The 143,665-nt window shown below is 32.8% G+C and overlaps 15 protein-coding genes and 1 long non-coding RNA gene across 24 annotated transcripts in view; 11 read left to right on the top strand and 5 right to left on the bottom strand.

Annotated features, from left to right (window-relative positions):
- The first annotated feature begins 26,205 nt into the window (after positions 1 to 26,205).
- Positions 26,206 to 31,853, top strand: LOC140880486 (squalene monooxygenase SE2-like). The gene is made up of 8 exons (XM_073284976.1): positions 26,206 to 26,800; positions 28,257 to 28,368; positions 28,479 to 28,653; positions 30,201 to 30,369; positions 30,473 to 30,691; positions 30,802 to 31,077; positions 31,176 to 31,454; positions 31,627 to 31,853. Exons 1-8 carry the CDS (start codon positions 26,552 to 26,554, stop codon positions 31,729 to 31,731), a joined length of 1,584 nt encoding a protein of 527 aa, XP_073141077.1. The 5' UTR covers positions 26,206 to 26,551; the 3' UTR covers positions 31,732 to 31,853.
- A 1,963-nt stretch (positions 31,854 to 33,816) lies between these two features.
- Positions 33,817 to 38,040, top strand: LOC140880787 (GTP-binding protein At3g49725, chloroplastic). 3 transcript variants are annotated; one of them, XM_073285551.1, is made up of 13 exons: positions 33,817 to 34,310; positions 34,806 to 34,870; positions 34,975 to 35,037; positions 35,202 to 35,291; positions 35,365 to 35,477; positions 35,584 to 35,652; positions 36,002 to 36,146; positions 36,238 to 36,293; positions 36,386 to 36,436; positions 36,540 to 36,594; positions 36,673 to 36,729; positions 36,820 to 36,939; positions 37,185 to 38,039. In XM_073285551.1, exons 1-13 carry the CDS (start codon positions 33,932 to 33,934, stop codon positions 37,677 to 37,679), a joined length of 1,758 nt encoding a protein of 585 aa, XP_073141652.1. In that variant the 5' UTR covers positions 33,817 to 33,931; the 3' UTR covers positions 37,680 to 38,039. The 3 variants fall into 3 exon arrangements, with proteins under 3 accessions (XP_073141652.1, XP_073141653.1, XP_073141654.1); XM_073285552.1 differs by lacking the exon at positions 35,202 to 35,291 and having other exon boundaries at positions 37,185 to 38,040; XM_073285553.1 differs by lacking the exons at positions 36,238 to 36,293; positions 36,386 to 36,436; positions 36,540 to 36,594 and having other exon boundaries at positions 37,185 to 38,040.
- A 30-nt stretch (positions 38,041 to 38,070) lies between these two features.
- On the bottom strand, positions 38,071 to 39,847 carry LOC140880788 (pentatricopeptide repeat-containing protein At3g49710-like). The gene is given in 2 exon segments (XM_073285555.1): positions 38,071 to 39,141; positions 39,144 to 39,847. Coding segments are annotated over 2 exon segments (1,716 nt in total). The 5' UTR covers positions 39,796 to 39,847; the 3' UTR covers positions 38,071 to 38,077.
- A 7,048-nt stretch (positions 39,848 to 46,895) lies between these two features.
- Positions 46,896 to 49,295, top strand: LOC140881550 (1-aminocyclopropane-1-carboxylate synthase 3-like). The gene is made up of 4 exons (XM_073286952.1): positions 46,896 to 47,194; positions 47,376 to 47,507; positions 47,606 to 47,766; positions 48,136 to 49,295. The coding sequence occupies exons 1-4, from the start codon at positions 47,051 to 47,053 to the stop codon at positions 49,121 to 49,123; spliced, it is 1,425 nt and encodes a 474-aa protein (XP_073143053.1). The 5' UTR covers positions 46,896 to 47,050; the 3' UTR covers positions 49,124 to 49,295.
- Positions 49,296 to 50,552: 1,257 nt separating this feature from the next.
- Positions 50,553 to 55,744, top strand: LOC140880494 (DEAD-box ATP-dependent RNA helicase 41). 4 transcript variants are annotated; one of them, XR_012149669.1, is made up of 5 exons: positions 50,553 to 50,723; positions 52,211 to 52,395; positions 52,998 to 54,531; positions 55,139 to 55,267; positions 55,476 to 55,744. XR_012149669.1 is itself a non-coding variant. In XM_073284994.1 (4 exons), exons 2-3 carry the CDS (start codon positions 52,344 to 52,346, stop codon positions 54,527 to 54,529), a joined length of 1,584 nt encoding a protein of 527 aa, XP_073141095.1. In that variant the 5' UTR covers positions 50,553 to 50,723; positions 52,211 to 52,343; the 3' UTR covers positions 54,530 to 54,531; positions 55,476 to 55,744. The 4 variants fall into 4 exon arrangements, 3 of the variants coding, with proteins under 3 accessions (XP_073141095.1, XP_073141092.1, XP_073141094.1); XM_073284994.1 differs by lacking the exon at positions 55,139 to 55,267; XM_073284991.1 differs by lacking the exons at positions 55,139 to 55,267; positions 55,476 to 55,744 and having other exon boundaries at positions 52,998 to 54,729.
- A 3,815-nt stretch (positions 55,745 to 59,559) lies between these two features.
- LOC140882788 (uncharacterized) lies at positions 59,560 to 62,784 on the top strand. Its single transcript, XM_073288990.1, has 10 exons — positions 59,560 to 60,004; positions 60,287 to 60,473; positions 60,585 to 60,718; positions 60,819 to 60,931; positions 61,083 to 61,206; positions 61,386 to 61,535; positions 61,633 to 61,788; positions 62,016 to 62,095; positions 62,180 to 62,229; positions 62,454 to 62,784. The coding sequence occupies exons 1-10, from the start codon at positions 59,606 to 59,608 to the stop codon at positions 62,591 to 62,593; spliced, it is 1,533 nt and encodes a 510-aa protein (XP_073145091.1). The 5' UTR covers positions 59,560 to 59,605; the 3' UTR covers positions 62,594 to 62,784.
- Positions 62,785 to 72,915: 10,131 nt separating this feature from the next.
- Positions 72,916 to 77,665, top strand: LOC140879806 (uncharacterized). 4 transcript variants are annotated; one of them, XM_073283718.1, is made up of 9 exons: positions 72,916 to 73,354; positions 73,658 to 73,867; positions 73,946 to 74,199; positions 74,272 to 74,542; positions 74,758 to 74,841; positions 75,155 to 76,656; positions 76,739 to 76,901; positions 77,135 to 77,267; positions 77,359 to 77,665. In XM_073283718.1, the coding sequence occupies exons 1-8, from the start codon at positions 73,133 to 73,135 to the stop codon at positions 77,210 to 77,212; spliced, it is 2,784 nt and encodes a 927-aa protein (XP_073139819.1). In that variant the 5' UTR covers positions 72,916 to 73,132; the 3' UTR covers positions 77,213 to 77,267; positions 77,359 to 77,665. The 4 variants fall into 4 exon arrangements, with proteins under 4 accessions (XP_073139819.1, XP_073139820.1, XP_073139821.1 ...); XM_073283719.1 differs by having other exon boundaries at positions 77,116 to 77,264; XM_073283720.1 differs by having other exon boundaries at positions 77,116 to 77,267.
- Positions 77,666 to 80,671: 3,006 nt separating this feature from the next.
- On the top strand, positions 80,672 to 83,543 carry LOC140881529 (uncharacterized). Its single transcript, XM_073286912.1, has 3 exons — positions 80,672 to 80,845; positions 81,572 to 81,749; positions 81,841 to 83,543. The coding sequence occupies exons 2-3, from the start codon at positions 81,645 to 81,647 to the stop codon at positions 83,269 to 83,271; spliced, it is 1,536 nt and encodes a 511-aa protein (XP_073143013.1). The 5' UTR covers positions 80,672 to 80,845; positions 81,572 to 81,644; the 3' UTR covers positions 83,272 to 83,543.
- Positions 83,544 to 90,245: 6,702 nt separating this feature from the next.
- On the top strand, positions 90,246 to 91,451 carry LOC140879726 (homeobox-leucine zipper protein HAT22-like). Its single transcript, XM_073283583.1, has 3 exons — positions 90,246 to 90,818; positions 90,898 to 90,977; positions 91,063 to 91,451. Exons 1-3 carry the CDS (start codon positions 90,429 to 90,431, stop codon positions 91,328 to 91,330), a joined length of 738 nt encoding a protein of 245 aa, XP_073139684.1. The 5' UTR covers positions 90,246 to 90,428; the 3' UTR covers positions 91,331 to 91,451.
- Positions 91,452 to 93,000: 1,549 nt separating this feature from the next.
- Positions 93,001 to 96,854, top strand: LOC140879725 (uncharacterized). The gene is made up of 2 exons (XM_073283582.1): positions 93,001 to 93,399; positions 94,688 to 96,854. The coding sequence occupies exon 2, from the start codon at positions 94,758 to 94,760 to the stop codon at positions 96,645 to 96,647; it is 1,890 nt and encodes a 629-aa protein (XP_073139683.1). The 5' UTR covers positions 93,001 to 93,399; positions 94,688 to 94,757; the 3' UTR covers positions 96,648 to 96,854.
- Positions 96,855 to 97,338: 484 nt separating this feature from the next.
- On the bottom strand, positions 97,339 to 100,123 carry LOC140883251 (NADH dehydrogenase [ubiquinone] iron-sulfur protein 5-B). The gene is made up of 3 exons (XM_073289643.1): positions 99,995 to 100,123; positions 98,555 to 98,747; positions 97,339 to 97,697 (listed from the first exon to the last, which is right to left on the bottom strand). The coding sequence occupies exons 2-3, from the start codon at positions 98,702 to 98,704 to the stop codon at positions 97,602 to 97,604; spliced, it is 246 nt and encodes an 81-aa protein (XP_073145744.1). The 5' UTR covers positions 98,705 to 98,747; positions 99,995 to 100,123; the 3' UTR covers positions 97,339 to 97,601.
- Positions 100,124 to 107,355: 7,232 nt separating this feature from the next.
- LOC140880703 (malate dehydrogenase, glyoxysomal-like) lies at positions 107,356 to 111,690 on the top strand. The gene is made up of 9 exons (XM_073285373.1): positions 107,356 to 107,662; positions 108,110 to 108,325; positions 108,872 to 109,186; positions 109,661 to 109,750; positions 109,824 to 109,907; positions 110,277 to 110,312; positions 110,426 to 110,515; positions 110,598 to 110,692; positions 111,228 to 111,690. The coding sequence occupies exons 1-9, from the start codon at positions 107,585 to 107,587 to the stop codon at positions 111,298 to 111,300; spliced, it is 1,077 nt and encodes a 358-aa protein (XP_073141474.1). The 5' UTR covers positions 107,356 to 107,584; the 3' UTR covers positions 111,301 to 111,690.
- A 4,914-nt stretch (positions 111,691 to 116,604) lies between these two features.
- LOC140880712 (uncharacterized) lies at positions 116,605 to 120,375 on the bottom strand. The gene is made up of 2 exons (XM_073285395.1): positions 117,719 to 120,375; positions 116,605 to 117,297 (listed from the first exon to the last, which is right to left on the bottom strand). Exons 1-2 carry the CDS (start codon positions 120,312 to 120,314, stop codon positions 116,870 to 116,872), a joined length of 3,024 nt encoding a protein of 1,007 aa, XP_073141496.1. The 5' UTR covers positions 120,315 to 120,375; the 3' UTR covers positions 116,605 to 116,869.
- A 13,593-nt stretch (positions 120,376 to 133,968) lies between these two features.
- On the top strand, positions 133,969 to 134,705 carry LOC140877562 (uncharacterized). Its single transcript, XR_012149286.1, has 3 exons — positions 133,969 to 134,106; positions 134,496 to 134,554; positions 134,632 to 134,705. It is a non-coding gene; the product is annotated as an uncharacterized lncRNA (long non-coding RNA).
- Positions 134,706 to 138,258: 3,553 nt separating this feature from the next.
- Positions 138,259 to 141,183, bottom strand: LOC140877152 (probable hexokinase-like 2 protein). Its single transcript, XM_073280679.1, has 9 exons — positions 140,897 to 141,183; positions 140,372 to 140,528; positions 140,094 to 140,273; positions 139,929 to 140,003; positions 139,359 to 139,514; positions 139,178 to 139,276; positions 138,957 to 139,087; positions 138,780 to 138,861; positions 138,259 to 138,585 (listed from the first exon to the last, which is right to left on the bottom strand). Exons 1-9 carry the CDS (start codon positions 141,181 to 141,183, stop codon positions 138,259 to 138,261), a joined length of 1,494 nt encoding a protein of 497 aa, XP_073136780.1.
- Positions 141,184 to 142,200: 1,017 nt separating this feature from the next.
- The window catches only part of LOC140883333 (COMPASS-like H3K4 histone methylase component WDR5A), a 2,215-nt gene continuing 750 nt past the window's right edge, over positions 142,201 to 143,665 (bottom strand). The window contains exon 2 of the mRNA XM_073289761.1: positions 142,201 to 142,658. Within this exon, the coding sequence (XP_073145862.1) occupies positions 142,365 to 142,658 (294 nt within the window). The 3' untranslated portion in view covers positions 142,201 to 142,364. The remainder of the gene's footprint in view (positions 142,659 to 143,665) is intronic.

The following is a 143,665-nucleotide window of genomic DNA, read 5'->3' as shown; positions in this document are numbered from 1 at the left end:
CAGAATGATGATTACCCATAATCTAACAAGTTTCATCTCATCCAAGCCAAACAGCCAACCCAGATACAAGGACTACACTTATTTTGATGCTTTGCGCTGCTTGCCACTCCATCTCCATTCCTTAACATTTCACCCACAAAATTCAGCTCTCAATGAAACATGAACTACTGATTTGCACCTCTTTAGTTAACATACAAACTTACAAATATAAATATACTTTATAGTTATCGAAAAAAAATAACAGGTAAATAGCTAGCCAAGAAAATGAATAAGAACACAGAGATCATCAGAAAGTTAAATGAACTGAAGTGAAATCAAATAAGAACTCAGCGGCCAGAAAATAGAAACGGACCACAACAAAATCTTTCTATCAATCGAAATTCAAAGGCCATATAACTATTCATTAACTTAAAATTACCAAAAATGATGAATCATAACACAGGTCAACTTGCTTAAATCACTAAAACTGCAATAGAAATAGTGACAATCACACTACCGGGATGATCAACAGAAAAAATGAATTCTCTGCAGAGAAAACTCACTGAACAAGTTGATTGCAATTTGGAAAAGATCCGTAGAAACAATTTTTAACTTAACAAAGAGCACTCATGCTAGGAAGTCCCAGATGAGCAGAATGAGCTTTAATTTTGCATAAGAAAACCTAAACTATCTGCAGTCAAGACCAAACCATCTCTAGTGTTTTCAACTCCAATTCTAACTCCTATCCAAACCAAGAACCCCCATCATTGTTTCAAGCCAAGTCATGCTCGATTCAACTTGGAAGAACATTTTAGATATGCATATTTCAATATCATACCATTCCACCATAAATGCCCATTAAAATTATGTACAATTTTGTAGCATAATACAACACTACACAAGAACACACCAACATTGAATTTGCAAAGCAAGAAAATCCATCAAATTCTTCAAAAGATAAAAATGACAACCTCAGAAAACATAGCAAAATGGGATATGTCTAGATTAACATGTCTTCTTTTGTATTATTCACAAGCTGGAACTATAAACTTTGGAGATGAAACGACTCACACCTCTAATTTAAATGAATAAGCGAGAAAGAGAAACTATGGGGTTTTATTAATATTAATTTTAGAAATTTTTTCTAAATTTTTTTTTTTTTTTGGCATGACCTATTTATAAAATAGGTAGATCCGACATTTCTCAGTGCAGCGGTTCAAACTAAACCGAAAGACTCCCAAAACAAACGAAATAGAATATGACAGTATAAACACCCGAAAGGATAAGTTCCCAACAAAGGAAGAAATGCATATAATAAGTTTACATGCCTAGTAACCAAACAGGGAAAATCACATCCTGCTAAAACAACCGGAAGTAAACAAGCGTGAATAATTCTTTATTACAAGCCACACAGTACTGAAAAAAAAACGGGAAGCGACGGTAATGGGTCGTGCTCCACCGGGTGCTGTCAGCCCTAGTAATCCTACCCCTCTGTCTCTGGGTAAACATCCTCACCTGCACCAAGCAGATGTAGTGAGCCTAAAGACTCAACAAGAATATGGGGTGCAGTAACGAGTAATAAATATACATGCACAGACAATTAAAAATATCAGATACTGAAAATACATTTTCTTTTCCTAACTGAAACTCTAGCAAAGGAGTGCGTGAAACATTGCATGCGTGAATGAAAATAACTGACTGAAGCAAAACTCGAATTGAAAACGCACAGCAAGACTGAATCATGTGAACTGAAGTGACTAAACTGGAAATTAATGAAATGAACTGATAAACTGACTGTAAACTTATAAGATGATAAACCGATAAGTTGTTAAACTAACAAACTGAACAACTGATAAACTGAACAACTAATAAACTGAAATTCTTAGATCATTGATTTGATTGTAACCCTATGTTTTGATCGATCAATGGCTGCAGTATACTATGTCGGCAAGACGCCGAGATTTCTCCCGACGCGACATTGCCCCTTAAAACTGATTTGGTAGGGGTTCCGAGATTTCTCCCGGCCGCACACTACCCATCGATTTGGTAGGGGTTTCGGAATGTCTCCCGGCCGCACACTACCCGTCGTTTGGCAAGTGAGTTGAGGCATCCCCCAACCGACATTGCCCGTCTTGGCACAATCAACTTTCCTTGTTCAAAATATTTTCTTTCGTGACTTGACTCGAAGGCTTAGACTGAATTCAAGAAAATGGTATTTACTCGATTCAAAAATAACTGAAGTAGAAAGGTTGACATGGATGGTGATTTAGGTGGCAAACCATAGCTAAGCATCTAGGTTTTTCTTTTAGGCGCTTAGGGCATATCCTGGGCGAATATCCTGCAAAACTTATAACTTAAACAAACCTAGGCCAAAACGATTTCTCCAATAGTCTAGAACTCGACCAAATCTTAACTGACCTAGTTCCCGCTTGCTATGACATTTCCCATCATCCTAAGCTATTTCCCGGACTCATGCTTAAAGCCAAAAGAAAGGCATATCGCCTGGTTTGCTCGGCCCTAACTGGACAGCCCCCAATTCATAGGCAGAATCTGTTCTTAAGCCCGGATCCCCTCCTCCAGAGTTTAACCCTTGAACACGCTCGAAACCCGAGTTCTTCCAACATCCAAGCTCAAACGATGTCCTCCCCCTCCTTAAGCCACTTCCCAACCCAAGGAAAACACTGCCCCAGCCCCACCAGAAACCCATTCCCTTTTTACATCTAATCAGCAGCCCCTCACCTTAACATTAGCTAACCAATTCTCACACCCTAGGTGCTACCATGTGAGCTACGTATGTCTCAACCATGGTAGCTCCTAAAACACCATCCAATCAACAGACACGATCCAACAACAAATCTCAAACATCACGCAAGAGACACAAAACAGGGGGGAGGAAAAGATAGAGCCTCGCAAGGCAACATCGGAATCAACATAAGAACATTAGAAAATACAGTTATAAGCAAGAAGGTAACACCAAATAACGCCCGAAATCGCTGCTCAAATAGACACGCACGAGCACACGTGCACACAGACCAACAAGGAAGACAACGAAAAATTCTGAAATGCTATCCTTAATCCGAAATAAGTGAAACGCAAGCAAGAAATCAAGCATTCAATCATAATAATCTACTTGGTGGCAAAGAAACTCCATATTCTTGCCTTAATCAAACAAAGACAGAAATAATCGAAGGAAAATGGGACTCGAGTGAGCGGTGCTTGAGCTGGAATGGGGCTCGCTAGCTCGCATGAGGAAAAGCTTCGCCGGGGGAAAGGTGGGACTGTTGCAGCGACGAACAACGGGAAGCAAGAAGGGAGGTGCCGATCGTGACTGAGAGGAACAAAAATTGGAAATGGAGTGGAGCTGCTATCGCGTCGGCTACTTGGCTTAGAGAAGGGGATTTCAAAATGGCCGATTGAATTTGGATTAAAGAAATCGTGTAATGGGCCGTGGGATTTGGGCTGGAAGTATCTTAATGGGCCAAGTCAAAAGATTGATTAAGTGAGTAAAGGAATAAGTACCCAAAATACAATACATATCATTTTATAAGTGTTAGATCCTAACTTCACAAATGCTCAAATTTGAAAATTTAAGAATTAATGCTTAAATTTTATATACCGGATAAAAAATGCAAGATAATTTAAAAAATTTAACTATGGCAGATAAATTCAGTATATTTAAAATTGTCAAGATTTTAAAATGAATTAGACATGAAATTTAAATTATGAAATTATCGGTGCTACAGGAGTGCCTTCTAGTCTAGAGCCTCAAATGGCCAATTAAGTTGCCAAAGGCATCAACAATGCTTTCTTGTGAGCATCTGTTTCGAATTCAAAACAAATTCTAAGAAAATACAAGAATGCGAAAATGAAACAAAAAGATTTCATCAAAAATGAAAAAACAAAGATTTCTTACCAGTGAGAATTCTTGAATCTTGCGTCTCTACCGAGTGAAATCCTCTCGGATTTTGGGGTAAATAGAGGAGAGGGGATTGTTGATATATCCCGATGAGATTAACAGATAATTAAATGCAAATTTCAATGGGACTCGAAGAACACCCAAAACACAAACATTTGAGCAGAAAAAAGAAATAAAGAGACCATACACTTTGTAGAGATGTCAGGATCGCAAACAACATGAAGAGAAAACGACGAAATTCAAACTTCCGGCTCCATTCTTCTCCTTGTAATTCGCGTCACGACAGCGTATTTCTGGGAGGGAAAGGAGCGAGATAGAAAAATTAGGGTTGCGGGAGGAGACTGAGAGGAGAATGACCCATTTAGTGTTTGACCTGTTTCTCTTGTTCTTTGACCCGGTAAATGGATCCGCGTGTTCTTCCCAAAAACATCAAAAAACATCTCTTAATTGTTCTTAAAAAACCATACTTAAACAACACTTTTTCAAAAAAAAAAATTCAAAAACAATATTCAAATATTTTACCCAAACACATACTTCAAATTTTTTTCACCTATAAAAAACTAAAAACGTTTTTAAAATACACGTCCAAACGGAACCGAAGTCGTTCCATCAACAACCAGTTTCAAGTTTTTTATTAGAGCATATATGCATAATACAAACTGGGGAAACTAACCTCTATGGTATTAGCTGACATAGCCATAAAGTGCAACTGTAACACCCGAAAATTTTAAAACATAAATCCGCATGTATAATTAGGATAAATTAATTTTTTAATTAAGGGTTAAATGTATTTATGTGATATTATGTGATTTATATGCATGATTTAATTTATTTTAGCATTTAACCCATAATTATGGAAATTCTAGATTTTTAAGGAATTTAATATTTTGATCGCGTAGACGGGACCGCGGACGGACGAGATACCAAAATTCTTAGCCAAAAATATTTTATGAGTTTTATGAGCCTTAAAATAATATTTTAAGGTATTTTGTCAAGAAAATTTTAGTATTTACTTATATATTTATTTAAGAATTGATTTTTGGCCAAAATAAGTCATTTTAATGACTTTTATTGATCTTTAAAAATCCTTTAATATTATATTTCGGGATTTATTATTATATATCAGATTAGTAGGTATTTTTAAAAGTTTAAAATCTTATATTTATGTTATATTATCTACCTCATTAATTTATATTAGTTATTATCCTAAATTAATCCTAATTATCAAAATTTAAAAAAACTAAAGCCTACCCTACCCTAAACTCAATCAGCCAACTCCATCCTTCTCTCCATTCTCTTCTTCATGTTTTCTTCAGATTTCACAATCGCCATAGCTGACCAAGCTTGATCTTCGTAGATTTTTGGTCCGTTCGTCGTCCCGGAGTCTCGTAAACGCATCAATCTCCATTCAAAAATTAAAAGGCATGTCTAAAATTTTTATTTGGCCACCATATAAGCTATTACTCTTGCATGATGTGTTTTATTTCAGATTTTTCATGGAAATTTTGAGTTTATGCTTGTATGCCTTGTATTGATGCATGTTCTTGCTTGATTGGTCATGACTCACGTTTTTGCCAAGCATGGTATGGTCCAGAGGCTGGGGCTCGGTCAAGGGGTGTCCTAGGGTGCCTTAGGGTCGAGTGGTTTGAGTGGTTTGAGCCAAGGTTGGTCTGAACCGAAACAATATCTTTTGGTTGCATAGAAGGTCGCAGTTTGAGCGGTTTTGGGATAATGGTTCGTGTGCACTGTATAGGATGGGTTTGAGGGTGATTACAATTGGGTTAGAATCCCAAGACATAGAGGAAGTTATCTCAGGTAGTTTTCTAGCCAGTGATGGTCGGAGTTGGGCGGCCAAACGGCCGGAAGTCCGGCGTCGCGCGCAGCGCGCGAGCAGAAATTAGGCAGATTTTGTTTTGGTTCGTTCTCCTTCGTTAGGACTCCGTTTGGGCTGGTTTTTAGCTTTCTGGAAACGTCTTGAAGTCTTCTAGGTGTAGGTGGCGGTGCTCCGGTCATTTTGTGGCCAGAGTAGGGCGGCCGATTCCTCTAAACAGAAGCTGGTCGCAGCCAAGAGTAAGGAACAAGAGGGAAACGGGTTTAGGGTTTTGTGCAGGTCCGGTTCGGGTCTTGGAGCCTGGATTGGGTCTGGTAATTTGTGGGTTGGTTCAGGTCGGTCCGGGTCCGGGTTAAATGGGCCGGGTACGAGTATTTTTAATTTTTAAGTGTTTAAGGTTTTAATTGATTTTTGGGCCAATTAATTAGAAATAAAATTATTTGGGCTTCCAAATAATTTTATTTTGGGCTTTAAATAATTTATTTAAGTTAGCCCAATGATTTTTATGGGCTTGGGAGCCCATGGGAATTTTTGGGTCAGTCAGAGGATTTTTGGGCCAGTCTAGTGTCTTATTGAGTTTATTTAAGTTAATGAGCTTAAATATTTTTATTTAGGCCCAGTTAAGTTTAGTTAAGTTATTTAGGCTAAAATATGATAATTGGGCTCTTACTTTAGTTTAATGGGCTTAGAGTGAGTGACCAGCAGTCTGGACCAACCCATGAAAAATAACTAAGTCCGGAATATATATTTAATTATTTTTATGCATGAAGTTTATATTTTAAGTATAAGTATATTTATTATGAAAAAAATCAATTAAATATATATTACGGACAAATTTTCAGTGCATGCATTCATGAAATTTTATATGATATGATTATGATTATGTATAAGTTGAGCAAAAATATTTTATTGATGAAAATTGAAGTAGTGTGACATAAGGGTGGTTATCCACCATATGATATATGATTTATGAGATAGTTTACTACCATAGGAGGTGATTTATCACCGCTACGTACGTTGGTTCATGAGACTGATCAGTCGACACAGATAAGCGTCACACTTACGGATAGGACCATAGACTGTTTCAAAAATACCCTGCTCAACTATGTTATGTATGATGAAGAAAGATGATGTTTATGCTTAAGATTTATGTTTCAGCATTTATGTTATGAAATAAAATGTTTCCATGCATGCTCATGTATCATGTATATGTATTAGTATGATTATGTGATGCATTATTTTAAACCTTGATATTCAAGTTTAGACATGTTGAGCCCCTAGGCTCACTACGCTTATATGATGCAGGTGAGTCAGATGATACTTATGTAGCTCCTACCGATGGTGAGGATGTATGAGCTCACGGAACAGTGGCCCCGTGACCGTTGCAGTTTTTAGATGATGTTTTAAGATACATTTATTTTTATGACGTTGAGTTTTTAAAACAAGTTGCATATTTCTATTTTATTATTTCCCCATATGAGAGTTTCAAACATGTATTATTTACTATTTTTGTTTCATGCATGAAACCCTTTTTAATTATTTATTTGTTTATTTTTATTTAAGTTATTACTAAGAAGTAGTATTTTAATTGCTACGTGTAGCAGCAATTGGTTTTAAATATGATACATATATGTATGGGCATATATGTATTGTTATTATAAAAAAAAAATTCCGCATTTAATTTTTAAGAAGGTCTAGATGTTTCAGCAACTCTCGGCATTCTCTAAACAAGATCCAAGCACGTGTTCCGATATTTTTATGTCATCCCACTTGACCTTGAGGTTCGCGACAATTAGCAAATACATAATGGACCAAGGAAGAGCCCATATCAAAAGTTTCTAGAAGGCTGCCATGAAATTCAAATATAGAAAGATTGGCTTTAGAAATCTTAAAGCTGCATTGACGGTGGCGAACATAGGAGTTATGTTGTATAATGAAATGAGTTAAGCTTGGAGCCTCGATTTCCCAATAATGATATCCCAACAATTTGCAGTCTACGAGTCGGAATTCTTCCAAGACTGGAAAAATGGGCAGGATCAGTAAGCTCAGGCACTCTTTTAATTTCAACTCCATCGAGATGCAAAATCTTAAGTCCGAAAAGCTGATTCTGATTCTAAACTGGGAGTGTAAAATTACAAGTCAATTGCAATTCTATCTTAGTCAATGATGGACAATTGAACAGCAAGCGAGTTAGGACCACACCTTCATAGTTAAAAGATATTTTCAAATCCTCAACATCCTTTAATAATGCCGAGGTTATCCATGTGGCCACAAGGTAGCAGTTGTAGTAATGTTTCAAAAGTAAAAGATGGAATTTCTTACTGGGCCTGGGCCGGGCCCATCATAACATGATAACCATGTTAATGAAATCCACCATCTCATATTTCCTAGTTCTGCCAGAAGAGGAGTGACCAATTCGGTGTCGTCAATTACGATGTTATTGATGTGAGTCCATTTATACTTCCAGAAGAGGAGTGACCAATTCGGTGTCATCAAATTAAAACCCCGTCGTCATCTCCGCCTCGATCCCCATAATTTTTTATCGGGAATTCCTCATCTTCATCCCCGCGGGGACCAAGTCTCTATCCCCGTTCTCGTCCTCATATCCGAGAATATATATATTATTAAATTTTATTATAATATATATATGATATTAGTAAATTTTATTATATAAGATTCAAAAAAAATATTATTCATACCCGAAAATATATATATTATTAATAAATTTTATTATAATATATATAATATTAATAAATTTTATTCATCATCGTCATCATTATTATCATTTTTGGGGTGGGTTTGGGGATGGGGATATCATCCTCATACCCACCCCAATAAGTTTCGGGGATTTTAAAAAAATTTCCGAACCCACCACATTTCGGGTTTTCCCCGTGGGGACCCAAACCCGCAGGAAAAATTGTCATCCTTAACCTAAACTTTGTTCCCCAGCCTTTCCTCTGTCTTTTTTTAGGCTGAAATTATTAGCATCAATATCCAAATCTATAATACTAGTAGCAGATTGCTGATTAGCAAAAGTATAAATGAAGCGCTTGTCAAAAATCTCAGCCTATCATATGTACTAGTAGCAGATTACTGATTAGCAAAAGTAAATAAAGCGATTGTCAAAAATCCCAGTCTAGCTTATATACTAGTAGCAAATTATCAAAAATCTCAGTCTATCATACTAGTAGCAAATTACTGATTAACAAAGTAATTGTCAAAAATCTCAGCGAATGGACGGGAATTTAGAAGAGTGTGGTGCTTACATTCAGAAAAGTACTTAAAGGCTTTCACCTGTAGTACTGTTAGATCTCGAGCTTAAGTTTCCTTTTCGTGCATGTTTGTCTCGAACCAGACAGCCATCCCCTAATCTGATTCAAGGCTTCACTCGAAAGATATATGCATGATTAATTCTCGCTCTCGGTCGCTTGTCGCTACTCGTAAATCAATGAAATAGTGAAAAAAAACCCTCTTAATTCCACCATCATAGAGTTCAATGAATAAATTCACAAATTCTTGTAATTAATTTACTTAATGAACAGAGAAATTCGACGTTCTTTACAGCAACTGATTGGAATGAATTTGTTGCGACATTTACGCTCGCAAGCACACGATTATCAAGTTTTAATATAGTAATGAATAGAGTATCGTTCCCACGAGGACTAATGTGAAACTATTCAGTGCTTGTAATTAAAATAGTTTAAACTTTATCTAGAAAATCAATGCTTGAAAGGTTTGTAGAAAAATAAAATAAGCAATGAATTTTTATAGCTTGCACACAATTTTCAGAAATTATCAATCAAAGAAAAAAATGGTCTAGAGGTTTAGATTTCACCTGCTTTCAACAACAATCCCTCCTAGTTAACTTATTTTCATGAATTCCTTTCAATTAATAGCCAAGAACACTTAGATTATTCTATTTCTCTCTCTCGAGTCCAAATAGAGTGTATCAACTACAGTTCAATTCTAATATCCCTATTAAGAATCTAATTGCAGTGATATGTGTAAAAAAAGTGTTCTTTTTAAGGCTCTATTAAATTTATATACTCTTCCGAGCTATATAAACAATTAACAGTGTTAATTATATTGGTCCTATTCAAAATCCCTTATCCCGAGTGCCGGATTCCAAATAAATATAACAAATAAATTATTGATCAAGTAATTGAAATGACAATCAATACTAGAAAAACAATTCATCTAAGAGAATTCAATTCAATAAACTTAGGAATATGTAAAAATGTCTACACCAGGTTTCATCCAACCCCTAGACTAAGAAATTTAGTTCATAATCGAATTTGAATAAACACAAAACATGTTTTCAATTTTCAACATCAAATCAAATAAATAGTTCAAAGAAAAGAAAAAATTCGTTGTCGGTCTTCTGTGTCCAGTCGATCGATCTTCGTATTTGTTGATTGATGTTCTTCTCTTCTCTAAAAAGTCACGTTCAAGCTCTCCAATTCTTCTAATGTATTGTGGTGGCTGGTCCTCAATTGTAGTTCAGAAAAGTCCCTTTTATATGGCCTAAGAGTCGTCCAAGAAAAAGCCCACAAAAATCCTCGAGTTTCCTTATAAAATCAGACTCTCGAACTCTGATCATCGCGACGCGCGGGCACACTATAGGAGATGCGCAGGCGCGCAGCACCATCGCATTCCAACTTTCAGAAATTCCCTTAGTAGCGCGGGCGCGCGTCATTCTCGCATAAATCTTCACTTCACGAGTTCTTCACATCTCGGGTGCGCTGGTTGGCAGGCGCGGGCGCGCTTCACTTACGAATTTGAGTCTTTTTCCCACTTTTACAACTCTTACTTTCCACTATTTTCTCCATTATTTTTTTGCTTATTTCCACTTAAACTCATCAAATGTCATTCTTTCCTACAATCATAAAAACAACAAAAAATTTTCGCAATATCTCTTAATAAATCACAAAATTCAAGCAAAACTATAAACAAATTAAGTGCATAAAATGCACTAATCATAATTCTGCTTAATTCAATCAAAGAAAAATTAGAAAAACGAAGAATAATAGAGCGAAAAAAAGAATGTCTTTGGATTCATAATCTAATGGCGTCGCTAAACGCAATAATCGAACTTTAAAAGAAATGATAAACACGTTGTTATTAAATTCGGGCTTACTCAAAACATGTGGGGTGAAGCGATACTCTCAAAAACTCACATTATAAATAAGATACCACACAAAAGGAAAAATAAAACTCCATATGAACAATGAAAATGTCGCAAACCTTCCTACATATACCTCAAAGTGTGGGGGTGTTTGGCTAAGGTAGAAATACTAAAGCCAAAACAAATAAAAATTGGGCATAAAACAGTTGATTGTATATTTAATGGATATGCATACAATAATAGTGCATATCGATTCTTAGTGCATAAGTTAACAATTCCTGAACTAAATGAAGGAACGATCATAGAGTCAAAGAATGCAGTATTCTTTGAAAGTGTTTTTCTTTATAAAGAAAGGAAAGAAGCCAGTTCGAACAAACGAACATATGAAAACACAAATGAAAGTGGATTCTTAAAAGAAAATACAAAAAATATGGATCTATAGATAAATACAAAGCTCGTTTAGAAGCTAAGGGGCTTAGACAAAAATAGGGATATGATTTCTTTGATACATACTCTCCTGTTACAAGAATTACATCTATTTGTGTTCTCATAGCCATTGCTTTGTTGCATAACCTTGAGATTCACCAAATGGATGTCAAAAACGCCTTCTTGAATGGAATCTGGAAGAGAAAATATATATGGATCAACCAGAGGGGTTTGTCGTACCCGGACAAGAGTGAAAGGTGTGTAAACTTGTCAAGTCACTGTACGGACTCAAACAAACACCTAAAAAGTGGCATGAAAAGTTTGACACTACAATATTGTCAAATGGTTTTAAAATCAATGAAGGATACTGTGGTACTCGAAGGATATTGTGATGCAAATTGGATATCTGACACGAAAGACTCCAAGTCCACTAGCGGATATGTATTTACAATCGGTGGAGGAGCGGTGTCATGAAGATCTTTTAAGAAAACATGTATAGCTCGGTCGACTATGGAATCCAAGTTCATTGCTTTGGATAAAGCTGGCAAAGAAGCTGAATGACTTCGAAACTTTTTAGAAGATATTCCTTGTTGGAATAAATCAGTGTATTCCATTACAATTCATTGTGACAGTCAGTCAGCAATGGGAAGAGAACAAAGTAGTATGTACAATGGCAAGTCTCGACACATTCGTCGGCGACATAATACTATAAGACAGTTGATCTCAAATGAGGTTATTTCTCTTGAATATGTTAAATCAAAGGAAAACCTGGCAGATCCGTTTACTAAAGGCATAAATAGAGATCAAATGTACAAGTTGCTAAGAAGAATGGGCTTAAAATCTGTAAGGACCCGATTTTACTATATTAATTAATTCGTGTGTTAAAAATATGTATTACTAAATATCGGTTTATAGACGATATTAAAATGCATATTTAATTTATAGAGCACACAAGAGTTGAAATAACTCAAACCGGATCAAGTTTTAACCCCGAATGAATAAAAGAAAACACACATTAAACTAATACATATCCATATACAGATATATGATATATATTATCTTTTACACCGTTTCTCTCTCCTCGTAAGTCATCTTCCACCGCCATCTGCGTCTTCTTCATTCTTTTCTTTTCCAAACTTTTCCCGTCGCTTTAAATGCTCGTATTTTCTTCGTTTTTGGCCTGATTTCAAAAGTAAATATAGTTTTGGAATCCTCGTGACGAGACCTATCTTTTGATACCGCTTGTGTAAGGTTTCCTCGCAACACTCGAAAACCCGCCGCCCTCTGTCCACGTTTTCCGGCCGGTTACCGCCGCAATCCTCATCAGTTTTTGTGGTGTTCGATTTACGGACGTTTTGAGGTTAATTTGTAGTCCTTAATCACAATTTCAGAGGTTGTTTAGGGTGAGCAGATTTTTAGTTCAAAGTCTGTGATTTTCGGTTGGATTTGGATTCAAGGAATTGATAATTGTTGTGTTTTGGATGTAGGAACAACAATTTCGTGGATTTGAGGTAACGAACAAAATTTCCAGACTTAATTGTGGAATTTTGGAAATTTCAGATTTATATAAGTTAGGATTTTCGAATTTTTAAGTTGTTTAAAGCATTATTTAGATGTTTAACTGTGTTAGAATTGCCTTATAGTAATTTAGGATTTATTCACTAATTCTGGACAATTTCAGATTATTTATATTTAGGTAATTCGACTTTTAGAGTCGTATATTCGATATTTGGTCATTAATAGGATGTTTTAATATTAAATATGAATTTTAGGATTTATGAGCAATTTTTCTGGAATTACAGATTCTGAAAATTTGGGATTGGAATATCCGAGAAATATTTGGGATAATTTCTATGGTAAATTAAGAATTGGTTGAGGTACGTATGAGCTGTTTATATTACGACGCCTATAATGGCATGTAATGATATTAAGTATTTTGTAATGAGTGATAACGTGTTTTATGTGCTTACGTGGATTATATGATTGCATTCACTCATTTACAAGTTTACATAGCACGTTGAGCCTTGACTCCTTTGATTGCTATTGATATTGATCTCTTGAGATATATTGAGTCATCATGGAGCGAGTGACATTGTTTTAGTGCACTCCTGAGATAGCATGAGGCACGGACAGGTAGCTCCTGTCGCCCTTCGATGCTACGTACGACACTCCTGATGACAGCATGAGGCTGGACGGGTCGCTCCTGTCACCCTCCGATGTTACGTGTATGGATTAGCAGTGATGATTCGAGGTCTGCTGCGTTCCTGGCACGGGTGGCCACTGAGTTTATTGTGATACGATTATTTGGACTCCTTTTGGTATCCCTTATTTCATTGATACCTGTCACGCATTACATTGCATTTCATTGTATTGTACTTGATTTTATTCATGTTAGTTATATTTGTCGTAATTTTTATAGTTCGTCGTACTGGGGTCCGACCCCTGTTTTCTTTTTATGCTGTGGTTGTTTGTGATTCCATAGCAGGTTATCCAGGGGGATTTGACGCATCTGGTGGAGCGTCATCTAGTGATATCCAGTGAGGTGAGCGTGGAGTCGAGTTCCCAGATATATGTATATATATCAGTTTAGCATATTTGCCGGGGTGATGCCCTGTGTATCTGTATAAATAGTTTTGGACCTTGTTTTGAATTGTTATTTGTGTGATCGAGCCTTGCCGGCTCTGCATGTGTTTAGTCCTGGCCAGTGCGGCTATAGGTTTGTAAATTGGAGTTGTGACTCTATTTTCGAGTATATATTGTTGGTTGTGTTGTACAGGTTTTTGGGATGTCCTATTTACGAATAGGTCATGCCGAAATTTCTGTAGGCCCAAACGCAAATTTTTAACTCGTTTTCGCTGTTTACATTAATTAATCCTGGTTGTTTGATCATTAAATATTAAATCAGGACACGGGCCCTTTCATTTGGTATCAGAGCGTATACTGGGATATGCTCGAACTAGAGTCTAGGACACTCGAGTTTAGACACTAACAAAATGGTTGCGTATGTGTGTGACTACTTGTTTTTACGTGACTTGCTTGTTGTGTTTATTATTTGAACTTATTTGATAGAACCAGTAGTTCTTGGCTTCAGAACTTAGTTTATGAATTCTTATTAGACCTCTGAGTTTCTATCATAGTTTTCTGTTTGTTAACATATTTTTGTCTGTATTTAAATCCTTGTGTCTTGTAGAATGGCACCAGGAGGAAGAGGTAGAAAAGGGAAGGAAGTTGTAGAAGAGTCTGCAGCGGAAAATGTTAGAAATCTTGATGATATTGTCAGGGGAAGACGTGGTCGACCAGCTGTCCATCCTCCAAAAGATGTGGACTTAGAGGTGGAACAACAACCACGGGTGAATCCTGACAAGGGAAAAGCTGTTCAGGCTGAGGCTGATCCAATAGCCCAATTGACTGAGAAAATGGGAGGAATACGATTAATAATTTCTCAATTTCAGGAGTTGCGTCCTCAAAAGTTCTTTGGCAATGAAGGAAGTGAGAAAGCTGCTAGTTGGTTGAAAAGTCTCAACAATATGTTTAATGGACTAGAATATCCTGATGATATTCGACTGAAGTTAGTTCCTTTTCAACTTAAAGACCGAGCGCAACTTTGGTGGGAAACGACAGCAGAAACATTTTCTGATTCTGGTGAAAAAATCACATGGGAAGTATTTTGTAAGCAGTTTGCACAAGAATATGCACCACCATCATACTATTCTGCTAAAGAAGATGAATTTAATCTGTTGGTGCAAGGCAATAAATCTGTTGCTGACTATGCTTCTCAGTTTTCTGCTCTTTTGCCTTATGTCCCACATGTTGCAAAGAATGATCGGTCAAAGCTTTCACATTTTTTGAAGGGGCTTACACGAACGATCCATACTTTGGTGACTACTGGAACTCCATCTACTTATATGAAAGCAGTAGAAAAGGCCAAGAAAATTGAAGCAAGTCTACTCAGGGGTGAACCACAATCAATCCCAGCATCTGTTCCTCAAGGAGCTGGAAGCAGTTCACAGACACCAATGGGTTTACCTTTATATCAGCCTATTCAATCTTCTCAGCAAGCGAAAAGGCCTTGGTTTAAAGCTAAGGGGAAACCATTTAAAAAGAAACAGCAGTCTAGTTCATCGAGTTCCAGTGGTAGTCGTGCAGAAAGTTCAGTTGGATCGTCTGGTAGGGTGTACTGTGACAGATGTGGTGGTAAGCATTTGAGTGCACATTGTACAGGATTTCCAGGAACTTGTTATACTTGTGGGCAGGTTGGACATTCATCTCGAGTATGTCCAAATGCTGGAAGACAGCAATTTCAACCACAACAGTTTGGCCAGTTTCCTGGACGACCATCATTCAGACCATATGCTCCTGTACCACAGTTTGCTCCTACACAGCCTTATGTTCCAGTACAGTCCACTCAGCAGCCTAAGTATCCATCTCCTCAGAGTCAGCAGCGTTTTCCAGGTCCACAGCAGGCTCAAGTCCATGCTATGACTCAGGATCAGGCACAAGATGCACCTGGGGGAGTTATTGCAGGTATTTGTTATATTTTTGAGTATCCTTCACGTCTCTTGATAGACACAGGAGCATCTCATTCATTTTTATCTGTTACATTTGCTGATGAGCATGAGATTGATTTTACCCCGTTATTGGATATTGTGTCTGTTGCTACTCCTGCTGGTGTTTTCTTGATGTCTAATGAGATAGTTTTGAATTGTGTGATTAGATTTGAGGATAAGATAATGATAACCAATCTAATCAAACTAGCTATGTCTGATTTTGACTGTATCTTGGGTATGGATACACTGATGAATTATAGAGCTACGGTTGATTGTTTCCATGGCATTGTGAGATTTAGACCGTATTATGGCAATAAGTGGAATTTTTATGGTAGTGATTCACAATCTCGCATTCCATTAGTATCGGCAATGGAAATGTTTAGATTATTGTCGATAGGAAATGAAGGATTTATGATTTATGCTCTAGATGCGACGAAGGAAGAGAAATTGAAAGTTTCAGATATTCCTGTCGTTAAGGATTTTCCTGATGTATTTCCTGATGAGATTCCAGGTTTTCCGCCTCAAAGGGAAATAGATCTTAGCATTGAATTAATGCCAGGGACAAGTCCTATTTTCCGAGCTCCATATCGATTAGCTCCAGCAGAATTGAAAGAACTCAAGACGCAATTGCAAGATTTGCTGGAAAAAGGTTATATTAGACCAAGTGTATCACCTTGGGGTGCTCCAGTCTTGTTTGTGAAGAAGAAAGACGGAACGATGAGAATGTGCATCGATTATCGGCAATTGAATCAGGCTACTGTGAAGAATAAGTATCCTTTGCCACGAATTGATGACTTTTTTGATCAGTTGCAGGGTACATCTGTATATTCTAAAATTGATCTTCGTTTCGGATATCATCAACTTCGAGTTCGAGAGGAAGATGTTTCCAAGACAGCATTTTGAACGCGTTACGGACATTATGAATTCTTAGTTGTGCCTTTCGGGTTGACTAATGCTCCAGCGGTTTTTATGGATTTAATGAATCGTGTGTTTCGGGAGTTTATAGATCGATTTGTTATCGTTTTCATTGATGACATTTTGATTTATTCTAAGTCAAGGAAGGAGCATAAAGAACATTTAACATTAGTTCTTCAGACACTCAGAACATCACAATTATATGCTAAGTTTTCGAAGTGTGAATTTTGGCTGGACAGAGTATTATTTCTAGGACATGTGATATCAGCACAAGGGGTATCTGTCGATCCTAGTAAAATTGAAGATGTTCTTAATTGGTCTCGACCAACCAATGTCTCTAAGATTCGTAGTTTTTTGGGTTTGGCTGGATATTATAGGCGTTTCATCAAGGGATTTTCCAAAATAGCTAGGCCTATGACTATATTGATGCAAAAAGATCGACGTTTTGTGTGGACTGAGGAATGTGAAGCTAGTTTTCAGATTTTGAAAGAGAAATTGACTACGGCTCCAGTACTAGCATTACCTTCAGGCTCAGGTGGATTTGTTGTCTGTACAGATGCTTCTTTGAATGGACTGGGTTGTGTTTTGATGCAAAATGGACGCGTAATTGCGTATGCATCTCGTCAATTGAAACCACATGAGACTCGTTATCCAGTTCATGATTTAGAATTGGCTGCCATTGTGCATGCATTGAAAATATGGCGTCATTATCTGTACGGTGAGCAGTTTGTGATTTATTCCGATCATAAGAGTCTGAAATATTTATTCACACAGTCTGATTTGAATATGAGACAACGTCGATGGTTGGAACTGCTTAAGGATTTTGACTGTGATATTCAATACCAGCCAGAAAACGTGAATCAAGTTGCAGATGCTTTGAGCAGAAAAGTTCATACTAAGATGTTGGCATCGTTAACTATTTCTAAAGTTCATGAGCATTTGAGAACTTCAGGATGGACTTATTGAGCTAAAGGTAATCATTTCATAGTTTCATCTATTCAAGTTGAACCACGAATAATTTCAAAAATCAAAGCAGCACAAAAGACTAATCCATATATTCATCAATTGAAAGAATTAACTCCAGCTGGTCAGTCAGGGAAATTTCTTGTTGCTTTTGATGGATGTTTGCGTTATAATGGTAGACTTGTGGTTCCGAATTTGATAGATTGAAAGACGATATACTACGAGAAGCTCATTGTAGTCGACATAGTGTACATCCTGGAATTAGAAAGATGTATCATATCTTGAAAGCCCATTACTGGTGGGAAGGTATGAAGAATGATATTTCTGATTTTGTGGCTAAGTGTTTGACGTGTCAATAAGTTAAGACTGAAAGAATGAGACCAGGTGGTATGTTACTTAGTCTTGAAGTACCACAGTGGAATTGGGAACACATTACTATGGATTTCGTGACACACCTACCTCGATCTAATCGTGGTTGTGATGCCATTTGGGTTATTGTGGATAGATTGTCTAAATCTGCCCATTTTATTCCATATGATCGTACTTGGACATATACGAAAATGGCAAAAATGTACATTGATCAGATAGTGCGATTGCATGGTGTGCCAGTTACTATAGTATCAGACCGTGATCTCAGATTTACTTTTAAGTTTTGGTCTAGTTTGCAATCAGCTTTGGGTTCTAAATTGGCCATGAGTACTGCCTATCATCCACAGACAGATGGTCAATCTGAAAGGACTATTCAGACACTTGAAGATTTATTACGAGCTGTTGTGATGGATTTTAGTGGTGGTTGGCAAGAATCTTTAGCTCTGGTGGAATTCTCTTACAATAATAGTTATCAAGTATCTATCGGGATGGCACCATTTGAAGCCTTGTATGGCAGAAAATATAGATCTCCGATCTGTTGGGAAGAAGTAGGAGAACGACAGTTGTCAGGACCAGAGTTTATTCAAGAGATGAAAGAAAAAGTTGACCTGATCAGGAAAAGAATGAAAGCAGCTCAGGATCGTCAAGCCAGCTATGCTAATAACAGACGTAGACCTTTAGAATTTCAGGTTGGCGATTTTGTTTTCTTGAAAGTATCACCATTTCGTGGTACTATGAGATTTGGGCGTAAAGGAAAATTAGCTCCTCGTTATATCGGTCCGTACGAGATTGTTGAGAAGATTGGTATTTTGGCGTATCGTTTGAACTTGCCGCAGAGTTTGTCTGCGATACATGATGTATTTCACGTATCTATGCTGCGGAAGTATGAACCAGATCCTTCTCATATCTTGAGGGCTGATGATGTAAAGTTGGATAGTTCCCTTAGCTATGTTGAGTATCCAGTGCAGATCCTTGATCGTAAAGAAAAGCAACTTAGGAACAAGACGATTCCTTTAGTTATAGTAGAATGGAGTAGACATGGGAGAGAAGAAGCCACATGGGAATTGGAGTCTAGAATGCGTCAAGAATGGCCTCACTTGTTTGAAAATATGATGACTTATTCCATGTACTCTAATTTTCCTATGTACTATCAGTGGTAGATGTTTAACCATTTTGTATATAAGTTTGATGTGTGTTAATTTCGAGGAAAAATCTTGTTTTTAGAGGGGAAGAAATGTAAGGACCCGATTTTACTATATTAATTAATTCGTGTGTTAAAAATATGTATTACTAAATATCGGTTTATAGACGATATTAAAATGCATATTTAATTTATAGAGCACACAAGAGTTGAAATAACTCAAACCGGGTCAAGTTTTAACCCCGAATGAATAAAAGAAAACACACATTAAACTAATACATATCCATATACAGATATATGATATATATTATCTTTTACACCGTTTCTCTCTCCTCGTAAGTCATCTTCCACCGCCATCTGCGTCTTCTTCATTCTTTTCTTTTCCAAACTTTTCCCGTCGCTTTAAATGCTCATATCTTCTTCGTTTTTGGCCGGATTTCAAAAGTAAATATAGTTTTGGAATCCTCGTGACGAGACCTATCTTTTGATACCGCTTGTGTAAGGTTTCCTCGCAACACTCGAAAACCCGCCGCCCTCTGTCCACGTTTTCCGGTCGGTTACCGCCGCAATCCTCATCAGTTTTTGTGGTGTTCGATTTACGGATGTTTTGAGGTTAATTTGTAGTCCTTAATCACAATTTCATAGGTTGTTTAGGGTGAGCAGATTTTTAGTTCAAAGTCTGTGATTTTCGGTTGGATTTGGATTCAAGGAATTGATAATTGTTGTGTTTTGGATGTAGGAACAACAATTTCGTGGATTTGAGGTAACGAACAAAATTTCCAGACTTAATTGTGAAATTTTGGAAATTTCAGATTTATATAAGTTAGGATTTTCGAATTTTTAAGTTGTTTAAAACATTATTTAGATGTTTAACTGTGTTAGAATTGCCTTATAGTAATTTAGGATTTATTCACTAATTCTGGACAATTTCAGATTATTTATATTTAGGTAATTCGACTTTTAGAGTCGTATATTCGATATTTGGTCATTAATAGGATGTTTTAATATTAAATATGAATTTTAGGATTTATGAGCAATTTTCTGGAATTACAGATTCTGAAAATTTGGGATTGGAATATCCGAGAAATATTTGGGATAATTTCTATGGTAAATTAAGAATTGGTTGAGGTACGTATGAGCTGTTTATATTACGACGCCTATAATGGCATGTAATGATATTAAGTATTTTGTAATGAGTGATAACATGTTTTATGTGCTTACGTGGATTATATGATTGCATTCACTCATTTACAAGTTTACATAGCACGTTGAGCCTTGACTCCTTTGATTGCTATTGATATTGATCTCTTGAGATATATTGAGTCATCATGGAGCGAGTGACATTGTTTTAGTGCACTCCTGAGATAGCATGAGGCACGGACAGGTAGCTCCTGTCGGCCTCCGATGCTACGTACGACACTCCTGATGACAGCATGAGGCTGGACGGGTCGCTCCTGTCACCCTACGATGCTACGTGTATGGATTAGCAGTGATGATTCGAGGTCTGCTGCGTTCCTGGCACGGGTGGCCACTGAGTTTATTGTGATACGATTATTTGGACTCCTTTTGGTATCCCTTATTTCATTGATACCTGTCACGCATTACATTGCATTTCATTGTATTGTACTTGATTTTATTCATGTCAGTTATATTTGTCGTAATTTTTATAGTTCGTCATACTGGGGTCCGACCCTTGTTTTCTTTTTATGCTGTGGTTGTTTGTGATTCCATAGCAGGTTATCCAGGGGGATTTGATGCATCTGGTGGAGCGTCATCTAGTGGTACCCAGTGAGGCGAGCGTGGAGTCGAGTTCCCAGATATATGTATATATATCAGTTTAGCATATTTGCCGGGGTGATGCCCTGTGTATCTGTATAAATAGTTTTGGACCTTGTTTTGAATTGTTATTTGTGTGATCGAGCCTTGCCGGCTCTGCATGTGTTTAGTCCTGGCCAGTGCGGCTATAGGTTTGTAAATTGGAGTTGTGACTCTATTTTCGAGTATATATTGCTGGTTGTGTTGTACAGGTTTTTGGGATGTCCTATTTACGAATATGTCATGCCGAAATTTCTGTAGGCCCAAACGCAAATTTTTAACTCGTTTTCGCTGTTTACATTAATTAATCCTGGTTGTTTGATCATTAAATATTAAATCAGGACACGGGCCCTTTCAAAATCCACAAAATTAAATATTTATAGCGGTAACCCAACATTGAGAATTGGAGATCCCAAAATCCTGGTTCAATGGGACAACTAAGTTATAAATATTAGTTTGAGTATTTGAAATTTTTGCTCGCTCATTCCTAGAACATCCAAGTAGATATATAAGACCTGCAACATGTGTTGAGGTTATGAATCTAAAATATTGGCCGCTTTGATTGAAACGCTTATGAATCTAAGATATATATGGTCCAGGGCTGAATGGACACAACATGAGAACTAAATATGTTCGAAATATTATTATGTAAATACTGTTGACTTGGTTTACATAAAAATTGACTAGTTCAAGACATCAAGTCATTATACAACAATTAAATTCGACAGTATTTAACTAAGGTAGGTTCAAAGTCACAAGCTACTTATCCTGATGTAATAATAATTCAAAAGAATTTTCAAGTGAGTCTGCATACATGCATAAGTTTCATTCATGTGGGGGATTGTTGGAAATTTTGAATGAAAAAAGTTGGTTTTGGAGTTGGAAAAGACTCGGGCAGAAGAGCTGCGCGCTCGAGCACGCATGGTGATGAACAAATAAGCAAATATCTTTATTTGGCCTATCATAAATTTTTTAGACTTTGATTTTTGTCTTCAATCATCGTTTCTATGATATTAACTAATCCTGATACTTTCAGAAGGAAAGTTTTGCTTAGTGACACTGTTGGGTTTATCTCTGATTTGCTTGTTCAGTCAGGTGATCAATAAGTAGTTGCGCGATTATAAACTTTATTTTATTGCGGTTGTTGTTCTTTAGAGTCATTTAAATGACATTTTGTAGCTAGCTAGTGGAAGCATTTCATGAAACGTTGGAAGAGGTTGTTGAAGCTGACCTCCTTGTGGTATGAACGTACGTGCCATCTTTTCTCTCTCGCTTTTAAATAAAAACTGGTATACTCTGCTTGCTGGGTGTATATTTATTTCGCATGTTATGGACTCAAGTGCTCAAAATCTTGATGAATACCGGAAAACTATTTTGGAAGTTCTTGGCCGGGTGGATTGGAATGCCTGGGAGAAGTTAATTTCACTTTGGAAATACGTACATCAATTCATATGCACTAGCTACTAGCTAGCACATCACATTTAAATTGATATCATAATACTCGTCTCTCTTTTACTATTAAAGAACCAAATATGTTATCAATTTAATTAGGAAATGTTACATCCAGAAAAACACCTGCTTACACAATCGAGATCATCTGCTATACAAAACAAAGATTCTGATTCACCTTGTGCAAACTTATCCTCAGGTTGATCTTCAAGAAACAGAATTAGACCAAGCCGAACATGAAGGTGAAGATATCACGAAATTCCTCAGGAGTATATAACTTCTTACGATGCATTGTTTGTTTTTATAGGTTTCTCATTTTAATTTTTTCCATAGTTGCAAGGAGCTTACGTACAAAAAATATTTTATTTTATCTGAAATATATATATGTATGTATGTTAAAGCATATATATAATTAATTTACCGTTTACTTGGATGAAATAACAAAGTAAATATAAAAATATTTATGATTATGTTAAACATTAATAATTTGTATTATTTGTTTGTTTGCTTGAAACATTAGAGATAAAAGAGAGGGTTGAAGAGAGAAAAATGACAGAGAATAAAATTGCAGAATTCGAACACCAAAATTTTTAATGAAATGGGTTTAAATTTAATATTGAATATCAAATATTGATCAGCATATCGTATTGAAAATTATGGTATAAGAAAATTTTATACCGATATTATATTGAAACTCTCGGTATACCAAAAATTGGTATACCGAAATTTTAAGTACATATAAATAGCATCATATCGAAATTTTACGGTATACCGAAATTTTGGTACGGTGTTGGTATATACCGTTTTATACCGAAAAAAATCTTTATATTTTTTAAAATTTATAAATTTATTTTTAATAAATATTATATATTGTTAAATTTTTTAATATTGTTTTCGATATTTTTGATATACCGGTATATACCGAAAATTTCAAATTCATAACGTTAATTATCATACCAAAAAATTCGGTATGTTTTTCCACGTCTAATAAGACCACTTAAATAGTCAACTCTTTGATATTGTATTAAAAACTAGCTTGTTAAAAAATTAAAACAATGAAAACGAATCAAAACTAAAATTTATAATTCAGTATATATATGCATTATTATATATTTATACAGAGCTTTGGAATATAATTAAAAAACATATCAAGAGTGACTGAATGAGTAAATATTATCACGTACAATTATGCATGTCATGTTTTCGTCTATTTTCATGAGACGTTTTATTTCAATCTCTTTTGGGAACAATTTTAAGAAAGCTGTATTCAAAAAAAAAAATCAAGAAAGCTAAAATGTCTATTTTCCTCCAATATTAGTTTATATATGAGATTCTCTCACATATTTATATATATTCATACGTAAAATGGGTAATCTAACAGATATTTATAATGAAATTAAAGACAATATTTTTTTTATATAAAAGCAAAACTTTTTGTGAGTAGGATAAAATAGGATATTCGTTTACAAAATTGACTCGTGAGATTGTCTCATTGAAATTTTGTGTTTGTCTTAACTTCGGCCCATGATCATTTTTTTCATTATAATGGAAAAACACAAAACAAAATTGTAGAAGACTAGAAGTTATTGACGATCATGGGGAATATACAAATTGTTTTATTATTTTAATCAAACAAACGTAAATTATTCATAAAAAAATATGTTTTTATTTGGACATGTACTTTAAAAAAGTTTTTAGTGTTTTATAAGTGTTAAAAACTTAAAGTATATATATGTACGTTTGAACAAAATTTTTGTAAAATGTTTTTGAAAAATATTTTTTAGAAAGTGTTTTTCAAGTATAATTTATAAAGAACATTTGAGATGTGTTTTTAGATTTTTTAGAATGACACTAAGATTTAAAAAAAAATGGAACTATGAAATGTAAAGATGAACAATATTAATTAGTTTGAAATGTTAAAATATTTTTATAAAATAGTTGTCCAAAAAATATTTATTCTTTAAACTACTTTTAAAATATTTTATAAAAAAAATTTAAAAACAATTTATAAAAAATTTTATAATATTTCATCTTCACAAAAGCAATACATAATAACTATCATTAGTAGCATCCGATCCATATAATTAGTCATAATTTGTATGATTTTTTAGTTTATAAATTTATATCGAAAAATGGGATTACCACCAATTTTTGTTTTTTTTTTAGAAGAAACCAATTTCTTATTCAAAATCAGACTACCTGGTATATATATATATATATATATGATAAAAACTCCTATGAGACGGTCTCAAGGGTTATTTTTATGAAACGGGTCTCTTGTATGGGTTATCCATTAAAAAATATTAAAATTTATGCCAAAAGTATTACTTATTATTATAAATATGGGTAGGGTTGACCCGTCTCACGGATGAGACCGTCTCACAGGAGTGTTACTCTATATATATATAGTTCTTTTATGGTGCCCAACAACTATGTCCAACTCCGTGTCCACCATGTATAATTCAACTCACCAATTGTGCTGGTCAACTCATCTATTGTACATGGTAAGTACGGAGTTGGGCATAGTTGTTGGACAACATAAAAAAAACTAATATATATATATATATATATATATATATATATGAGTGGTCCATGATAAAGATCAAATAATAATAGTAGATGTACGTGGCTTTTTAGGGGTTTCACATATTATAATATTAATTAATTAATAGTAATAGATGTACGTAGCTTATTAACGCTTCTAGCATAATGTTTTCTCTTTTTTTTTCTCTCGAAAGCTTCTAGTATAATGTTGCACTTGCGTGATAATGCATTTCATAAATAATTAAAAATTTCAAGTTTATAATTATAATTCTCATGACAAGTAAATAATAAATTCCAAAATGTATCATCCAATACAATTAGTCAACTACTAATGATGCATATACCCAATCATAATAATGTAAGTTCAAGTGCAATGTACAACATAACGTGTAACCCTCAGTGTACATGTAGCATTACCAATAATATAATATACATATATGGAAACTTATATAAATCTAATTTTAATCAATATTTAAGAGATAATCTGTATGATTGATTAGTTTATATAGATAAAAAAAAATAAAATAAAAATAAAAACAGGATCGGGCCGAAATATCCACCAATTTAATTAAAAATAAAAGACTACCGACTCTTGTTTTTTTGCTTGATCTTTTATTTTTCAAAATAATAAATATATAAGTGGTCCATGAAATATTTGGACCGTCCATTGAAATGAACTAATGATTCGCAATCTCGGGCCATACTTTATACGAACCAGGCCCAAGGGAATTGACACGCAAAGGTTAGGTGACCAGTTTAAATATATATATATATATATATATATATATATATATATATATAAATCGTTAAAGTTTTATAAAAATAATAATCTCATGAAATACATAGTTGATACTTGTGTAATGTAAGGTATATGTATCTTATTTCATGTTACAAGCATAAGGTTACACTGTGGTAATGTTGTACGTAAAATGGAGGAACAAATGTCTGATAATAAAATTAAAAGTTATAATTGATGATAACGATGCAAATAATCCAAACGTCACGCTACGTCGCATACTATGGATAATTATTATAACTTCTGCAATATAATTGTAATTGAACTCGTAACTTTTGCTCAAATATCAATCATATGATCAACTGTCAGTTCTTTTCATATAATAAAAATAATACAACTCAAATATTTTAAATCGAATAGTGCTCTGAACAACACATGATAGTGATTGTGACAAGGGTAATAGTAGTTTAATTATATAAAATTAGGAGAAAATATATATTTTTATGAGCATGGATGATGGATGCCACTCAAATAAAAGATACCCCAACAAAAAGTTTATTGAAATAGAATCCAAAAACTCGTCAGCAAGAGTGTACCATATTCGCAGCAAAATTCACTGCGTGTGTTGTTGCTTCAACTCAAACAAGAAACAACCAACCCCACGTCTCTCTCAATCTCCACATAAACGTTAATCACACCATTTTGGCTAGGCCCGCCGGAAGATTCTCGAAAAGCAAAGAAATCTCCTCCATTTAAGCCCATAGGTGCTGTGATTATCGAGAGGGTATTGTGGAGATGGATGAGTACATTGTGGGAACTCTCTCTGCTTTTATGCTGGGATTGGTTATCTTCTACGTTTTGCGAAGAAAGACCGTCGAATCTGCGCGGAAGAGGGACAGTGAAAGTGGAAAAATGGACAATGGGTACGAGATTCGGAGTGAGCAGATGAACGGGGAATGCCGGGCCGATGAAGGGTCCGACCCGGATGTTATTATTGTGGGCGCTGGAGTCGCCGGAGCTGCTCTGGCTTATACACTTGGGAAGGTCAATTCTTGTTCTTGTTTCTTTAATTTGTTGTCATTATCTGTTATATCTTATAAATCATTGTGGCAACCTTTCTTTTTGGAAAAAAAAATGGAATCTTGGTAATAGTTGCAGAAATGGGGACTTTTACAAATTTAAATTTATGATGGTTGAAAGGTAAAATGGACTCTGAGATCTGGAAGATCAATCTTCTCCTTATTTCTTTCAGATTTGTGCTTTCAGCAGATCTCACACTTACTTTTTCATGAAATTGTTGAAAGTGTAAATACTACCGTTGGCCAGTTCATGTTAAGTTGGGATCTCAATAAAAATAATGCATAAAATTTGCTTTAAAAAATAATAATAATAATAATAATGGATAGCTTTCTAGGTCCAACCTCCTCTCCAGTTTATGTTAAGACCAAAGGGGCTTTAGTTGGCTCAAGTTGTCTCACATTCTAGTGGAATCATTGTCTTAGGATGCTAAAATATGCTCAATTGAGCCGAGTCATGTGAATTGATGTGTCTGTTTAAGGGTTAGTTCGACCTTACCTTGGGTATTAGTCAAAAAGTTGATCCAATGGCTATGAGGGAGCAATATCATTTTTTCACGATGTATTTGGCAAGGCGAAAAAACATATGTGATCCCTTTACAACCATTTGATGCCAATAAGGGTAGAGTCGAACAAATCATGTTTCAGTATCTCAACTTGTCATGGTTGTTATTTGTTAATATCCTGAGATTGAGGTTAATTAAATATGCTTACTTCATCATCAGACAGGTAAGACTGATTTCTCTATTTTAATTCTCTAAACCTGATGACTTGTGTAAAATAATATTTGAGATTTGGCTGCTTATCAAGGATTATGCTTTATTTATGTTATATAATAGTACAGTTCATTGGTTGGCATAGTTGATTAAATAAATTTCAAAATGGGTAGTGGTGCCGTGTGGTGGAAATTACACAATATTCAAACTTACAACTTGTAGCACCATGTGGAGTTATAAAGCATGACTTGTTTCAGTTTCGAACGGAGGATAACAGAGACGAAAATTCATGTAGCAGACCCCGACTTGTTTGCAACTAAATCTTGAATTATGATAATATGAATTACGAGGGATTGTGTAGAATATTTCCTTGCTTGTATATTCATATATTTGAAGAGGAGCTACTGTGGCAAAAAGAATTTGAAATGCAAGTCTATTTTCTACTTTCCTTGTCCCAAGCATATGCTAGCACTATGGAAGATTGATGAGCTGGCTGAAAAATAGTTACTTAACAATGACGTTGAAATAGTTAACACCTTTGACTGATCTGAATCAGAAGTGGTTTGCATGATTCCATGTAGCTGTCTTATAGCCACTATTTTTTATAAAAATAATCAGTCTTTCCTCATCTACTTGTTTGAGTTCACGACTTCATGTTCAACTTTAGTTTACCTTAGTAAATGTTTTATTTACCGTTAAACATTTCAGGATGGACGGCATGTACGTGTCATTGAAAGAGATTTGTCAGAGCAGGACAGAATCGTCGGTGAGCTCCTACAGCCAGGAGGATACCTCAAATTGATCGAGTTGGGACTCGAAGGTGCACTCTAACTTTATCCAAATTATGCTCGTTTTTATGAATGCTTGTTTTTTTTCTCACGTTTCTTGGATGGATAAGTTATATTTTCTTTCTTTCTTTTGGCATCAAAGACTGCGTTGAGAATATCGAGGCCCAACGTGTGGTAGGATATGCTCTATTCAAGGATGGGAAAAACACCAAATTGGCATATCCCTTAGAAAACTTCCATTCAGATGTGGCTGGAAGAAGTTTTCATAATGGGCGCTTCGTCCAGAGGATGAGAGAGAAGGCGGCTACTCTTCCCAAGTGTGTACATTTTTTATGCCCTTCCAATATTTGCTCACATTTGCATATAGCAGTGTTCTAAAAGCGCCATCTAGGCAGTGAGCAGCTGCTCACTCATTGCCCCGATTTTTACAAAGACGATGTCTCTGGGTGTTGTTGCACAAATCGGCGGCTTGGGCGCTTCCTAGGTGGCTCGAGATCCACCCAGGCGGATTTATATATATATATATATAATCGGGTTCGAAAATAAAAAAATTTAACAATTTAATTTATGTTCAATTTAATGTCAAAATGATGAACAAGAAGAAAAAAAGTGGCTGTGCTACTTACCAGTGAAGTAACTATGACATAAAGGATGGATTGTTGATGGTGGAGATGAAAATGTAAGGTAAATGTTGAGATGTAAGAGAATTTCACAAAGAAGAATTTGTATTGGATGAAGAGAGGGGGCATGTCATGGATTTTGAGTTTGAATCCTCACGTAGAAATATAAGCTAAAAAAACCATTTAGGCAGCCGCGGGCCTACAGCTTTTTAGAACAATGGTGTATAGGTCTTAGTACTCATGTTTCGAGGCCTCTGTAAGTCATATCGAACAAACCATTATCTATGGTTCGGTGAAGATAATTGTTTACATAAAGGGAGCACTATTGATAGTTTGAGGGAAACAAAATCTCATCTATTTTATCCAGTTTCATATAGTAATGTTCTTACTTCCAGACCTCTTTGTTTTTGTTCCTTTGTGTCGAAATGAAATTATATTTGTTCAACAGCGGAAAAAAATGAGTTTGACAGTGAAAACCAAGTGTTTTGGAAGATTTATTAACTTAATCATGTTTTACAAGCACTCACTTAAATGGTTCTCGCATATGTCAAGCAGTGTTCTAAATGGCGGTCGAGGTGGCCGCCTAGGCGGTAGGCGGCCCTCGACCACCCCGCCTTAGTCTAAGGCGGTTTCTATAGGCGGTCCGAGGCCATCCGGCGGCGGAGGCGGGCAAGCAGGCGGTCGAGGTGGCGGAGGCGGGCAAAAAAGCGGTCGAGGCGGTCGATGATTTTAAAATTTCAATCAGCTATCAAAGTCAAACAATTTAAAAAACCAGTCAAAGTCAATCAATTTAAAAAACCTTAGTTATAATAAAAACACCTCTCAATCTCTTTTGTATTTACTTTTGGTTTCAAATGTCCTCCACCGTCAGCTACCACCTGCCTCAAACTGCCACCATCCGCCCTCCGCCGCTGCCGCCATCTGCCACCACCTTAATTATCTCGTTAGTTTGCATTTATAATTTTATATATTTATTTGCACTTTGTCAAGATTGTATATATTGTACGAAGCTTCTTTAGGCATAAACATTATTTAATTACATATATTACACAAAAAATTTTGACTATTTGTAATTACATTGCATGGTTATATATAATTGTCTATTAAAAATTGCTAAAAAAATTCAACCGCCTAGGAGGCCGAGGCGGTAGGCGGTCACTGACCGCCCCGCCGCCTCCCGCCATTTACAACATTGATGTCAAGTTTGTATGTGTCTTCTTATTTTAAAAACACTTCTTCAACAGTGTACAACTAGAGCAAGGTACTGTAACATCTTTGCTCGAGGAAAATGGAACTATAAAAGGTGTGCAGTATAAAACTAAAGCCGGGCAAGAGCTTAAAGCTTATGCACCTCTTACAATTGTTTGCGATGGATGCTTCTCAAATTTGAGACGTTCTCTTTGCGACCCAAAGGTAATTTCAAGAAAGCATATGATGACTGTACCTACACATCATATTTTATTTCCATTTCAAAGCTTTCGGTGCCTGATCTTGAAGAATTGCTCTTATTTTTCAGGTGGATATCCCTTCATGTTTTGTTGGTTTGGTATTGGAGAACTGTGAACTCCCATTTCCAAATCACGGGCACGTTATTCTAGCCGATCCCTCTCCAGTCTTGTTTTATCCGATTAGTTGTACCGAAATTCGCTGCCTGGTTGATGTACCTGGTCAAAAACTTCCTTCTCTTGCTAGTGGGGAAATGGCAGAATATTTAAAAACAATTATAGCTCCTCAGGTTTGTCAAATATTGTATGAAATAAAAATTTAAACATCCAAACCCCTTGTAGGAGTTTGAAATCATTGTGCTTTTCTTAGTATTGAGTACGCTTTTCTGCTTTGTTTTAGGTTCCATCGGAGCTCCATGATGCGTTCATATCTGCGGTTGATAAAGGAAATATAAAAACAATGCCTAACAGAAGCATGCCAGCGGCTCCTCATCCTACCAAGGGGGCTCTATTGATGGGTGATGCTTTCAATATGCGCCATCCTTTGACAGGTGGAGGAATGACTGTGGCACTGTCCGACATCGTTGTATTACAAAATCTACTCAGGCCCTTACATGACTTGAAGGATGCTGATTCATTGTGTAAATATCTCGAGTCATTCTACACTCTACGTAAGGTAAAGATAGAATACCGAACTTGATATATCGCCCTAAAGTGGCAAAAAAATCTTCATTTAGTATTTTATGCTGAAATTTTCATGTTCTCATTTCACAGCCAGTGGCATCAACTATTAACACATTGGCTGGGGCCTTATACAAAGTGTTCTGTGCCTCCTCCGATCAAGCAAGAAAGGAAATGCGCCAAGCCTGTTTCGATTACTTGAGTCTTGGAGGGGCTTGTTCGAGGGGACCCGTGGCTTTGCTCTCTGGCCTAAATCCCCGCCCGCTGAGCTTGGTAATGCATTTCTTCGCTGTTGCTATGTATGGCGTTGGTCGTTTGCTAGTACCGTTCCCTTCACTAGGCCGACTGTGGATGGGAGTCAGATTAATATCGGTATGGTACTCTCTCCCGCTCGAGTTCATTACAGTATAACATGATTGAAGTCTCCCTCTTTTGAACTTTCTATAGAACACAAGCATCTTGTTAACGTAACACATTGATCTGTGTATACTTTATTTGCATCAACACGAATACCTTATGCTCTGCGTGCACTCGATCATTCCAGGGCGCTTCGAGTATCATCTTGCCCATCATAAAGGCGGAAGGCGTTAGGCAAATGTTCTTCCCTGCTACTGTTCCGGCATACTATCGAGCTGCTCCAGCCAAATGACAATGATTTTTTTTTTTGTTCTCGTTCTTTTTATATTGTTGACACCATTTCATGTGTGAATTGTGATACAGGTCCACTTGCTTGATGGTGTAAAATGGAATTATATAAGGAAAAAAAAAAAGAATTTGTTGAAAATCGAATATTAGTAAAAATAAAATAAAAAATCATATTTGCATTTGCGATGCAGAAAATAAAAATAATGTTGAAAAAAAAATAACGATCATAATATTTCTGGCGTAAAGAAAAGTTAGTTCCATCACATTGACGACAATGGTCTTTGACTTTGAGTAGGGGTAAAGAAATTAAATTGAACCGAATATAAGTAAAAATTTAAGGTTCGAATTCAGCTCGAATTAAATATCCGAGTTAAATATATTTGAATTAGAATTCAATTTGAAGCCTCGAAAATTTTAAATTTTTCGTTTTTTCTAAACTTAAATGAAGTTCGAAATCGGCTCGAAATATTAGAACATATTTTTCAGCTATTACTTGAACATTAATGTCTGATAATGAATGTTTAAAAGATCAAAATTTTCAAAAGACTTTAAATATATTTTTAATATATAATATTATTGTAATGAATTACGAAATCTTACAAACGACTAACGAAGTATCGATCAAAATAATTTTTTGCTTGAGTTTCGTTCGAAAAAAAATCGAAAATGTTTGAGTTCGACTCGAGTTTAATAACATCGAATACAAATTAAATATTTATTGAACTAGCTCGATAAATATTTATACGTTGATATTATTTGCATTTTGTTTTATTTTATGTTATATATATTATCTTATTCTTCATTAAAATATTTTAATAAGAAATTAGATTCAAAAGATAAAGTGCGGACAACCTAAATTATTTATAAATTGATTAGACTACATTATTGCGCTTTTTCTCGTATAAAATAGTACTACAAGTCAAATGGTGCACTAACATGTTTAAAAAAAAGTACTTATATATAATGGTTTTATTCCATTAACAAATTTTACGAAAGTGACCAACGTCATAAATCTCGTCAAAATTGTGCGAAATAGAAATAATAATAATAATAATAATAATAATAATAATTTCAAGAATAAGAATATTTTTTTATTAATAATAACTAAAATATATAATTCAAGTAAAAAAAATTTAGAAAATAATAGAAAGAAAACAAACAAAAAAAATTAAACGGAGGAGACATGTTTGACTCCTTCGGATAATCGAAATCGCAAAAAGAGACAAAAATACGAAAACAAAAAAAACTATTATCCCTATTTATTAATATTTCTGAAAGTTTTGGTTTTGGTTTTGGTTTTGGTTTTTGTTTTCGTTTTTGTTTTTTTATTTAAAAATATTTTTTATATTTATTATTATTATTTTTATTTGTATTATATTTAATCAAAAACCCCTTAACAATGGATACTCGTCTACAACTCCTCTTGGATAATGCTATATGTACATAGAGTTTTACATAAAGGGTTACACGTCTTATTAAATTAAGAAAATATATCAATTTTTTAAAAAAGAATATCTTTATTTTTCAACCTACAATTGTTTCTTTCTCAAAAAAACTCTTAACGAAAATATTATTATTATTTATTGTACAGTTTTAGAGGTGTCAAAATTGAACCCAACCCGAGTTGATCAGATAATCATCGAATTAAGGTTGAGGTTTTGGGGTTCAGGTTGGGCTCGAAATATTTGATTTTTTAAAAAAATTTTAACAAAATAATTAAATACACATAATAATAATCAATATATTTTGATTTAAATACATAATAACAAAATCTCACTTATATAGTTCTATATAATTTAAATTTGAAAGTTCGAGTGTACAAAATTTAAAATATACTTACCACACACAATAAAAATTATTTTTAAAAATAAATATTTTACAAAATAATTATTACATGTTGAAAATTTATGATACAATATATAATAATTTGAAGAATTTTGAAATACTTTTCTAATTTAATATAGCGTGTAACCTTATATGTAAGACTTTATGTACACATGGCATTGTCCAGACATTTATGGTCCGTGCTGTGGATTGCTTTATACATCTCTTATTTGCAGTAACATTTGGGCCTATCCAATTTGAAATGAGCCCAAAATAATACCCAGACCAAACCAACTATTCACCGTCTTCTTCCCCCCAATTCCCGACAGTCACATTTCGATCTCCAGCAGAATCAAGAATCGTTTCAAGAAATTCATCAAATGCTGAGAACCATTTTTCACCGGCATCATTCATTTACCTCACCATATTTTTCACCAGCAATAAACCTTTTAACCTCGATCCCTTCTCGCTTCCCGCCCCTTTTTTCATGTTTCTCCAATTCTTCAATACTACAGAGCAGGCAGCATGATGGTGATGGAGATGAATTTAACAGTGATCCCGGTGCTCCTCCGAGGCTGTTTGTGGTGCAGCCGAGGCTCCGGCCACAAAATTTTTTGAAAGCTAAACTTGAGGAGGCACTCAATCTTGCGAATTCTCTTGAACAGCAGCGCGATGGGTTTTACCAGACGGAGTTCTTGGATAAAGAAATCCCGCCTCATCTTGTTGTTCAGAACCCAGCTGCAAAGTCTCCTCGTGCCGGTTAGTCTCATCTCATCTTTCTTATCATTGTTTTTGGATTCTGGCTTTTCACTTTGAATTTGTTTTGAGGCTACTGATTCTGAGATGTAGGCTTTTGCTTTTAGATTGGTATTGGGTATTAAAAGTAGCTGTAGTTCTTTTTTTTTAATGCTACGTGTTTAAGAGTTGTTGATTCCATTGCTTGCTCGATCATGGATTACTTCTCATGTTTATGCCAAGTTATTGCGCAAAAGGTTAACTTTGGAGGATGGCGATGTACTACGTCGGCTTGATACCACAATGGATAATACAACACCATAAAATCTTCACTCATTTATGTAGCATAAGAACTGATAGAGGTCTAATAGTCTACCACTTGATTTTTGTGATTATTCAATGTTCCATGGAGATGGCTCATCGTAAAAAAAATGGATGTATGGTGATCCTTGTTTTTTTTTTTTGGGCAAAAAATGCAGTAGGTAGGACTTATAAGAATCTACATCATATGATTTGCAGACACATATTTTGGAGTTGGGACCGTGAGCACTGTCAAAATTCATATAAATGAGTTGGACTCAAAGGTAGTGATACCATGGTTGAATTTGACAATTTTCTTTCTGTCAATGTGATGTTAACGGCTCCCGTTATTTGGATAGATTTTGATATACTTTTACTCTACTGACAGCATGGAGTAGATGCTATTTTTGTGAATGCTATTCTTTCTGGTATTCAACAGCGGAATTTGGAGGTAAACAAACTCGATTGCGGTCTTTTTTTCTTGTTTCAACTTCCAAATTTTTTATATGCACAATTTCCTTCAATGCGGTGTGTTGAAGAGGAGTTCCTAAACTTCCTTTCATGATTCCATGGACATGACCTTTGTGTTGATTTCATTTGCTCCTTGTTTTGCAGCGGGCCTGGGGAAAACCTGTTCTAGACCGTGTGGGTCTCATAATAGAGATCTTTAATGCCCATGCCCAGACAAAGGAAGCTAAGTTACAGGTAATGTGCTATCTGACTCTGCCAAACAAAGGATCTTGGAAATGTGTTCATATTTTTTTCTATTAACTTACAGGCTGAGTTAGCAGCTCTTATGTACAAGAGAAGCAGACTTGTTCGCGTACGTGGTCTTGATGGGCGGTACACATTTGGTGGGGTTGGAGAAGCAGAAGTTGTTAGTGCGAGAGGGTGAATTGTTGCAATGTGTTCCGTTGAAATCTTATTGGTTATTATTTCTGCGCAAGCATGTGGATATTTACTAGAGATTTCTCATGGAATTAATGACGATTTTCAGGAGAGGGAGCGGAGGGCGTGGCTTTATTAGTGGTGCTGGAGAAACCGAGCTTCAGCTACAACGACGAAGGTTTGTTAATTTAATAATCATAAAGATTATTTCCTTCTAACTTACGCATGCATGTTCACACCAATTTAGGGATTACGTTTTCTTCTGTTTTTTGAAATTACGTAACTGGGGTCTAAACTGCTTATATTAGTGGTTACACTGAAAGCAACTTATGTTGCGCCATGTATTTGCACTGTGGTGACTAAATTTTGACTAGTATGATACAATTGAAGTGGTCATGTGATGGCATGCTAATGCAATTCAAGTTTAATGGCTTTTAACTCATATCTATTATTTTATTTTTATTGGTAGTGGTCTTTTGATTTAGATATATATGTGTATCACACTTCTAACATTTGCCTTCTCTTAGAATCCTGGATCGACGAAATAAGTTATTATCTGAAATCAAAGAAGTTCGAAGAACACGAGCTGTACAACGTGCCTCCCGTAAAAGGCAAGGAGGTTCAGAAGGACAAGAAATTGCTACAGTTGCTGTTGTTGGTTATACAAATGCTGTATGTGGATCTTATTAAATTGCTAATTCTGTATATGCTCCGTTATAAAATAGCCTGACGTTGCCTCTTTGTTTTTCTCAACTTTTCGCAGGGAAAATCTACGTTAGTTAGTGCACTCTCAGACAGTTATCTTTATTGTGATGATCGGTATGGAAAAACTCTGCCCTGGATCTATATATTACAGTGGAACTCCTTTCTGATACCAATTTTAACACTTGATGTAATTCCATTTGTGTCAGATTGTTTGCCACGGTGGATCCGAAGTTAAGCAGTGTTCTTCTGCCATCTGGGTAATAGCAATATCTTTATTTGGCCTATCATAAATTTTGTAGACTTTGATTTTTGTCTTCAATCATCGGTTCAATGATATTAACTGAATCCTGATACTTTCAGAAGAAAAGTTTTGCTTAGTGACACTGTTGGGTTTATCTCTGATTTGCCTGTTCAGGTGAATAAGTAGTTGCGCGATAAACTTCATTTTATTGCGGTTGTTGTTTTTTAGAGTCATTGAAATGTCATTTTGCAGCTAGTGGAAGCATTTCATGCAACGTTGGAAGAGGTTGTTGAAGCTGACCTCCTTGTGGTATGACCGTATGAACATGCAATATTTTCTCTCTTACTGTTAAAGAAAAAATGGTATACTCTGCTTACTGGGCGCATATTTATTTCGCAGCATGTTCTGGACTCAAGTGCTTCAAATCTTGATGAACACCGGGAAGCTGTTTTGGAAGTACTTGGGCGGATTGGAGTGTCTGAGGAGAAGCTTCAAAATATGATTGAAGTTTGGAATAAGGTTGCAATTCCTGACTTGTCTTGTTCTCATATTTTAGTTTGCATGTGAATATACGTACATCGATACATGCGCTAGCACATGACATTTAAATTGATATTATAATATACGTTTCTCTTTTACTATAAAAGAGCAAAATATGTCATCAATTTAGGAAATGTTACAGCCAGAATTAGAGCTGTTTACACAGTCGAGATCCGCTAGACAAAACAAAGATTCTGATTCACCCTGTGCAAAATTATCCTCAGGTTGATCTTCAAGAAACAGAATTAGACCAAGCCGAACATGAAGATTTCACGAGCAATTCCTCGGGAGAAGACACGAGTGATGTTGCATCTGGCCAGTTGTATGTTCAACACAATGATGATCAAGATATGAAGTCTCATCTGTTCTCTGCAGGAGAAGACATTAGTGGTGGAGAAGCTAATTACACTGATGGCTGGCTCTCATGCAGGGAAGAGCAAGAATCATGGGTTGATTATGATAATTGTTCTGTGGGAAGTGAAGCCACAGATAACCAACAAAAAGAATTCTCATGGGATTGGAGGGCTGCTGTTAAACGTTCTCAATCCCAACCAGAATCCACTGTACATGTAAAAACATCAGCTGTAACAGGAGTTGGCTTGGCGGAGTTGTTAGAGCTCATTGATGAGAAGTTACCCCACATGCAACCAGTGAAAAGGAGCATCTTTGATCGGAAATGGAGACCCCCACGAGAAGCAGACAGCGAACTAGCAGTTTAGCAGTAGTAACATATGCTAGAAATCTAAAATGGCAGTGGTGTCCAATTCCTGATCTTGCTCGTCATTTCCTGAGCTACTAGAGCCTTGATATACATGATTGACCTCATGACTGATTGGCACGATCCTGAGTTGAAATTGGGTTCCAGACACGAACTCCAAGCTTCATCACGAACAACATCATCGGGGGCCCAATTGATATCTACATGTGGATCTTGGGTGACAATAGGAAGCCAGGTGATCATGACTTTATTTATAGTCAAAGCCGGATCAACATCTATGTTTTAACCATATAATGAGTATCTATACAGTTGTGTAAGAAGATCTGTTGTTTCTTATAGGCAGCAATAAATTTTTGGAATAGAAAGGAAAATTTAATAGCCAAGTGTTTATTATATACTTCACCAGAAATCATTGCAAGAACACTGACCCTCTCTAAAGCTGTGAAATCTATGGCAATCCCGCACAATAATCTCCCTGTTGGTGATAGCAGATACAACCTTTATAGCACTATGACAGTCTCCACATATTCTCAAATTCTTCATTACTAGTATAGGAACAACATGCTGAGTATACAACAGACCAAACGCCGCCATCTTCTCGCTATGATGTCTTAGAATTCTCTCCTTCTCTTCTTCCCTTATTCCATCTTCCCTAACCGAAACCCATCTCACATCTGGCACATACCCAGCTTTCTTCATTTTCTCTGACATGTCATCCCAAAACTTGTAAACTTCCTTCATCATAGGGTGAGACGTATCTTCAGCCACAAACACATGAATCTTGTTCTCCACCTTGATCAAGCTACATCCTGGCCTCTTTTCCACCTTTTTGTCTTGCATCAGCCTTTTCATGGTCGCCACTTCTTCCCATCTCCTCTCTTTCGTATACATATGTGAAAGGGTAATGTATGGTGCTGCATTCAAAGGATCCAACTCTAGGCAGCGATTGGCAGCCTTTTCTGCTAGTCTCATGTCACCTTGTGTTCTTGATGCCCTAAGCAGTGATGCCCATACCATAACCGTTGGATTAAAAGGCATCATTTCTGTCAGCCTCTCTGCTTCTCCTAGTTTTCCTGCTCGCGCCAAAAGATCAATCATGCATGCATAGTGTTCTGCCTCTGGTTCTAATTTAAACTTTTTGGTCATTATGTCGAAATATCTGTGTCCATCTTCAACCCTACCAGTATGTGCACAAGCTGAAAGAACAGACACAAAGGTTTTGCCAGTAGGAGCAATATCTTTGTCAAGCATCTGCTCAAAAAGGGATAACGCCTCAAGTCCAAGACCATGCTGAGCATAGCCTGCAATGATAGAATTCAGTGAGACGCCATTGTACTCTGGCATTTTGTCAAATATCCTCCTCGCATCTTTCAAATTCCCAGATTTGGAATACATTGCCACCAGGGCATTATTTATGGCTAGTCTGTTTGATGGAAAATCATATTTGATAGCCAAAGAATGTGTTGTTTCCCTTGAGAAGGTGATGACGAGTTAGAACACGCAGTAGTCACACAAACGAAGCTACAGTCATCGGGAATGTGACCTGCATGTAGCAGCTGCTTGAAGCAAACAAGAGCCTCCTCTGAGGACTCCGGGTCAAGCGAATATCCAGAGATCATAGTATTCCAGAGAACCAAATCTGGATAACTTATTTCCTCAAACACCTTTCTGGAATCCCACATATGCCACCCACATTTCGAGTACAAGTCAATTAAACCACTACCAACATGCGCATTACCTCGAAACCCAAGCTTGATCATCGGACCATGGAACTGCTTCCCACCGAGCAAATCCTCCATGCTCGATGCTTGCATATCCACACACTGCTCACATCGTACCATTTCTTGGTACAATTCCAGAGCTTTTGCTCCGTCCCTATGTTGTCCGTACACCACAATCATTGAATTCCATGATACCACATCTCTCACGTCCCCCATCTCAGAAAACAACCTTTCCGCCTCATCGAGAAACCCATCCCGACTGTAACAAGAAATCAAAGCATTATTTACTGAAGCATACCCGTCGAACCCACCTAAAAGAGCCAAACAATGCAACTGTTTCATCAAACCAACTTGATCACAACACCCTGCGACGACAGCAGAAAAAGGTGAACCCATCCATATCTAAACCCGAGTGCCGTATCCAGAAAGAGTCCCCACACTGACAAGACATCCCCGAGCAGTGAGGTCCCTGTGTTCTATGCACGTTTTCAAAATCTGGCGGAAATTTCTGAGGCTCCGTCCATATGGGCCCGAGATTTGGGTCATTTAAACTGAAATCGTGGGAGAATTTGGTAAGAAGCAATTTATATGCTTCTTATTGGGCCTGTTGACATTTTGAACTTGGGCCGGGTTGAACTTAAGCGCATTCCTTTGACCCAGTTAATTGGTTCTAAATTGTTAAGGCAGTTTTAGCAGCCACAATTATTAATTAAATGAAGGGTAAGAATTTTCTTTAAAATAGCAATTTCCTAAATAAAAAAAAATTCATTTTTCTAAAAATTCGAGTATGCATGAAAACTAATTAATTTTCTATGTAAATGGAGTTGTATAGGAGGTATGTATATAGTAGAATTGCCATCTCTAATGTTACGGTATGGTAATGAAATCGAAATGATTATATCACCTTTAATCTAGAAATCAATCCCCCCGCCCACCCACGACAAATTCTAAAAATAATGAAGAATCCTGATCACATAATTATTCTAATCAATTATCCAAAAAATTGTAAAAATATCGCAAAAAAAATTATTTGAATATGATCTAATAAATTTTCTTACGCAAGTATTACTTGAAATTAAAACAATATATTGAATGCAAAACTAATCCATATATACGCAATTAATAATTACTAGTTTCGCATAATTCCTCGTAGAATTTGAAATTATTACTTGCAAATAGGTTTTATTTATTAATTTCCAAATATATAAAGGTGCATTTTGATTGATTTATATGAAATCCAAGATTTCGAATATGTTTTTATTATGTAGATAACTTAAATAAGGAAATTCAAATCTTCACCTATACGTATTATCACTAATAATAATTATATTAATCACAAATATTTCAAATCTAGTAAATATTGGAGCGGTCAGAAATCCGTTGTGATCAGTGTAATTAAATAAGTTCGCAACATGTTTGATTATTTTTTAAATTTAAGTTATCTAAGCAATAAAAATGCATTTAAGCAACAAAAATGCATTCGAAGCATGGATTTCGAACGAAATCAAAACCAAAAACTTTAAAAATCATGACACTCAATTTATTATTCTCAAATTTATTTTGGCCTCAAATTAATCGCTAGTTGAACAGTCTATCTATACTCTTCCTTTGGGAACAAACAATTTTGTGGGATGTCCCTTACGGCATTGACTTTGTACGTAACTCATTTCAAGTAGAGATTTCCTCTCTTGTCTTAAGTTTTGACTAAACAGGAGAGTGATAGTACCTTTAATGTAAGGTTGACTTTCGTTTGAATTTGGCAAAAAGTCAAAAAAAACATTTGTTTTTTTTTTTTTTTTGGAAATAGAAAACATTTGTTTTTGAGGTATATATATATTATATACGTTGAGTTTCCATGCATTTACGTCTAATTGATTGTCGACTTGTTGACTTTGGAGCATGTTTTGTTGTCGTTTTGTGCTTCACATCGTTTCCTTGACCTATAGAAAAAATTAGTGATATATAGCATACTCTGCACACACATGTAGACTGGTAAACTAATAATGTAATGTTTAGAATTATATATGTTTTTGAGCTTGTTTATGTTTTATTTACAGAAAAATTTGGAATTATATATGTTTTTGAGCTTTTTTATGTTTTTTTAAGGAAAACCTTAAAAAAACGTATATAAAAAGATAGCATCATATATTATTATATTGTCTAAATATATTAATTTATTATATTACGAATCATTTTTCATCTCTTCTACGAATCAAGTATCATGGATCGAACAATCACTTAATTAAGAAAGTTGAACAGTTAAATTAGATTGATATTCGAGATTTTTAATTAGAATGAAACAATATATAGTTCATAGTCAGGTTGTTATATGAGACGTCGTTAACTGTTTGGTTCGTGCAATGAGATAATGTATACAATAAAATGATGATATATCATATATGTATACACACACATATAAAATAATTAATTAGAACCCTGATATTTTATATAATTTGAGACAAGCGTTGTATGATTGTACACGTGAAATTTATTCAAACCAAAGATTATATATATATATATATATATATATATATATATATATATATATATATATATATATATATATATACCGCACACGTAATCATTTTCTTGATTGAATATTGTTTTTCTAAGGTAATTAATCGATGTGGCGAAATAAAGCATTAATTCTCTACATAACACATCTCATCACAAGTACGTATACATTCATGTGTGTTTGTATATTATTTTATGGATGGTTATAATGACATTTGGACAACTGTCTTCAGAAATTTAAATATGCTAACACTCTAGGAAATTAATAATTAAGGAGAATGGAACCGCCTGAAATTTTGAAATGAGGTGTAGATATCCCATATAATCATTTAATTTATTAATCTGACGATAATAAGGGTCGTCTTTAAAAAATTGGATGCCTTAGGCTAATTTTTAAGGAAAATCCTTATATAGATTTTTCTATTAAATATTAAAAATTTTACATACGAGCTCATAAATAAATGCACATAATTATTATCTATATCTAATTTAATAAACTAATACAATAAGTAAATTTATTAAATTATAAGAAATAGTATATATAAACTAAATGAGTATAAGAGCCGATGAATAAGCTAATTATTACAAGAATATTTTAAAATTCCGAAGACCAAAGTTCAAAAACCAAATCAATTAAAAATAAAAATATCAACTACAACTTACAAACAGACAAACAAAAAAATTACAAATTCAATAAAAGAACGAAACGATAATTGAACCAATTTGAGCAACATAACTCACCTGATTAGAGCAACTTATCGAAAGAAGAGAGTTTTTTTAGGAAGAAAGAGTTTTTTTTTACGCAAAGAAAGGAAAAGAAAAAATACAAAATAAAAAAACCGGTGCAAATTTTCAACAACATAATTAAGAGGTTTTTTCTAAAACTTTAAATAAAAAAACCAAATAAAAAATAAAAAAAAATATTTAGAGGTCCCACCTGTGGTAACCCAGATTCCATTTTAAGATAATAATATGTTAAACATAATTAAAGGTTAGTAATTAACCAATTCCAGGATTCAATCGGACTTCAGAATCAAGAATTGGGTTTCCAATATTTGGGCCAGTTCGGACGGTCTGAAGAGGACTTCGGACGATCCGAACTTAGCAACCCGGGGGCTCCGAAGAGGGCTTGTTGACTCCGGAGTCAAGGTACGTTCGGACGGCCCGAATTCCCTTATGCCAAGCAGGCAGGATTACTCAGCCATGGATTTTGACAAGTGTCAAACATTGGACACTTCGGACGATCCGAAGTAGAGATCGGACGGTCCGAACTCGACGTGTTTCACATGCAAGCTATGAGTTGGATCGGACGGTCTGAAGAAGACTTCGGACGATCCAAACTTAGCAACCCGGGGGCTCCGAAGAGGGCTTGTTGACTTCGGAGTCAAGGTACGTTCGGACGGTCCGAACAAAGATCGGACGGCCCGAATTCCCTTATGCCAAGCAGGCAGGATTACTCAGCCATGGATTTTGACAAGTGTCAAACATTGGACACTTCGGACGATCCAAAGTAGGGATCGGACGGTCCGAACTCGACGTGTTTCACATGCAAGCTATGAGTTGGATCGGACGATCCGAAACCGAGTTCGGAAGATCCGAACTTGACCTACTTTGGGGTCTATATATAGGGCTCATTCGAATTCATTTTGAAATACAAATTTCGAGTTTCCTTCTTCAGTTATATTGTGTGAGATATACACTTGAGGGCCCTATCGGTTATTATAAAAGTTCTGAAATAACCAAGGTGTTGTTATAGTCATCCGGGACTAGCGACTCCAAAGGTCTTACTACGGACGAAGGTATGGTCAGGGAATCTATTTAAATTTTGAGAGTATTTATTAGCTTAGTTAAGGCTTATAGAACTTGTGTAGTGATACGGTGAACTTTTGAATATAGGATTGGAACCTAAGATCCTACTAGACTTGAACTAGCCTAGAGGTACGTACACATTAACTGAGATTGTCACCGAGTATAAATGTTTATATATATGTTGCATTTATTTGGCATTATTATAGGCATGATATATGATTTACTGATTTCCATATTCATATGTCGTGTGCATATATATGTTGAGTCTATACCTTGTTATACCTGATTATAGAACCGTTCAGCTCTATACTTGTTAGTCTGTCACTGAGGGTACCGCGACGACGGGGACATGTATGTCTGACTACTCTGGTGTTCTAGACGAGTGTGGTAGTACCCAAAGGTTGATCTGTGAGGTTGCAGTACTCATGTGGGCCCTGTACTGAGCATGACTTATCAGATGACCCGTTATCAGTCATCATCTCGGTTGCATGCATCATATACATATGTTTACTCACGTTTATGTACTGGGCGTTAGCGCTCACATCCTAGTTGTTATCTTGGACACCCTATTCCACGGGGTAGGTCGCAGGATGGACGAAGCCGGTAGTTCGAGGCAGGACTAGGGAGCAAGGGCCTTGAAAAATTATTAATACAGCAGGATTTGTTATAGCTGTATAATGTTTACTTACTAGTCTTTTCGATATGGTTGTATCACTAATGATAAATAAACTTGAAACTTTGAGCTGATATGTAAATTATGGGTTTTGTTTCCGCGTGTTTTCTCTGATTAGTATTATTGCTTTAATTAAACTTAATGCATGTTATTAGTTGTCAGTTAGTAGGTAATTCAATGCAGAGTCACTACACCACCAAAGGGGAGGCCCTAGGCACACGCCTAGGGTGCCTCCCCTTGGAACCTGGCCTGCTGACGACTTTTTAACCTATTGTTATATACTAGCTTATGCTCTGTGTCTCAAGGCGTTATGTTATTGTGGGTATGTCTATTGGTCAGTACTCATCTATGCAACGAGATATTCACGTAAACATATCGTGAAAAACATTAGTTTTTTGCGAGATATTTTCGCAAATATCATGCAACGTTCGTAAGTGTCCAAAAATGGACATCTAAGGTATCAAAATTATATATATAAACACACACGAGCCAAAACCAGTTAGATGGCAGTTGACTCAATGTAGTAATGATCCGGCTGGTTGAATTTTAACTCACGGATTATATATTATATGTTATAAAGAGGAAGCCTACGGTACCCATGTATGCAAGTGTTTCTAGCCACTCAAGAATGGGCCTGTATATCAAAATTTAAAAGTACAATTATCCAAGTATTACATTAATAATTATAGAGAAAATTGTAATTTTGGTAATGAATTTTTTTTACCACATTTTGATAATTTATATAGACGAATTTCAGTTTTGATCATGTATATTTTATATTTGGATAAATTAGTCATTTTTTAAGAAGTATAAATGTGGCACTACATGTATCGACATGCACTTGAAAAAACAAGACATAGACAACACACAAACATTGATATTTAATTTGATAACATAGACAACTAAAATCATTAAAAAAACAAATAGGTATGACCAAATTTTCAGTTTTTTCCATAACCGTATTTTGATCCCACTTTTGTTTTTTTTAAAATAAAATTACTATATAATTTTATCCAAAGAAACGATTCTCTAGCTCACTTCTCTTGTTCAAGAAGCAAATTAAGTGATCCTTTGATCCACTGTGCATGTGGGTTGACATGGGAAAACTTTTGTTACATTAATGTTTTCGTGGTTAATTAGTCTAGTTAAACCATTGTTTAATATGAATAATATATAGAAGTCCACTCTCATAAAGTCAAATTGATTTTTTAAAACTTTGCAACCATATTGCATGTATAATTTCTAATTAATACACTAGAGCTTACACTGCATGTATTTAAAAACTAATTTCTACATATAAATTTAATTTTATTTTTTTCTTAATTTTTAAAACTTTGATTAATATTTTTCTCGTTTGCTTGTTTTGAAAAATAAATTTCAATTATTTTCTTTTATTTTCAAATATCTGTAAACAGTTTTTTTTTAAAAATAATTTAGATTGAGATTAAAATTTTATTGGATTTGATATTGTATTTATATAATTCACTACTCAAATTATTATCGTATTTTTCAACTATATATTGATCTATTTGATTGAAGTAGCGTATTGACAATAACAATTCGTACCGAATAACCTATGATTGACACAAATGCTATTGTTTGTGCTGCGTAGAAAATTAAATTAATGAATATATGTTAATTAATTTAATGTTATGTTTAAAAAAAGCAAAAAAAATTGACTTAATTATTAATTCGCCCATACATATAATAGTCAAAATTTGTATTTACTTGCCTGTCATTTTCAGCGTTGACAAATCAAATTAAAATGCTAATAATTATAACGAAATTAAACAGGAGCTGTACGTTACATACATTATGATGCATGCTGTCCACAGTATTAATTTCATAACAAATAATTAAATTTAGAGTAACTATACTATGCGTGATAAAAAAATATTCCAAATATTCTATTAACTTCAAGTCTTCAACTAACAAATATACAAAACACATAAGAAGTAACTATATTATATCTCGATATACAGACATGCGTAACAAATATTATTATAAAAATTAGCATATTTTATAATTATTATATATATTATATATAGGCATATCCTAAAATTATCAAAGTCGTCAAAGACATAGTTTCTAATTGATCACGAATTTTTCTATGTTACATTCGAAATATTTATCTTGTCATGCGACGAAATAATAGACATCGGATTACTATCACATAATGTCAAATTTTTATTAAAACATGAGAGACTCACGGGACGGGACCTAATGTTAGTCTCCGATGAAAGACAGACGATCCCATTAATTCCAACAACTTTGATTTACACATAATACACACAGATTAACACACGGATTGATTTAAATGGGGGGCGTGGCTAAATGGGATTAGAGTGGCAAGCGCGTGAGATTCGCATATTTTAATCAAATAAAATGGAACACATGACAAAAAAGATAGGGGGCATGAAAATGACTTTCGTACTTGTACTCCAATCCTATATATAGATATGTACATGGGAATCCCCATATCATTCCATTCCAAAGTATCTTAAGCACCATTTTTTTCCCCCCTCTCTGTCTCTATATATATATATAAAAAAAAAATTATACACCAAGTTCGAATTTCGACAAATCTGTACTTCAGAGAAAAGTGGTTACTTACTTAATTTAGTCAAATTTTTTTTGAGGAAATCAAGACAAAAAATGAATATGTCGAGGAAAGCCACGTGTGACTCTCACGGCCAAGATTCGTCCTACTTTCTGGGATGGCAGGAGTACGAGAAAAACCCGTACGATGAGGTCCGGAACCCCCACGGGATTATTCAGATGGGTCTTGCAGAGAATCAGGTTTAATTTCATTCAACAACAACCATTTCGTTTATTATTATTATTATTATTATTATTTTTTGTGAATTGGAAACCCGCCGTCGCTACTTGTTCCAGCTAGTTTCTGTAGTTCTACCCTATTTCACCAACTTTTTTTGAAAAAAATAATAATCTCACACCGATGTTTTTGTGTTGTGTACAGCTCTCTTTCGATTTACTCGAATCGTGGCTCGCGGAGAATCCAGATGCGGCAAGTTTCAGGAGAAATGGAGAGTCCATTTTCAGAGAGCTTGCTCTCTTTCAAGATTACCATGGTCTTCCTGCTTTCAAGAATGTGAGCATGCATTTTTGCATATTGATATGTAAAATTAATATACTCATCAATATATAATATGAAATAAGTATATATTAATTTGTGTACATGTTGCACAGGCTTTGGCACAATTCATGGCAGAAATCCGAGGAAACAAAGTGAGTTTCGATCCGAAAAACCTAGTACTCACCGCCGGCGCCACCTCAGCCAACGAAGCTCTCGTCTTCTGCCTCGCCGAGCCGGGCGACGCTTTTCTTCTACCCACTCCATACTATCCAGGGTACGTGTATGCTTTTTGATCTCATTAACTTGTAAACAAAAAGTTTAAATTTCATTTATTACTATCAACATTGGACCAGCAAACTAAATACTTGTTTTGACTTTTTGGTTGATAAATTGATGGAGTACCACACATACCAAAAAGTCTACATTTTGAAAGCTTATGTAATTATAATGGCGACGCCCTAGCTATTATTATATATTTATTTAGTCAAAAAAAAAACGAAGGAAAATTAAATATAATCAATGTCACGCACACGGATGATAACATGTGTGCTTCAATTAAATTAAACAAATATAGATCTAGTACTTGGTTGCATGTTCTAGCTTGTACTAAATCGAAGTACTTGGTACGTATATATATGTGCAGCTTTGACAGAGATCTTAAATGGCGAACCGGAGTCGAAATCGTGCCGATACAATGCACCAGTTCAAACGGGTTCAGAATCACAAAACAGGCTCTTGAAGAAGCCTACCACGCCGCGCGAAAGCGAAATCTAAAGGTTAAGGGAGTACTAGTCACGAATCCTTCCAATCCGTTAGGAACAACCCTGAGCGACAAAGAGCTGAATCTCCTGGTCGACTTCATCGAGTCCAAAAGGATTCATTTGATCAGCGACGAGATCTATTCCGGCACAGTCTTCGACTCCCCGAGCTTCATCAGTGTAACGGAGGTTCTCGTGAACCGGAACTACCTGAACACGGAAGTTTGGAACCGGGTTCACATCGTGTACAGCCTGTCGAAGGATCTGGGTCTTCCGGGTTTCCGGGTCGGAGCTATATATTCGAACAACCCCATGGTGGTGGCGACAGCCACCAAAATGTCGAGTTTCGGGCTGGTTTCTTCGCAAACACAGTATCTTTTGTCCGCCATGCTTTCCGACCAAAAGTTCGCGAAAAAATATGTTTTCGAGAATAAAAAAAGGCTCAAGAACCGGCACAAGATGCTAGTTCACGGGCTCAAAAACGCGGGGATTTCGTGCCTGGAAAGCAATGCGGGCCTGTTTTCTTGGGTAGACATGAGACATCTTTTGGGTTCAAACACCTTCGAAGCTGAAGTTGAGCTGTGGAAGAAGATAGTGTACGAAGTCGGGTTGAACATCTCGCCCGGCTCGTCGTGCCACTGCCCCGAACCCGGCTGGTTTCGGGTTTGTTTCGCCAATATGTCCGAGGAGACACTGAATCTGGCTATGCAGAGGCTGAAATCATTTGTTGATGGCATTTGCCAAAGCAATAATAATAGCATTAATGGTTTTTTGCATAATTGTTCGGTCAAGAATTCGAGGAGAAGGTTGCTTAAGAATTGGGTGCTTCATTTATCGTCAAGTGATCGAGATTCATGTGAACGTGATCGATAACATATTGGCAACATTTACTCCATTTCACTTTTTTAATTACTTCTTTTTTTTTCCCAATATGTTTATTATTGGGTTTTGGTTGAATTGTCTCAACATTTTTTGTGTATCATAGTGGAAACACTTCATTTTTATGCATGCATGAAATATATATGAGATAAAATTGACTTTACAAGTTAATGTATATCAAGCCTCACTTAATTATACACAAAGTAATTTTTTGGAGGAGAAATATTAATAGCTATCAAAATTCTACGCTCATGCACATTTATAGGGAAAATCTCAAGCAAAATTGATCTCATACATTAATTAGTCTAAACTACATTTTCTAGACTAAAATGCTTCACTATAATTTTATGACTTCACTCTAGCGAAAAACGCTTGATGTCCAATTCAATACCTAACAAATTATTAATTACTATTGGATAATTGTAAATTATCACTGAAGCGATGAGAGAATAATAGATCGAAAAATATCAATGATATAGTATTTTTTAAAACTCCAATAATTGTTGAATTATGAATGTAACTCCCCTGTTGATGTTTAATAAAATAATGGAGTTTTGAGTTTTAAAAAAAATATTTGAGTCAAATAGGGTATGAAACAAGGAATATTCGTTATAATAATTATGTACATATTCTCTTAAATTAGTCTGTGTCCATATTATATATATTAGCCACGAAGCACACACGTTACGTGTATATATAAAAAATTATATATTTTTAAATTGAAATGTATATTATTTTTATTATCTTAATATGGTGAATTTTTTTAGACAATCATGCACTCTATTTTAATGAGCAAATACTATGAATTATAAAAAAAAATTGAAAGTTATTTAGTGGGTAAGCACGTGTGTGAATTTAGAAATAGACATACATGTGAAATTTTAGGACTAATTTAGGTATGTGTATTAAATGTTTTAACTTTTTTTTAGTTAGCAATGTAATTATAATTTTAAAAAAAAAGTACAAAACACTTAAAAATACCAAGAGTATTTAGTATAATCTGCTTTGCTTTATTAATAGTAATATATATATATATATATATATATATATATATATTTTGTCATAATCTCTTGATATTTATTTGGTTTGACGCCCACTTAGGAAGATCCAATACCATGTATTAGCACTCCTTAAAAAAACAAAAAATTATTAACGGATTAAAATTGAAATTTAACCACAGAAAAAGATCATAATTAAAATTATAATGAACTCAATTTTACGTGACCAATAATGCATTGTTTCCTTTAATTTTTATTTATTAAAAAAAATTATCAATTTATCAACCCTGTGAAATTACTTCTCAATCCCAAGATATAAGGTTAATTTTGGGTTATTAGCGTACGGAAACAAATTTTCCGGAAACCTTTTTGAGGATGTCCAAAAATATCGAGAAATTCCATGCGAAAAATACAAATTACAAAATTTTCACAAACCGGGATCGAACTTTTTTCCCCTTCTCTCCCTCAAAAACGGTGTCTTTGCAGTCTCGCAAAATCCAGATTCCAGAGACTCCATTAACGCAGGCCCCAAGCTCCACGCCATTAAGGGTAAAGTGGAGGAGAAGGAATCCCCCCCCTCGTCGCCATATAATCAGGTTAGTATCTCGTAAACTTTGGATTGTTTCATTCAATGGGACTTGGTGATTTAAGAGTGTAATTGATGGAGGGTTTTTAGAATCGATATTATCAGGGGCTAGCATTTGGCATAATCGACTCAAATCTGTTAAATAGTTTCAAAACTTGGCCTTACTGTTAGTTTCTCTAAATTGTTAATTTTTGTAATTTTGTTCCTAGTGTTTGAGTCCGTTTGATATATGGTACAAATACGGGGAAAACATTAATAAATTAAATGCTATGTGGGTTATGGAATTGAAATCTGAAATTTTGAATGAATTATGTTGAGTAAGTGAGTTTGACTGAATCGTCATTTTTGAATTTAATGTTTTTGAGGCGAATGAAAATAATTTTTTTGTGTGGGAATATTGTTTAACTATTTGAATGATGTAATTTTCTTGAATTGATTATGAATAAGACATAACTAGGTTTTTGTGAAGTTTTGGGTCAATTTGAGTAAATTATTAAGTATTCACAGTTTCAGCTAAGTTTCTATTGTTTTAGGTCAAACATGAAGTTGAAATAATGGTTTCAATTCCTACTAACTTTATTATTTCTGAAGTGCTAAAACTAAATATCTTAAAGGCAATTGTTGATGAAGTATTTTATGTAGATTTTCTTCAGAAGTTATTGTGTAAGCCATTGATTATTTGTAATACGGAGGAAAAACTTTAGAACTATAGAATTAATTATAACCGCGTATAGATTAATAGTTCAGGGCAAGTTTTTTTTAAATTGTGTATGATTTGTGTTTGCATTGGAATATGATGGTACATGTGAATCATATATTGTTTCCGTATGTTAACATATACATATGTTCTGTCTGTCATGCCAGCAATCTCTTGGTTCATGCGAGTCAACATAATGCGTGCCTGATGGTGCATTTGAGTCAACTCTTGTTTTGCTGTGGTCAACACGATAGAATTTGGACCTTTATTATGTTCTTCTGTGGTTTTTTTGCTTTTTGTTTTTTGGAATTTTGGCATTATGTCTGCATATGTATTTATTGCTTGTTGTTATGATAGCTTTTGTTGTTACTATGTGCACTAAATAATTTTGGGCTTCTAGGTAATGATCCAGATGAAAGAGATGAATACATAGAATATGTTGAAGAGACATAGAGGAGGGTGATGATTTGGAAGTTGATTTGTTGGACTTGGAAATATGACTATCTTGTTTTTGGTCCATTAAGATTTTTTTTTAGTTGAGAGATGTGACCTCAATGTCTAACTAATGATCGGACTGAGTTGCTCAGGGAAAAACTTGGAATTTATTTGTGGAGATTCGATCTCATAACCTATATAGTCTTTTGGTTCTTGCGATCTTCCTCAGAAGATCATGCAAAACTTAGCCTCCTTGATATGAACTGTCGTCCATAGTTTTTTGTTTGTCTTAACCCGAAGTGGTAGCACACAGCAAATTTAATACACGTGGAGCTCGCTATAAATTTTGGTGTTCATTGGTACAGGCTTCCAATTTCTGAAGTTTTCGTCAAAAATAGTTTTTGAGTTCGCAAAAAATACTTGCATCCTCTTTGCTGGGATTTTGGTGATTCGTGTTCGCTTTGTTATATACATTGAAATATTGTGAAGTGGTGCAAAATGGGTGATCCGTGTGAAAGTTCTCCAGCTGCTGATGATGATCAAGCTTCAGGTAAATTTTTAGTGAGCTACATCTTAAATTTTGCTCGCAAGCTTGTTGTTTTTCATCTGGAAGAAATAAGAAGTCTTGGGGATTGCAGTAACTATGTTTCTCTAATTTGAAGGGTGTGGAAATATAAATGTTGACAGTTGAAGCCCTGATTCATTGCGTTATGTTTTCTTTGGTTTTATTATTATCTGAAATTCAACTTTGCACATCTTCTAGGTTTTAATACCATCAATGCTTGTTGTAATGAGATTCAACTCTACATGTAAGATTGTAGTTATTATTTGTTTATTAGTTATGATCATTGCACATTTTGTTTCATGGATGAAAATTAGCCTCTCCGATGATTGGTAGAGGCATGGGATTAACTCATAGTTGCAAAAAGAACCCCTCTACCTACCACAAGTAAGGTTCCCTCTTGGTTTAAGCTTTTCTATGCTTTGGCAATAGTCATAGTATTTGGTTTTCAATTGGTGTCCTATGTGCCTGATATCTGAATTTTTATGATGAGATGTATGATTTGTTGCACGCGTTGTTGAATGAGGTTACTGGTCAATTTAAGGTGTTGCTTTATAGGCTCATTATTATCCTTGTAATGTTTGATGCAGGGAATGAGGTGAAAGAGAGATGTTGGGATCAAAGAGAAGCTTTACCAGGGGAGCCTCGGTGTGTTATATGTGGACGATATGGTGAATACATATGTGATGAAACTGACGATGATATTTGCAGTCTTGAGTGTAAGAAGACACTTCTCTTCCAGCTGGAAAAATCACGGCCTTCACCTGTGCAACCACCTATGGTGAAACTACCAGCAACCGACGAGTGCCACTACGTTCAGGATGGGAATAATAAACCGAGACCTCAATGTCTCACCAATTACCAGACCGAGCTGCTCAGGAAGAAACTTGAAATTTTTGTACGTGGAGATTTGATTCCAGAACCGATTTTGTCCTTTGGTTCTTGTGATCTTCCTCAGAAGCTCATGCTAAACTTAGAAGCTGCAGGATATGAGATGCCAACGCCTGTACAAATGCAAGCCATCCCGACTGCAATGATCGGTCAGAGCATCCTTGTCTCTGCCGAGACTGGATCAGGAAAAACCGGTTCCTTTCTGGTTCCTACACTTTCTCATTGTATAAAGACTAAAAACAACCCACAGAAGCCACTGGCAATGATTCTCACTCCGACTAGAGAACTCTGTATTCAAGTTGAGGAACAAGCTAAGTTGCTTGGCAAGGGTTTACCCTTTAAGACAGCATTAGTTGTTGGTGGTGACCCTATGGCGGCACAAGTCTATCGTATCAAGCAAGGGGTGTCGATGATCGTGGGGACGCCTGGAAGATTGATTGATCTGTTAACCAAGCATGATATTGAGTTACATAGCATATCAATTCTTGTTCTTGACGAAGTGGATTGTATGGTAGAAAAGGGATTTTACGAGCAAGTAATGCAAATTTTTCGAGCTTTATCGCAACCCCAAGTGTTAATGTACTCTGCCACACTTTCAAAACAAGTGGAGAAGGTGGCAAGTTCATTGGTGAGAGATATTACTTATATCTCAGTTGGAAAGCCGAACAGGCCTAACGAGGCTGTGAAACAGATTATGATTTGGGTTGAGTCCAAGAAAAAGAAGCAGAAGCTTTTTGACATATTGACAAGCAAGCAGCATTTTAAGCCCCCAGTTGTGGTGTTTGTGGGTTCAAGACTCGGGGCAAATCTCCTTTCTGAAGCAATTACCATAGCAACTGGAATCAAAGCTCTATCAATCCACGGGGAAAAACCGATGAAGGAGAGGAGAGATATATTGAGGTCGTTTTTGGTTGGTGAGGTCAACGTGGTAGTGGCCACGGGGGTTTTGGGTCGAGGAGTTGATCTTCTTTCGGTGAGGCAGGTGATTGTATTTGACATTCCAAATTCGATCAAGGAGTATGTTCACCAGATTGGAAGGGCATCTCGAATGGGGGAATCTGGTACCGCCATTGTCTTTGTGAATGATGAAAATAAGAAACTATTTCCTGAGTTGGTTGAAATTTTGAAATCATCTGGTGCTGCTATTCCTCGTGAGCTTAGTAATTCACGGTATGTTTTGAGTTCCTTCTCTACAGGCAAGATTCAGAAAAAAAGAAAGCATGTCTTCTGAAGGTATTTTACCTACTTACTTCTATAATATTTGAGGTTCCAAAATACTTAGAAGTCAGATTATGAGTGTTACATAATGTTCTAAGATTATTCTTGTACTACTTTGTGTAACAAACTATCTATTTGTACTGGTAACTTCATTTGCTCCTGAACAGTTCTATGTTGGAAGTTGTAAATATGAGCACTTTTTTATGTTATTCATATTATGTCGCCATACAGAAACATACTTAAAAAACAACCACTTTCATTTTGGTGGATTTATCCAATTTTTTTGAGGTTTTTGTGCTTGGTTTAGTAGGGTGATGCAAAAGAATGGGTTATTCTGAAGTTATTTCGGGATTCTAGAGAAGTGGAAAGATACGTATTCGTATGCATACATATGTGATTTCTGTTGAAGGAAACTCAAACTAGGTGGTTTGGTTGGTGGAGCAGCTTAATTTGTTTGAGGGATGAGATTATTAAAAGAATTACAGGATCAGAATAGTAACCTTCCTCTAATTTTTTATTTGTGAATGCTATGCCTTGGTAAATTACATTTTGAAGAAATGGAAAATGCTGATAACCTGCTTGATTTTACTTTATCTATAAACCTTTACCACCTGAAATTCAGATGGTCCCATTAAACATTATGGGTTCAAGATTGTGATTTCCTATAGCAGCACGCTTGTGCTGGTCAACTGGCTAACTTACCTTGGATTTGAAGCCTTGTATATCATCTCCACAAGGACATAGTATACAGGTTTGTTTCATTTGATTAATTTTGCCATTACGCTATTGTTACATATAGAAAATCCGAAGGACAGGATAATGCACCCTCAAAATAAAAGAGTAAACCGATTGAGTGTGTTATTTACGTATGATTCACCGCCAAAATTCGTTATGCTGTCTTTGCTAAATTCTCGGGTCCACCACTAGTTTTAACAGCTAATCATTTTGTGACAATGCAGAGTGACTGTTTATGGCATTAAAGAAATCTGCAGACATTTGAACTGCCTTGTTGCTTCTGGTAATGAAAATGGATTTGCCTGAGAATTACGATATTTATGGGAGATATGAAGGATTTTGTAGGCATGTATCCTTGCAGCTGAATACAAGGTGGTTTGTTCGGTTCGTATAGACATGGTTATTTAGGAAATGGCTTAAAGGTTGTGTTGTCTTGTAAATGCGTAATTTTTTTGAAAATAAACACACTTATTAATGTAACGTTAATATTTATGTTGGCTTTGTATTTTTTTCATTAGACTGAAAAAGTAGTACTTTTTTAAGTTGAAATTTTCTTACAGTTTTTTGAACATCTGCATACATGAATTACGTTTTATTCACATCCAAAAAATAAATTATATATATTGCAAATCTTGTATAAACTTTATTTTTTAACAAATTTTTTTATAGTTATGTTTTAATAATTTTGATTATATATATTTCACTCTTCAATTTCACTACCGGTACCAATATGTCTTAAGAAGTATATATTGTAAATTAGAAGTAATAGACTAATAGTATCTTTTGCCTTTATTGTTTGTGTCAAAAAGGTTCCGTGAAGGAAGAAATGTTGGTTATTCGATGGAAGAATCCAACTATTCTCAGCCAATGGTCATAAGAATTCGAGTGATTTTTATTAAAGTGGTTGCTCAAGTATTTTTAACGTACACAACTAAATTTTTGGTGGTGAGGATGGGAACGATAAACAATCTCGGATCTGAGGGTGAACACTTGTAAATCTAAATTCTATGGATAGTTTGAAAAATGATGTTGATCAATTAATTTTTTTTTATTCATAACCTTCATTCAAATCTTTTTTGCAAAATGATCTTAAATAAAAACAAAAACAAAAACAAAGACTAACGTCTTTCAAATATTGAACAAATGCTATTGATGTTATATATAATTAATTAACATTCAATCAACCGAAAAAGGTCAAGTATACTTTTTCAAGGGTTTTTTAAATAAATATAATAAATTTTAAAAAGACTTAAACAAATATAACAAATTTTAAAACTTTTAAAAAATATAATAACGTGGGGTTTGAAACCCCACTTCCTTGAAGAGTTGGGGTTTGAAACCCCGACTCCTCATTTGTTATTTTCGAGGAGTCGAGGTTTGAAACCCCTACTCCTCATAGCCTATTATATATATATATAATATTAATTCTTTTTATTAGTATTTTTTAGTTTTATATTTACAGATTTAATTGTTTTTGCATGTTAAAAAAACGATTATTATGATTAAAAAAATTTTAGTTGTTTAAAATTTTTATAATACAGTTGAATTTTTATAAATTAATAATATAACGACGATGATATTTTACTAATTTAAAAATGCATTAATTAATTGATAAATTAATAAATTATTATTTATAGAGTATTGTTGATTCAAAATGAATATAGAGATTAATTATATAAGAAAATTGTGTTTTATTAATTTTCATAGATTCATATAAGAGTCTTCTAAATCGAGTTTGAAAAAATTATTATTTTCATAATTAATAATTATAAAAAGTATTTTTAAAGTTTTATATGCATATATGTTTTTCCTATTATAAATTTAGAATGAAATAAAACGATAAAATAAACTTTCATAAATTTAATTTTTATAGAAGATAAATTTGTTCAATCTCGACGTGAATTGATATGTTAAATTAATAGTTTTAATAAATTAATAAGATTATGATTTTTTTAAAAAAAACTATTATAAAAATCTATGAAAATAAACATATATAACCAAAACCACGTTCATTCAATCAAAAAATAATTTTTAAAATAATAATTTATTAATTTAGCGGTTAATTGATATCTTTCTAAAATTGAATATCATTGATCAAAATATTATTAATTTATAGAAGTTTTACATTATGATAAAATTTCAAACATCTAAAATATTACTAACTTTTGTTTTTTAAAAAAATACTATTAACCATACTCGTCACTTTTCAAACATTTAATTAATAAATTGAAAAAAAAAATAAACAAATGTCTATCTACCAATTCCAGGAGTAACAAAATATATTTTTTAAAATAATAATTTATTAATTCATCGATTAATTAAAACTTATCTAAATTATTATTATTATTATTATTATTATATTATTATTATATTATATAAAGAATTTCCCCGTAGACGTCATATTTTCATTTATCGAGATTGATCTTATGTGTTATAAATATTACATTTTTATTTTCATTAGTTTTTTTCTAAAATTTTGATATTTCAAATTTTTATATTTTTCTCAACTAAACACTATAGATAAGATAAATTGATAAATAAATTTTAAATTTATTTTTTATATTATTTTATAAATAAACAAATAAATTTAAATATTATCGAAAAAAGAATATTTATACATAACATATAATATTAAATATATTATATGATTTTATATACACACAACGTGTGTGTGCGATTATGCTAGTTATTTTATAAAGAGAATATAGTCAAAATGTTTATGTATATTTACTCATTTTGTGTTTTGGTTATTTAAGTATTTAATTTTGGATATGGTCCTATAAGTTAAATTATATTTTGGTTTTTAGTATTTTCTTCATGGATTATCGACGTGAAATCAGAAAATGATGACGTGCGAACTAAAATTTCATGACATTGAAAAATGATGATGTATTTGTTGTGGCGTCAATACTTGAATGTCATGTTTTCAAAATCAGATTGGACCGATCGGTTCAATCGGTTCGACCAGGAATCGGTCATCGGTGTGGTCTAAAACACTCCAAAAAACCGTTTTAACCGTTCAACCGACCAGAATCGGTCAAAAATTGACTAAGAACCAAAAAATCGATTTTTTCAATTTTTTTTTAAAAAATAGTTTTTTATTTTAAAACCTTAATTTAATATTTTATTATATATACATGGTTATTTGAAATTTTTTTTTCGTTAAAAATATTATTAAATTAATATTAGAGTTTTTTAATTAATTTATTTATTTTATAAAAAAATATATAATTATAACTAATATTTTGAATATATTTATATTGTTATTTATTTTTCAAACGACGATAAATACATTTTTTTTTCTATTTATATAATTTTTTTGGTTTTTATAATTTAAAATATATTATTAATTATATTAAATTATATAAACGATTTTTTGGTCCGACTGTGCGGTAAAAAAAAAATTGACCGATTAGATCGTTTTTTAAGTTAGACCAGTTCGATCACTGACCTGGTTATAAAAATATTGTTTAAATTAAAAAGGACTAAATACCAAAACATAACTTAACTTACAAGGCCAAGATCCAAAATTGAATACTTACATGACCAAATCACAAAAAAAAAAAACTTACAAGACTATTTTGACTATTATTTCTTTTATAAAAGTTCGATTATATTACAAACTTTTTTCAAACATGTAGAACAACTTTAGATGCAAATATAAAATCAAAAAATAATAATAATAAAATTGAATATATATATATATATATATATAAATAAAATATAAATGTATATACAATGAAGAGTTAGGGTTTCAAACCCCGACTCCTCGAAAATAACAAATGAGGATTCGGGGTCTCAAACCCCAACTCCTCAATGAAGCGGGGTCTAAAACCCCATGTTATTATATTTTTTTTAAATTTTAAAATTTGTTATATTTGTTAAAAAAATTTTAAAATTTATTATATTTATTTAAATAACCCCTTTTTCAACTTAAAATACTCAAATACAAAATCTTCTAAGGATGGTTTATCATTTTTAAACACTAAACTTTTTCGATACTGTCTCATAAGTTTATTTTGTGAGACGGATTTGCAAATCGATTTAAGTCATGAAAAAAATTTTTTCAATAAAAAATATTAATTTTCACTGCAATTAGATCGATTCGATCGGTGCTACTACCATTTTTCGAATTATAAATAAATTTTTCTTGAACATCAATGCATAAGTATTTTACAAATCGAGATTATTTTGTAAATAAAATAATATTGGTTATTTTGTAAATTAAAATCAATTTCTTTATATTCCGCGTTTTTTGTGTTCTGTTTGTATATGTATATAAAAAAATAAAAATAAAAAAATAAAAAAAGCATGCTCCCTTTACCTTCTCTTCCTCAGCTCGAAATACTCAGAAATGGCGAACCTTGCGATTCTCGTATTCTTCCTCCTCGTACTCTCCTTCAGCCCACGAATACTCTCCGCCCCGAATCCCAACCATCGCTTCTCCAAGCATGCCCCGCGATTTCTGGGCAAATTTTCTCGTCCCACCAAGAGTAACGGGATCCTCGGAGCTCCACAGTACCAGTACGAAACTCGATACTTCGATCAGATTCTTGATCACTTCAGCTTTTCCGAGCTCCCAACTTTCCGTCAACGTTATCTCATCAGCACCGAGCACTGGGCGGGCCCTGACCGAATGGGACCGATCTTCCTGTATTGCGGGAACGAAGGTGACATTGAGTGGTTCGCCGCCAATACAGGCCTCGTTTGGGAGCTCGCTCCTCGTTTTGGCGCCATGGTTATCTTCCCTGAAGTAATTTTTTTTTTTACGCCGTTATTTATTTAGCTGGAAATAAATTTGCCCCTAATTTTATTTAGTCGCCCCTTATCCCCTGCATTCTGGCGCGCATGTATCTGTTTTGTAAGAATGTGATCCGCAGCGCTTTTAGTTCGGCCCACTTGAGATTCTTGGTATATTCATTGTTCTTGGGAGAGTTGGCTGGAAATTTAAAGTGTTTTAGAATACGATGGCATGTTTTTTGAACAGTTATTTCCGATTACAGTGCACTTAAACGATGTGAGTGTTGCATGACAGCATAGGTACTACGGGGAGTCGATGCCGTATGGAAATCAAGAGGAGGCGTACAAGAATGCTAGCACATTATCACTTTTAACAACTGAGCAAGCTCTCGCTGATTTTGCTGTATTGATTACTGAGCTGAAAAGAAACTTGTCTGCTCAGGCTTGTCCTGTTGTGCTTTTCGGTGGATCGTATGGCGGAAGTAAGAAAATCTTTCGGGTGTTAGCTTGATCGAAAATCCAATTTTGTGTCGATATTAAGAAGCTCAATAAGCTAGTTTTGAGACAAATGTTTATTAGATTATATTTGACAGTGCTGGCAGCATGGATGAGGCTCAAATACCCACACATTGCAATTGGGGCCCTAGCTTCCTCAGCGCCAGTTCTTCAGTTCGAGGATGTTGTGCCTCCAGAGACATTTTATGACATTGTCTCTAATGATTTTAGAGTCTGTTTTTCCCTTCATACTGAACTTATTATTTATATAGTTCTTAGTTTACATGAGTTTTTCCAGTATAGTAATCCTTGCTTATTGATCATTATGTCAGCGTGAAAGTGTCAGCTGCTTTAATACTATAAAGACGTCTTGGGATGTAATAGAACTAGAGGCACAGAGAAATAATGGGCTTTCCCATTTGACGGAAACCTTCCGTTTTTGCCGGTAAGAGTATACAACTGTGCATCTTCCTTTCAAGTTCTATTTTGTATATATATATATATTTATGCTACAGATGTTTTTAAAAATTATTTTCTTAGCCCTGTGTCTAATCATTTGGGTAGCTACTGGAGTGATATGAGAATTACATTTGCAGGAAACTAGATAGTGCTGACGATCTCTCTGACTGGTTGTCGTCTGCATATAGTTACTTGGCTATGGCAGATTACCCCTATCCTGCTGATTTTCTTATGCCAATGCCTGGAAATCCAATAAAGGAGGTTGATTTGCTGTAAATTTGAAGTTCTGATATCTGTAATCTCATCTATAAATTAAATAGATATTAATTTGTGGCTTTCAGTAAATCATTTCTTATAAAATTCAATAAATCATTTATTTCTATGGCATGAGCTGTATGTGCTGAATTAAATTCTCTGACCAATCTTATAATCTTTGTCAGGTATGTAAAAAGATCGACAATTGCTCCAATAAGGCCAATATCTTAGAATGTGTCTTTGAAGGAGTTAGTGTGTATTACAATTATACTGGATCAGTTGAGTGCTTTGATCTGGATGATGATCCTCATGGTATGAATGGGTGGAACTGGCAGGTGTGAAATCACTGAATTTAAACTGTGATTATCATTTTTTTTGGAACCACTGAACGGCATTACGGAATTAACTACTGTTGTTTGCGATTTTTACCAGGCATGCACCGAGATGATCATGCCATTCTCCAGTAGCGTGAACATTAGCATGTTTCCAGCTTATGATTATGATTATAGTTCAGATGAAAAATTTTGCTTGGAAAATTATCATGTCAAGCCCAGACCAACTTGGATAACCACGGAATTCGGTGGACATGTATGATAATCATGCTCAATTTTATTTACAGTTTTTGCATGCTTTACAATCAATGTGTAATCTATTTTATTTTTCTATTTTGTCCACAATCTTTATCTTTGGCAGAAGACGAAACCTTTTATTTCGGTCATATTTAAAGCTATGTCTGACTATATTTTCTCATCTTTTGAATTCGACATCTAACCTGTCATCAAAGGTTTAACTTGTTTCCTCCCTGTCATCAAAAGGGATTTAAGAAAGCTTTGAAAGCTTTTGGAAGTAACATCATCTTCTCAAACGGGTTGTTGGATCCCTGGAGTGGTGGCAGGTAACATCTTAACATTTTGCTCTTGCAAATTCTTTGATGTTAAATTTCTGTATCATTGATGAGAGTGAGTATTACCGGGCGCAGTGTACTGGAGGATGTATCTGATTCTATTGTCGCGGTCGTTACTGAAAAAGGTAACCATACTTCGAACCATCTTTTCCCATTGATCAGCCAAGAATGTCCCACCATCCGAAATCTTTAAAAGCCTTTTTTTCGTTACCATCACCAAGTGAGACCGAATCCATGGCCTCGCCATACTGCCTATATAAGCATGCATGTTGATATGATTGTTGATACTTCAACGCAATTCGGATAGTCTGTACAATGACACACTTTGAACAACTTGATTGTTTATAAGGTGCCCATCACTTGGATTTACGTCCGGCAACCGCCGACGATCCTGATTGGCTGGTGGAACAAAGAGAAGCTGAGGTCGATTTGATCCGAGATTGGCTGGACGAATACTATGAGAAAAATAAGGCCGTGTACGACGTGTGAAAAAGCCAATGTTACCAAGGTAAGAATCTTGCATCGGCAATCATGTCTCTTTGTTTTAGTAGCTTGTATTGGAATAAGGCCATCTGCTTGAACCACGCTGATTTGAATTGCTAACTAGTGGGAATGTGTACATATCAATTATACCCGTTTCTCTTGGGGGTTGAAATTTAAATGGAGATAAATTATGATGCTATGCTATGTAAACTGGTTTTTTTTTCTTTGGATCAAGTTCTATACTACAAAAATAAAATTAAAACAGAAAAAATAGACCTGACCATGTCAGATATAGCAGAGGGATGTTCCGTTCATTTTTTTTTTTTCCGTAAATAATTAAATATCAGAAATTCTCATGGAATTACGTGATGCCAACGTTCTGACATTCATCGTATATGGGATAAATTATGTTGACAAATGTATCTATTTATTTATGACCCGTGTTATATTCTATTTGTTGAAAATATATATAAATATATATTATTATTTATTGTTGAATGTTGAAGGTTGAAAGTTGAAAATTGAGTTGTAAAATATTGAAAATTAGTGTGTGATGATGTAATTAATGATGTATTAATTTTTGACTAATCTCCAATTGAGATCTATAAATAGGTCTCTCCATTTGTGTAGAAAAACACAATTGTGAAGAGAGAAAAATTTTATAAAGTGTAGAATTTGATAAATTTTGAGTTTTTGAGTTTTTTACTTTTTACCGTAAATTTTTAATTTTTCACAACACGTTATCAGCACGATCGCTCGAAGGTTCTCTATATTTTCCGACGCTCCAAAATACAAGAAGAAGTCAAAAATATTCAACAAGTAAGAATTTTTATTTTACTGTTTATATATTTTTTGTGTATATATTAATATATAATATCATGTTATGAAAAAAAAAATAAGTTTTTTTTCAAAACTTGTTATAAATCCTGGGAGGATGTTAAGACGACATCCCACACTCCCGGTAAGGGATACGACAAGTATAAAAGCCTCTAAGGTTTTTAAACAATAACGTGATATATATTTATTATGTATATATATTAACTATATTAATATATAATTTCATGTTATTATATAAAAGGTTGTCTATGACACTGACCTTATAATAACGTGATATGATATATATTATTGTGTATTTATATACTAACCATATTTGTATAATCTCATGTTATTATATAAAAGGTTGTCTACGACACCGATCTTATAATAATGTGATATGATATACTATACCTGACTTTATACTAACTATATTGGTATAATTTCACAACATTATATAAAAGGCTGTTTACGACACTGACCTTATAATAATGTGATATGATATACATAATTATTTAATTATGATTATCATTATATGCATTACATGATTATCACGAATTTTTATTCAACACATACTCAATTTTTTCTTTACCCCAAACGGTCACAAACGGTAACAAAACGGCTAGTTTTTGCCCTATAAATATGTTCACTCAAACTCATTTTCAATCACACCAAATTCATTCTTTCTCTCAAAATATTTTATCCTCGGTTTTTTCGAAGATGGAGATGATGACATTTATAAGGATATTTTTCATAACGACTATGATCATCATGCTCACGAGTCTTTTACTCACCAGCGATTTTCCAACACATATTTTTTCTCTATTTGTATACGCACTTGTAATTTACGTTCTTCCATTATTTTGTATTGTCATATTTATGGAAATTAACTAATAAAATGCATTGTTATTTTCTAGTACCACCATGTCGAACTTGGCGAAACTCGAATTCATTGCACTTGATATAACCGGAAAGAATTATATGACATGGACCCTCGATGTAGAAATGCATCTCGAGTCATTGGGTTTTAACGAAACTATCAAAGAAAATAACATATCATCCTCACAAGATAAAGCAAAAGCGATGATATTTTTACGCAGACATCTTGATGAGGGGTTGAAATGTGAATATTTGACCGAAAAAGACCCAATGATTTTGTGGAAAGGGTTAAAAGAACGTTTTGAGCATATACGGGAAGTTATACTTCCGACCGCACGAGATGAATGGAATACTTTAAGATTCCAAGATTTTAAAAAGGTGAGTGATTATAATTCTGCGATGTATCGAATTGTCTCACAGCTGAAATTTTGTGGGCATAATATTACTGAGATGGAAATGCTTGAAAAGACATTTTCCACATTCCACGCATCAAATATAACTCTACAACAGCAATATAGAGTGCGTGGATTTTCAAGATACTCAGAACTCATCGCATGTTTACTCGTGGCGGAAAAGAATAATGAATTGCTCATGAGAAATCATCAGTCCAGACCTACTGGTTCAACGGCATTTCCTGAAGCAAATGTCGTAAGTAAAAATGAAAACCAAAATCAAAGATATAGACAAGATTTTGGTCGAGGTCGTGGACGAGGACGTGGGCGTGGACGTGGGCGTAGAAATGATCGCGGTCGTGGTCGAGGCCGTGGATTTGAAAATAAAAGAGATAGTTATTTCAATAACTCATCTCAAAGGAACGTCACGAACCACCCACAAAAGAGGCAGCATGATAATACGGGTGAAAATGAAAATCATCCAAAAAGAACTGAGAGTGTTTGTTATAGATGTGGCACTCCAGGACATTGGTCAAGAACTTGTCGAGCCCCTGAGCATCTGTGTAAGCTCTATAAAGATTCAATAAAGGGGAAAGAAAAAGAGACCAATTTTACTGAAAACATTGACCATGCAAGTGGTTCAATGAATTTAGATGCTGCCTACTTTTTGAATGATTTCGAAGATATTGATTAAATGTACTGGTGGGAAAAGAATGTAACAATGTAATTTTTATATTGTAAAACATATTATATTTTGCATGTATTGTTTTATTCTGCAATTAAATTGTAACATATTATAATTTGCATGTATCTTTCTTAATTCATTTTATTGCATATTGTTTTTGAAGATCATTATGGAAAATGCTATGATCAAAGATGGAAATAATGCACTGGAAGTTTGCATACCAGATAGTGGTACAACGCACACTATCCTCAGAAATGAAAAATATTTCTTGGAATTAAAACCAACAAAAACAATGGTGAATACAATATCAGGTCCTGTAGACTTGATTGAAGGATGTGGCAAAGCACAATTTTTGTTACCTAATGGTACAAAATTTTTGATAAATAGTGCTTTATATTCACCACGATCACAAAGAAATTTGTTGAGTTTTAATGATATATATTCTCATGGTTATGATACGGAAACAATAACCGAAGGAAATGAGAAATATATGTGTCTTACTACATATAAATCAGGAAAGAAATATGTAGTTGAGAAATTATCAATGCTCCCTACTGGATTGCATTATACACATATAAGTCCAATCGAATCAAATATGGTTATTGGAAATTCTTCAATACTAACAAATTGGCATGATCGATTGGGACATCCTGGTTCAATAATGATGCGAAGGATTATAGAAAATACAAGTGGTCATCCACTGAAAGACCAGAAGATCTTTCAGAATAATAAGTTTCAGTGTAAGGCATGTTCTCTGGGGAAACTTATTATAAGACCATCACCAGCTAAAATCCAAAAGGAATCACCCATATTTCTTGAACGTATTCAAGGTGATATTTGTGGGCCAATTCATCCACCATGTGGACCATTTCGATACTTTATGGTATTGATCGATGCCTCTAGCAGATGATCACATGTATGTTTATTGTCCACTCGGAATGTGGCATTTGCAAAATTGATGGCTCAAATAATAAAATTGCGGAATCAATTTCCCGAATATACGATCAAGAAAATAAGACTTGATAATGCTGGAGAATTTACTTCCCAGACTTTTAACGACTATTGTATGTCGATGGGAATTACTGTTGAACATCCTGTAGCTCATGTTCATACACAAAATGGATTAGCTGAATCATTGATTAAACGTCTGCAGTTGATTGCTAGACCAATGATTATGAGAACGAAACTCCCTATTTCTATATGGGGACATGCAATTTTACATGCTGCTGCATTGATTCGCATCAGGCCAAGTGCATATCATAAACACTCCCCATTGCAGCTTGTATTTGGCAAAGAACCAGATATTTCTCATTTGAGAATTTTTGGATGTATGGTGTATGTGCCTATTGCACCACCTCAAAGAACAAAAATGGGACCTCAAAGAAAGAATGGTATTTATATCGGCTATGATAGTCCATCAATCATTAGATATCTTGAGGCTCAGACAGGCGATGTGTTTACAGCACGGTTTGCTGATTGTCATTTTGATGAAAATAACTTCCCAATGTTAGGGGGAGAAAAGAAACACATCGAAAAAGAAATCACATGGTATGTACCATCATTATTACATTTGGATCCTAGAACTAAACAATGTGATAAAGATGTACAGCAAATTGTGCATTTGCAAAGAATAGCAAATCAAATGCCAGATGCATTTGCAGACACAAAAGGGGTAACAAAATCATATATACCTGCTGTAAATGCCCCTGCTCGAGTTGAAATTCCAAAGAAACAAAATGAAGACATTCATGATGTCATAAAACGCCTGAAGCGTGGAAGGCCAATCGGTTCAAAGGATAAAAATCCTCGGAAAAGAAAATACATAGAGAAAAATGATGATCAGAAAATAGAAAATGGTGTTCCAGAAGAAACACACGATGATGAAAATATTTTGTCAGAACCACAAACTGACGAGAATCATGAAATCTCTATCAATTATATTAATACTGGAAAAATATGGAACCGAAAGAATGTACAAGATATTGATGAGATATTTTCGTACAATGTGGCATGTGACATCGTAAATGAAGATAATGAACCAAAATCTTTTGGTGAATGCAAAACTCGAAAGGATTGGTCAAAATGGAAAGATGCCATCCAGGTTGAATTAAATTCGCTAAATAAACGTAGTGTTTTTGGACCTATAGTCCTTACACCTAAAGGTGTTAAACCTGTTGGGTACAAATGGGTTTTTATTCGAAAGAAAAATGAGAAAAATGAAATAGTGAGATATAAAGCTCGACTTGTTGCACAAGGTTTTTCTCAAAGGCCTGGAATTGATTATGAAGAAACATATTCTCCTGTTATGGATGCAATTACGTTTCGGTATTTGATCAGTTTAGCAGTGTCTGAAAACTTGGACATGCGTCTAATGGATGTTGTTACAGCTTATTTATACGGATCACTTGATAGTGATATATACATGAAAATCCCTGAAGGATTTAAGATGCTAGAAGCACAAAGTTCAGAACCCAGAGAATTTTATTCTGTGAAATTACAAAGATCATTGTATGGATTAAAGCAATCCGGCCGAATGTGGTATAATCGGCTAAGTGAACACTTGATGAAAAAGGGATATGTAAATGATCCAATATGCCCTTGTGTTTTCATCAAGAAAACAACATCGGGATGCGTGATTATTGCTGTATATGTTGATGATTTAAACATCATTGGAACGAATAAAGAAATTCAAGAAGTGATGTTATACTTGAAGGAAGAATTTGAAATGAAAGACCTTGGAAAAACCAAGTATTGTCTTGGTTTACAAATTGAACAAAAAGAATGTGGAATTTTTGTTCACCAGTCTAATTATACAGAGAAGGTCCTTAAACGTTTCAATATGGATCAATCAAATCCTTTAAGTACTCCAATGGTTGTCAGATCATTGAATATAGAAAAGGATCCATTTCGTCCATGTGAAGATGATGAAGTTGTTTTTGGTCCTGAAGTACCATATCTAAGTGCCATTGGTGCCCTTATGTATCTTGCAAATTGCACTAGACCAGACATATCTTTTGCAGTAAATTTATTGGCAAGATTCAGTTCATGTCCAACGAAGAGGCACTGGAACGGAATTAAACATATATTCCGTTATTTACGAGGAACGACGGATTTGGGACTTTTGTATCCAAAAGATACAAATCAGAGAATAATTGGTTATGCTGATGCTGGATACTTATCTGATCCACATAAGGCACGTTCCCAAACCGGATATGTATTTACTCGTGGAGGCACTGCAATCTCTTGGCGATCACAGAAACAAACACTTGTTACAACTTCATCAAATCATGCCGAGATTATTGCACTACATGAAGCAAGCCGTGAATGTGTCTGGCTTAAATCAATGACTCGGCATATCCAAACTTCTTGCGGATTATCAGTGGACAAGAATCCAATCACACTGTATGAAGATAATGCCGCATGTGTTGCCCAAATGAAAGAAGGATACATCAAAAGTGACAGAACTAAACATATTCCTCCTAAATTCTTTGCATACACTCAAGAGCTGGAGAAGAATAAAGATATTGATATCTGTTACATTCAATCAAGTGAGAACTCATCCGATCTCTTCACAAAGGCACTTCCCACGGCGATATTCAGAAAACACATTTATAATATTGGGATGCGCAATCTACGAAATATGTGAAGAATCATTCATGTTGACATCAGGGGGAGTTTACGTGGCTGCACTCTTTTTTCCTTACTATGGTTTTTGTCCCAATGGGTTTTTCCTAGTAAGGTTTTTAACGAGGCAGTATACAACACGTAATGGAGATAGTCATTCTATCATGATCATCATCACAAGGGGGAGTGTTGAAAATATATATAAATATATATTATTATTTATTGTTGAATGTTGAAGGTTGAAAGTTGAAAATTGAGTTGTAAAATATTGAAAATTAGTGTGTGATGATGTAATTAATGATGTATTAATTTTTGACTAATCTCCAATTGAGATCTATAAATAGGTCTCTCCATTTGTGTAGAAAAACACAATTGTGAAGAGAGAAAAATTTTATAAAGTGTAGAATTTGATAAATTTTGAGTTTTTGAGTTTTTACTTTTTACCGTAAATTTTTACTTTTTCACAACACTATTCGATATATTGAGGATTTATCAATGTATATTTACGTATAATATATGATAAATGTAAACAAATCATCGTATTTAAATAAAATTATCTTATTTTTTGCCTCTTAAAATCTATATATTATTATATATAAAAAAAATTCATTTAAATAAAAATAAAACAACATTTTCCGCCCAAAAAACATTTTCGAAAATAATAAAAATATCATAAACTTAAAAAATACAAATAATATATTATTTAATTTAAAATTATAAATAGACATAATATTGAATATTCAAAAAATAAGATGATATTATAAATGATAAAGTATTTGATCTAAAAATTTTAAAATATAGATAAAGATATGATTTAATTTTAAAAATTAAAATATATTTTTTCGTGATCAAACAAAATTTAATTTTTTGCTTTTAGCGTTGATTGTTTTGCCCAATACAATGAAATTTATAGAACAAATTTTATAACACAAAAAATTCAATACAAAAAATTAATATATCAAAATATCATGATAAATTAAATACAAAATATCACAACAAAATATCAAAATCTCAAGATATTATTATTGTAAATATCATTGTACGTAATATTTTTTAAAATTTTATAATTTTTATATATAAAAACAGAAAACTCAGCTACAAATAGTTAAACTAAAATTTTGAAAAAAAAATTATGATTGAATTAAAAACAAAAATCAAAATATTATTGTTACAAAATTTAATTTTTGTTCTCAATGGTGTTTTTTTTTTATATATATATATATAACAGGGGATATGGGGAGTATAGCATATGACGGTAGGATTCACTTAACAAATATTCAAAAAAATAATAATAATATTAGTGATATCTATTTAATCCAGAATTTTAAATATACATAAAATACGATTTTAAAAAATTTAAAATAGTCTTTTTTTATCAAATAAAATTTAACATTTACTTTTAATATGATGATTGGTTTGTCTATATGCATATATAGATATACGTAACAAATATTCAATTATGTAATAGGCGATATATTATTTAATATAATAATTTTAAAATATAAATAAAAATATGATTGAAGTTAAACTAAATATATGTATATATAGAAACATTAAACTTTTTCGTTCAAAAATCTTTTCGAAAATAGTAAACAATTATCATTAAATTTAAAAATACAATAATATGTGATCGAATTTAAACTTTAAACATATATAATATTGAATATTCAACAAAAGATAATATTATTTTATCTAAAAATGTGAAATATATCTTACTATCTTATTAAAGTAGAGACCCTCTAATTAACAAATTTTCAATTAATTGATGAAACTTGATTTAAAATTACCATTATCTCCTAACTTAATTTTCAATAAAACCAAAATTATTGGAAAAAATAATCATTTTATACAGTTTCTTATTTTTTAGCCATTAAAAGCTCATTTTGTGTCATTTGATATTATTTTATTTACAAATATGACAATAACTTTATAAGATATATATATATATTTTGAATATTTGTTTAGGAAAACGTTATATTTTTATTATTTTTTAATTTTACAATTTATTATTATTATTATTTTTTTAAAAATTTTACAATTTATTATTTATTGTTTTTTTTAAAAAAAAACGAAATGTACGAGCACGCAACGCGTGCAGCGAAATACTAGTATATACATAAAAGCTGAAAAGACTGCTAAAATATAAACTATTGTATTTTTAAATTGAAAAATTATTTTCGAAAATAGTGAAGGCATTATCATCAAATTTAAAAATTCAAATAAGATATGATTGAATTCAAAACTATAGATAGAGATAATATAGGATATTCAAAAAAATGTAATATTATGATTTGAGTGATATATTTTTTGATCTAAATTTTTTTTAAATGTAGATAAATATTCTATTTAATTTTTAAATTGTTTTTTATTATCATACTTATAATTTGTTTGTTTATTTAACTTTATATACTTTATATATTAATTTTTGTTAATATAAAAAACATTTTATACTAATTGTATAGAGTTTAATGTAACTCATCTTATCACAATATTATGTATCTATATTTTATTATATTTATTTTTTATATTTTTATATTTCAATTTTAAAAATTTATTTTAAAATTTAAAATTTTTATATTTTGTTTTTGTATAGAATACAAATATTGCATGCATTAAATTTATAATTATTGGATAAATAAATTCTTAAAAAAATAACAAAATTTTAAATATACAACTATAATATGAAGAAATAAAATATTAAAATAAGACATTTCTAAAAAAAATAGGGGTGTAACAACTTTTTTTATAAAAACATTTTAGAAGTGGTCGAATAGCTTATTTCAACCGTTTAAAACTGTTTTCTAATAGTTTTCCAAACAAATTTACAAAATTTATAAACTCTGTCAAACATCTCTTCAACCACAATGAATTTAAATTTATTCCAATACTCTAAGGATTTGAAATCTGTTATGATGACCTCAATTGTAGTGTAATAAATATGAAGATGATCTTTATTTTATTTTTTAAAGTTATCTTAAACAAGGAAAATACATTTATATCCGTAGATTTTAAATCATTTAATCCAATTCAATCTTAATTTATTTGTATCTTAATTTTTTATTCAAACACTCATATTTACTAATTTTGCCAATAATTACATAAAAATAACACCTTGTGCATCGCGACGGAATACTAGTAATCACTAAAGGAGACAATGTACGTATATTTTCTCATCTTAAAATATGATGAAAAAAAAAGATATAATATAAAAAATAAAATAGATATAAATAATAAATGAGAAAGTGTTTTGAGAGACAAAATCTATGAGACGTGTAAATTTTATCATATTTATAATATTAAAAAAATTGGCATAAAAATAATGCAAAAACTCTTGTGAAATGGTCTTATAAGTTAATTTTGTGTGACAAATATCTTATATACTTTATTTTGGCCAGTAATGAAAAAAAATTATTTTTTTATTATTCTTACGGTGAATATGATAGAGTCGGCTCATCTTACAGATAAAAATCCGTGAAACTGTATTACAATTGATCTATTTAAAAATTAAATTTTTTTTATGAATGACATGAATAAAATATCTGTTTCATAAAATTGACCTATAAAATCGCATCAAGGAAGTATTTGTGATATTAATACATCTCTATAAATTTTTCGAAGAGAGATAATAAATATATGTTATTAATTATTATTATTTACTTCTTTTTTATTTTTTTCCCCTCTCCTTTGCAAACCATTTTTTTTTTTTACAACTGAAGAAGAGATGACTCGAACTTAGATCCCGCTGCAATTGCAAACCACACTTGACTTTATCTTCCTAGTAAAAGGTTGACGCGAGTAATCCTTGGTCAACTGTCATAAATATTCTGAAATAATATTTCAAATTTCAAAGTTTAGATTTTATTAAATATAATTAAGGCAATAATTATGAATTTACAAATTTAATATTACTTTGACAACCCACAAGATTCCACTTCCCATTCATAAACCCCGGAAACGGCGTCGTATAGATAGAGAGAGCAGAATAAAAGAGGCAAGTAAATGAAACGGTGGAGGAAAAGTGGGTAGTGGAGTCCACACCTTTCTGAACTGAAGAAGAACCAAACCCAACTCAAAATTCAGCAAATCTTAGCAGAAATTTGAGAAAAAGGGGAAGTTTTTGAAGCATTGCGATCATAGGGTTTCGATCAATTGATGGCTAGCTCTAGTTCTCAAACGGAGAATTTAGCATTGACTCCCAGGGCACCTTCCACCGTTGCACTTTCTCCGATTCCGGGTTCAGTTAGGGTTTTGAAAACCCCTTTGACCGATGACGTTTTGTGGAAACGGTTGAAAGAATCAGGCTTTGATGAAGAGTCCATTAAACGGAGGGATAAAGCTGCGTTAATAGCTTACATCGCGAAACTTGAAGCTGAGGTATGAATTAACGTTTGAGTTTTCTTTCTTGTGTACTTTCTGTGTCATGCTTTTTTGGGGGTAGTTCTCGATTTTCTTGAGTAGGTTTTAATATAGCGCTTTAAAGATTCGTCGGTCGGATTTTATTTTACTGAAGAATATTAGGAAAATGGGTGTTTGTTTTTGAACGTTTACTGTTAAGTTTATGCTTTGATTTTCGGTTTCAAATATTACAGCGGGAAATATTTACGCACTATATTGAATCGCTTAAATAAGTTCAATTTTTTGTTAAGTCATTGACGTCATCTGCACTGGCTTTTATAGATATATGAGCACCAACATCACATGGGCCTTCTCATTCTGGAGAAAAAGGATTGGCTTTCAAAGTTCGAGGAAGCAAAATCTGCGGCTGAATCCACTGAACTGAAGTATAAGCGGTTACAGGCTTCTCATGTCTCTGATTTGGCTGATGCCAAGAAGCGGGAAGATGGTCTTAGGAAGGCACTTGAAATTGAGAAAGAATGTCTTAAGAATGTAATTTAGTTATGTTGTATACTTTGCGTCAGTATTTATGATTTATCTCAATGTGTTCTGACTCAATAGTTTCCTCAGATTGAGAAGACATTGCATGAGATGCGGGCGGAATATGCTGAGGTGAAAGTTGCTGCAGAAAGTAAATATGCTGAGGCACAAAATATGGTGGAAGATGCTAATAATAAGTTGTCAGAGGCAGATGAGAAACGGAGATCGGCTGAATTTTTGGAATTAGAGGCGAATCGCTACCATCAAATCGCTGAAAGGAAGTTGCATGAAGTTCAAGAACGTGAAGATGATTTAAGGAGGCGTATGACGGCATTGAAGTCCGAGTAAGTTTTTTAGTTCATTTATTAACTTTTCTGAAGTGGCTGATGATATCCATGTTTGTCATTTTTATGTAGGTTTGATGCCAAAGAGAAAGACATCCAGCATGAGAGGCTATCCCTATCCGAAAGGCAGAAAGCTCAGCAGCTTACACAAGAAAGACTACTTGAAGGACAGGGCTTGCTAAACCAGAGAGAGGAACACGTCTTCACTAGAACTCAAGAGTTGGAGAGATTTGAAAAGAAGTTGGAGGATTTGAAGTTTCGCTTGGAGAAAGACCAAAGATCCCTGAATGAGGAAAAACTATCCCTGGAATTGAGAGCAAGTTCTTTATCAGCAAGAGAGGAGGTTGACATATGTTTTTCGATTTCATTGGTTGTCAATAACTCAATAAGCTGATATATTGTGTATTAGCTCTCTTCTTCTTTGATAATCCTTGATATGTCAGTTTATATCTCTATTAATATAATTTTGTTTCCTACATAAAAAAAAAAAGAAAAGAAAGATAATCCTGGATATAGGACCTTCCCATGGCAATTTTTCTAAATTTTTCTTGGTTCTAGGCTGCCATCAAAAAAGAGTGCGATCTTCTCAAGAAGGAGGAACATTTACTTCTGTTACAAGCTAAACTTGCCAGCAAAGAATCTGTAAGTAAATTCCTCTAAATGAAATAAATCAGGACACAAATGGTTGAATTGATTTTGGAACTGATCACTGAAGTTCCAATTTAATCTCTTTTTGTAGTTAAACATTATATTCTAATTTCTGAGTTTCAAACCACTGACGTGCACTTTTAAATTTTGAAACTATTGTGTATATAAGTGCTTTAAAAGATACGTGTAGAAACTTTCCTTTTAGGTCACGTACCGCCTCTGTGATAATTTCTTTTTTAGAAGGCAAATGCTATTTACCCTGGAACGTTCGTTTTACCCCCTCAATTTTCCTATTGGGACCTTGCAGAATAATGTCCAAGAAGTAATTTCTAATCATGAAGCGACTCTTCAAAAGAGGAACTCTGCTTTTGAGGCAGAATTAGTTAATAGACGCAAATTGATAGAAGATGAAATGAATGTGAAGAGACGTGTATGGGAGTTGAGAGAGTTAGATATGAGGCAAAGGGAGGATTATATCTCAGAAAGAGAACTTGAACTGGATGCTGAATCAAAACGTCTTCAAGAACGTGAAAAAGAAGTGGAGGAGAGGTCAAGTTTAGTTGAAGAGAAAGAGAAGAATCTTTTCACCGCTGAAGAAGAGTTGGAATCGAAGAAACGCTCTCTCCAACTGGAGAAAGAAGAGATCAGTCAGAAAATGATTGACCTTCAAAAGTCTTTGGATTCTCTGGAGGAGAAAAAAAAAATTATTAATGATGCAGAAGAGAAAGTGAAGGCGATGAAGAGTGAAACAAATGAATCTCTCGTACTTGAATTGAGACTCAAAGAAGAGATTGACGCTATAAGTGCTCAAAAGCGGGAACTTGAGGCTGAGGCAGATCACTTAAAAGAAGAGCAGGCGAAATTTGAAGCTGAGTGGGAGTTAATTGATGAGAAAAGAGAGGAGCTGGCAAGACAAGCCGAGCATATTGCTGAAGAGAAGTTAATCATCTCTAAATTTCTGAAGGATGAGCGCGAGAGTTTGACAGCAGAGAGGACTGCAATGAGAGACCAATTTAAACAAGATCTTGAGTCACTTTCCCGTGAGCGTGAAGCATTTATGAGTGAACTTGAGCATGAACGCTCTGAGTGGTTCAGTAAGTTTCAGAAAGAACGTGCGGATTTCTTGCTCGATATGGAGTTGCAGAAAGAAGAGCTGGAGAATCGTGTTAGTAAAAGACGTGAGGAAGTTGAGAGCTATCTTAAAGAAAGAGAAATGGAGATTGAGGAAGACAAAAAGAAAGAACTCCAACATATTAATTCTCTCAAAGAAACTGTGCAAAAGGAACTAGAACATGTTAACTCTGAAATGAAGAGACTTGATACTGAAAGAAAGGAAATAAATCTGGATCGGGAGAAGAGGGACCAGGAATGGGCAGAGCTGAATAGTTCTATAGATGAGCTTAAGGTGCAGAGAGAGAAGCTGGAGAAACAAAGGGAATTGCTACGTGCAGATAGAGAGGAAATTCTTGCTCAGATAGATAGTTTGAAAAAACTGGAAGATTTAAAAGACAGATTAGATAGTATTGCTGAAAAGGAAATGCACCTATCCACTTTGCAGGCAAATATTCAGAGATCTTCTAGTTTTTTGAATCCCCTAAATGAATTAGCCTTGGATCAAAATGGTAACATTAGCAATGGGTTTGATCATGATATAACGAAGTCTCAGAAGTCATCTTCGCCTATCACTGCTTCTTTTTCGTGGCTGAAACGGTGTGCCGATACCTTGCTGGAGCAAAGACCAAGTAACAAAAAGAGAAGGAAAGAGAAAGATATGACAACACAACTTGAAGTAGAAGCTGCCACCCTACGGTACTCTCAGATTATCAATTCATGTTGTCGCTGCTGCATATTGATTCTCTATGCAAGTTCATTTTTTTTCCTTTTGGTGCAGTTTGCGTGAGAAACTAAGCGCGCCCAAGATTGATAATGCTGTGGTGCCATTTGATCAGACTCTCGATGGTGCAGAAAAAACAAGAGTATGTATAGACAAAGTCATCACTATTCAAGAAGTAACAACAACAGTTGCCGTTGAAAGAACCATAGGGGACTCCAAGGTAGTTTCTGGTTATAAGACTAATGTTTTTTGTTGCTCACCCACAAATTATGTCATACATATGCATTTGTGGATGATTGTTTCAAAGATGTCAAAAATTTCCCCCCCTTTTTTTGTCATCTTTGATGTTATGCTGGTATGCACCTCCATTATACTTTCCTCCTTATGTTTTTGACTACTTTTCTACTTTTCTTTGGTCCACATTTATGAGACAGATGGCTGAATTTTATACAGGAAACTGCATCCCAACAGGGCAATGAAAAAGCAGAGAACAATGGCTGCTTAGAGATGTTAACAAATGGCAAGATTTGAAAGGACCAACTTTACGAATCCTTGCATATCTGCTTCTTTCTGTCTCAACAAGGTGGCAGAGATTAGTCTCAATTATAAATTTGTATATTAAATTAGTTTGATTATAATCTTTTAATGACAAAAATTATCATTCATGCTTGGTGCAGGTTTTTGAAGCTGTTGTTTTTGCAGACATGCTGTGTTCTTTAGTTGTGGATCGTTATCTTTTCTTATAGACATACATAGGTCCAGAATGTAAATCATATAGGCTTGTACAAGTATGCATGCGCTGAATTCGTTGTTGTGTAGCATGATGGATTATTTTCGTTTTGGGTTCGGATGTGTGGTTACTGTTCTTATAGGTGTAGGGTATGCAACTTAGGGGGACTTATTTTCCGTGTGTTTCATTTGCTACTTTGATTGTGGATTTGAGGAAATGCTCGAGGATGAATCTATGATTTGTTGAAACTTGCACTGAGATTGTGTTGTGCATGCGATGAAGTTACCTTTGTGTTTGTTTTTTTAATGAAATTTTTGTAGCCTTGGGTGCATGGGATGTAATCAGTGGACTGCAAGATGGTTGATCGTTATGTTAAATCTTACAATTGAATTTACATAAATAAAAAATAATTCTTCTCATTTAATCAAAAAACTGCGCTTGATCTATATCTATGAACTGGTTAATGAGATTTTACATTTAGTATTATCTAAATCATGGATCAAATGATCAATATTTTAACATATAAATATAATTAATGTTGGAAAGCTGACATGGTGTGACAATCATAAAATCATTAGATTGATAATTAGGGTAATATTCATAAGATAAGTTGAATTCTATCCTATAGACTATGCACTTTAATGTTAAACTACTTTAATGTTAAACTCTAAATATTAATATACTTGGGTTAGTGAGATCCTACACTAAGAGTAGGTTAATGAGATCATACCATATAGATAATACTCAAATCATCAATTCAATGATATATATCTCTATACATGTGCATAATTAATGATATATTATTGACGTGATAAATCATGAGACTTTAAATTTATGATTAGAGTAGGTTGAACTCTACCATATATTTGATACGTGTGGGGAAACTTTCTATAACTATTCTTGTAACTTTCAAATTCTACCATTTCACTTTTTGTAACTTTCATTTTCAATTTTTCTTCGTATACGAATCATTTAATATTTTTCACTTCAAATTAAATTAATCATATACTATTTTGAATTTTAATTTATTTATATAATAATTACTCTCATGCAACATAATGGATTTTAGTTATAATTAGTTTTAATTAATTTAGTGAAACTTAAATGAAAATTATAATTCTATTCTTATATATATATAATATTTTTTTCGAAGAATATATATATATATATATATATATATATATATATAATGTTAATAATGTTAAAGAGTATCAAGTAACTAATTTATTTTTTTTCACCCATAATAAAGTATCTTAGTTGGATTTAAATTTTTTAAAATTTCTAAATATTTGTTTATCTTAATATAAATTTTTAATGTTTAATTCATCATGTCAATTCTGAAAATAACATGAAAATCAATTAACATAAAAAAAAACATTGTATGTATATGTATGCATTTAATGCAATGATGCTATTTATGTGCCTCTAGTTTTTAACTTCCATATTTCAATAATTAATTAATAATTAATAGTGCTAACTAATTAAGATAGTGTTTACAACTTTTAAAATAAGTAATTATAAAATTTTTCTTTCAATATACTGTAAAAAAGTCGATTTCTTGGTAATCAATTAAGAGGTCAATACTTTTATTTAGTTTATTTATTAATTAATAATTAATTTATAGCTCATATCGCAACTTGGTTTACAAGTAATCAAATTATAATTTGAATTTTTAATTTTTATTTCAGATCGGTGGTGGGTGGAAGGCTCGAACTCGATTCACTCGATTTTATAGTGTGAGTTTTAGTAATTTAGTTTGACGATAATTTGGAGTGTTAAGTTTGTTATTATGTTTAAAACAGAATTTTTTTTTTCATAAAAAAAATGTGTTCGGTTAAATAATATTCATCTCAAGCTTCACCAATTAATTGAAAGTTGGTTAATTAAATACTCTTTACTATAATATATAATAGTGACCGCAGCACATGCTTTGCGTGTGTAATATAATATATATTAGCGATTGTGACACATGATTTCACGTACTTGATAATTTGATATATAAATTAAAGAGAAGTTGTACAAAAATTATGTAAATAATTTAATAAGAATTGATAAATGATGAAATTTGAAAAAAGAGATAAAGATAAAAGGAGATAAGACTGTTAAAGAAAAGTGATGATAATTTATTCATTTAAGATCTAACATAAAAGAGACCAGTACCCAGAAGCACGCGTTGCGTGCCTTCTATTATCTATTTTTCAACTGAAATAAAAAAATAAAAAAAATAATAAAATTAAAAAATGACATTTTTTAAAATAAATATTCATGAAATGACAAAAAAATATAATGAAAATGACATATTCGTAATTACATAACCATTGAAGGACAAAAATCAAAAGAGTGTCCATACCAAGAGACCACCTGCTCTTACATAATATATAGTAATAGATAATAGATGTATGTTAAATTTAGAGGTAATTTTTGTGGTGATTTGGTATACCAAAATTGGTTAGTTTAAGAGGTTGAACTATTATAATATAATATAGTATAATATATTAAGTATATATATATATATATAAGGACTTTTCAGCTGCCCAACAATATTTCTCCACTTCGTCCCCGACCCGGGTTTTAGTTATTTTTTTTTCGATTTTTCGCATAACTAAAACTCGGTATCGGGTTTTAGTGGTAGGGAACGAGTTGGACATCATTGGTTGGACAGCTGAAAATTTCTCATATATAAGTTAAAAAAAACTTATCGAAATATAAAGAGCAGAATTTTTTTTACAAAAATTAACATCAAACATATTTTTTTTTACTGTTTTTATTTTATTTTTATGAACTAAGAGCTCGTTTGGTTACTTTACTAATAGTCTCGGTACTAGTTATCCTGTTCAATCTCGTCACGTCATATTATTTATTTATCTATCTATTAATTATTTATTATACATCAATCAAATCATTAATTATTTATTTCACATCAATTCAATCATCGAATTTAAATTACTACATTACCGCTTATAAATAATAGTATTCATATTTTATTTATTGTTAAAAAGACAAAATGATAATTTATTATTTTTATATAAAATTTAATCAATGAAATCAAAAAATCATAATATATCAATCAAATCAAATATTATATTAACTATTATTTTTTATTTATTTTTTTATTACATTATATTACTTATCCAAATACTATTTAATTAAATATTATATTAATTATCATTTTTAATTTATTTTTTATTACATTACATTACTTATCCAAATACTATTTCCGCTATTACCGAACTGTCTAAACATATTTGTTTTGCTTGGATCAATACAACTACGACGAGTTTATCCATTTAAAGACCGCAAAACAAACTGTACCAACGGGTGGAAATAGAGAAAAGCCCTAATTTTCCTCGTTGGATTCTTCCAAAAATTCAAGCTGGGAGCTCCATTTAGGCTTCGAATCAGTGTTTTCCACGCTACCAGCTGTCGTTTTGGGGGTAAGTTTCTTGATTTTCTCAGGAATTGCCCGAAAAACTTCTTGGAGATGGATCATTAGATCTTTAAATTCAAACTATGCACGTTTAAATATACAATTTATAGTGATTTATCAAGAATCAAACTGAAAATCTATGTCTCGTATTGAGTCTTGAACTGATATTGTTCATTTTAGATTAACGGAAATATGAGATGCCGATATTAATTGAGAGTTTTTACTATGGAATTATTAATCTACAAGCCAGGTTGTGCCAAAATTGAAGGATAATTGATGCATTTTATTTATCCAAGAATTTGGTGATCCGATCGTTCATGGCTTGAAGATGCTGTACTAAGAATGATTCATAATTTCGTGATCTGTCCCTAGATTCAAGAGACAAAATTTTCGTCATCGAACAAGTTATAAAATGGAACTAAAGAATCATGGTAATTAGAATTACCTTTTCTATACCAATCGACATTTCTTGGTTGCCGGAATATATATTGTTTGATTGCCTAGTGGCAGCCCCTGTTTTCGATTTCTTTACTTTTGCTTTAGCTATGCAATCTATGGGAATTGTAAGCCTCTGGTTAAGGAAGCGATTAAAAAAAATAGGGTAACATACTACATGTGTTTGTATCCGACGTGATATGTTTTGTTGTTCTTATGCGACGTTACTTGTTAGTTGAAATCTGTTGTCTGCATTTCATTGTTGTATCAATGCATATAATAATTCTTGAACTCTCAGGTTTAGGGATCCGATTTACCGCTTTTCTATTTTTCTTTTCTTCCAATTTGATCGATTGACTGTAAACGTTGAGATGAACGAGCAAGCAGCAATGATGAAGCAACAGCAATTGATGAACATGAATCAGAATATGATCGGTATGAATCAAATGAATCCACACCAACAGCCTCAGCCACAGGTGATTGTGTTTAATCTTTAATAAACCCTTTGCAAATCCTCCATTTATATCTAATTTGGCTAATCTGATTTGTCACACTTCTTGTTGGCAGATGGCCCCTATGAATATGAGTTATGGCATGTGGGCTCCTCCGTCACAGTTTCATAACCCTAATCCTAGTACAATGCAACTGCCACATTCTACATTTAATAAAGCATTGGGGCCAAGGAATACTTGGAAGGGCAAAAAGGTAGACAAGAGGAGAAAGGATCAGCAGAAGTCCTTAATGGCTGGCTCTAATGCTGGTGGAATTGGTGGAGGTGTCAATACCACCGGTGTTGGAAGTTCGAATTTTAATAACTACAAGCCTCCAACTTTGAATGAGTTGCAGTATCAGAATCAATTAAAGACCCGGAAATTCTTTCCGAAAAAGAAGTATAATAAGAACTATACAACACATATGAATGTCGGCGGTACTAACAACAACAATAATAGCAGATCTGCTCCATTTGCTCCAAGGAATACTACTTCTTTTTTAATCAGAGCAAAGAAGAGCGGCGGCATCGCCTCCTTAGTTTCTCCATGTCCAGTGACCCCTGCAGTTTTGCCGACTCCGACATTCTCTCCATCCAGGGAGGTTTTGGTGGATATGGCTAAGGAAGAATGGGGTGTAGATGGATATGGGTCAATGAAGGGGTTGATTAGGTTAAGATCGCCTGGGCATGAAATCGAGGCTCATGAGGATGAGGAGGAAGATGAAGGGTGTTCCAGCGAGAGTGATGTGGAGGAGCACGTCGAGGTGGAGAGGAGATTGGATCATGACTTGAGCCGTTTCGAGATGCTATATAATCCAAACTCTGTTGGTGGGATGGATCATCATAATGTGCTGGAGAATCGAGTGGATGATCAGGATACCCATATTGCTCAACTGGAGGAGGAGAATCTGATTTTGAAGGAAAGATTGTTCTTGATGGAGAGGGATTTGGGTGATTTGAGAAGGCGGATGCGGCGTCTAGAATGGAGGGGAAACAGAGGTGATGAGCTTAATGAGGAGGTAGTAGAGAACGAATCTGAAAATGAGAACGAGAGCCATGGTGACGAAGCTCATTCGACAGAGGACAATGATGAAGATTTCAGTGAAGAGAACGTTCAGGGAGATGGATGTTTCATAGGGAAAGGAGCCGATCGCCAGAGTGCTAAAGGTTTTGAAGTGGCTGCAAGTACAGAGAAGGATGTTGTATTAAATCTTGAAGATAAAGAACCCCTTAGAGGTTACAAGAATGATAAACTTGCAGATACTGAAGGGAAAGAAACAACTAAGAATGATGAGTTTAGTGAAGCAAACCAGACTGAGAAAGCATCTGAAGCTGCTCCAGATACAGAAGCGGAAAATAAAGATGAAAACATGACTGAACGTGAAGAAGTAGAGGCACATGAGAACGCTAATGCTGAATCTTCTGACCGTTTAGCACCAGATGCTTGTATGGAAAATGATGGAGTTGCAAAAGATAGTGAGGTTACGGAGAAGGTGGCTGCAAATTAATGTGTGACAGAGGTTAATGAAATCTCGAAGAAGAGCATTGTTCTTTGTTGATAATCGTGTCCGCCGTAACTTCTTACTTCTCATAATACATTCAACTCGGTTCGGGTGAATATGAATGTGTATGTAATATCAATAGATAATCCTCATGAGCAGGCCATGTCTCGGACTACAAGTTAGAGCCGAGTTTCAGCATGGTGGCTATGTTCTTGGTTTTTCTGTCTTGCTGTTAAAACTGATTATGTTTCTCTATTAGTGTTGTTTCTATCTCTTTACGTGTGTTTTCCCACTTTACTAACGCCACGTTGATTGATTATGAACATGCCATTGGCACAACAAAACATTACTGAACATGGTGACACTCATCGGTTGCTGTTAGCTTCACGGAAGCTGACTAACTATTTATTGTTAATCAAATTAAACGATTATATTATTTTCAAATTGATCGTTCATCTACACTCCCAACTATCATAACTAGGCTGAGTTCAAATTAATTCAAATCTGAATATGAGGTAATGAGATGTTATCCTTAGGTAGTATCTTAAGGAATCGTCTAACGGTGAATATTTATCAATTTATGTAAGGTTCGTTTATTTTTCAATGAACTTTATATTTATTATTAAATATTCACTCTTAGACACACTCTTAGGATATTATCCTACTGATAGCTTGAAATTTTTCGTTATTTTTAGGATATTATCCAAAGACATGTCTGTTATCGAATAACCATCATTAGATATACCAATCAAATTTTTCATTGGATATGACAAATTTCCACACTTGAAAAGTTTTTATTTTCCAACCTCGTCTCATATTTTGTGTAAAATAAATAATGTTGAAATGTCCCATTTGTGTTCAACCTCATATGTTTGGGAATAAAATCATATTCTATTTGAAGTATCCTACAGGCGAATTCAATAATTGTGACAATCGAAACGCATAGGTTAAAAATCTTTAAGAAATTTTAAATGATTTTTTAATTTTATATGCAAAAATCTCTCCCTTTTGTGAGGAATTGAGGATTATTCGTGATTAAATTAAACAATTTTTTTTAACTCCTATGATCAAAGTTTTCTATTAGAATCGAGGGGCTTCAAATTTAGACCGTAATGTCAGACGATAGATATTGTTAGATTTGATTGAGTTAGGAATCTTAATAAACGTCATCATTAATTTGTGTAAAGAAAAAAAAAATACTATTCTATGTTTATGCTTTGAATCACAGTGAAAAAGTTCGATTCATTTGTGCAGTTGACAAGATTGTGTTAAAGTAGCCAAATGAAGAATCGGTTGACATTCCATGATTTATGACGACTTTCAAGAAATATGTAAAAATAGTTTAATACATAATTATGTGAGTTGCTCTTTTGAAAGTCCTTTTTAAAGAATGTTCTTTGCACTTGAATAATAATTTATGTAAAAATAAAAGTTTTTACATATTCGAGACATAGACGATAGTCCGGCACATAATATTGTGCATGAACATTATCATTAACTTGACATATTTTGGGTTTTAGTTCTTTAAATAATCAAAATTAACTCGACAACTTGGATTTTCTTCAATTAGTCCATGTTGGTTAGAACGTCGATTTAGTGCTTAACAAGTTAACATTATTCAACGTCATATCAATAATATCCAGCGTCACATATATAATATACGGTATCATATCAGTAAACTAGGGGAAAAAAATTAGACTGACACTTTATATTAATTGATTACCGAAATCGAAATTGGTCAACTAATTTGAGGACAACTTTAATAGTGTTTTCATATATGTATATATATCCTCGTTTAGAATTTCACTAAGCAAGTATAAATAAAAGTGAGAAAACAAAAGGTGAAGTTGGGTCGAAAGGTGTGTTGGGTGCCATGGGAATATAGATGGGCATTTCTCTACTTTTAAACAAAAGAATGATGCTTCCAGAAATCTAATCTCACAAAAGAGTCTTCCAAAGCTACAATCGATGAAATTATATGTTAGATTTTTTATTTCACACAAAAATAAAAATTTGAAATTATATTTAATGCAATTAGGTAAAATATAACACAATTCAACGGCGCCGTAAAAGTTATTATTCAAGTTTGGTGTCGAATAATAATTTATAGTTATAGTTTCATAATTAAATCTATTAGTCATAGTACTATACATCTTTTTGCGATTGATGTTTCCTTTTTACCAATTATATATGACAAAAAAATCTTTATGATTTCTAAAACTATGATATGAAGAACATTTTGAAAATAAAGATTGAGGGTAAGAATAGATAGAGGATAGAAAGTGAGAGGGTGGTAGTGCCAAAAGGGTTTGCTTTAATGAAAGTCTTTGCTACATGATAAACCCTTTTACCTATTGAGGTGAAAAGATATGGTGTACTTTGCTATTGGCACCATCAAAGTTATTCTATTTCCATGTAAATGACCTATAACTATAACAATCCTTCTCATCATTCACTATGTAAGGATGAAAAATAATTTGTCGCACTTGTGCTTTTAAATTCGAGTTTCGATCCTTTTGAAATGTATTTGTTTTCTGCGATCGAATTATGTTATGTGAATAAGAATTTGATATTAAAAGATCTTATTGTCAAATCAATCGTTTATCATCATGTCAAAGTTATGGTTATTAGCAGAGACATAACTATATTTTCATATAATGTGCAGCGCTGACAAAATCTTATACTAAACAACGAGTGGACATAAAAATGATTTTTAGTTATTAGTTATTAGGAGAGACATAACTCTATTTTAATTAAGTTTAATTTGTGAGAATATTCACATAATTTTTATATTTATTCGACCTTCACGTTTTCTTATATATATTTCTTATTTTTATTTTAATTGTCGCTAATACTCAAAAATAATTCAACCAGCATTAAAATTCTAACTCAAAATTTTTATTTTTATTTTCCATATGTAGTAGAGTCTACTTGCTGGTATTTTATCATTTATAAATCTTCTTTTACTAATATATTATCCATGTTCAGAAATCGGAATGTGTACGACTTAAAATATTTGGTTTGCATAGTTTAATCGGTTATTGCTTTTGGTAAAGAAAAAAATATTTCTTACAATTGATATTAGATTTAGAGCTAAAGTAATGTGTTCAATAATTCAATTTACTAGTGGATTGAATTGTCAATATGACATCAAAATTTAGTTTTAATTTTCTCCCGCACTTATTAATAATTAAATGTACTTATTAGGAATGTTTATACATATCTCTATCGTCTTTTTATTTTTCTCCAACTTCTCCTTGCTTTATCTAAAAATTCACATGTTTTATATATTTATTTTTGCTCTTTTATTGTTTTTTTTTAAAATATATATTTAATTTTCAAATAATTAAACTATGAGTAGGTTTCTTGCAAGAAACTAATATACGTATATGAGACGAGTCGACTCAATCTATATTTATAATGAAAAATAAGACTTTTGACACAAAAAATAATAATATTTCATGAATCACATATCAAACCTGTTTTAAGTTTTACCCCTAAAATGATCTAGTAAGAATTTTTACTTTAGATTATATAAAAACAAGAAAACCACGTGCGATGATTACATGCTATGAACAAAAAACAAGAGACATCTTGTCATGTGGCACCGATATTTTTTGTAAAAAAAGATGGAAAAGAGAATCCCGACCAAATGAACACCGATGAGACTTGGCAATGGGCAACGTTGGCTGGCTCAGCGCAAAAACAGGAACTAACTACGGACATCGCGAAACCTTATCCTTTCGGAATTATACTTTCTCAATTATTAATCATATCTTTCAATACTACCTACCAAATACGCAATCCATTGCATCAATACCAAATCATTGGCGGGTCCCCTTTTTTGCTTAATCAAATATAATAATAAATTTCAAAAATATTTGTGAGATGGATCGATATGGTCATGTCTATATATAAAAATATAGTTAAATGAATTGAGATATATAAATGTCTCATCTGAATAATATATGCATGCAAACTTACGTTAGAACGAAAAACTTTTAGATCAAGTGCATCATCTTAAAATAAACACAAATTTAATCATTTTCAATTTGTTTACACAATCGAATTCGACAAAAAGAATGAAATAAAGTTGTGAGTATTTTAAGCTAAAATACAGAGGGAAATGCTCCAAGTCGATATTAATGATTGGCCTAATTTCCCAGTAATTGAAATTAATGTCCATCACTAAATGTTCTTTAAGAACTTAATTAGGACCACTTACTTTACAACACTTTTGTGACCATTTTGCACGTTCGCGACAAAAGGGTTGTGGTGATGTAAGTGCACACGCACAATATTTTTAAATGTATATTATGAGTTTCGTATATTTTTTCATGTGATTAATTAAATAATGTATCAACAAATAAACATCTCAAAAGTTAAATGAATTGGATCGTAATTTATTATTTGTTTGGTATAAAGTTAGGTTTGATAAATATTTGAAATTTTTGATGATGTAACACATAATGAGAAGGTGTGCATGTCATATTGTTTGTTTGAAAACCTAACTTTTAATTGCCAAATTAATTCCGACCATGCATATATAATTGGAAGTGTTCACTATCCAATGGAATGATAAATTTTCCCACTTTCCCATTCCCCATAAATAATCATAATTATTTGTATTATATTACTCATAAGTCAATTAATATTTGCATGTGCGTATTGTACCCAAAAAAAATATTGAAAAATCCATATAATTTGAATTTAATTACGCTTCAACTTTTACTCCAATTCAAATTATTGGTTCAATCAATTCAATTTAGATAATATATTAATTGTATTTGTTGGAAAAGATAAATTTTTCATAATATGAATTTGTTTTAAACGTGATTCCACTAATCGTTCTAGGGGTTATAGACAACAATATCTATAAATCTTCCTAAAAAACGAGTCATATAAATAAATGTCTTATTATTAGTTCATTTTTCAGTCATATAACCATAAAATTTTTACAAATATTGTCTTATTATTATATATACTTTAAATACAATGTTTTTAATATATGCATCATTCATTCACAAAAAAGGATAAACAAAAACTCATTTAAATATGATATATATTACATAGTGATAACGATTCCATGAGTTGTACATTCCGCTCACTTTTCTTTTCTTCTTTATTTCCCTCGCTTTTCCATCTCCCACATAATGACATAAAGAACAAGAAATAGGAAAATATAGAGACGAATTTATATATACTTTAATTATCATAATTTCCAATTCATTGTTTTTCATATGATATGTTTTTTTATGTTCCTTAAATTAATAATGACCCGTAAATAATCGAATTTCGAAATCTAATAAAAAAACTTTGTCTTGCAGTTTGAAAAGTTTATAGCAATTAATAATGGAGAAATTAATAGTTACCTTATTGGAGTCACGTTTTTGCACAAGTTGGCAAGTGATGGACGCCAAATGGTACAAAATGAATGCTAAATTTAACAAAACAAACACGACAATATTATTATTATTATCATTCATAAAGGGCAGATCGATTATGGATTCAAAAAAAAAATCAATTAGGTATATTTATTCACATTCAAAACAAAATAAAACAAAACAAAAATTGGTTCCATTAGTTATAATTTTTCGAAAAGCAAAAAATTGTTATATGTTATCCAAAAACATTATCCTGACTTTTTTAATTTGAAATTTTCTTATTAATCATTGTATATAAAAAAAGTTTGAGTAGATTTACTGTGAAATGAATTGATCAGATATATATCTACACTAAAAAATAATATTTTTTTATGATTCAAGTCGAATTTAATTAGATTATCTTTATAAGGGTTTTTTTTCTCCCAAAAATTGGGTTTGGAGATGACATGACAAAACAAGTTGGTGATGTGTGTGTCTCCCACCAATTCATTATTTACAATGATTCTAGTTGACATGTTAAGAGTGACTTCTTTTAGTTTCCTCCTTGTTGGGCACAATATGTTTATAATATAAAATTGGAGATTAGGAGTAAAGTGGGGTTCAAATTGTCAACCAATGAGATGATTTATTTATTTTGTAGTATGATTTAGGGTGAATTTTGATATGAAAAGTACATTTTTTCCTTGGAATTATAAAACAATTTTACGTGCGGGCGTGACGATGATAAAAAAAAATTTGTGTGGTTTTTTATGAGACGGATGAACTGATCCATATTTGTAATTAACACTTTGATCAGTAAACAACAATAGTAAACAAGCCATATGTTTGTTAGAAAATACATTCAAAATTATCCCTTTTTCATATTCAAAACAAAAATATCGCTTTTTTCAGTTGTGACCTAATTAAAACCAAACCACTTCCAATACGTAACTGAGACGAAAATGGTCCACAGAGATGACCAATATGGCTATGGTACTCTAACCAGTAATTTTCGTTCAAATCTTCTCAAACAAAATATATAATATTATTATGAGACTTGATATTTATATTTCATTTTTGTTATTTACATTTCACTTTATGTGTAAAGTGGAGTGAAAATTTATTCACAAATAGGGGAAAGTCTATGCTACCCCCTTGGGGTGGCGTGGCAATCCGTGATTGGTTAAAATTAGTGGGCCCCACGTGGGACCCACTGATTTTAACCAATTATACTTTGTCACGTCACCCCAAGGGCAATAGCATAGACTTTCCACACAAATAGAATGAACCCTATTGATTTTAACCAATCATACTCTGTCACGTCACTCTAAGGACAGTGCCCTTGGAGTAGCATAGACTTTCCCCACAAATAGAGCGCAAATAACAAAAAATGAAGTGTAAATAACACAAATAGAGTGTAAATATCAACTCTTTATTATTATATATACACTTTGTTACATATTATCTTTAAAATTACAAATTCTTTTCAAATAAATTATATTTAAAATAATTTTATAATTTCAAAAAATAAAATATAAACATGCATGTAGCATTCGTCAAATATAAATCAGATAGCAATGGTTAGATCACAAATAAATGTGAGTATTTCATCGATCATTATGACTTTATAATCCCACATTAATTAATTAGCCGCAGAAAAAAGCGCAGCTTCTTCCCATATATATCTGCAAACGCCATTCTTCAAAGTTGAAACACAGAGCTCGATCGATCGGAAACTAATTACCCACAACCAAATAAAAAAAAAAAAAAAAACCTCCGATCGATCTCGAAAACACTGAAATGGGTTTGGACGAATCATCGAAAACACGGCTTGTTTTGGGGCTGGGGATTAATTCATCAACACCACCAGCAGCAGCCGGAGCCGATGATTTGTGGAAAATAGCAGAGCCCTCTCTGACTCTGAGCTTGTGTGGGGAAACCCAGGATCAGATTGAGGTGGCTAAAAGGATGGTTTTGAAGGATGATGATTTTTTGAGACAAGATCAAGATAGTACAGGCGCTTCTTCTTTGTCAAATAATAACTTGAGGGAAAGAGATCAAGGCGAAGAGGTTGGAATACAGAGAGTTTCTTGTGAAGAAGATCATGAAATTAGGAAGAAGCTTAGACTCAATAAGATTCAGTCTGCTCGTTTGGAAGATAGCTTCAAGCGCCACACAACTCTTAATCCTGTATGTATATATATATATATATATTATTTTTGTTAATTATTATTGGGGATCCTAGCTAATTAATTAAGTTAATTATCAGAAGCAAAAGCAAGAGCTGGCGAGGGAGTTGAAGCTGAGACCTCGACAGGTGGAAGTGTGGTTTCAAAACAGAAGAGCCAGGTGCAGGAATTAATAATTTTAATAGAAACGAATTAATTAATTAATTTAATTTAATTTGTTGGGAATTAATAATAATTAATTGCAGGACAAAGTTGAAGCAAACGGAATTAGACTGTGAATTGTTGAGGAAATGCTGCGACAGGCTGACAGATGAGAACCGGCGGCTGCAAAAGGAGCTTAAAGAGTTGAAGCAGCTGGCTCTGAAATCGCCATTGTACATGCAGCTACCCGCGCCCACGCTCACTATGTGCCCGTCGTGTGAGAGAATTCATGGTGGCGGCGGAGGCGGAGGTGGAGACAGAGAGGCGAAGAGGTCAGCTTATACGATAAGCTTCGACGCAGCACTTGTATAATCCCTTCACTACCCATGCATCCACCAAACTACATTTTGGGACGCAGATTCATGTTTTAGTCCATTTGTTTAGATTAAAATTCATAGTCATGTTAAAATTTAATATATATAATTCTACTTTATTTTTAACTTTGGAAATTTGTGCACCAACACTCATATATATGATCATATATATCATCTCACGGGATCAATTTAGTGAGATAGCCGTCGTATAATGTTTTTTTTATTTCAAAAATAATACGTTTCAGTTTAGATATGATCGGATCGAGTAGTCTTATCCGAAAGACGGTCTCTTATCAAACTTGTGAGTTTTGAACCCGGGCCACCAAACTAGTTATATTAAAGCTAGTCACGTTATCGAACTTTCCTCATTGGTATTTATGCATATTGTGGCCCTTCCAACCCAGGATCCTGTTTATATTTGGTCCAAGGTATTTTAGTGAAAACAGAAGATCATTTTTGGCTAATAAGGTTAAGAAATATCACATTGTTTGAACTTGTATATTAAGTCATTATTATTATGAACCCATAAGATTTTTAGTGTATAATATAATTGTCTCATGTTAGTTGGATAAAATTTGTGATAGTTTTATATATGGTCTTGAACAGCCTTTTTTTATTAATTTTAATGTTGTTCGATGTGAAACATTTGTAATATTGTCGATCCTCAAAAGTTCAACGTCTACGACGACCCATTTTAGACTATGTAATTCACACATCTTTCAAATTTAGTGTATGTGTCATGCACCTTAATCCAACCGATCATGCCCTTTATTTTTATTTTTTTTTTTACAAAACTATCATATTGATCCGATTGTAATCCTTTTATTTTTTTCAACGAGAACATTAAATCTCATATATTTGTAAGCTATGCTTTATTAGTTTTAATCTTCTATATATATGAGACATTTGTAACAACGTCATGCTCCTCCAACAAATCAAAAAATTTAAATTCAAACCAAACCTCAATTAAATCATTTAGAATTAATCTATGAAATGATCTTCTGCATAAATTAAGATTCATGTTCATTCCATACACTTATTATGAAAGATCACTCGCCTCTATATGCTGAAATGGATGGCTGAATTAAATTGGAAGGTGACGTAGCCGCACACTAATTAAAAAGGGGGATCATTGATTCATTGTACATTAATCAACCTAGTGGATTCAACCATGGTTGTAACTTATTTTAAGTTTAAGCATAACCTAATGTTTATCTTCACGTAATATTATAATTATATATATTTTATAAGATCAGTTTTACATAAAATCTATGACAGACCCAGTTATCTTTATAAGTAAAATTCATTATGAAATAACACAATATTTAAATCACGCAAAAGACACAAACGAGATTCAACAAGATGTTTCGTCTCATTAGCTCCAAGCCAAATAATTTTTTTAAGTGGAAAGAGAGTTTTGTTATAATTATAACTTAAACTCGAGATTTTTTTTAAAAAAAATTGAGATTTTAATATTACATCAACGATAATATATCTACAACATTTTTTGTATTTTTGAAAATGCGATGACTCTCAAATACAAGATAGAAAGAAGATTAAAGTGGGAAAAAAAAAAAAGAAAGAAAAAAGAAAAAAGAAAGATATATACTCAAAATTGCAAATTATTCTTTAAAAAAAAACAAACAAATTGCAAACTATTCTGTGCAATTCGTCGAAAAAGCCGACACCTTTCTCATTCTCTCCCACGCCACACAATCTCACACACTAAATATAATTTAACATGTGTGTGTATATATAACATAATGACAGCACAAGTGGCATAAACAGGGTGATGCAGATTTCAGATCTGTTTCAACGATACAACGACAAACATTTTGCGAATTGCTCTCAATCCCTTTTCCTAGTTTCGTTTAATCTCGCTAGAATCTGATCCACACCCACCAAAAGTGAATATCTCGTCTGAACAACTGTACGGATTCGATTCCCTTTTCCGGTTGCATTGCATTGTATTTAAAGCAAGCAGTGATCGCAAGTTATTAAAATCCCATTTCTCGTTTCTTGGGGGCTGATCAGAAGCTCAAAAAGGTCTTTTTTCCGTGGCATCAGGTGTGATTTCGGTTCTAAACTTTCTTGATCTGTTGCTGGCATTTACAAGATTTTGTTTTTTCTTTTTTTTTTTGGGGGAAGGAATGTGAATCTATTTGAAAATGTTGGAAGTTTTTATCTTTTTTTATGGGCATTGCTTGATTGTGAATCTGTTGCTGGATTTGGGATTTTTTTAAATTCTTAATTGGCATTAATTGTTTATAATTACCTTTCTATATTAGTTTCTTGTACTATCTTGTTCTGGGATGGCTTAACATTGACAAGATCTTGTGATTTGGTTACTGCAATGGTGTTTATGAGGTCTTTTAACTAATAAGGGAAGTTGGCTTTCCTGATAGTTGATACTTCTCACATGAAATTGTAATGCTTGATTCGAACACACAATTTGAAATGAACCAAAAAAGAACTCTTGATTCGCCAGATTTGGTGTTTAAGTGTTCGATGTGGTTTCTTAGCTTCTGTACTTGTAGTGAATGAAGTTTGGTTCAGGTATGGGCTGTAAGATGAATTATCATTGTGACATTGTTTGGTGTTGGTGTATACTACTACTACTACTACTACTAGGCCTAACCATTGTTGTAGGACCGGTGTTTTCGATTTTGGAACTGACCATCCCCATACAGGAGGAGGACAAGAGTCTCGTTTGTGGTGGTTTTGACTCAGACAGTCGTGATTGTTTCGGTTTGGATTTGTTCAAGCTAGAATTGAATCGAGGTTTCAAATAAAAAATGCAGTATGATTTTATTGTATGTGAATGAAGGAATTGAAATTATAGAAATTTTTTTGGTTACATGTACTTCGATTCTTAGAACTTGAGATGGATTTATTGTTTTGTATACTTGTGTCCCGAGCTTGATTCTGGAAATGAAATCGAACCATAAGTCAATTCAAAGAGAATTGTGGTTGGTCTGCTATCAATATTTTAAAGAGTGCTCGAGATAATCATTTTCTGATATTAAACCTTTTTAAACAGTAATGAGTAAATTTCCAAGTATATGCAAGTTTTGAATAATGTCCTCACACCTTTCCAAGATGAACAAAGTGGTCAAATTTAATATCGTGGCTTTGGTAACATCAACTGTCCTTTTGTGCCGGATTGCTTCAAGAAAGTGGTTCTTTGTTCTTTGGAATTGTCACCAACTGTTGAGCTTGTTTGTACTTGAGCCAATATCGAAGTCTTCAATTGTTTTTAGTCTCTTGTGGTTTACATAGCTTGCTTATGTCCTCCATCAATTTTATGTTTTTAAAATTTGTAGTTTATAAGTTCTTATTGCTCTTTCTTTGACAGAACAATCCAGGAATCTGAGTTTTTCGGACAATTAAATCTATTCATTCGTCAAAATTAAGTTGAAGTCACCATGTTTCGGCAATCGCCACGTAGGAACCCAAGAAATAAAGGATTCAAAGTGAAGCATGTTCTGCAGCTATGTTTGCTTCTCGGAGTGGGGATTTGGTTGCTCTACCAAGTCCAGCACTCCCGTGACAAGAAGGCATCCTATCAAGAAAATACAAAAGTTTCAGAGAAGGTGCAGAACGGAGTCGACACCATCAAGCTAGGGAGAAAGGATCTTTTGCCTAAAACAGAAGAAGAAGAAGAAGATACTGCAGATGAGAAACCTAAAGAGGAGACATCTGAGGAAAAACCGATGCATTTTGATGATGAAAACAAGCTTGACGATCGGGGGCAAGATCAAGAAAATACAGAAGAGGGAAGTGAAAATCGAGAGAGTGAGGAGACTGAAAGTACTAATGTGAACGATGAAGGTAAAATAAATGGTGAAGATCCAGAAAGCACGGTGAGAGATGGTGAAGAAAGCAAAGAAGAGGAAAATGGAGATAATCCTGAAGAAAATAATGAAAAAGAAGGTGAGGAGAAGGCGAATGTGGAGCCGGATGTTGACGAGGGTAAGGTTGATGATGGCGAAAATGAAAGTGTGAAAATTGATGAAACAGATCGAAGTGGAGAGAAAGGCGAAGAAATCAAGGGAGACAAAGGTAAGGAAAAGGCAAATGCGGAGCCAGATATTGAAGAAGGTAAGGTTGAAAGTAGTGAGAATGAAGGTCCGAAAATTGATGAAACAAGTACTGAGAAAGAAGGTTCGAAAATTGATGAAACAAGGAACGAGGAGAAAGTTGATGAAGAGAAGGTTGTTAATGATGGAGATGGTACAGAGAACAAAAACGAAGAATCGATGGAGTACGAGAGCAAAAGTGGTCATAAAAAGGAAGAAAATGGAAGTGGAGAAAAACATGACAATGAAGAGAAAAATTCGGAGGAGAGCAATAGAAAGAATAACGCAGAAGATACAAAAGAGCATGAGGGAAACAACATGATAGATGAGAATAAAGATGGTTCGACTGAAAAGTTGAGCGCATCAGATGTGGAAAGTCATGTTGGAGCTGATAATGAGGGAACAAAAGAAGAAAATGCCAAGGGAGAAAATCTTTCAAGCGATGGCATGGTTCAAGATTCACAAAATTTGACAGAAACACAGAGAGTTAGTTTGGATGGCTTGAACGGGGAGGAGAAGCCGGTGAATGGGTACCTAAGTGGCAGGGAGGATCATTGGAAGAGCACGGGTGATCAGGAAGAGTTGAAATCAAGTGGCCTTAATGATGGGACGATGGAGAAGAATAATTCCTTTAAAAGCGAGGAACACTTGGATTCTCAGAACCACGATTCCACTGCTGAAACTACTAATGATAATGATAAACACGATCGAGGTAATGATAGTTCTACCAATGATTCTGCTCAAAGCCAACAGGAACAAGATGAACATACTCTTACCCATGGTGAGAAGAGCGATGCGGTGTCTCCATCAACAACCACCGAAAATTTGCTAATTTCAGAACGAGATTCAAAGGGATCTGATCATGATAACACGGGAGATGGGCAGAATGCTGATTCCCAGAATGCCCCAAGCCTAAAAAATGATACTGAAACATCTGCCGAAAACGAGGGTCACAATTCGAGTGAGCAACAGAATCTTGATAATGGTTCTGAAACAGATGGGAATGCAACATCGTATAATGACAGTAACGGGGCCGAGCAAGGCCAAAATACATCCGAAAATTCATCTGATGCTTCAAATACTGTCAATGATGATTCATCTCCAGGCACAGACATGGATACTGATTCTAACCAACATGATGAGGCTTCTTCGATTCCTCAGGATGTGAAAGATGCTCGTACGGATCTTGATACTCTTCCAGAGTTGGGATCGGAATCTAAAGATGCCGTTGCTTAGTAGCATTCGTGCTTGTTCTTTGTTCAAAATTCTTAGCTTCTATGTTTCGTTTTCATTCATTTTTTTTCCTCCCATGTTTTCTTTCTTAGTTCCTACAGTGCATAGGCAAATGTGACAATATAATATGCTCCACTCTTTATCTTCTTGCCTTTGATGTCTGTCAAACAGATTAAAGTATAGTGTGAAACTTCGCAATATGCTGTGTAATTTTTTATCCCAAGATTTTTTGATGTGGCTAATGACCAACCAATTAATCGAGTAGGTTCTTATTGTTTAAATAAGACTCGGGCCTAAGTGATAAAAAATAATTATTTTAGCATAAAAAACAATATTTTCATAGGTAGTTCAAATAATTCTTTTGAGTAATTCAAATAATTTTTGACATAAAAAATATTATTTTTCATAGATAACTCAAATAATTTGTCTATAAAATCGACTTATGAACTCTTCTAACAGGATTTTGTGCATGTGTGTATATAAAAGACACTAGGCTCGACTTCTATGAGCCTTGCATATTTTAGCAACGTTTCCTTTTTGCCACCTAATAAAAATAGAGGGGAGTCAGGAAAACAAAACCAAGTTCAATTATTTTGTAGAAGGGTGTTGAAGAAAATGGTTTCTTGTACGCTGTCTTATCGATCCACTGGTGAATATGGAGACAAATGCACATTGAAATCCTTGACTAGATGGAGAAAGGGAAACAAGACAAACTTCATTACAAGGAAAAGCATGCCAAATGTTGAAACAGTGCACGCTTCAATGCTAGATAGGGAAAAAAAATACACCTCAAATTTTGCTCCAACAATCCCATTTAGGAGATTTATAATTGTTGTTCTCGGGCATCCCACAACACATGAATACAATGTTTATATCATTATTGAAAACAGTGTTCTCAAGAAGATGGCATAGTAACCCTTTTCGATTGCTCAAATATAAGACAGCCATTCATGATCCTCAGTGATGACCACCATCTCCGTGTTCCTTGCCCTTCTCTGCAGCTGCTCTTAATTGACGCTGCTCCTCCTTATAGATTCGGTTTCTACGTTGAAACTGCGATAAATGCAAAAATATTAAAGGCATCATTGAGAAATGAGAGGCAACAACCGCCTATCATGGAAATAAACACTTCCTGTAAACCTTATCGTTCAGTTCACAAGTATCTTATGTGTTATGAATCGCTCGTAACCCTTTGCTTAATCGTAATTGATAGAAAAGGTTGAAAAACCAATGCCCATATTGGTCGCCAAGAATTGTACCTAAGCCAACCAAAACAGCAGATGAAGGCTAATACTAAGAAAGGGAAATGCAGAAACGAGGTGAAGAATCTCGAACCATTAAATAGCCTGGCTTCTGTGATTTTTTTGACTGGGATTTTGGTTCATAAATAAAACATAGAAATGCAGGCACATGTAAAGATTTCGCCCCACCACATGACAAATTGACCAGACCCTCGTGTTTCTGGAACTGCAGATAGTGCACAAGTCATTGCACTACTCCCAAGATTTCACTAAATCGTATCAAGGTATACAGACCAACCCCCAAGCCAATCAAGGACACATAAGAAACACAAAGGCAATGGACTTGTAGTGTGTTTGGATGCATTGAGCTTGTTGAATTAGAATCAGTAAAAAACATATTCAGATTCGACTCAAAGCAGTTCTGAATTATAATTCCAATTCTCAAAGCTTCATTCCTTGATATACCACGCACTCTTTGACTGGTAGACCAATGGCATCACTGGTTATAAATTGAACACAAACTTAATCTTCATAGGCAACAAACACAAAAAGTCGACAAAAATCAAACGCAAATGGGATGATGGAAATCGAGTTGAAGACCCCAGTATGCACCTTTTAAGAGAATCAATACATGAAATCAAAAGAAAAGGAAGCAAAAAGAAAACATACCTCTTTTGAGTGGTGGAGGCACTCAAAATAGTCTTCACGAAGGAGGACACAATCCTTGGGCTCACGGCAGCGAGACATACATTCGCTAAAATCCATCCAGAAGTCGTAACATCTCCCCTTGTTTCCTGTTATTCCCCAACCAGAAGCCATTTCTTTCAGGGTTTCCTTGTTAGTGTTCAGTTGACTAGATAATCTGATAATTGGACGAATGAAAATGAGAACAAAAATTCATTAATAACTACGTTGAACTAACAAACTGATATAATTTAAATAAAAGAGTTTTATAACAGTTTTTTCCCGGATGGGTGAATGTTTTTTGAACTGAAAAGGTGATAATTGGCAAATTCATACTTCTATGTTTCTTTTAGTTTTTTTTTAAAAAGTTAGTGTTTCAATGCATTAGTTAAAACTAAAATATAGGGCTGCCAAGATTATCTCATGCGAACCACCAGTGAAAATAACCGATTTATCATTGCTTAAAAAATATATAGTGATATTTCTGAATTGGTTCATTTTAACTTCATATTCATGGGAGAAAATTTTTTCAAAGTAATATGCCACCTATTTCATCACTGCAAGCTAAGAGAAGAAAAACGTTTTAGCTACATTTATCTACGCAAGACAACACTTAACCAATTTCACATTCCAGTCACTTGGAAAAAAAAAAAGAGGAGTGGTACAATCTCATTTGATAGCTAGTAAAATAATATTTGCAGGTGTCCAGTTGAAAAATTGAAAATTTCTCAAGTTGCATACTACCAAGAGCAACCTTCCTAACTTCATCCTAGTCTCGAACGAGGAACAATGTGTTAGAATTTCCAGCATTCAATCTCACATTATGAGCTGCCCTATTTCACCAATTCAGCATGAAATTGAGCATAATACAAAATTGACGAAAAACAGCCTTAACTAATGGCCTACACCAGCTCGAGTGTTAGATTCAGTCATACATGTAGAGATATCATATTACGCTTCCAGGATTTAATTTCATAACATAACGTTTCCTCAACAAGGTGACGAACCTTTTTTAACATAATTCTCGAGAGAAAACAGAACCAAAGTCTTGACAAAGTAAAAATGAAATCTGAACCGAACTCTGCCGTTTTGTATTAATCCAAAAATAAATCTTTAATTAAATCATAGCTAAACGTGAATTACAACAAAACCAGAGCAAACCATCGTGAAGTTGACAGAATGAAATCAGATTAGTGAATCTGTCCAACTACATAAATCAAGTAGGAAACTCGAACACTACACAATCCCACACACAACCCGAATTCAACTCGATTATGAACTTAGTTCAACAAATTTATGGGGAAAAAAAACATGTACTCAGAAACCTATTTGAATCAATACTTCTGCCCTAAATCCTTGGCAGTTTTGCGATTGAATTAGGAAAATGATACTGCTCAAAATCTTCAGATTCAAATCCATTCTCACCTTGTACGCCGAATGCAATCGCCCACGGAGAACAATAATACGATCAAATCACTCCCGATACTCTCAATTTCCTTTTCTTTTTTCTTTTTTCTTTTTTTTTTCTTTTTTTTTTATTTGATTCTTTTCCTCGGTTCCTTCTCTCTGTTCTGGGTTGGGTTTGGTATAATAATGTGGGCCGAGGAAACCCGACCCAGCCCATAAAAGAATAAGGCTACGAAAGAATATTGTTTTTATACAGAGCAAAAGTGCTAAATGCAATTAGGCCCAATTAAGACTCAATTATAAGAGCAAAACATGTTCCATCAATTATATAATTTTAAAAAATTGCATGTTTAGATCGATTAATTAAATTCAGCCAGAAGATAAAAAATGTTGAAAATTGAAGAAATAATTTAAATTCTATAAACTTTTAAATTTTTCAGAGAAAGCAGCTTTTTCGGTATAAAGGATTAATTGTGTGTTGAATATATATATTTTTTTTAAAAAAAAAAATCAAAATCCCAAAATTTTAAATTAGAATTCAACATTTAATTTCATTTAAAAACATTCACTCAAACGAAAATTTGTTGGAACCACCGTCTTTAATATTAATGCGGCCTGTGTGAAACTATATGCATTCAATTATGATAGCGGAACCTATAAAATAATTGTAACAATGGCTATCTCTTTTCATTTTTCTGGAGTGACGTATATAGCAACACATATGGGCATTAATTTTAAAACCTTGTCAAATTAGAGTAACTCCACATTAAACGAATAAAAATTGTAATGTAACAAAATATGTATACTTGTATAACACACACATCTTTAATGGGGCATTTTATTTTATTTTGAACAAAGGACATAATCACAAGGTGCGCGCATACAATCACATTAGGTATCTCGGAAGTCTGAAGAAATCTTCTGCTACACAATATGTTACACCTTATTCTATAAGTGTGGAAATTGGATAAAAATCATGAGTTGATGCGGATCAAACGGAATGTGGGGCTTGAGCATAGTTATTTTAAGCAATAGCTCGAACATCGACTCAACCAAATCATTCGAGACTTTAATTTCCTAAGATATATCATATTGTGTAGCAGAAGATTTCGTCCGATGCTAGCTGTGTTTACATCCAATTTTGTGTAGAGCAGCAGCCAAATCCTTGTTAAAAGAAAGGAATTAAAGAAGAAAAAGAAAAAGAAAACCAATGGATTCAAAGGAAATACAGCTAGTACGAGATAAGACCAAGAGAATAACATTTTCTTGAATTGATTGTGGCTAATAAGAAAATACTAAAATAAAAGAAGCAAATTTTCCTTTAGAAAAGAAATTAAGCCAAAGTTACAAAGAGAAGAAATCTCCATAACAAGAAACTAAATTAGCATGAAAATTAAGGTGGTATATGTGTGTACTGCCTGGCTCCATTCTGTCTGCCTTTTTTTCCAAAGCTTTTCAGGACAAATATATCAACCATGAGAGCCCACAAATAACGAAATAATCGATACTGCTTCGTCAACTTCAACTGAGACGATCAAAACTCATAGGAAATGACCATCGAGGGCCTACGAACAACCGCGGTCGAGACCTCTTCTCCATGTCAATGAACGAGGGTAGATCGGTCATAATTTTCCGAAAAATGAAATATTTTTGAGCTAGCTAGGAAGTAGCAGAGGAAGAAGGGTTTTTTTTTTTTTTTTTCTTGTGAAGATATATATAGAATTATGTCATGTCCCCCTCCTCCTCCTCCTCCTCCTCCTCCTCCTCCTCCTCCTCCTCCTCCGCCACCGCGAACTACGAGTCACGATCTCTCTTTGGTCGGCGTTGGAGAGTGGGAGGCGGCGGAGAGGGCGGAGGAAACGGAAGACAAAGCTCGCAGTCGCCGTGCAAGAAAAGACACGTACTTCTACTTCAAATCACGAGCGCCTGGTTTTCTGGTCATTGGAACACCATTCCAAATTTATATTATAATATTATATTATATGCCTCCCGTAAATTGCATGTCGATCCCTCTTATTATTTATTATATATAATACATACAATTATGTAAAAGTGAAATAAATTACTTTAGTCACTTCTTTAAATTAAAGAAGCTAAAAACAAAGTAATATTCAAATGTTAGTACTAGCTATGATTTCAGTTTTGGATTAGCTTTATCTGACGATGCATAAATTACATTATCGTGGTCGGAATTTTAGTTCTCAACAAGGAAATATGTTATGTTGCTTTTGAGAATGAATAATTGTTTGTGTAAAAAAAACGTATATAACCAACCACCGATTATAAATTTTGATAACGTTTACGTAAGATCGATACTGTGTTTATCGATATTGGTGATATTGTGGCCGGTGTTGAAACGGTCCGTTTTCTGGTAAGATACAATTACCTTTTGGCTTCAATTCAATCGACTCATCAATGATTTGATGAATTATCCATACAACACTCACTGCTCCAACTGTTGCGTTGTTCCCTATATGGATTTCCTCACTTCCACTCATTCTCCTTTCTTTCATTATTATTTCCGAATTCTTATTATTGTTATTCAAATAAATAAATAAAGAGTAAAAATTAATTTGGTACATGAACTACTAGTTAAATGTCAAATTGATATACGAACTTTTGTTAATAGCTTAATTGGTACATGTCCATTTGATTTTGACCAAATTATGATGAAGAAAATGGTATAATAGTCTTGTGATAATACAAATTAATTAAAGCAATAATATTATTTTAGTTTCAAAATCAGCTTCATCATTTTTGTCCGTCAGAAAACCAAAAACGACTTTTAATTTTTTATTAGTTATGTTCTCTTATAAAATTATCGTGTTTAAATAAACTTTCAATATTTTATTTGTTGATTAAAAAACATATGACACGTTATGACGGAGTTTAATTGGTATTTTGATGAGTTTTTCTTATAAATATAACTTAAAATTTAAAATTAATTTTAATAGAACTTATGTAATATTTTTATTAAAATGATATATTCAATACATTTTTACATAGTTAAAATATTAAAAAATATTTTATCACAATCACTATTTATTTAATATTTTTTCAAAATATTATCGAGAAAATTATGTATACAAAAATCAAAATTTTAGCTAAAAAATATTTATTTATTTTATATGATATCAATTTATTTATTTATAATTATTTAGATATTGTATGCCTTAATATAATTTATCTAATCCTTCTCATTGAAATATATAATATATTTAATCTATCTAATATAATAAATATTATGTACAAATAAAATTTTTAATCAAATCAATTTTTTCGTATAAAATATAATATATAAATATATCTAATTAAAAATAAAATGTGCATTTTTGTAATGAAGGGTAAATTGGACATTTTACATTATCATCAGAAATTGATCGGAATCCGGTGGACATGTATTAATTAAGTCATTAACAAAAGTTCGTGTACCAATTTGACATTTAACCAATAGTTTGTGTATTAAATTAATTTTTACTCAATAAATAAATAAATAAAATATATGTTATGCGTAATTATTCGATTATTTTGTGAATTTTCTCTTGTAAGATTTAATATAATATTATATTGTTGAAAATTAAGTTCAAATTATTTACTACACGATGAAGAAAGAAAAGTAGATCAATTCAATGATGATTAAGATGTTGAATCTAAGACAGCGGCCGCATATGTATAAATTCAATTGATCTTAATTGAATTATCACCGGCGTCTGATTTAATATTAATTTATTAAGGAATAAAATCAGCGTGTCGCAAGTATAAAAAAAAGTTATTGAGGTAATTATTAATTTATGTATTTTTCGTATGAGACGGTATCATAAATATTTATCTTTGAAATGAGCCAATATTAGTAATGAAAAATAATATTTAGATAAATTAATATTTTTTCATTAGACGAATCGAAATATAAATGTGTTTCATAAAATTGGTCCGTGAGATGGTTAAATTAGAGTTTTATGTAGTATTTTTTTTACTAAGTTGTCCCAGAAACGTTACTTTTTTATTTAAAAATTATGCATAAAACCATGCCTTTCGGCTAAAATATAAGACTTTGTTGTGAAATAGTATCTTATTACTTTAAGTTGTGTATAATAATAATAATTTTTTTTTTAAAATGTGTATAACAATAATTTTCGCATTTAGTTGTTTTTAAAGCCAACTGTAGAGTTCCAATTTGTTCTTATAACGTTTTCTTTCTTTCTTTCTTTTTAACCATACTGAAATACAGGTAAATTTGTTGATTATAATTCAAATTCCAAAAACATCTATTAAAAAAAAATTAAAATTGGCCCATTAGGTTGTTCCAATTAATGGAGTGCTCAATTTAGCTTTACAAATTTGTGAAGTAGTTGAGTGTTTGATCAATAATAAAAAATTTGATTTTTTAGATCATCACTTTATCGAAAAATAGTTAGTGTTTATTCAATGCGATTTTATCTGACTAACATAATTTGCAGAATCTCTTGTAGCCTAAAAATTTATCGGTGTGTATTGAATAGTAGTGAGGACAAGCTCCACTGCCATAAATATTACATCTTGCGCAAATTTTGTTCCTAAAGTTTTGATATAGTTATAATACAAAATTAGATGTGACATGAGATTTATTGACATTATTTTTATATATTTATATAATTTATAAGATATGAAAATTTAAGTACGGTTTATACATTAAATTAAAGTATTAAACTAAATAAAAATGTCGATAACTAATAATTTTATAAATAAAAACACGGTAATTATTCTATTCTCGGTAGGAACAAACAATAAAATTTTCGACATTATTCTTAATTATAGGAACAAACGATAAAACTATTCTTAATTTAAAATAAGATTTTGAATGGTAATCGATATTATTCATAAATTTAGCTCAATACATTTCGAATTCGATTCAGGAAACTCGTGAATATTCAATAAGTCTCAAACATGTCTAAATTATTTATTTATTTATTTTTAAAAAAGACACTATATGTTTTTTTAAAAAAATTTATTAAAAAATTATTATCATTATATATCATAATGTAGGAGAGACAGGCACTGTGAGTGGAAAAAGAATAGGCCTGAATGTCAAATTGACATCAAACATCCAAAGAGTAAAAGACATCCATCATTGAACCTTTGAACAGCTCCACGTTTGGCGCTGTCCCCTTCACAACATTTGCATTTTGCACTCACTAAAATTGATTCATAATCAATGATCAATGAATCAATTTTATGAGACGAATCTCTTATTTAATCGATGCAATTAAAAGTATTATTTTCGATTCAAGGCGTTATCGTATTGACACGTCTCGTGACTATAGATATGCGAGTTCGTCTCATAGAAGATCTAATTAATTTTTAACAAAGTATCTGTTTACTTGGTCCAGTTCAGAAAATTAAAACGGTGGGTCAAATTTGAAAAGCTTGATTCTAAAGCGATTCGGTTAATTCAGAAAAGATCGACAAATTATATTTGACGACAAATATTCGGTTTAATCAATTTTTAAAGTATTTTTGACCTGATCGATAATGCATCGATCGATTGTGTACTAGTTAATTACCATAATCAACACTGTGGGCAAACATTATAATTAATTAATTATCATCACATGAGGTTGGCGGACAAGTTAATTACGCCCACCTCACTTTGTTTTAATTTTGGCGAGCTCATGAAAGCGTGTTGGCGAATCTTACATGGGCCTAAACTTCAAAACACTGATCCAACACTAGAAGGCCCAAATTTGGTGTATTACACCAAATTTGGGCCTTCAGTAAATAATAATCGGCCCAATTTGTCAGAATATGTGATTTAATTTTCTCAATATATATATATATATATATATATATATATATATATGAGTTTCTTTCAAGCGCCCACCTATCATGCTCACTATCATGCTCACCAATGATGTGGCACTATTCTATTGGACCACATCTTTATCACATCCAATAGAATAGTGTCACATCATTGGTGGGCATAGTAGTGGACATGATAGGTGGGCATTTGAAAAAAACTCTATATATATATATATATATACTCATAAAATATATATATATATATATATATTAATTGGATCAACAAAAATAATTTTTATAAACTAAATAAAGATAAAATATGAATTTTGATTGTAAATTTTTAATTTTCTAGTGATTTTTTTAATCTATGTAAAAATTAAGCAAGTTTGTATGAGATGATGTATTTAGTGATATTTATTTGTTTAATATGTAAAAAGTCTTTTGAGAGTGACACGATCTCATCGGTTAATTATGTGATATGGATATTTTAATTAACCCGTACACAAAAATATATTACATAAAAATAATATCATACTAAGTTTTTTTTTTAAAAAAAAATAAAAGACTAGGTTATTTCAAAAGTTTCAAGACAACATTAAAGTTTTGATTCTTGATGGGGGCAGGGCGCATGCCTAGGGCCTCACTTTGGGTCGGGCCCCAAATTTTTTTTAAAAAAATTATTATAGATGTATATTATAAATATTATGTATTAATGTACTTCAATTAATTTTTATTATATTATAGTAGCTATTAAAAAAATCAAAGAATATTTATATATCGTCAACAACAAAGCTATCACCCAAAATAATATGTTTAATTGTCGCTTCGTTCATCACCTCTCTTGACGTTGTTTGTCGTCGATCATCACTTTTCACGTTTTTGGCATTGATTTTTATAGCTTGATGTTCGACCAATTTTCTCTTGACCTCTGTGTGCGTTAAAATTTGACTTATGAATCGTTCAATTTATTTTAAATTTAATGTTATATTTTAATATTTATAGTTAATTTCATGTCGTGGTTGAAAATTATAGATTGAAGGTACAAATTTCGAAACTTAATTTTGAAAATTGGGACTTTTATTTAATTTATCTTTAATGACTAAATTAACTGCTTTTAAATAAAATTAGCACTTAAATTGTGATTTTTAATAGTTCAATGTGATTTTTTTTGGGATCATAATTATATTCACAAAATATGATGATAATTTCGTATTGCTCGATTATATATGATTTTTTAAATAAAATTTGATATTTACACTCTATTTTTTGTTACCTACACTCAAATTCATGTGTAGAATGAAGTGCAAATTTATTTACAAATGTAGTACAAATAACAAAAAATGTATTGTAAATATCAACTTTTAAAAAAAAATTAATGTAAGAAACTCTTCCTCTAATCTTCGTCCTAGAATTCATTTTTTTTTGAACCGCCCCTGATCATGATGTATTATTCTTATTTTTTGAAACCATGATGTATTATTCTTATTCAATGATGGATTTATGAGAGATGTATAATATATGAATATTAGAATGATTTATAATCCATTTTTGAATATTGGAGTGATGTAATATTTTAGTAATAAAAGGGGAAAAAAATTGAATCATATATCATGATCTCTTCAAAGATTCAAAGCCCCGAATGTAATCCAGTTTCACGCATCCCAAGCAAAATCTTGCGTCATCGTTCCCTGAAATCCAATTTCTGGGCAATTTTCACGTAATAATATATAAATATAAATTCGATCGGCAACCTATTCCATTCCACTTTCAATTTTTATCAGATCGATCATCTTCCCGTAATTTGCTGCTTTTGTTTCCCGTTTCAATCAAATCATGCATCAGGGTTCGGAAGTTCATCAACGCATTGCTAGGATTTCCGCTCACCTTAATCCTCCTATCGATGAACTTCAGGTATGTGATTAACGTTTGATTTCATTTCCCTTGGGTTTTTCAACTCGCGGGGAATTTTTTTTATCGACATGACATGACTGTGCTAAGTCGAAATGTTCTTAGTTTTTTAGTTTAATGATTTCAGTTTACTTCAGTTTGTATTTATTTTTATTTTTATTTTTGCTATAGATGAAGCTCTTGATCAGGTAATTTCTGATTTTTCTATGAAAGCCTAGTTTTTGTTCTGCTGCTTTAGGATTCTGAATTGCTTTCACTTTAAAATCTTTTGGAACTAAAAGAAATTCTAAGCCAATATGGATACCATAGCATTGGCATTGCTCCTTCCCAAGAAATAGGAAACAAACTTCGAATTTCTTGTTAATTTGGGTCCCAAAATACAAGAAGACGTTCAGTTTGAGTTCTTGATTCACCCTGATGCTCATTATTTCGATATTTATGTGCATAAAGATTGGGAGGAGTTCGAGTATAAGTTGTGTGGATTGTCGGGCAAAAGGTGGGTCTGCGGGATTCAAAGTGGCTATACTGGGGGCAGCTGGAGGCATAGGACAGCCTTTGGCAATGCTGATGAAGATGAATCCTTTGGTTTCTGTGCTTCATTTGTACGATGTGGTCAACACTCCTGGCGTAACATCAGATATCAGCCATATGGATACTGGTGCTGTGGTAATTTCACCTTTTATCTGTTTATAATATCTGTTTGTTTGTGAGTTCCTTATAGCTATTCTATGGTTTCAATTCGTTAGTAGAATAAAGTGTCCAACTATTACATCGCGTATTTCGTGCTAAAGTTTCCCTGCTTCCTGTGCCTAGCATTTCTCCATTTCAACATATTTTAGATCCTTTATTGGAAGAGACTTGTTCATGAGCCAGCGAGACTTGTTTTCATATCTAATAACTGAAATAAAACCTGTCAAATGATTGGTTCTTGCCACTTTTCGGCTTATATTTGAAATCCGAACTAGTATAAATAACGTCAGTTAGGTCCTTTATTGGAAGAGACTCGTTCATGAGCCAGCGAAACACGTTTTCATATGTAATAACTGAAATAAAACGTGTCTAATGATTGGTTCTTGCCACTTATCAGCTTATATTTGACATCCAAACTGGTATAAATAACGTCAGTTATGCCTTCTTACATCTCTGAAGATGCTCTTATTGCAGTGGGAAAAACTAGGCTACTTGATTATGACTAAATTGATGGATTTGTAGGTTCGCGGTTTTCTTGGTCAACAACAGTTGGAGGATGCACTCACTGGCATGGACCTTGTAATCGTTCCTGCTGGTGTTCCCAGGAAACCTGGAATGACAAGGGATGATCTTTTCAACATCAATGCAGGAATAGTTAAGACTCTTTGTTTGGGAATTGCTAAGTGCTGTCCGAAGGCCATTGTCAACTTAATTAGTAATCCTGTGAATTCCACCGTTCCAATTGCAGCTGAGGTTTTCAAGAAAGCTGGCACCTATGACCCTAGGCGTTTACTTGGTGTCACCAAGCTTGATGTAGTCAGAGCCAATACATTTGTGGTAAGAAATTTTTTCTCTATTGTCTAAAGTTGAATCTAATTTCATACAATTTATCCTTAATGATCTATATGCTCTGTTAATTGTGATTGGTTACATGTATCGCTGTGGGACTTAATTTGCATGTCCTTCATGTCTCAATTCTCTATTTTTCTGTTCTTTATCTTTATTTCTGGCTTGGGTATCCGTATACCTGAAAAAAATAATAATAAACCAGTGTAAAATCTAATTAGAGCGAGAGATTATTCATGTTTTAGTCTTCTGGCAGAACTTGGCCTCTTAAATTCCAAAGTAGCTAATGTGCAATTTATATCTTGACAATGTCGATCTATATCTCATCCAAAAAGGAATCTACTTTATTTCCCCCTCCCTATATTTGATCATTATTGGGTACTTTTGATCCATCAAAACTGGAAAAAACGACATTATTGACATTAATTTTCCTTTTTCTACCATATGGATCATCTGTGTTTGAAGGCTGAAGTTTTGGGGCTAGATCCACGGGAGGTTGATGTCCCAGTAATAGGAGGTCATGCTGGTGTGACAATTCTACCTATTCTCTCCCAGGTTGAACAATGCGATTTCCCAACAAGAATTCTTTTAGTGCCATTTTCCAATTAAATTTTACCGTGCAATGTAGGTTAAACCTTCTGTTTCTTTCACCCAAGAGGAAACCGAGCATCTGACTTCTCGCATTCAGAACGGAGGGACTGAAGTTGTCGAGGTAAGTAGGTTTCTTGGTTTGAATTTCAAATTGAGCACCCGCCCTTTTTTTTGCACTGATGCCATCTGGAAATCTTAGGTAGCATTTGGCTGAACTCGATTTTTTTTAAAAAAAAATTTAAAATGAATGAATACATTATTTCATGGTTTAAGTTTGCTTTTTAAAATACTAAATTGATACGATCAAATAAATTATTGATTAAGATTGAAACACAGAACTGGTGACTTCAGACGTTGAGAATAAAATGTAATTAAATATTTCAATCAAGAAATTACACACATGAAAAGTCATCAGAGGAAGTATTAGTTACTCAAGTTAAAGGCCTGGGCTTTGGCTTTTAAGATAAATTATTGTTTTTTTATGCAACAGGCCAAAGCTGGAGCTGGATCTGCGACACTTTCAATGGTAGGCTACAGTTTTTGCAATATTAGCTTTTAATTGAATTCTACCAATAAACAGGTTTCACCATTATTTTCTAAGCCAATAAACTAAATGAAAACTGTGCAAAAATGTTACAGGCGTATGCTGCAGTAAAATTTGCCGATGCGTGCTTGCGAGGCATGAGGGGAGATGCAGGTGTCATTGAGTGCGCATTTGTATCTTCTCAGGCATGTACTTAAATCCTTGATCCGTGAAAATTTGACAGTCCTGTATATCCACTGGAATGACACTATTCTTTTGATCTTTCAGGTGACTGAACTTCCTTTCTTTGCTTCAAAAGTACGACTTGGGCGCAACGGAGTCGAGGAGTTATACTCACTCGGTCCACTTAATGAATACGAGAGGTGTGAAACAAAGAGCTCATGATCTTCCATTATACATTATGGGGTTTTCTGGATAAATATTTGTGTTAAGTAAATACAACATCACGTGAAATCTAAAAATGTGCAAAAAAAATCCTAGTAAAAGAGAAGTAGACGTAAAATCCCTGTTTTCAAATCAATGCTAAAATCATCCCCTACATCAAATATTTTTCATATGCATGATCCATGTGTTCATGTTCATATAAGTTAAAAACATCTCTATTTATGTGTATTGGCTCTAACCAGATCAAACCAAGTACCAAACTGCAAAGAGCTATTGTTTCACACCCAGAAGTAAATGAAGACGGCGAGGAAGTCAATCCAATTATTTTATTCAAGAACTGGAAGTCCAGTTCAGCTCTGATAATCATTCGCACTTTTTCGAACCGAGTCCTTTTCGTTTAGTTTCAGGGCTATTTGCATCCTACGTGCCGTAACGTGCATCAACTGGAATTAGCGTAGTTTACAAAACAGAATGAGTTTCAGGCCTTCTGATGTTTATTTTTTTGTATTTCAGGGTTGGATTAGAGAAGGCAAAGAAAGAGTTGGCCGCAAGCATTGAGAAGGGCATTTCCTTTGTGAACAAGTGAGTGCCTATAGGCAAGAATTTTCTACCATGTCACACTTCTCCCCACACGAATAAAGCTCGCGTCTTGGACAAACGTTGTAAGTCGTTAATGAATGCCATGTATCCAAGCATTTTAATAATAGTGAAGCGTTCTTGGAAGGAAATAAAATGCTCTCTATGATTTTAATCGAGCTTCAAGTTTACAGTTATCTTTTAAAATAAAAGTTGTCAAGATTAGATTTTGAAGAACTCTGTTCCAAATTATAGCCAGGGTCCAGCTCGATATTCTTGGATTCCAAGGCCAAATTAGAGGTAGGGAAAGGAACTATTCTTGTATTGTTGGTGGGTGACAAATAAAAAGGAACAAACGATAAGATTACATTTTTTAACATTTGGCTCATATAGTCATTTCATGTGTGTCTATTTTACACGAATCAATGCACTCTGAAAAGTTTTTTGTTTTAATAATTAATGAATAAAGTGAAACTATAAATGATTAAAGGATATCCCACTTAATATATTTGCACCAGTCTTGTTACACGCACCAGTCTTGTAAGTGTAACCTGCAGTACATGCAATTATTATGCATCGAATTCTACCCAGTGATTCTATGCTACAACGGTTGAAAACACACCCTCTTTTGTGTTTTTGTTAAGATGTTCGCGTGTCCACAGGGGCATAGGGGAGTTGGTAAGGCCTGAGGTGACGTGGGAAGAAATTTTCCAGCATTGCGGGTTCGATCCTCGTGTGGAGCATATTCTCTGCTGAAATATTATGATGGGGGTATGCTCTGGGGATTGGGTCATGTGCTCCCTCCTTCAGGTCCCTGCCGCTCGTGCACATCCCTCGATTTACCCTCCGCATGAGCCAATGGGCCTCTGACTCATGTGGAATGGGGTCCCCTTCAGGGTCAACCCTTTTTAAAAAAAAAAGTTAAGATGTTCGCGTGAACATCATGATAAAAAAAAATCATGTGGACCCCGCCTATAACTTTTATTGTCATTTAGCGGAATGTTCGCGCGAACATCTGAATAAAAGATAGGTAGTGTTTCCTCAGGTGTACAATAAAATCACCTAATTCTAGTTCTAACTTATCTTGTTGGTATGAGTGGACTGTTTTTTTTTTTTTTCTAACTCAATCAGTGGACTGTTAGAATTGCACGAACAGGAACTCAAACATATGGTAGATATCTTTGTATAGAGATAATGTAATTATACTTTACAATAAAAATGAAAAATAACTTGAAGTCGTGAAAAATAAAAATGAAATCGATTGTATAGAGATCACACATAGGTCCACCTTAAGTACAACACAATATTTTTCGTGGGAAAAATACACGTTTGGTCTTTATACTTTACAACATAAACATCTTTAGTCTTTGAACTTTTTGTCATATCAATTTTTGATCCGGCCAAACTTGTGAAAAGATCATAAAAATAGTCCTTATAGTTAATTTTATGGTTATAGTTGATAGATAAATATTCATGTGCTTGGTATCTAACACCATAGACATGCATTAAACACAAAAGGACACCGAAAACTGGAATATTTCTCCATGTTTACGGCAAATTTATATAATATGAAATTAGTCATCAAAACATACCAAATACTCATAATTTGCCTGAAAAATAATCTTTCATCCAAGCAAAATGGTAAGATAAAAAATGCTTAGAACCTGTCTTAATTAAACAAAACTTTTTAATCTAACATATTGTCAAGAGAAATTGAAACACACACTTAGTAATAGATTTTCGGGTCTTAAAAAGGTGTTTGAGTTAGTAGAGTAGATGAGTGTTTGACCGATGGTCATGAGTTCGATTTTTTTTACCAACACCTTCTCGCACAAATATTTTGTATAGGAATTACTCTATGTTATTTATCTTACTAATTTAGTTTACGGACTTTTGTGTTTTTCCATATTTTTGTTCTATCCACAAATATCAAGTGAGTTAGAGGGGGGCACCGAGTTCGATCCTTCCAACTTGATTAGATCTCAATATTTTCAAATGGATTCATGCAATACAATGTAGATAGAGTTGCACATGAGTTGAGCCGAGTTCTAGTAGCACCTCACTCGAGTTCAAACCGAAATTTTTTTCGCGCTTGAACTCGAATGACTTTTTATTGACTTGCATCGAACATCAAATAATTTTAAGTTAGATCTGGTCTCAATGGAAACTGAAATCGAGTTTCGACCGAACTGCTCATGAACAATTTGTACTGCATTTAATAATTCATTCAAAATTTTAAGAAATGCTTGCAATTCAGAGAGAGAACGGTTGGGTTGTCAACATACAAAAAAGAGAAATAGGTCAAGGAAAGAGACAAGAGCATGGCTTCATTGCCAAAGTTGCATCCAATATTCGACAAAATTAATTTTACATTTTGCTTTTATTTATATGTTTTTTTTTTGAGAAATTAAAAAAAATGAAGTTCTGTCCTTTGTGCATTTAAGTGTTGATGATTTTAGGTAAATGGATAGCTATTGATTGCAATTGGCACCATGAATTTATTACACTCAACGTCGGAGAAAATTATGTGACACATCGTATAGTCACTTTTGCTGTCTTTACACCTCGAGGGTTTCACATGCCTTCAAATAAGTATTTTGTATAGGCAAAAAAAAAAAACTATAAAATTTTATGATAGTTTCTTTTAAACCATTTTATGATAGTTTCTTTTAAACCATTTTCACTTGATAAATATAGTTTCATAAAAAAAATCGAAAAACTATCTTTACTTTCATCCAAGAAATCATAAAATTATAAATTTCTCGAATAAATTTCACGGGATAATTCATAATTGCACAAGACCCTGCTTTAAAAAGTTTGAAATGTATTGAAACATTTTTAATAATATGATGGATTTTGTATTAATCTTTTTATATAATACATTATTAGTTTTTAAAGTTGAAACTTTTTTTTTTTGTTTTTTACTGCATAATACAGCTGGTTTCCAATTTTTTTTCCAGGTTATTCCATTATTAACGTCTACATCAAATAAAGATGGTGAAATCACACCCGTCCAATCAATCAACAGGTACGATTCTCAGGCATAATACTGCCACCAAGAGGCATCCAACGGTTGCGATCCTGCCAAGTCAGCAGATTATTCTCCTTTGTCAAATCATATCATTCACCGACTAAATCATTATGATTACTCAATGCATTAAGAATTGATTGATTGGAATATTTTGCAGCTAAAATCTAACTAAATAAATTTACTTATCTTTATTTATATTTTATATTAGATTATTAAAATTAAGAAGCATTGAGTAATAAGGATTATGATATGTTATTTTCAAAAAAAAAAAGTTACTATGATATGTTAATTTTTTTAATATTCAAAGTATTTATAGTACAATTATTATTTTTATTTGTGTCTCTTAAACATATTCGATGATCGACTAACCTTATTGTTCATCGACTAACTCTAGAAATTTTTATGTCGAACTTACTTATTAAAGCTCAGTTTGATACCCGTAATGGGATAAATAATATATAGATAAGTAATATAATTTAATAAAAAATAAATAAAAAATAATAATAAATATTTGATTTGATTGATAGATTATAATTTATTTAATTTAATATTTTTTATTTAAAAAAACAAAACATTATAGGATTCCATAAACATTATTAAAGGACAAAAAAGTTATCATTATATCAAGTTGTAGTTCTTTTTGGGGTAAATTACTGATATGACTTGTTACTTCTGCATTTTATTTCACCGACACTTTAAAAAATAGGCAACATCATATAAAGTAATCGTTCTAATTAGTCTTGATGTTCATTGGGAAAAAAAATAGAAATGAGTTCTAAGATGGAAAATTCCATAATATTCAATTCATCGAAATATTATATATATTTATTTATTTATTTCTGTCTTAAATATATAGTTTCATTTTATAATTAATTGTATTTTGTTATTTTTACCGATACATTCATACTAAGTATTAGAAACGTGCAACAATTTTTCGAATGTATTAAATAGGAATAAGGGTAGAATTAGCAGCAGTCCACGACAAAATCCAAGTTGTTTTTTTTACCATCTACAACTGAAGCGTTATGGAGATTAGAGAAGCGCTCAGTTGGCTCAAGGAGTTCAAGCATCATTATAGAGTTTGATGCGCTTCTAATTGTCAATGCTTTGAATAATACGGCTGTAGATTATTCTATTTTTGGTTTAATTATTGATGATTGTAAAATCATGACGTTGGATATTCCGTCATGTACTTTTTTTTTCGTTCGTCGATCAGTGAATCAAGCCGCTCATGCTCTGATCGAGCCGCTCATGCTCTGGCTCGATCAGTTGATTCTACAATTGGTTTTGAAGGTTGGTTTTCTCCGACGCTTTCCTTCCTTTATTGTTGATGTAATAGCTTGGGATTTAGTCTAATGAAATATATTTTCCTTAAAAAAAAGTGGAATTTGTATGTAAATATTGTTTTTTCAATGATTTTCTTAATATGTATGAAAACAAACAAGTACATGTATTCAGAATCGAAACGAGCATTAGAAAGTCACAAATGTTCTTTTTAACACAACAATTATTGATTCCTATGTGATAGAGAGTACTTGAAATATTGGGATGCAAGTGTAGCTCCAATGAATGGAGGCCTTGTTTAAAGCTATGAAATCTAGATAGGCACAATAACCATTTGGAGAAATTTCCCAATAAATAAAGCCAAAAGGGACAAAATCATAAATGGTCCATTCCCTTATCCTAAGGTTAATATTTTTGATATGGTATGTTGACAATAATTATCAATTACTCCCCACATTTAATGAGGAGAGATCTCTTGACTTCACTTTAAGGCAAATACAGAAGAGTTAGTGTCATGCTTCACTTGCATTCATTTCTCATTATGAATCCTGATTCTTTGCAAAAACGCATTGTGGTTTCCAAGTGAACCCCACCCTCTTTTCTTGGTAATTGGAACAATATTGCACATTGCTCAATATAAGTCAGTCCTATTTTCTAGGCTAATTGTTCATTTTTTAAACACACTTATCTATAAACCAAACCCCAGTAATAATGATGGTCGTATTGAATGACATTGCAATATTTTTTATCTACATATATACTATTCAACTTTACACAAAAATATCGGATCAATCGGTCTTACAAATATATATATTATCACAAAAAGATCTATTCATTTTTATGCCTAAAAAGTGAAAACCGACCACTTAATATTTATTTGGTTTTCGGTTGAGTCTACTCATTTCTATAGCCAACATGATGAGTGATGAGATATGGGCAATTGATATTTGATTTGTCACCCACTTTGCAAAACAAGATAGAAAATCAAGTACAGGACAGTAAAGATAATTTAGACTAGATTTGGAAAAGGCCCACCACCAATTCTTTTGTACATAAATTATGAAAAGGGGGACACCACCACCAAAATTATGGGCATTAATTAAAGTAAATGCTAGCAACCCAACACTTGGAGGAAACAAGGAAAATTTATAAACTTAGGAAATAAATATAAACCCCAAATATTAAAAGCTAACTCCAATTTTGAAAATGGCTAAGAGGGAAAGAAACCATCACTTTGCAAATCCATTAGGGAGAGTATGCGTCTTCATATGCTGAGAAGATCTGGTGGTGGTGATTGAGTTGGCTGAGGTTGATGGCTCTTTGCATCTGCTGTTTCGGATTCGACACTCGATGCCTCATCCCCGAGCTTGGAGCTAGGCAGCTTCGGGAGCTCGGTGAGTATTTGCACCACCTCTCGCATGGTGGGGCGCTCGACCGCCTGTTCTTCCACGCAAAGCATGGCTACGTAGAAAACATGCATCACCTCGTGGAGGGGGACCGTGGCGAGTCTTGTATCAAGAACCTTGAGTACTCCTTCCTTGTTTCCATCAGTCATTTTTCTTACCCATTGGACGATGTCTACTCCGTCGCCAAACTCCCCCACGGGCTTTCTTCCGGTCACGAGTTCCAAGAGAACTACACCGTAGCTGTATACGTCGCTCTTCTCATCGACCTTGAGTGTGTACGCATACTCTAAAATATCAAGATAATTAATTAATCTACAAAGATTATTAAATACAAGTGAGGCCAAAGAGTTAGCTAGCAATTCAAGGATGCTATAAAAACTGTGAATTTTCCAACCAAAATGGAAACTAAGTTGTTTACTATCATTTTCTTGGTGACCATCCTATCATTAATTTATTTTCAGTCAAAGTAGAGACTCATTAATATACATCTCAAACTATATTTCCACCAGTGGTTGCATACGTACCACATTGAAAGAGACTGAAATCAATATTAATATCATGTTAAATGAATCCTCCTAAGTCAATTCAGGCCATAATGACATGCTAAACGTAAGATTGTAACCACACAAAAGATGTTAGAACAAAAAACATCATTAACAAGAGAGCCATAATATCACTGATGACTTGATTTGAATTGTAATTAGTACCTGGAGCAATATATCCATAAGAGCCAGCGATAGCCGACATGCACTCGGATGCTCCCGAATCTTGCAAGAACTTGGCTAGTCCGAAATCAGCTACATGAGCTTCGAAATTCGAATCAAGAAGTATATTGTTCGATTTAACATCGCGGTGAATGATTAAAGGCGAGCAGTCGTGATGAAGATAGCAGAGGCCCTTTGCAGCCTCCACGGCTATCTTATACCGTGTGTCCCAAAGCAAATGACCTCCTTTCTTGCCATGAAGCACTTCCCCCAAGCTTCCATTAGGCATATACTCGTAAACCAGAAGATTAGTTTCATGATTCGAACAGAAACCCAGCAATCTAACAATGTGCCTATGCCTGATCATCCCTAGAGTCTGTATCTCTGCATTGAATCCATGATCATGAGACGAGCCATGACTCATCACGGGCAATCTTTTAACAGCCACATGCTCTCCATCCGGCATCACTCCCTTGTAAACTATTCCGGCACCACCCTTCCCAATTATATTATCTTCTTTCAGACAATCCAAGACATCATCACAAGTAAAATCCAATCTTTGGAAGGCGGTGAGCTTCCAGGCGCGCGAGTCGCTCGCTTTCTTTAAGGACCGAGCCTTGACTATAGCTGCCACGGCGAATATAATCGAACACACGAGCAATCCGATAACAAGTAAAAGCTTCATGGATGGAGAGAAAGTCCCTTTCTCATGAGGTCTTTCAACCCCATCAGAAACGCCACCTTTACAAGGCCCCAGATAGTGCCCGCAAAGATTCGGATTGCCCAAAAACGAAGTGTAGTTAAAGTAACTAAACTGGCCAGTATTGGGAACCAAACCAGATAGATTGTTATACGAAAAATCAACAGACGTTAAGCTCTGCATACTAGCAATTGAAGAGGGAATGCTGCCTACCAAGTTGTTTCGAGACAAATTCAAGTAGTTCAAAATCCTCATACTGGTTATCTCAGCCGGGATCTCGCCGGAGAGTTGATTCCTGCTAAGATCAACGAAAGTGAGCAGCTTGCACAAGCTTATCTCAGGCGAAATCGGGCCCGTAAGTTCGTTGCCGCTGAAATCCAATTTTGACAGCTGCTGTAACTTCCCTATGTCAGAGGGTATGCTCCCTGAGAACATATTACCATCGAGCAGAAGCTTCTGAACACCCACAAAGCTACCGATACTCGGCGGCAACGGCCCGGTTAGGTTATTGTTGGAAAGACTAATCTGGCCCAGTGCAGCGGATGACACATTGGTCTCTGGAAATGAGCCAGAGAGAAGATTATTCTGAAGCTCGATTTGAGTTAGCTGAGGCAAACTTAACAGCCCTTTCGGAATGGAGCCATTGAGAAAGTTGTCGCCCATGCGTACCCGATTCAATGACTCGCACTGACCTAATGATTCGGGAATCGGGCCAAACAAGAAGTTTCCAAGAGTAATCAGCGTGTGTAGTTGTTTACCATTACACAAGTTCAATGGCAAATTTCCGGTCAATTTGTTCGAGCTAACATCTACTTCTTGCAGATTACCGTTCGTCCCAAGATTCTGGGGAATACTTCCCGTGAAATTGTTCTCCCACAGCTGCAACACCTGAAGCTCCGGCAACTCGCCGATGAAATCGGGAATAGAGCCGGTGAGCTTATTCCTGAAAAGGTTCAATAGGGTCAAGTTTTTAAGCTGCGAAAATGAGACGGGTATCTCGCCAGAGAAAATGTTGTTCGAAAGATCCATGGATTTCAAGCTCTTCAGGTTCCCAAGCTCCGAAGTTAAAGGCCCGGAAAACCCATTCACCTGGAGGAAAAGGGTGTCCAGATTCTGTAGGTTTCCGATCTCCGCCGGAATCTCACCGGAAAGCCCACAGTTGGCAGCATCGAACCGTATCAAGTTGGATAAATCCCCAATCTCTTTCGGTATCCCACCTGAAAACGTGTTGAAATACCCAATGTACAGCTCTTTCAGCTGAGAAATCTTCCCTAACTCGGCTGGAACACTCCCCGTTAATTCATTCCCCGAAACGGCGAGGTATTCCAGATGTGGAAAAGAGCCAAACTCCGGCGGAATTTCCCCAGCAAAGAAGTTCCCTCCAAGATGCAAATGGCGGAGTTCGGTGAGTAAAAAGGCTTGCGAAGGAAAGTCTCCCGTCATGTTATTGTTATAAAGGTCGAGAACCTGGAGATTTTTCAGACCGTACAGCTGTGTGGGAAAGCTGTCACTGAAGACATTGTTAGAGAGATTAAGATAACGCAGGCCAACAATGTCACCGATTTGTGGCGGAACTGGACCAAGTAGGCCGTTAGCGGCAACAGAGAGGTTGTAAAGAAACCGTAGCTGGCCAACGTCGGCGGAGAGCGTGCCGACAAGGCTGAGATTCGATATGTCGAGGGCAGTCACTCGACGGGTGGAGGAGTCGCAGGTGACGCCTTTCCATGTGCAGTGGCTGGTGGTGGAGTTCCAGGAGGCTAAGGCAGATTGTGGGTCTTCGGTGATCGAAGCTTTGATAGAGAGGAGAGCCCGGTACTCCGGCAACCGCGGCCTCCTGGCGGCGGCGGAGTGGCGGAGATGGAGGTGGAGTAGGAGGAGGAAGAGTAGGAGGAAACGCATTTTGTGTTGCTGAGTCTCAGAGCCTTTGAATTTTGTCGTTTTATTCAGATGAGAAGAAGATGGGGGGAACTAAACTAAACTTAACTAGTGTGAGTTTGGTTTTAGATTTAAACATTTATTTTGGTTTTTTTTTATTATTTTTATTTTTTTTTAAAAAAAGAAAGAAAGTTGGGGTGAGGATGGTTATCAAAAAAATGGGAAAAAAATGTCGATTCAGTCCTAAATATTTGGATACATTCTCGGTTCAATCCTAAATATTTCAACGTTCTCGGTTTGGTCTCAAATATTTTCAAAAAATTCCCGATTCAGTCCTAAATGTTTTTATGTTCCCGATTTGATCCCAAATGTTTTAAAAAGTTTCCAGTTCAGTCCTAAATATTTTACGTTCAAGATTTCGTCCTAAATATTTTCCAAAAGTTCTCGATTTGGTCCTTTCATCTACAAACAAAGCGTAATAAAAAAAAACTTACAAACAAAAGATAAAGTTAAATAAAATAGAAGCTAATAATTATAATAATAATAATAATAATAATAAATGAACAAAAATTTCTTTCAAATGAAAATAAAATATAAATTATGCAAAATAAAATTATAGAATAAAAAATAATTGAACCGTGCAATTTTATAGTTAAAAACATTATCAATCACAAACAAATAAACAAATGTTTTAGAAAATAACTAGTATTACTTATTTCATAAAATATTTGAAAATTTCAACAAATTTTTCAACAGAAGAATACTTATGCTTAACAATTGAGAAAAAATAATGAATTATTTGACCACCGTTGAAGTAGTGATATGAAATTAAGTTTTATTTAATAGTAAATTTTTTTCAAATATTAATTTTTAAATTATAAAAAGAGTTTTAAAAAGATATATATCTTTTTCCAACCTCCAATTTTATTTTAAATATGCAAGCATCATGAATGAGAATATAACAAAATTAATAAAAATGTGAAATACTATCATTAAATTTTAATTCCTCAAGTTTCGTTTATTTTATTTAATTTTTTATTTTTTTAGCATCATGAATTTAATATTTTTATTTTGAACATTGTGTAAAATTGATTTAAATTTGGATAAAAACTCTAATAAATTTGTGTTTTATTTACAACTTGTTTAATGTTAAATATATAATAAATAATATAAAACTCAATCATAAATTATATAACACTACGCGGTGTTAGTTTTAACACACGAGTAGATGAAAGGATCAAACCGGGAACTTTTGAGAAATATTTGGCATGAAATCGGCGGGCAAAATCCCGATTCATTCCTAAATGTTTGGACACATTCCCGGTTCAGTCCTAAATGTTTGGACGTTCCCGGTTTGGTCCTAAATGTTTCTCAAAAGTTTCCGGTTCAGTCCTAAATGTTTATACGTTCCCGGTTTGGTCCTAAATGTTTCTTAAAAGTTTCCGGTTCAGTCCTAAATATCTATACGTTCCCGGTTCTAAAACATTTGTTTATTTGTTTGTGATTGATAATGTTTTTAACTATAAAATTGCACGGTTCAATTATTTTTTATCTATAATTTTATTTTGCATAATTTATATTATATTTTCATTTGAAAGAAATTTTTATTATTATTATTATTATTATTATTATTATTATTATTATTATTATTAGCTTATATTTTATTTAACTTTGTCTTTTGTTTGTAAGTTTTTTTTATCACGCTTTGTTTGTAGATGAAAAGACCAAATCAAGAACTTTTGGAAAATATTTAGAACGAAATCTTGAACGTAAAATATTTAGGACTGAATTGGAAACTTTTTAAAACATTTGGGACCAAACCGGAAACATAAAAACATTTAGGACTGAACCGAAAATTTTTTGAAAATATTTGGGACCAAACCGAGAACGTTGAAATATTTAGGACTAAACCGAGAATGTGTCCAAACATTCAGGACTGAACCGGGATTTTTCCTTCAAAAAATGTATTTTGGTACACGAACTATTGGTAAAATGTCATATTGATACACGAACTATTGAAAATAGATTAATTGATACATGATAAAATTAAAAGGTCAATTTTACCCTTAATAGGAATTAATATTATATTTATTAATTTTAAAAGAGTAAAATGTATTTTGATACATGAACTATTGGTAAAATGTCATATTGGTACACGAACTATTAAAAATTGCTTAATTGTTACATGATCCAATTAAAAGTTCAATTTTACTCTTAATAGGAATTAATATTAATATTATATTGATTAATTTTAAAATATCTTATTTATTTAAAAATTAATTATATATATAATGATAAACAATTGTTAAGTCAAATTATACAACAAATATTATAATATATTGATATGATAAAAATATATATCACCGAAGTCTGTTGATCTTGTGTTTAAATGATTGAAACAAACATAATCACCATTGTAGTTTTTCAAAATTTAGTATAAAAATTTTCAATATTAAAAATTAGATAATGAAAAAACAAATATCACAGAAAAAATCTCACTCATTATCTCAATTTACGTAGTTCTAATGACTCAAATTTTTTTTACTCGATTTAATAATTTTAAATTTTATATTTTTTTACTCGCACTTAAATTAAATATAAATAAATAAATATGTATTTAATTATATTTTATCGTTATTAAATATATTTTAGTCTTGCATATGATTTATTTATTGAGTTAGTGATTTTATTATTATATAATTTATATCAATTTTTTAAATGGATAATTATTTACATAGATAGCAAAAACATACCATTTTATTTTATATTATTAATATTTTGAAAATATAAATAATTTATTAATGATTAAAATATAAATATATTATAAAAATATTAAGATACTTATTTTTTATTATTTTAAAATTAATATGAATTTTAATTTACAATAAATAAAAATTAATTTAAAAAATAAAATGTACACTTAGTTCAATTTATTATTAAAAAATAATTGAACTTAAAATCAATTACTAAAGGATAAATTAAACTTTTTAGTTAAATCATGTATCAATTAAATCATTCTTTTATAGTTCGTGCACTAAATTGACATTTTACATATAGTTCGTGTATCAAAATGAATTTTACTCAATTAATTTTTAAATATTTAAAATTAATAAATATAATATTAATTCATATTAAGGGTAAAATTGACCTTTTAATTGGATCAGTTACCAATTAAGCCATTTTAAATAGTTCGTGTACCGATATGACATTTTACCAATAGTTCGTATATCAAAATATATTTTACTCAATTTATAATTGTGTGTTTGTGTCTGAAGTTCAGAGGTTGTCCAATGAATATGAATTTGGTGTTACATGAGCTACATGTAATCGGTTTAAATTTTAAGCTTTTAATAAACTTACGTTTTTCGAAATTAATTTACTATGTATTTTTTCACAAAAACTCATGTTGTATGATTTTACGAGTCAATTTATTGTGACGGATATCCTATTTGAATCACTAATAAAAAAAGTATCACTTTTAAGTTTTTACACAAGAAAAATATTATAAATAAATAAAATGACATGTCTCATGAACAAAACTCAGTTAAATCACCTCAAAAGACATACTTTTTGTTCCTTTAGTTTACGTGTCTACCTACATTAATTATATGTATATATATATTGTTTTAATCTAAAATATATTGTGTTTTACACTATTAAATATTAATCGTATACATCCGATGAATATGATGTAATTACAGTCTTTAAATAGAGTTTTTTTTTTTTTTTAAAAGGAGAGATTTATCATAGATCTCAAATTTATAAAAACCTTGTATCAAATTTGAGATTTTTTTTGAGGGTGTTAAATTTGAAATTTTGATATCAGATCGTTTTTCGTGATAAAAACCTTTCAACTAAGGTGTTTATCGATCGTTCAGTTCGGTTTTTATTTTTTTTTTCACTTTTCAATTTAGAAATATATAATGTAATTATGGAACAATTTTCTTTCAGTTCAATTTTATACCAAAATGGTTCGATAAATTTGATTTTGACAATTATTTAAATTAATAAAAAAAATATTTTTTAAAATACTATATGTATATGATGTATTTAGATACTTTTTTTGTAAAATATTTAAATAAAAAATATAAATGAATTAAATAAACAAAAATCAATTAAAATATATACAAAATGATTCTTCGTTCACAAAATATAAGCACATATAATATATAATCTAAATAAAAATATAAAAAATTATAATCTAATGAAATTTTAGTTTTTTTGGTCGATTCGTTTAACATATATAATCCGAAACCGAATCATAAATAGAAACCATATAAATTTCTATTTTTTATTTTGGTTCAGTTTTTGTTGGGCCTATTCGATTTAGAATTAGGATTTTTTCGATTTCAACTAAATTTGACACGGGTGTTTCTAATTAGAAATATATGTTTTTTTTTTTTGTTTTTGAAAATAATTAGAAATATATGTTGACAAGGTATAATATGATCCAAACTCATGTGCTCACGCAAACCTCCTGTGATTTACCTTTGTGTCATGTACTGATATGCAAGCCGGATAATTCGGTACTGCCTATGGAGGGCTATTGATACGGTAACATGTTAATTTTGAATACAAAAATTCATGTAAAATAGTCTATAGATTAATTTTATGAGATCGATATTTTTTTTAGGTCACTAATAAAAAGTATTATTTTAATGTAAAAAATATTAGTTTTTATTGTATGAAACGTTGATAAATATAAGAAATTTTTATAGTGTACGTGACATTTTCTATTAGATAAGATGAATTCGTGGGTTCATACATATTATCAACTCATGTCATCTGTTATGCCTTTTTTGCAAAAAAACTTAAATATAATATTTTCAAAACGGTATACAATTTGGAGAAATGACACTTTGTTTTCAGAAAAAGGTATAATAATTAAATATAAATATAATAATAATAATTCTTCGGGGTAAAAAAATAATAAGTACGATTGTAATGACTAAAAAGGGCATTTTTTAGCTCTAAATTAATGTAAATATGTAATGTAAATGTACAATAACTCTACCAAATTTGTGTTTTAATCTTTTATACAATAGATAAAAATTCCTATGAGACGGTCTCAAAGGTCATTTTTTTAGACGGATCTCTTATATGAGTTATCCATTAAAAAATATTACATTTTATGTCAAAGGTATTACTTATGATTATAAATATGGGTAAGATTGACCTATCTCACGGATGAGATCATCTCAAAGGAGTGTTATCCTATGCCGTAATGTGGTTGGGGGAATATAAGGGCAATAAGATTTGTGAGAGCATCTCCAATGCAACACCATTTTGGTGTATTACACCAAAGCTACAGTGTTGCACCAAGCAACACTGTAGCTTTACGTTGTCTTTTTTTTTTTTTTTTTGGTTTTTTTGTCTTGTTTTTTTTTTGTTTCTAATTTATTATTTAATTATTTAAATAAATAAAAGTAAAATTCATAAATTAAATAATGAGTTTAAATATTTAAATAAATAAAATAAAATTTTAAAAATGCTTAAATTTTTTTCTGAAAATATATGTAATTAAATTTTTAATTCATTAATATTTCTACATAGAAAATATTATTTTAGATATAATAGATATTTTAATTATTGTGTTTAAAAATATTTTGTGGAATAAATTATTTGTTGAAAATAAAATAATAGAAAATATTTCGAGAATATTTTTTTTAGTGTAAAATTTAGAGTTATGGGTTGGAGATGAGTTTTGAATTTGGTGCAGGAATTACATTATTTTGAAGTGAGTGTGACACCAAGATAGCGTAATGAGTTGGAGATGGTTTGAGCATATGGTGTAGGTGGACCGTAGAATCAGGGAAAAAGATTGAACGGCCCCATTTTAATTATCTTTATCTAATAAAGTTTGTCTAGGGAATCAACTTTTTTGTTCTTTGTATTTTTGTTTTCTACATTTTGTTCATAAAATCTTCGATCGTATGATAATATTTTCACGGGTCCTACGACCCTTTTCACATATGTCAAGATCTACCCCTCTGCTGGGTCGAATGACCCAATTTTCACATAATTCATGATTTGATTCAAAAATAATATTTTTGATTTAAGAAATAAAAGTAAATATATTATTTAACTATCTCACGAATTTATATATGTGAAACGCATCGATTCGGTTAATTCATAGTTTCGATAAAAATAATATTTTCACATAAAAATAATATTTTTTTATAAGTCAGGTCGCATCGAATTTGATCAAATATCCGTCTCACAGGATTGACCTGTGATAATGTATCACAAGAGTTTTTTGTAATTAATATACATGCATATATGATTTTAAAAAAAAATACATGCATACATATGTACCAAATAAAATTTCTTTTTTTTTTTCCGGAAAATTTACATTTTTTGTTTTATAAATTGCGTTGTATTTTTTTTTCCTTGTGTTGTATCCCAAATCCACGATTAACAGTTCGATCAATTAATTTTTATGTAATGTTACATGTATACAGAATGTTACACGTTGAGTTACACATTACAATTAAAATTACATGATTATCCTACGTGCATTTTTGAAAAAAAAATTCCAAATAAAGTTCATGGATAATAATGTAATTTTAAGTATAATCCAACGCTTAACACTCTATGTATATGTAACATTATTCTTAATTTTTACTTTTTGTCTAGGTTTGGTCTTTTTTTCATTTGGGCGCTGATTTGACATCAATCACATCAACAATATCTAGTTTTATGTCAACGATTTTTAATGTAACATGACACGTGAGCATTTTTTGATATCTCACTTGTATTCTGATAAATATATAGTTTCTCAAATTCAAATCTTGAACGATCCAGCAGCATAATCACAAATAAAAAAACGTGTAATTATGAACTAGAAATATAATTTTCCATCCTTTTTTTCAAACAGGAACAAATTGAAATATGATAATTTATTTATTTTTTAAAATATTTAGAGAAGTAATGATATTTTTCAATAAAAAAAAAACATAACAATTTCTCGTGGGCCTCATGTATGTTTTTCCCATTTATTGAAAAACTCCCTGTTACATTGTTGTCTTTCAAGATATAATAAATTTATAAATTATAATTAAAATTCATTGAGTGACATAGTCTCTTTACATTTACGCAAGAAAAATGGTAAAACATAACACAAAAATTAACGTGACCCGATTTCTAAAAATGTTATTTCATAAGGACGGAACATACCCTACCGGCTACCGCACATGCTAGAACACATTTATGTTTCTAGTTCATGACTTGATATTCTTAACGACATAATATATTCATAAATAAGACAGATTGTACACTGCAAGAAAACACAGAATTTAACGATTGTTTCGGAATTCCGACTCTAAATGTTGTTTTTTAACAGTATGTCTAGCATGGAGGATTTCGATGAGATTTAACGGGATTTGGAGTCGAAAATATTATTTTTGTGTGTGGTAAAATAGATTTCGAAATAAAATTGATATTTGATGAAATTTCATTTAATTAAATAAAAATTCTTATAAAATTGGTCGAATTTCATGGTATTTCATAGGATTTAAGTTTTTTAAAAAATAATAAATTTTTTTAAAAAATATATTTATTTAACTGACTCATAGGTTTCAAGTCTTCTTCACAAATTTACAAAATATCATTTATCTAAAAGATTATATTATCGATTCACACTATTATATTTAAAATTCTAACCAAACACAAAAATAAAATTTCAATTCCATGAATTTGAAATGCAAATTCAAATTCAAACCAAATACAATTCGAATTCCAAATTCAAAATCCAATTTTCTTTATAAATCCAAATACACTGTAAGTAATATTAAGTAATATCGTTTTATATTTTAGCACATTCACAATATACATCCAGTAAATCAAAGGCTCATTAATCGAATTTCTTTTATCTTACATTACAAGATCATATATAGTAAGGATCCATCATCGTCGTTATTATTGTTTTCTAAAAATGGTGATGGATAATTTCGGAAATTAATCATGCGCAATTCGAATATTTATCTCCATTATTTAATTAAAATTCTTAGTATTATAAAAATTAAATAAATCAAAGAGATTATATATGTTTTTACAACTATTCCAGAAAATAACAAAACTTACACTGAATTTGATTATTTAGAGTTGGGTGCACTTCCAAATCATATTTAAAATATGGTAAGCTGGCTTATATTATATATACTAGTAATATTAGTATTATTGTCACGTGATTTACATTAAAAAAAATTGTAAAAAATTAATTTAAATAATATATATAGATTATTATTATATGATTTAGGTTTTTTTAAAAAATAATCATAACGTGGTACTTTTATAAGCTTTTTCAAAAATATAAATAATCTTAAAATGAATTTATTTTCTTTTGTGACCGACCTATCACCTGAGTCACATGCATATTGATATAGTAAGCAGATTATGGTGCTATGCTGCAAAGTTGTTGAAATATAGCAGAGATCTCATCTGTAGCCTGTCTGAGCTCCGACGAAGATTGAAGCTCAAATCAATTATTTAAATAGTTTATTATCTTAAAAATATTATTCACTAATTTAATTTGTCCATGACATGCTTGATCATCAGATTTATAAATTATCAAGATATGGTTCAATTATTTCCAAATTTCACGAGTTTCATTGTCATCTTCCTCATGCAGTTATCATTTTTATTTTATTTTTTAAAATAAAATTACTTCAATTTTAAAATGGGTAAGAAAACGTGCTTGCTTTTCGTCGTGCAAATGATTTTTTTTTTTAAATGGACGTTATTGAATGACCCATTAAAAAATTGTCTATCGATGAGAGCCGTCTATGCTACGTCATTCGGGTATTATTCGAATGGGGATCCAATGACCAAATTTGTTTTGTATTTGAGATGTACGTTCGCGCAGTCTATGCTACGCCATTCGAGCTTTGTCCGAATGGAGATCCAATGACCAAATTTGTTTTGCATTTGAGATGTTCGCGCGAACATTTCAAATGTAAAAAAAAAAATGGGCCGTTGGATCTAGTACATGGGCTATTCTCCAATCAATGATATGATCACTTTCAGTCGCACTCACGTAGGTATATGGCTTGTAAACATCGTTAATAGACACTCCAGTGTTTCTTTTCATGTGTGGCTAATAAATTAAATGCTTAGTTCAAGTTCTCAAGATCATAAAATTCTTAAATCCAATTATAAAATAAACTGAGAAAGTAATTAGTACTTATAAGTAGATTCTTGTAAACACTTAGGCTTACAGGATGTTGCATATGGAATAAAAAAACATTTTATGTTAAGTAGATATATTCTCGTGAACACTTAGACTCATACTATGTTATACTTCTAATTTTACTCCATATATATAAATTTTGTAAAAAAAAAGTTGAGAAATAATTTTTAGAAACTCTACTACATCTACATAAAAAATGAAGAATTGGTTTGTTTTTGATAAAGGTGGTCAAACAAGGTTGACTGGTGTGGATTCAATTATTAGTCAATTAATTGGGCTTATTATCAATTTAACCCCCTCTAAATTAAATTCACATATAGTGAAAAGACAATAATGACCTCATTGCGCCATCCCTTTCACGGGACCAAGCAGGCGAACGACAGACTGTGAGGGAGAAGTGAGAACTACTTTTTTGCCTAATGAGTGCCCCAGCCAAGAAAATGACTAATCAGTCCCCACTCCATAAAGCAACTCTATTATTTTTGTTAAACTAGTATTTCACCCGTGCGATGCACGGACTATATATTATGTATAATATGGTTAAATTGGATAATATAAAAATTTTGAATATGAAATTAAAATATAAAAAAATTTAATTCTACAATAAGTAATAATAATAATGTTAAAAAATACTTTTAAAAACTTTAAAAAAAATCTTTAAAAAATGTGTCGTGCGATGCACATGATGTTATTTTATACAATTAATGATAAAAAAATAGTAAGATTAAACATTTGAACGAACATAGATAGAATATAAAAATAAATCAAAAAAAATTATGTATACATCAACAACTTAAAATACGGTTTTATCGTGTGAGATCTAGTAGATCTTAACAACATACTAACTGTGTTTCAACGATCAATGCTAGTCTGAAGGGTATAGTTCACGAATAACATGAAGCAAATGTGTCATTTGGTTTGCAATTGATTGGTGACTGTTTTATTGAAGTAGTTGATCATGTTAAATAATATTTTTTGCACATAAATATATTTATACATTAAGTTTATTCAAACCAATATTGGAAATGCTCGGTCAGTTTTGTTAAATTTTTAAATTTTTAATTGTGTGCAGAAAAATCTAGGGATGCGATATCGAACCAAAATATCGACTTTTTGAGATACCGCACCAAAATTTTTTCGATATATAAACATTTTTTTGATATATCAAATTTTTTTCGTTATCTCTACGGTATTAGTATGGATTTTTTTCATACCAAAATTTTAGAATTTCGATATCTGTACCGGTATGAATTTTTTTATACAAATATTTTTATACGATATACCGAAACTCCACCCCTAGGAAAATCATGATTGTTTTTTTTTATAAAAAAATAGAGGTGGAATTTTCAATTTTTTGGAAATAAAATATTGTATGTGCATATAAATATATGAATGTATTAAATGTGATTTTTTTTTCGAATCTTAAAATATGATTTTAATTTTTTTAAAAAAGAAATCAATTATCGTATATGGAATGTTGAAATCTTGGTTAAGATGTATACATATATAATAAATTAACAACATTGTGTAATCTATATATACATGTATATTTAATATTTATCGGGTATTTTAAATGTTTTATTGATATTATGATATATATTTTATATATAAATATATTTATACATATATGGTAAATATGAAACATTCTGTATTTCTTAGTATTGTTTTTTCACATTAGAACCATTATCTAATCCATATATCCATGTATATTTAACATTTATCTTGTATTTTAAATGTTTATTGATATTATGATACATATGTTTATAAATATATTCACACATACATGGTAAATTAGCAATATTATGTAATATATATTTTAAAAGTGCACTTTAATTGTAATTATAAGTGTTTTCAAATTGAAATATTGTATATTTATTAGAAATGTGGAATTGTAATTGTTTGTAAATATTTTTCGTATTTAAAATGAATATATATGTATATAAATAAATGTCAATATTACAAATTTTTAATTTTGTACATGAATATTGTGATTAGATGAAGAATTGTTGATGTTTTAGAAAGCAAATATAACGGGATGATATTTATGTATATTAATTTATGCAAATATTAAGAAATTACATTTATATTTAATAATAACATTTATAGATCTTAAAGATGTATGTATATAAATTATATTACCGAATTCTGTGTGTGTGTATATATATATATATCTATATATATGTCTATGTATAAATTTATATTAAATATTTTTCGAATCTTATGTTGGATTTTTTAAAAAATTTAATTGATGAATTTTATATATTTTGGAAAGCAAATATGATGAATGAAATGTTGAAATAATGAAATATTTTAAATATTTCTGTGTAATTTAAATGAATATATATGTATATAAATATATGTAAATATTATAAAATTTTTAATTACATGAATAATACGATTCAATTTAGAAATATAATAGTTTGTAAATATTTTTCCGTAATCCAAATATGCCAAATATGAAGATTTATAATTTGAAAAGATATAATTTTTTAAAACAATTTATTTTCCGATTTTCACAAAATTTTTGTTTAGAAACCAAGTTTTGGCGGGATTTTACTAAAAATGACAAAAAAAAAATTAAACAAATATTAGAAAGGGAAAGCTGAAATCAAAGAATAATGAAAATAATCATGTGTAATTTTACATGTATATATATATGTATATAAATAGTTGCAAATGTTATGAAATTTTTAATTACGTGAATATTGCAATTTAATTATGAAATTTTTTATTTTCGTTTTTAGCAACATATTTTTGTCAGAATTTTGCCAAAATGACAAAAAATCTACTTATATTTATGTATGTTTAATTATATGAATATTTTGATTTAATTTCGTAATCAAGATATGAAATGCTTTATATTTTTGTTAAACCTAAGTTATTCTATATTTTTCTTAATTTTTAGATTTTGTTGTATTTAAGAATGACCGAGAAGTTAGTAGTGATTTTTTATAATTTTAATTAAGGTAATGATTTTGTATGCTTCTAATTCGCAATTATAGATAGTGATTTTTTATAGTTTTAATTATATTTATGATTTTGTATAGTTTTTTTATACAAAATTAAAAATTAAAATATTATGCAATTTTTCATTACGTAATATTTTGATTAAGCCTGAAATTTAAATTTTTGAAAATCCTCCATAATCAAAATATGCCAAATATAGAATAATTGATTTAATATAATTTTAAAAAGTATGATTTTTAAAACTATTTTTTCCCATTTTTGTTCTGAAAATTTTTATTTCCGAATCTTCTGTTGGATTTTATTTTAAATATTTATTTTTTATTTTTAATTTTTTTTAAAAGCAAATATTATAAAAAAAATGCTGAAATTAGGGAATAATGTAAATAATGTTGTGTAATTTTAATTGGATATATATATATATATATATATATATATAGATGCAAATATTATGGAATGTTTTGTTATATTAATATTGTGATTTAATTTAGTAATTAAAATCTAAAAATTCAATCCGTGCTCAATCTTTCATATTATTAATTATAATATTGTATTCTATTTAAGAAAATTCAATCTCCGAAATTGAAAGACTTTTTAAATGTTAAAAGTAAATTAGGTAATTATTTCATTTCGTATATTAAATCTTCTATTGTAATTCATTTTAAAAATTCAACGACAAAAATTTTAAATATTTTATATATTAAAGCATTTATTTGATAAATACAGATTCATAAAATTAATAAATTTGTATAGAGTGATTAAGCAAATTTTAAAATGATAATTTATTTATTATTATACTTGTATTTATTTATCCACTTTTTAATGTGCAAATTTTTTAGCAAATAAAAATATTATAAACTATGCAAATTTGAGTCAATTATATCTGTGAAATATTTTTATCTATTATATATATATATATATATATATATATATATATGGTATGAAAAGATTTGAAATATGTTTCTTTGCATTTAAAATATAAATAGAAATAAGTAGTGTTTTTTTTCCTTTTTTAGCTAAAAATTTTTGGCGGGATTTTACTATATTTGGCAAAAACTCAGTTATTATATATATATATAGATTAATTAACCTAGCTCATTCAGTTAATTATTATTATCATTATCATTTAATTTCCAATAAACATAGGCTACAATTTCTATTTTAACTCATGATTGATTAACGACTTAATTTTCTCAAAAAAAAAAAGAATAACGACTTAATTTTTTTTTTAAAAAATATCTTATTCATAAGAAAATGTCTAAATCATTGATCTAATGGCCAGAAATAGTGTAAGGCCCGGGATTATTTAATTTTAATCCGAGAATATTTAATTTGGGAATATTTAGAGTTTAGAATTAAATTCTAATATTCTTAAATTGGAAAGGATTGAAATTGAATTAAATCGCTTTTTCGGGGACTGAATTGCAAATAGCCAAAAGTTCAGGGACTAAACTGCAAATATGCTTATATTTATCATCTTTTCCACTTGCTTCATATGCAATTCACGTGTGTTATCAGCAAAAGAAAAGAAAAGAGGCAGAACATCGGCTGAACCCTTGTCCCAAGTCATTTTTATCCGCAAAAGCTCCGATAACTTGCGTTCCGGTTATCAGAAATTCCAGATAAATATATATCTGCGATCACAGCTTCGAGACCTTCGATTTGGTACATGTTTTATTTACATATCTCAGATTTTATTTTTATGTTGAAGATGGAAAATTATGATTTTATCATATATGCGTATATCAGCTGTACCGATCGTGTATTCGCAGACGGTTCGGAAAAAGACTGTCGTTCGGATTTTATATGAATTTGGGAAGAATAATTCGAACACTATCATGTTTGATTGATACTGATTTTTATGGTAATGAGATGATATGTTAGAGATTATAAGTTATCTGGATTGTTGGATTGATTGGGATATTGTTTGGATTGCCGGTTTTAGTCGTTATGCCGCCGATTTGCAAATTGTCAAGATTTTGCTCTTATTGATTGAACAAAGCATGATTAGAGTTGGAATTTGATATGGTTAGATTGTATCTACTATTTTTCAGATTTGATCAAAGTGTTCCGAACTCGAGATTGTCGATTCGAATCGAGAACGATTTAGAAGGTTTGAAGTTCTTTAGTTGAAATTTTGTTATGCTTTGGAACAGATTTTGATAGATGGTTTTACTATGATGTTTTCAGACTTGAAGTACTGTCAGACACGACATCGAAAGGTATAAATGACAGCAAATTCAGATGGGATAGAACGCTTGAAATAGCTTTCATTTCAAGTATTCCCATGTCAATCACATACTTGTTTCTTTATATTTCTTATGTGATTATTTGTTTGTACTGCTTTGTTTGCTTATATGCTTAGTTGTTCAAGATGTGTTTTATAGCTTTTAATGCATACAGCTTATGTTGCATTCATCTTGAACTCCAGCCTTAATAGCACAGAGGGCAGCCATCGCCTAGAGTGCAGATGACGTTTGGAGAGCTGTAGTGAGTGGCATGGACTGTAAATTTATTTCTAGAGTCAGCTTGACTCATGGCACATAATATGGATTTATGTTCAGAGCCAGAAGACTCACTATAGTTGTACCAAAGTCAGAGGACTAAAATACTTGATGCCGCCTCGAATGGGAGTATCGGTGGTTTGATAGTTATTTTATTCCTCGGGATCCCAAAGAACTAAGTTTTATTGATATCAGCTTGATAGCCTTCCTTTGCCATTTGCATTGCATTTACGTTTATTATCTCGCGTTTAAAGTTGTTTATACTGGGATTTTATTCTCACCGGAGTTATCCGGCTATTGCTTTGTTTTGTATGTGTGCATGGCAATAGGTGGGGCAGGAGCTAGTCAGAAAAGACAAGGATAGCTCGAGATTGAGGCATAGCAAGTGAGGACACGGGCTTAAGTAGCACGACTTGTACTTTATGTTGTTGAACCATGCTAGAAGTGATACAAGAACTTTGTATATTATGGCTTGAATACATGCTAGTTTATGTTTATTATGTTTAGAAGCTTGTAAAACAAAATTTTTTTTTTTAGCTCTTGTTTCGTTAATTCTTTTAAGTACTTGTTTAATTGTTAATTACAATAAATTGCCCTAAGATAAGATTAGCAACCCGGGTCCCCACAAATAGACACACCCAAAAATAAACATCTGGATCATGGAGATATTAACGAGTGACCTACGTATAAGTAGCCCAATTATGGGCGGTCCAACATATATACACGGAGGGCCTGAGCTTTGATACCATGTTAAGAAATTGACTCGGATCTAACTCAACTCAAAAGCTATCTCAAGTGGTGAGAGTTGTCTTTGTCTATATTAAGGACTTTCAGGAAACTTTATCATACCGATGTGAGACAATATTTCAATAGATGGACTTGTAACTCGTGATACTCATTAATAAAATTTTACAAGTTTCCATTAAAAAAAATGTTGGAGGGCTAATGTGACAAGTTAAGATAAATATCCTCGACAACTCTGTCATGCAATATGGAGAATTTCACTCAGTGTATTTAAAATCATTCGATGATCACATATGTTGGACACACATCATGAATTTTTCGAGTAGCTTCAAATTTCACCATAATGTTACATCAGATGAAATTCATACTAAAAATAAAAATATCATATATATATATATATATACATATATGTATATATTATATGATGTTTTGTCCTATTAGAGTGGGCTTGGTTGTACAAATTGTCTCGACGTAAGGTCACGTATAAACGTATTGTAGAATTCTTTTTGCAGTTTCTTCTAACTTACTCCAAAATGGCTCGACAATGCTTCTTCAAAGTCCACCATATCACCAAACTTGTCTCCAATTTTACAATTAAAAATACTAAAAAACTAAAAGATATTTGGTTTTTATAACACGAGATCGAATATATTCCACTTTGTGTCTCTGGATTCTAGTGCTTGCTGGATTGAACTTGTCCTAAAATTACATATATATTTCAGATGCAAACTAATTAATCTGCATGTGATTGATTAAAAGGGAATTTCGGTGAGCTATGGTTTTGATGACACCATCACCATGTATTACGTGCCCACAATATGCATGCATGTGACCGGCAAGCTAGTGTGGTCTTGAATTCCAAAATACCCTTGCAAAAATAAATTTTATGTAAGTTATAAAACAAAACGTCAAATACAATAAAATCGTAATAAAGTTTCAAGTTTTACAAAATTAAATAAACGTAACGAAAGTTTAATTGTAATGTATTTCGGTAAACTGCTCCAATGCGGTCACCCCACAATCTATTGGTATTTCATGTTTTATTCTCTTTTTTTCGTGCTTTTAGAACATTGGATTTTATATGGTGTAACATATTAATATTCAAGTTTTTTTAAAGAAAGAAAAAAAGTCAATAAATTTATCGCACTACAATCAAATTTTCGAGTGATTAATTAGATATTAAAATCTCGTACGTAAAAGGCAACTTACCGTACGATTTTAGTAATTTTACATCATAATAATAGTAAAGGAAAATTATAATTTGGTCTTGTGTGTTTGTCTTTTGCAATTTCGATCCGCTAAGTTTTCAGATTTCAGTTTTAGTTTTGTATGTTACGACTTTTGGCAATTTTAATCATTTTTTTTTAAAAAATTCTTACATGTTACTATACACGTCAATTCCACATCAGCACTCATTGATGTCACATCAGCGTCACATAAAAAAAGACTAAAATTTGTCTAAAAAAACACAGATAGCGGACTAAAACTGAAATATGAAAACATAGAGAACCGAAATCGCAAAGTGACATACATACACAACCAAAAAAATAATTTTTCTTAACAATAATTTACAAAACCCTATTAAATATTTAAATTTTGATTTGAGACGGGGTTTCCTTTACAAAGATTGATTTATTCTCTATTACCACGTTAACGTTAGTGGTCAATCACGTACCAATTACATCATTAACTACACAAATTGCAACAACATCGTCTTCATGGCAAGTAATAACATATGTACAATAAAAGTTATATATGTCACACGTTATTTTTGAAAAATTACAAAACTATGATACTTTTATTGTTATAGTTTTGTAATTTTAAATATAACATGCATTTGTGTGTGTAACTATTCTCATCATGCAAGGACGGATTTAGCTTAGGCTAGTTTAGGTTGTAGCTCACCCCCAAATTTTTTTTATTACATATGTAAGTTGTTTTACTTAATTCAATATATAATACTTAATTTTGACACCGGAAGCCTAACCCATCTTCTTAATTCTAGTGCACAACATTTTTGGAAGGAAAATTACATTTTGGTGTTGCAAATTTGTCATTTTATGATTTTGATTATTTATGTTATCAAATTTCAGTTTTAATCGCGCAATGTTTTTTGGTAATTCTTGTCTTTTTTTATTGGAAGTGCTAATGTGACACTATAAACTTCAGTGTCATACCAGTACTGCATTGTTTCCAAGTCAGAGCCAAGTGGAAAGAAAGATGAAAGCTGCGAAAAAAAAAAACCAAGATAACAGATTAAAATTGAAATTTGACAACATAGATGATCAAAATCCTAAAGACAGACATATATAACCAAAAACACAATTTTTCTATTTTTTGTGAGTGGTACAATGCAATGACCTTTTTTTTAATATATAATTTATTGATTAAGTTCAAGTCCACCCCAATTCTAATTTCTGAATCCGTCCCAATCATCATGTAACAATTTTTCAAAGGAAATCTTCAAAGTAAACCTCGTACAAATACCAAATAAATGATAAATTGTCAAAAGTATCATCATATCATATAATAAAACACTAAACTAGCTCTAGAAAAATAAGAAATAATATCAGGGGTGTGCAAGACATTGTGTTTGTGCAGCAGCCAAGAATATAGAGCCAGCCCCTGAACCACCATGCGAGTGCTCTATTATCACATTATCTGAAAGCTCGCTCCCCAGCATTTCCCACACACTGCTGTGCAGGTAGTTTCGGAATATACGGTAATGCTCGTATAGCCCTCCTTCGACCACTATCGCGCTCCTCTTGTTAGCGAGTCTGCCCAGTTTCTTCACGATTCCGACTATTCCAGCTCCCACCAATCGAGCTCCACGCTCGACTACGACGTCGCATACCTCTGCTACTATTTCTCTAGCCATAGGACTTGAATTGCTTATCTGATACCCACCACATGCTCATTAGTCATGTTAAAAGTATAAACATGTCAACAAGTTGGCAAAAATTATACCGGTCCCGTCTCATTCCTTCCTACCAAACATGCACGCCAGTCGTCAAGTGCAACTCCCTTTAATCAAATAACAATTCAAGAAACTACTAAGGAATAAAACATATATATAATATATCAGAGTACCTCAAAGATTTCCTTCAGCTTCTCATTCACTACTTCATAATCCTCAGATGTATCTTGGTGCATTACAGCCATATCAGGTGACCTGAATACAATTTAATGAAGAAAACTTGAGTTTATAAATTCAATTTTAATATATATATTTAAAATCTTAGAGTAACATATTAGTCTCTTAATTACTTTAACAAGTAAGGGATGGCTAGTTTTGGTGGAACAGAGTCTCCGAATAAAGCAGTTTCCCGAGCCATCTTCAATAATACTCTCCTAACAATCTCTCCCAAGTACATGCCAGAAATAAGCTTCTCAAAAATCTGGAAAACATATGTTATGATAAAAAAAAAAAACAATAAATAACATTGAAGTTTCAGAAAAAATCCAAATCCTAAACTAAAGATCAATACCCGGTGTCCTGGATTCGTGCTTTCGACATCCAATGAGACGTCGAACTCCGTCAATGGAAGATGAGAGGACTTATAGTTTCCCCATTGCATGTTAACAACCTGCCATGCAAGAATTAATTAAGCTCAATCAATCTGAATATTAATATAACGTTGGGTTTTGGCTCCATGTACGTTTGCGTACCGTTTCGGACGAATTCCGCTGTTGTGCTAGGAGTTTTGAGGCTTCTTGGGGTGATTCCATGTAAGAAACATCAGTTGCCATGCCTAAAGTCACAGCAGCAACACTTTCTCTGCTGTAGTATCTTCCTCCAGCCAAATTTCCAATTGTATCATGAACCTATAAATCCCACCTCCCACGATCAAATATTTTACAGGCCCGAATATTTATAAGGGAAAACTGCAATTTTGGTCATGTATCTTTGTCACTATGCGATTTTGGTCATCTATGTTTTCATATTTCAGTTTTAGTCCCGCATGTTCCGATTTTTGGCAATTTTGGTCATTTTTCTTCGAAAATGCTGACGTGGCACTGTACACGTCAGCTCCACGTCAGCACTGTATTGGTGTCACATCAGCGCCACATCGGAAAAAAGACTAAAATTGTCAAAAAAATAAAGATACCGGACTAAAACTGAAATCTGAAAATGTATTGTACCGAAATCGCAAAGTGACAAACAAACATGACCAAAAAAACAATTTTTCCTATTTATAATGAAGCTAAAATGGATCAAGAATTGAATCCATCACTTACGATTGCAAAAACTTGCATGTTCAAACTGTTCTTCTCCAAGGACTTGTTGATTTGGTCTCTCAGTTCCCTGCCAACCTGATTTATAACGCAGGCAAACATACATTACGTGAATGTATCGTTGCACTAATCGAATCGAACGGTTTTCCTTAGTTAAGAGTACTCAACGGTGGAGTCGACTGACAAATCTTGCGACTCAAAGTTGATCATAGAGGTGAATGCAGCAGCTTGATCTGCGGGAAACGAGACCGTGAATCCCAGTTTTTGTTCTCTTGATCTTGCCTCACCTTCTTTTGCATGTATCGAGACGAATTTCGCCAGCTCCAGGGAGATGAAATCTAGTAGTTCCTGATAATTTGAACTTTGATCGATAAAGATCGAGTGTTTTGCTGAAATCCCATCAGTTTTTTTTTTTTTTTTTTTTATACATTCGACTCATGACATACCTCGCAAGAGTTAGTATCCGCCATTACAGAAGGAGGAATCTGAACCTCTTGGCGTTGCAGTTCAGATACAGGCTCGTTCTTGCCGTCTAATTTGGCTCGCAACATTACAAAATTTGTTCCCCGCAGGTTAATGCCATAATATGTTCCTTTTTCTTCCCTGTCATGCATGATGCATGCATGTGTGTTATTTATATCAAAGATTAATGACAATCAATTTTACAAACACGGGTTAATTGCATACATCCATTAAATCTTAAAAAAGAATGGTCTTGAACATACTCCGTCTTTTTTCAAATCTTGAGCACATAAATTCTCGTGATTTCAAATTTTGAGCATGCACCCCCCTTGTGCATGTTTTCAGGGATACTTGTGCTCAAAATTTAAAAACATAGAAATTAATAGTTATAAGAAGTTTTCAGCAATCTTGTAATTCACGGGACAACGTGTGTACTTAATCTTATAACGTGAACACGGTCGAATATCAAATTTCTTGAAATAGTTGAAGGTAATCTAAAATTTGTTTACCCTGTGGGAAGTGGTGCGAGATAGGAGACGAGCAAGGGAAGTGCGGGGATGCTGTCTCCATCCTTACCGACGTCGAGTGCCGTCTGCATTTCAGACGCCAACTCATTGGCGATGTGCCAGAGCTTGGCCACTGGTGTGGCGCAGTCCCTGGCGAACTTACGAAGTATTCGCTGAGCTTGCCTCAACCGCCGCTCGCTGCGACGCTTCCAATGCCTTACTAACAGAGATGCACCCACCGCCGCCGCAGCCATAGCCATGGCCGCAACCGCCACCACTTCCTTCTTCATCTCTGCCGCTGCTGGTTCTTTCGATCCGTAAATCCGACGTTCGTTCGACTTTTAGTAATTTACGTCCAATTATGATTCGAGTCCCATTTTGCTGTTATGAAAGTTGAAACAGAAACGCGACTTTGGTGTGAGGTGGGAACAAGCTTTTTAGTCAACGGGATCCGATTTTAACGTCTTGCATTTCGTACTTGATATTTTGATTTTTGAACAAGTGTTGAATTTTGGTTTTAGAGTGACATTGTGATTATTTATATATATGTGTGCGTGTGTAATAAAATTTTAATTATAATTTTTAAGCATAGGTAATAATTTATTGAATGCATAAATAACAGAAATTTATAAATATTGATATTATATTAAATAGTTTGTATAGTTTTTTTTAAACAATTGAATAGATAAAATGTAGTTAGGCACCGTTTCTTCACCATATTATTAATATATGTATAACTCATCTCATTATATCCTACGTTCTTTTCATCATATTATTTATACATATATTAACTATTTATTTTACATCAATCAAATCATTAATTATTTATCTCACGTCAATCAAATCATTGAATTCAAATTATTATATTACCCCTTATAAATAATATAATTTTTATTTATTTTATTGTTAAAAAGACAAAAAAATCATTTAACATTTTTATATAAAATTTAATCAATCAAATCAAATAAATTATAATCTATCAATCAAATCCAATACTATTTTAACTATCATTTCTTATTTATTTTTTATTACATTATATTACTTATCTATATATTACTTATACCATACCTCAGACCAAACGATGTCTTACTATAATAAGAAAATCAAGCGAAGGTGAAATGTGGAAAAGATTAGATAGATATTTGTGGAAATTTTAAAAAGTTTCGCAAACATACCGAGAACTTTAACTTTAATAATATAATATACATATATATATATACTAATTTTGGCATATATCTTATAATAATAATATAATACAAATCGTAGTTTAAATACGATGGAAAATATAGTAAAGCTGACATAATGGAGAAAATAGTTGAATATAACTATTATAGCAAATGGCCTGAGGACACAAAATACAAGAACCGTATAGTCTTGCAACCCTGCTTCCCAGTTCCTATAATCTCTATTCAGGAATGTTGTTAAATCACCAGAAATAACTATGATACAAAATTCTAGCAACAAAACTAAATCAATCCTCCTCCTGAGTCCAAATCTTGACCGTCTTGTCGTTCCCAAGAGCGCCAGATGCGATCATATTTTCAGTCGGGTGGCATGACACAGATAACACTGCATCTGTATGGCCTTCAAGCTTTTGAACAATTTTCCGGGACTGGAGCTCCCACAAGTACACACAATTGTCCTCTGATCCACTAACAATGTACTTCCCATTTGTTATGGAAAATGTTGAAGAAATGCAGTACTTCGAGTTGACATGGCCCGTGTATGTTTTCAAAAATTTGCCCGTGGACAGGTTCCAAAGCCGCTGCAAGTAAAAAATTCAATGTTACATGGGAGAGAACTCGATAGAACAAGTGCAAGCACACTCGTCTTACACATTAGGCAACAATTTCAAAAGTTCCCAGACAAGGGAAGGATGTGAATATCATCGAACTGTGGCAGGTCATATCTGCTTGTTTGTCAACTCTGTAAAAATTTAACCTCACATGAAAATAAACAACTCTGCATAACACGACTTTTGGTTCTACAGTTCAAGAAACTTGAACCGCTACCACCACTATGCAACCTGATTCTGATAGGAGCTGAACCTATTATATCTTAATCTTAAAATTTTCTAAAATGGACAAAGATTTCACCCAGACAAGATTCGTGTCATGAGAGATCATGACAAATGTGAGAGGAAATGGAAATCAAGAGTAAACAAATCTTGTTCATTTTCAGTACCATGTGGGAGGTATAGCAAGATGACAGCGCATACAAAGTAAAAAACCAGTAGGATTTTTTCAAGCCAATGATTCCGTTTTAGACCATCTACTTGTGTTACATATTTGGAGCACCAATAACATCACTATTATCTTGATAACACAATTCCTAGCTAATAAGTATCACTTCTGGTCTCTTAAAAAAAAAAAAAAAAGGTAACACTTCTGGCAAAATCACTTCAAGTTAAAACAAGTTATAGTTAAAATGAACTCAGAAAAGGAACACACAAAAACAATCACACTGAGGGCATGCCAACCAACCAAATCTTCATATTCATGAAACATGATGGAACCAGAGAGATAAACTGTAACTTATTTCATTTAAGTACTTTGTACCTCCGTAACCAAACTTGATATTGGTGCAATTAAATGTTCTGCAGTCTCTCCCTCAATTTTTTTTTTAAATACACAATATTCATGAATAGTTACTCGAAATGTGTTTCAGGCCTCAAATTTATCAAGTGGTGCCCATCTATTGATTTTTAGAGCACTAGATGTCCTTACGAAGCTCAGAATTTACACTTTAAACTCTGTTCCATCAAGAAGAATT

The sequence above is a fragment of the Henckelia pumila genome, chromosome 2, assembly GCF_033568475.1.
Source record: "Henckelia pumila isolate YLH828 chromosome 2, ASM3356847v2, whole genome shotgun sequence".
NCBI lineage: Eukaryota > Viridiplantae > Streptophyta > Magnoliopsida > Lamiales > Gesneriaceae > Henckelia > Henckelia pumila.
The sequence above is the reverse complement of the archived record's forward strand: the minus strand, read 5'-3'. Positions and strand labels throughout refer to the sequence as shown.

Bases quoted from the DNA above. Each gene is read 5' to 3' on its own strand.
- LOC140879725 (XM_073283582.1), top strand. From the start codon at position 94,758: ATGTTTCGGCAATCGCCACGTAGGAACCCAAGAAATAAAGGATTCAAA.
- LOC140879806 (XM_073283718.1), top strand. From the start codon at position 73,133: ATGGCTAGCTCTAGTTCTCAAACGGAGAATTTAGCATTGACTCCCAGG. The intron at 74,842-75,154 runs GTAAGTAAATTC...GGGACCTTGCAG, and splicing joins AACTTGCCAGCAAAGAATCT to AATAATGTCCAAGAAGTAAT. The intron at 76,902-77,134 runs GTAGTTTCTGGT...AATTTTATACAG, and splicing joins GAACCATAGGGGACTCCAAG to GAAACTGCATCCCAACAGGG.
- LOC140880703 (XM_073285373.1), top strand. From the start codon at position 107,585: ATGCATCAGGGTTCGGAAGTTCATCAACGCATTGCTAGGATTTCCGCT. The intron at 107,663-108,109 runs GTATGTGATTAA...ATGTGCATAAAG, and splicing joins CTCCTATCGATGAACTTCAG to ATTGGGAGGAGTTCGAGTAT. The intron at 109,187-109,660 runs GTAAGAAATTTT...CTGTGTTTGAAG, and splicing joins TCAGAGCCAATACATTTGTG to GCTGAAGTTTTGGGGCTAGA.
- LOC140881550 (XM_073286952.1), top strand. From the start codon at position 47,051: ATGAATATGTCGAGGAAAGCCACGTGTGACTCTCACGGCCAAGATTCG. The intron at 47,195-47,375 runs GTTTAATTTCAT...TGTTGTGTACAG, and splicing joins TGGGTCTTGCAGAGAATCAG to CTCTCTTTCGATTTACTCGA. The intron at 47,508-47,605 runs GTGAGCATGCAT...CATGTTGCACAG, and splicing joins GTCTTCCTGCTTTCAAGAAT to GCTTTGGCACAATTCATGGC.
- LOC140883251 (XM_073289643.1), bottom strand. From the start codon at position 98,704: ATGGCTTCTGGTTGGGGAATAACAGGAAACAAGGGGAGATGTTACGAC. The intron at 97,698-98,554 runs GTATGTTTTCTT...CATTTATCGCAG, and splicing joins GCCTCCACCACTCAAAAGAG to TTTCAACGTAGAAACCGAAT.
- LOC140880787 (XM_073285551.1), top strand. From the start codon at position 33,932: ATGCTGAGAACCATTTTTCACCGGCATCATTCATTTACCTCACCATAT. The intron at 35,292-35,364 runs GTAATGTGCTAT...ATTAACTTACAG, and splicing joins CAAAGGAAGCTAAGTTACAG to GCTGAGTTAGCAGCTCTTAT. The intron at 36,940-37,184 runs GTTGCAATTCCT...AATTATCCTCAG, and splicing joins TGATTGAAGTTTGGAATAAG to GTTGATCTTCAAGAAACAGA.
- LOC140879726 (XM_073283583.1), top strand. From the start codon at position 90,429: ATGGGTTTGGACGAATCATCGAAAACACGGCTTGTTTTGGGGCTGGGG. The intron at 90,819-90,897 runs GTATGTATATAT...GTTAATTATCAG, and splicing joins GCCACACAACTCTTAATCCT to AAGCAAAAGCAAGAGCTGGC. The intron at 90,978-91,062 runs GTGCAGGAATTA...AATTAATTGCAG, and splicing joins TTTCAAAACAGAAGAGCCAG to GACAAAGTTGAAGCAAACGG.
- LOC140877152 (XM_073280679.1), bottom strand. From the start codon at position 141,183: ATGAAGAAGGAAGTGGTGGCGGTTGCGGCCATGGCTATGGCTGCGGCG. The intron at 140,274-140,371 runs GTATGTCATGAG...TCAAATTATCAG, and splicing joins CGGATACTAACTCTTGCGAG to GAACTACTAGATTTCATCTC. The intron at 139,277-139,358 runs GTACGCAAACGT...CTTGCATGGCAG, and splicing joins AGCGGAATTCGTCCGAAACG to GTTGTTAACATGCAATGGGG.
- LOC140880486 (XM_073284976.1), top strand. From the start codon at position 26,552: ATGGATGAGTACATTGTGGGAACTCTCTCTGCTTTTATGCTGGGATTG. The intron at 30,692-30,801 runs GTTTGTCAAATA...GCTTTGTTTTAG, and splicing joins AAACAATTATAGCTCCTCAG to GTTCCATCGGAGCTCCATGA. The intron at 31,078-31,175 runs GTAAAGATAGAA...CTCATTTCACAG, and splicing joins CATTCTACACTCTACGTAAG to CCAGTGGCATCAACTATTAA.
- LOC140880712 (XM_073285395.1), bottom strand. From the start codon at position 120,314: ATGCGTTTCCTCCTACTCTTCCTCCTCCTACTCCACCTCCATCTCCGC. The intron at 117,298-117,718 runs GTACTAATTACA...TTGATATTTTAG, and splicing joins TTATGGATATATTGCTCCAG to AGTATGCGTACACACTCAAG.
- LOC140881529 (XM_073286912.1), top strand. From the start codon at position 81,645: ATGAACGAGCAAGCAGCAATGATGAAGCAACAGCAATTGATGAACATG. The intron at 81,750-81,840 runs GTGATTGTGTTT...TCTTGTTGGCAG, and splicing joins ACCAACAGCCTCAGCCACAG to ATGGCCCCTATGAATATGAG.
- LOC140880494 (XM_073284994.1), top strand. From the start codon at position 52,344: ATGGGTGATCCGTGTGAAAGTTCTCCAGCTGCTGATGATGATCAAGCT. The intron at 52,396-52,997 runs GTAAATTTTTAG...TGTTTGATGCAG, and splicing joins TGATGATGATCAAGCTTCAG to GGAATGAGGTGAAAGAGAGA.
- LOC140882788 (XM_073288990.1), top strand. From the start codon at position 59,606: ATGGCGAACCTTGCGATTCTCGTATTCTTCCTCCTCGTACTCTCCTTC. The intron at 60,005-60,286 runs GTAATTTTTTTT...GTTGCATGACAG, and splicing joins CCATGGTTATCTTCCCTGAA to CATAGGTACTACGGGGAGTC. The intron at 61,536-61,632 runs GTGTGAAATCAC...GATTTTTACCAG, and splicing joins TGAATGGGTGGAACTGGCAG to GCATGCACCGAGATGATCAT.